At 44.1% G+C, this 144,179-nt stretch overlaps 2 protein-coding genes across 2 annotated transcripts; one reads left to right on the top strand and one right to left on the bottom strand.

Annotated features, from left to right (window-relative positions):
- Window positions 1–57,361: 57,361 nt before the first annotated feature.
- On the top strand, window positions 57,362–86,895 carry DNAJC10 (DnaJ heat shock protein family (Hsp40) member C10). The gene is made up of 23 exons (XM_081917425.1): window positions 57,362–57,548; window positions 60,766–61,124; window positions 61,254–61,419; window positions 63,172–63,222; window positions 65,611–65,693; window positions 66,437–66,568; window positions 67,076–67,169; window positions 67,456–67,533; window positions 68,948–68,991; window positions 69,305–69,442; window positions 71,559–71,648; window positions 72,660–72,773; window positions 73,216–73,330; window positions 74,723–74,850; window positions 76,851–76,967; window positions 78,231–78,332; window positions 79,266–79,421; window positions 79,645–79,778; window positions 81,615–81,668; window positions 82,080–82,227; window positions 82,834–82,953; window positions 83,185–83,298; window positions 84,747–86,895. Exons 2-23 carry the CDS (start codon window positions 60,918–60,920, stop codon window positions 84,756–84,758), a joined length of 2,397 nt encoding a protein of 798 aa, XP_081773551.1. The 5' UTR covers window positions 57,362–57,548; window positions 60,766–60,917; the 3' UTR covers window positions 84,759–86,895.
- Window positions 86,896–97,623: 10,728 nt separating this feature from the next.
- On the bottom strand, window positions 97,624–130,274 carry FRZB (frizzled related protein). Its single transcript, XM_081898775.1, has 6 exons — window positions 129,046–130,274; window positions 116,707–116,754; window positions 108,646–108,711; window positions 107,074–107,278; window positions 106,144–106,207; window positions 97,624–99,400 (listed from the first exon to the last, which is right to left on the bottom strand). The coding sequence occupies exons 1-6, from the start codon at window positions 129,500–129,502 to the stop codon at window positions 99,290–99,292; spliced, it is 951 nt and encodes a 316-aa protein (XP_081754901.1). The 5' UTR covers window positions 129,503–130,274; the 3' UTR covers window positions 97,624–99,289.
- Between the last annotated feature and the right edge of the window lie 13,905 nt (window positions 130,275–144,179).

Here is a 144,179-nt window from a genome sequence, read left to right as displayed (position 1 = left end):
CTGAAAGTAAACCTAGGTATTTTGCACTTTCTGTGCCTTGAAATTTGCACTTCTCCAATTTTTGAAGTGCAGTTCTCCAGCCAAGGAAGACATACAAAAATGGATACCCTACCATAAAGTGTGCATTAAAAAGGCATTTATTAGTGAAAACAACATACAAAAATGCATTATAAAAGCAAAATTTGCATTGCAAGAATTCACACATTGGGCAAAACCGCGTAGGAAATGACACATATTAGGAGAAATTCACACGAAAATTCTAGTGAATTTTCATGATGCAAACCAACATGGAAATGTAGAGAACTGAATTTACGACTGGAAAAATGAGAAACTGCAAAACCATTTGCCCACTGCTACTTACAGTACTTTGGTAATCCTCATAAAGTAGCCCAGTATTATTTTTCCCCATATTGCAGTGTGGTCGGGGGGTGAAGAAAAGAGGCTGAGAGAACAGAGGCTCTGAGGTCAGTTCAGAACTGAATGAAATTTGGATCATAGTTTTCAATCTTGATTCACAATCAATGCAAAACCTGCTATGCCTTTCATTTTACCAGCTATCCAGAATCCGTATATGGAGCATGTTAAAAATTAAGCATTTCTCGATCCTATTGATTTCAACAGGTGTATTTTATTTATTTTATACATTGTTTATTTATTATATAAATGTTTTATCGGTTTATAAGGGCATTTTAAAACCACCAGCTCATTAAGCTACCACAGCCACGTACAATTAATTCTTGAAAAACTCTTGGTGAAACAAATACCAGTACTTTTCCAGCAAGCAGAAAAATATCAGGATTGTAGGTGTGTGTCTGGTTTCAGTTCATAGGTGCGTTACTCTCCCAGAGATACCAGTTGGAGGTAAAAGTATCCCTTTGCCTGGATCATTGTGACATCAGGTGATTGGCAGGTGGGCACTTGACCACCAGCCCTGTGGTGATTACCAAATATGATCAGTATATTTCTGCACTAGGCAATTTGTTATGCTTTTGAATGGGTAGGAACAATATTCAGACAATAATCTGAAGGCCCACAATACCATTCAGCTGTCTACTTCAGCACCCTAGTGACTCAGCTGCACAGCTGCAAATATAACGTTTTAAGTGTGTTTTAAGTGTCTTATACAAATGTGACACTAGATGGCGATAATGAGCTAATGGCAAATTCAATGTATATTTTTAAAACTTTTTTTTAAAAAAAAGCATCTTCACAGCGTTTTTAATATGTGTCTATATTCCACCTGGGAAAGAAGAGAAAGATTGTGCCCACTGTTAAATGGTAGGGCCAGCACTCCATGAAGTCCTTTTCCTCTCTAGCCCCTCTGGCCTCCATGGTCCATTCTGTCTTTGCATCTATGGGCAGGTCAACTGCATCAGATTGGGAATCCATGGGGCAGCACAGATAAACAAGTCGGGTAGCTACATGGTTGGAACCCAATCCATGGCGTCAGGTATCAGTGTTGTGTCTCAGAGCATCCTTCAACAAACAGAGGCCTGAGCAGGACATTCCAATGACATCAGGTGGCGGCGTTTTGCCTACATGATTTGAAATCAAGCCATAAGAGCAACAACACAGCCTGCCACACACTGACAATCAGCTTGCCAAGCACACTGTACAGCGCTTTGCACAGGCCTTTGAATGGCAGTGCCTGCAACCCCGTTTTGAGGCCATATGGCATTAAGATGTAGGGCAGGTGGGTGTGCCTTGGCCCCATAGGCCAAAGAGGAAGGCTTGTGAGGCCTGGTTAGGCCCATAGCCACAGTTTCTCCACCACTGGTGTAGATCTGCTGTTTGCAAAGTTAGAAGTTTCACAAATGGAAGTATTTTATTCTAAGAATGTGGAGGTCACGTTCTCAGCCTGCAAAGTGGCTGGAGTCAGCAATGCGCTGCCGCATCTGTTTTTAAAGATATGCTCAAGAAACTGAACATATTTCAGAGTTTATTTTAGGAAAAGAGAACATCAGCATATATGAACTGTGGTCTTTTGTGGAAATGTTATCAGTTCATTGCTGCCAACTGCTGAGAATTATTGTATAAGATACCTGTTACAGCAGATAAAGTATATATTGCATCATTAAAACAAAAAAATTTCCTTCCAGTAGCACCTTAAAGACCAACTAAGTTAGTTCTTGGTATGAGCTTTCGTGTGCATGCACACTTCTTCAGATACATGCACACGAAAGCTCATACCAAGAACTAACTTAGTTGGTCTTTAAGGTGCTACTGGAAGGAATTTTTTTGTTTTGACTATGGCAGACCAACACGGCTACCTATCTGTTATTGCATCATTGTTATTGTTATTACATCTATTACTTTGTTATTTTTCTATTGTTGTTGTTGTGTTCTTGTTGTTATTTCTTATTATTTTTATTATCACTGTTTCAGGAGTGTCCTCCCTGCCTCCCAGGCCTACCCTTGAGTCTCATTGACAAATGGGATGTTTCATTGATGGGGTTTGCCCATACAATTATGACTGTGATCAACTTCTCATTCCCCTTTAGAATAGGAGAACTAATTCTGTCTTTGGGATTTAACTTTGTGATCACAAGCGAATCACAGCATTTCACAAGTGCTGTTAAGAGGGAGCACCACAGAGACATTTTTAAAGCCCAAACTGTGTTAGCTATCACCCACCCACATTGCTTCACACTTACATTTGCATTGTTTTGACGAGGAGATAGATTGAAGCAGGGTGGGAAGAAATGATTGACAAGCAGCAAAAGCCTATCAGAACCTGTTTGCTGAGGTCATTTAGATTGAAGCTACTCAAGAAATTGAAAGAAATAGAGGGACAGATTTAACTTTAAAAACTCATCATTTTAGTTTAGTTATGCCATAATATATTAGCGCGTATGTCTAGGAATCTCTCTGAAGAAGCAAGATAAATGTGCCTTATTTCATCTGTGGTATCTCCCCACTTCTTCTGCATGCAAGGACCTGTCTGTGATCTTCATTCCCTAGACTACCTAAAACACTTTGTGTGCATAGATGTACAAGCAATAAAACGAACATGTAAACCCTCGTAGTCATTTTTCCTGATGCAAGGCAAAGGGAATGTGTTTATAAGTGGGCAAAGCAATGAACAGTATGAGGTGGAAAGGGACAGGAAGTTCACATGCTTATCGGCTTACCTGAAGGCTTATCCACACTTACTATTTCACTGTGTCACAGCCCATGCTTTAAAGATCCATGTCTGAGTGCTCTCACTCTTTTTTGATCCAGAGCGTTCTCCGTGAAAACCCGCTCAGTACCACTGAATCAGAGCAAACAGCAATCCATGGAACACCCTGAGCTCCAGGATTGAGAAATGTGTTATTCCCCCCCAACCTTTTGGTATAAGCTTTGTGGGAATGTTCAGGGAGGCAGGAGAGGATATATTGTTTACTAATATTCTTCCTAACTTCTGCTAGCAAGTTCTATAACTTAGCAGAGTTTTACATTCCCCTTTGAAACACACAGTGGGTAGTTGGTTGCAGGCTTGTTTAAGCCTCTTAATATTAGATTCCTGGTAAGTCCCCTTAGAGCCCTCTTAAAAGAATAAACACAACACAATCTTGTATAAAGTATATTTTAAAAAGTTTACTCACACATTCAGTTCACAGATGAATCCCTGAAGTTACAAAGTATATACATGTGGATCTACCCCATATGGGGGGGTTAATCCCAGTGAGTGCAGACTGGCAGTCATTTGCAGTTCACATGACAAAAGGAAGATGGAAAAGAGAGAGGAGGGCTGCATGTCTTGTGGTTTTGTTACCTGCACAGGTAAAGTCACACTCACCTTTAGTCACATTCAAAAGGAAGTATGTCCCAGCCCAGCAGGAAACAGGAAGTTCCAACTGGCTGAACCAAACACCCCCTTGCATGTCCACTCTAGGAAAACAAGGAATGTTGTACTTGACTGCTACTTTTGTATCATATCACACAAGCTTAAGTCAGAGAGATAGCAGCAGAAGCCAGAGTGCTACCTATAAATACATGCTGGCATATTTGGTGAGTGTGGATGTTTGTCTCTCTCATATATTTCGGTATTTTGAATCTGCTAGTAGGTGTTATGCTCCCCATATGTCGACTGTTTTGCTTTATGTTGATGTTTTAAGAGGATGGCTTATCTAATTGTTCTGTCCCGCTCCAAAATGTGGGGTTTAAACGGTATGTTTTGTATTCCTTCATGATATTTTTACGATGTAGTAAGCAATTTCTTTGAAATAGGGAGCTGTTTTAAAATTGACTAAGTAAATAAGTGTGGGGATCTGGGGAACAGCAGCATGAATCTACCCACCAGGCCTTGCCAGTAACAGAATCTCTTCTAGGATTGGAACCCAGGCTCTCAAATATATTCCCTATTTTGGGGATCCAGGCTTTCAAAGATATCCACTATATCACTGATCTGGTACAGTGCTCAGCATCTGCACTAAAATAATCTCTGGAACATACCGGTACAATGGTGCCTCGCAATACGAAATTAATTCGTTCTGCAAGTTGCTTCGTCTTGCGATTTTTTCGTTTTGCGGAGCGCGGATTCCCTGGGTATTAACGGCTTTAAGAAAAAGGAAGCAAACCCACAAGACGTTTTCGTCTTGCGAAGCAAGCCCATAGGGAAAATTGTCTTGCGAAGCAACTCAAGAAACGAAAAACCCTTTCGTCTTGCGCGTTTTTCATCTAGCGAGGCATTCGTCTTGCGAGGTACCACTGTACATGGGGGTTCTTAAGACAGCTCTTACCCCTGGCGGCCCTGGGGATTGCTAGGAAGTTCAGTTTACTAGGCCGATGGCAAGGGTGAAATATTATATGTTATTCAGACTCCCCATGGATCAAACCACACCATGGTGTGGGTAACAAAAGATACACAAGGTGGTCAGCCTTAAAAAAACCATAAAAAGTTGTTCTAACTTCTGAACTTGCCCTAAGTACTAAGATAGGCAGATAGCTTCTCTTAAATGATTCAGGGCTAGTTGAACCTGGAATTGAGTGGCCAGTCCTTCTATCCTCCTGGCAGATGAACAGTGTGGACTTTGTGGTGTTTCACCAGCTAACTCCAGCTGAAGACACCTAGCACAGGACTTGACTAAGCATTGACTAACATTGGCAGCAGTGAAACAGAATCCACAAAGGTCAACAGTGGTTGCCCACTTAGGAAAGAAGGAAGGAAAATAAGAGAGAGGAAGGAAAGCAGGAAGGAACATGGATGCCTTGGGTCAAAGGTCAAATGTTTTAGGCATTTTCTATTGTTAAACTTCCTGACTCTTGCTGACACTCTCAGCCATACGTTTTGGCGAATGGAATGAATCAAACTTTTGAAAGGGAAACAAGTAGGGGAATGAAGACTATTAGTGATTATAACTGGAAAGAGAAGAAGCTAATTGTGCTGGAAGAAGTTGTCATTGCCCCTTCCTACCAAGTGGGAAACTTTAAAGACAAAGAGGGGTGCGCTCTAAGTCATGTAAACAAAATAGTCAAGAAATATATGTGGAACAGCAGTGGAATGGGAGATGGTGGACTCTCCTTCCTTAGTAGTTTTTAAGCAGCGGTTGGATGGCCATCTGTCATGGATGCTTTAGTTGAGATTCCTGCATGCAATGGGCTGGATGAGGTCCCTTACAGTTCTATGATTCTCTGAAATGTTTCCCCTTACACACCCCTAGTTCTCATCTTGGGGGTTGGGGAGGCAAGATAAACTTCTGAAGAATATATCAGGATAAATGAACCCGTTATGACCAGAGGATAAATTAAGTAGCTCTCTCAAATCTGGAACTGGGTACAAAATGTTAATAATTGGACCACAGGACCTTTTCCTTTTGCCTTGGAGAGGTTCTATTCCATGGGAATCCCTAATGGAGCGGAGAAAAACTGTGCATGTCAAATAATGTTAACATAGTCTGGAATTTAACAGACCGCTTGCAATTTGTGCAGTGCATGATGATAACACTGTGATTAAAGTTTAGCAAAGTGAGGAATGTAGGCAGACATATTGGTGTTTAGATTGACAATGATTAGATTAACTAACTGCTAAGTGTGATACACCCTGCCAATTCAAATGGCACTATCCCAACGAATTAAATAAAGGATGGCAATGAATCTATCTTCTTTTTTTAAGAGGCAGTAAGAACATAATTTCTTCCTCTTTGTATTCTTTGTCGATTGGGCACTTAGGCCTTTAGTCTAAATGAGCCCCCAATTTTCTGAGGCTGGTCCTCAGTCATGAGAACTAGAAACTTGTACTTTTAGTCAGTGAAAGAATGAGATCCTCATAACTATTGGGGCCAAACTACACGTTTAACATGGAGTTCCATGTAACTTTCCCCTGAGGGAGATCAGTGTAGGCGTTGCTTAACCCTTTTTCTTCTGGCTGTTTGCCCTTTGGAAATTGGCCCCTTTGAATTATTTTTCTCTACCTCTACAGGAGAAATACCATGATATTTGAGGCTTTCCCCCCAGGGAAGAATACAGAAGAACAAATTGCTGAAGGAATTGTTTGCCAGTTTCCCCACTAAACCAATCTGAGGTTACATCATACAGCATGAAACATAAACACAGAGGCCTTGTATACAGAAGCTTTCTCTCCCTCCCTCTCTTAGCTAGCAGTTTATAACGTAGTCATTTCAAATACTCCCTTTGCACTGCTCAACAAAGGAAACAAGAAAATGTTCCCTCTGGCTTATTACATTTCCACAAGGACCATAGCAACAAGAAAAAAGCTGCCTGGTATTTATATATATATATAAGCCACAAACACAACAGATGCCACAAAAAGAAAGAAAAATTCTATACAGCCTTTTGATGGAGAAGTATAGATTACATCATCTCTGCAATCACCTACAAGACTGCAGGGAAGCATTCTGCTCTCAGGCTGTTCCACAGAGGAATCCAAAAGTTCCACTCCTGGAACACAAGTTTGGGCTACAATCTTTCCGTAATTTCTTTCTTTTCTTTCTCTCTTTGGTCGAGTTTATGTCCTGCCCTTCAGCATGAAATGGACACAAGGTGGGTCGCAATATTATTTTTTTTGAGCTACAGACCAAAAAATAACCTCATAACAAACCTATAAGAGCATAAAGCAGAGCTGACCATTCTCGCCCACCAAAACTGCCACTCAGTCCATCTGTCACGGTAGGACTATGCAGGACTGGTGAGGGTCGCGGGTGGTGCTGTGGTCTAAACCACTGAGCCTCTTGGGCTTGTTGATCAGAAGGTCGGCGGTTCGAATCCACATGATGGACTGAGCTCCCATTGCTCTCTCCCAGCTTCTGCCAACCTAGCAATTCGAAACCATACCAGTACAAGTAGATAAAAAGGTACTGCTGCAGCAACAAGGTAAATGGCATTTCCGTGCACTCTGCCACTCTTCATGGTCCTCCGTGTGCCAGAACAAATGCTGACTCCCTCAGCCTGAAAAGTGAGATGAGTGCTGCACCCCATAGTCGCCTTTGACTGGACTTAAGCGTCCAGGGGTGCTTTGCCTTTTTAGCTGCTACACTCTGATGCTCTGGTTGCCTGGAAGAAGAGGAAGGTTTTGAACTGGTGCTGAAAGATGGACAATGCTGGCGCTGGACACGCCTCAAGGGAGAGGGTGTTTTGGGGTGCCAATGCAAAGAAGGCTCTCTTGTGAGTCCCAGCACCTCACACTTCACTCAATGATGAGCCTCTTGAAGGAGCATATGGACAGCACTCCTCCAGATAGCCTGGGCCCAAGCCTTTCAGCAGCCTCTTTCAGCAGTTGTTTTATCTGTGAGTTGTTTTAGTTCTTATGCTCTTACAGTTTTAACTGTGTGTCTTTGTTGGTTTTTAGCTCTTATCTGTTTTAATTATTAGTTTTTTATCTACCCATTATCTGTATTTAATCTTGTATTTTTGAAATATACTCAGAGTCGCAAAGTGATTTCATGCTCTTTATTCAGCTCATAGTGGTGAGTAGGAATGAATGAAAGTCCCCTCAAAGTATCTGCTTTATATACATTATTTACCCAATGGACTACACATGATTGGCTAATTCTGGAATTCTACTGTAAGCCAATCAGGTTGTGGATTCACTTATATCTGGAGCATGATTGGGTGGTTCCTGCCAACCGATCATACTGCTGCATTGTTCTAGGACCAATCAGACTGCTGCATTCTGAATCCTATTGTTGTAGGACCAATCAGACTGCTGCAATTTGGATCCTATTGTTCTAGTACCAATCAGACTGCTGCAGTTTGGATCCTATTCAACTCAGTACATAATAATTTTATTCGGATGTTTTATGCCTGTTTCCTTGTCCTCATTTGCCCTAACAATTATCGGTCAAAAATCCCAACTGCTATTTTTTTGGTATGTCAAAACCAGATTGAATTAGACTCAGTGACCGACAGGTACCCAAGTTCAGATCCTTACCAGTGTTGTACAGTACACACTTTCCTGGGAGTAAGCCCCACTGAGCACTAGGGGACTTTGTTTTGGAGTAAATGCATTGCATTGCACTGCCCAACTCTTACATTGTTTTAAAATTTGCACTATGGGGATTCTCATAGGCACCACATATTTTTTATTATGTTGGTTTCTTTGGATATCCGGTTCGTGGTTGCCACAAACTGGGGGTTTCTTTAAAGGTGCTGCTTGTCTTAACTACACATATTATATCAGGGCATGATGAAATAATAATAAGTAATAAAAGGGACTGAATAATGATGAAGGCAGACCAGAGGATGTTCTTTGGGTTACATGTCTCACAGGACAGATAGGGGATAGAGGGCATCCACAGAGAGGGAGAATCAGAGAGCAATAGGGAGTGCAACCCAACTTTACAAATGCACCTTATGGCCATTTCAAAATTATGTTTCTACAGCCAAGCTCCAGAATTGGAAACCTGGAAGTAGGGTCTTGGGGTTCAGGGGTCAATCAAAGGTCACATAATGGTTAACCCCTCTCCTTCCATTATCCCATTCTCCTTTTCAGTCTCTCTCAACTCCATACTGAGGTCACTTCAGCAAATATGATCTTTGCCACACAAGCTCATCAAGGTATCACACGTTTCCACCCTTAGCAGTGTCTAGGCCTGGGACATAGCTGTCAACGTTTCCCTTTTTTAAAGGGAAATTCCCTTATTCTGAATAGGATTCATCGCAAGAGAAGGGAAAAGTTGACAGCTATGGCCTGGGAGCCTCTTTACCTCAGCATGCAAGCTGTTGCTGCTGCTTTCCACTTCTGGTTTTTTGTTTGTTTGTTTTTTGCTCCTACCTGCATACACCTGATTGTATGATGTAGCCAAATTTCTGCAAGCAATCGCAGGGAAAGGTAAGGATGTTACCATAGCAGCGCCATGCTATAGAAAAAATATGCCGAAGGAGCAGTTAGAGCCTCTTTTTACATACACATACAGGTGTGTACAGTTGAATTGGTTAGTCTACTTTTAAAATTATGAAATGCATTCAGCTACTAGAGGGCGAAAGAAACATGAATCATTCTGGTCTCCGGTTGCAGTTCTCAGCAGGAGCAAAGGGAAGCAATCCGTTGCTTGGCAGTTAGCAAAACTTAGGAACACATGACACCACCTCATGCAGAATCAGGCCTTTGGCTTATCTAGCTCAGTATTTTTCTGCACTGGTTGGCAGTGGCTTTCCAGGGTTTCAGACAGAGGTATTTTCCCAGCCCAACCTGGAGATGCCAGGAACTGAACTTTGGACATCTGCATGTAAACATCTGCAGATTTTGGCCAATGTGAGGACAGGATGCTGGACTCAATGGGCCCCTGGCACTCCTTATGTTCTTTGTACAAGAGGCAGGAACAGTCCTCAATTCCGAGTGTTATTAGGAACATAGTTAAGCACTTTTCAGCCTGGAGAGCAACTATGGGATAAAAGAGACATGGGGGCATTCATTATTAGTTTTGTTTGTTGTTGGTTTTTAAGCCAACCACGACCTCTTATCAATGTATGGAGAAGGAACCCCATCAGCAATCATCAACATATTTAATCAGAAGCACTGGGATTGACTCTGAAAACTATGAATGGAAGGAAGGTCCCAACAATATGGGAAGGGGAAGGGGAAGCTGATGAATAAGCTGGAAATGGTTTCTAAGCTCCATGAGCAGAAGTTCCTACCACCTAATTTGGGGTGCTGTGCCTCTCCTTCCAGCATCCCCTTCCCCATACCGTATCCCACATCGTTGTGAATTTTCCCTCCAACCCACCAGAGAAGTTTTTGAGGAGACACTGGCTTAACTGAGAGTGCTGAATGGAGGGACACCTCTGCCTAAGCTATCTCAACGCCCCCACCAGCTTTTTAGAGAACCACATATAACTAACCTGTTTAAGTCAAATTAACACATGAAGGGGTTAATACCATAGAGTAAGCTGTCCTGCCAGGCTTAGCTATGTTCACTTCCCCTCACCTTGGGAGGAATTAAGAATCCAGCCTTTGGTTTTCCCCAGTCTACATGTGAACATCAGCATGTGAAAAGGTTTGAGCTGGTTGCTCCAGCTGAGACCAACGGCTCTTACAAGCCTCTCTTGTAAGCCTCTCTCTACCAATAAGCTAGGAACTTTTACTACTTTGTAACTAAGCTAAGTTTTCCTGCCTGTGCAACTTTTCTGACTGATGTATGGGAAATCACATGAACCAGACCTTTGAAGAGCTTGTAAGTAAACCAATTTTTAAAGTTGCCAAACACATGGCATTTTCCTATGCTGGGGGAAGACATTTTAGAACTCACTCAGAGAGACACGTTAAAGGTTTTACAACCTATATTTCCATACATTATTTTGCTGCATATTAAAAAGGTAAAGGTAAAGGACCCCTGGCAGTTAAGTCCAGTCGCGAATGACTCTGGGGTTGCGGCGCTTATCTCGCTTTACTGGCCGAGGGAGCCGTCCGCTTTCTGGTGAAACCAGAGCAGTGCATGGAAATGTCATTTACCTTCCCGCCGGAGCGGTACCTATTTATCTACTTGCACTGGTGTGCTTTCGAACTACTAGGTTGGCAGGAGCTGGGACCGAGCAATGGGAGCTCACCCCATCACGGGGATTCTTTTTTTTTTTTTATAAAAATTTTTATTAAGATTTTTTACAAATACATATTTAACAAACAGAATAGGTTTCATAACATCCTTTCATTCTATTGCGGACTCCCTCACGTCTCCCGCTTCCACTTTCATCATTAAAAACGAATTTTTCCAAGCAAATTATCATCTTGTTTATGCTCTTAAGTGCAATATTTAGGTTAAACTCCAATAAAAAATTATAATTTAATGGTAGACAGTTATTTCTACTCTGGCTTCCTTGTTAGGATTCAACCAAATTACAGTACTTTTGTAAATAAATCTTAAATTTCTTCCAGTCTTCTTCGACCCTCTCCTCTCCCAGGTCGCGGATTCTGCCAGTCATCTCAGCCAGTTGCATATAGTCCATCAGCTGCATCTGCCATTCTTCCAGTGTGGGTAGATCTTGGGTTTTCCAGCTCTTAGCAATAAGTATCCTTGCCGCCGTTGTAGCGTACATAAAAAATGTTCTGTCCTTCTTTAACACGTTCTGGCCGACCATGCCCAGAAGGAAGGCCTCTGGTTTCTTGGTGAAGGTATACTTAAATACCTTTTTTAACTCATTGTATATCATTTCCCAAAAGGCCTTCACTTTAGGGCAGGTCCACCAGAGGTGAAAAAATGTTCCTTCATTTTCCTTACATTTCCAACATTTGTTATCAGACGAATGGTATATTTTAGCCAATTTCACTGGGGTCATGTACCATCTATATATCATTTTCATTACATTTTCCTTCAGAGCATTACATGCTGTGAAGTTCAGCCCGGTGGTCCATAACCTTTCCCAGTCCTCAAACATAATGTTGTGCCCAATATCCTGGGCCCACTTTATCATAGCCGATTTAACCAATTCGTCTTGTGTGTTCCATTTCAGCAGCAAGTTATACATTTTTGAAAGTACCTTAGTCTTAGGTTCTAGCAGTTCTGTCTCCAGTTTCGATTTCTCCACCTGGAATCCTAACTTTTTATCAATCTTAAACACTTCCTTAATCTGAGCATAGTCCATCACGGGGATTCTTAAATCTCTGCTGGAGTTCTCTCACCAAAGAGTACTTGCCCCAAACTGGGATCTTGGTATCCAGGGATCCTTTTCCTTTTTATATTATTTTCTGCCAACACAGCCCAAGGATGGGGTTTGGAATGTTCTTTTCATATGTTTATGCATTTCCAATGCTGAGATGCTTTCTTTGTTCTATGTATGTTGGGTTTCTGTTCCACCCACCAAATCACCCTCAATGTCAGGGTGGTGGTTGTTTTTTTTTCTCCTCCTCTTTGTCAAGTAGAAGGCAGCTTCCTCAGCACAGCAGAGCACTGTGTGAGTTGTTCTTCGAGGAACTGTTGAAAATACTGGCAGGATATTTACTACAGTGTTATGGAAAGAAGCCCAGAGGGAATGTGACACTGGGGAAGCCATATTCCAACCAGATCAGTTTTTAATGTATGTTCCAATAGACATGCTCAAGACTTTATTCATTTTCACTGAATAAATATACTCTTAAACTGGCCAAGAGGCTATGCTCACAGAATACAGGTTAACTTTACGGTATAAAAGCTTGAGCTGAGTCACACTTCACTTGTGTTTAAGAGTGGTTTCACTAAAGAACAGTCTTTAACCTCATGCGGCCAAAGAAAATCTATAAATTGTGTTTTGTTTCATTATTTATTTTAAATCCCCTCAAACTCTCTCCTGTCCATTTTATAGATTTTCCACTTCATTAAGTCTATGTTCTATTAAACTGTACTCTCCGGCACTGTTAGATTATTATAAGCCAATGCTACGGTTGCCAAACGTATTGAAATATGGAGCTACCAATGGAAACTAGTCTTCATTCATGATTTACCTGCCAGTAGTGCTACCAATATGCTGTCAGCTGAGACATCACTGATTTTTAACCTCAAAGGGGTTGTGGAAATTAACTCTTCTCATCCCTTCTTATGTTCTAGAGAACTTCCAGCAGATACTAAAATAAACATTTCAACGTTGGGGAACTAAGCCTAACTGAACACAATGAGGCTTATTTACAAATATCCATACACAGGAATAATATGCTGTAATATGCATTGATCTAATGCATGTTAATTCAAGTGAATTCAGTAGAAATTGCTTAATAGTACACTTGTATCAGACTCGGCTGCATTCCACAGATATAGATATGGATATATAAGGAGAGGGTTTTTTCCCCTTCAATGTTCCATATAATTTCAATTTTTTTTGTGAAAAACTGAAGAAGAAAATCTTTATGCTTTGGGGTCTGGATTTTCACTTTTTGAAATATGGCACGAACCGGTCGTGCTCCCCCTGAAAGTGATACTCCCAAAGCCAAGGAAATATTACATAGGAACTTTGAACTTTTACTAAAGAACAGGTGGAAATATGATACAAATTATACCTGCCTTCAAATTAGCACCATGACATTGTTTCTAAATTTAATGGGTAGAGAACAAAAAAACAGTCTATGTGAGTCACTTCAGACAAAAGACTGGTGAGGGAGAGAAATGTTTCCTGTGTCTTCAGGAAAACTCAAAAGTCTACAGCTTCATATTGGGAGAGAGAGAGAGAGAGAGAGAGAGAGAGAGAGAGAGAGAGAGAGCGCAAATAAAGGGATCCCCATGAGGTTGGGTCTGTTACACAAAGGACACATCTACATAGAGGGAAGAGACGCAGAACCAATTAGCAAACAAATAGCATCAACAAAGCCAGGATACAATGGTAGCAGTGGAGGTAGATGTCAGATCTCGTTGGGGCTTTCCTGACTCTTTGCTTCATTCCTTCCTTCCTCTGTCACCATTGGTGATATTTTGTGTTTTGCTTCATGGCACAGCTTAGACCTTATGTGTATCACAAGTTCAAAACAAAAGAGATCCATGGCAACCAGCAGTGCAAGCAAGATGGTGCCAGTGGCCGAGAAGAGCAGCTGTAGGCAGGGAAGTAGCAGGAGAAAGGAGAGGAACCGCAAGCTGGGGTTTTGCATCACTTCCTCATACCAGGGCTAGATTCTCTCTCTCTAGAGCAGGCATAGGCAAACTGGCATAGGCAAACTCCGGCCCTCTATATGTTTTGGACTACAGTTCCCATCATCCCTGACCACTGGTCCTGTTAGCTAGGGATGATGGGAATTGTAGTCCCAAACATCTGGAGGACTGGAGTTTGTCTATGCCTGCTCTAGAATAGAGAGTGCAAAGAAGTCAGATGGGTGGGGTACAAATAAATTATTATTATTATTACTACTAATAATAATTTTTAAGGATTTCAATTCTTTATTCTCCTGCTATTTTTTAACCGACAAATGAATGTTGAGGCCTAGGAAAGTAGGGGGGAGTGTTTTTCATTTTTTACCCCCTGACTCTATTTGCTAATACAGTGGTACCTCGGGATCCGAACGGTATCCATTCCGGAGCTCCGTTCACATCTTGAACAGAACGTAAGATGCGACAACACGTCTGAGCATGCGTGGGTCGCGCTTCGCCGCTTCTGCACATGCACGTGATGTCCCTTTGAGCATCTGCGCATGCGCGAGCGGCAAAACCCGGAAGTAACATGCTCCGTTACTTCCAGGTCGCCACAGAGCGCAACCCAAAAGTGCTCAACCTGAAGCGCATTTATCCCGAGGTATGACTGTACAGCATTAAAAAGCTATCCCAGGTGGTAGGTTATAAGCTAAGGTGATGCTTCATCATGAATAGATCTGGCCTAGCATTATATTCCAAAACATTTGACAATATTCAAACAGAAAAGACCATCTCAGACCTCTCCTGGATTCTAATGGGGGGTGGGCACACAGGTCAGTCACACACACAAACTCTTGATTTCTCTCATACACCGCACTGCTCCCTCTTATAGCAAATTCAGGCAGCGTCAACAGAAATGGAGCCAAAATGGGGCTATTAAAAAACAAGAAGGTATCAGTGCGCTCAAGGGAATATTGTAGAGATTTGTAGAAATTACATATAACTACGGTGACTAACAAAACAAGAGCTATTCGAGCACATTTTTAAAATAAAAAATGCTTCAACTTTCTCCTTCTTTATTTGTTCCTATAAGGTAAAGGTAAAAGGTAAAAGTAAAGGACCCCTGGACGGTTAAGTCCAGTCAAAGGCGACTATGGGGTTGCGGCGCTCTTCTCGCTTTCAGGCTGAGGGAGCCGGCGTTTGTCCACATGCAGCTTTCCAGGTCATGTGGCCAGCATGACTAAACGGCTTCTGGCTTACATAGGGGATGGGGTTGTAGGTATGCAGGTTCATTGTACTTTAGGAGGTTCAATGGAGCAGACCCTCCAACGTTTCTCCAACGAAAATAGGGATGTCCTCTTTAATAACAACAACAAGTTTGTCATTTATACCTCACCCATATGACTGGGCTGCCCCAGCCACTCTGGGTGGCTTCAAAGATGTATATAATGCCATTTTCCTACCAGCCCTTCTCCTATACAGTGGTACCTTGGGTTAAGAACTTAATTCATTCTGTAGGTCCATTCTTTTTTCTTTTTTTTATAAAAGTTTTTATTAATTTTTCCAACACATAATAAAAGACAAACACATTACAAAACAAAGACATACACCACATTAAACATATACTGACTTCCCCATACCTCCCTTTCGCTGCATCCTTGTTCCAAAGTTCTTTAGCAACCCTTTAATCAGTTTATCTATTAGTTCCCTTTCATTAAATTTCTTTAAACTTAATATTTACAGCTGTATTTCTCTACTTCTTACCCCTTGACATCTCAACACTCCTCAATTTTACAACAGTTTTTAAGATATAATTTAAACTTCTTCCAGTCCTCTTCCACTGTCTCTTTCCCCTGATCTCGGATTCTGCCGGTCATCTCTGCTAGTCCCATGAAGTCTGTCACCTTCGTCTGCCATTCTTCCAGAGTAGGTAGTTCTTGCATCTTCCAATACTTTGCCAGAAGAATTCTTGCTGCTGTGGTAGCATACATAAAAAAGGTTCTGTCCTTCTTTGGCACCAATTGGCCAACCATGCCCAGGAGAAAAGCCTCAGGTTTCTTAGGAAAAGTCCATTTAAGGACCTTCTTAATTTCATTATAGATCATTTCCCAGAAGGCTTTAATCTTTGGGCAGGTCCACCAAAGGTGGTAAAAGGTACCTTCAGTCTCATTACATTTCCAACATTTATTATTGGGCAAATGATATATTTTTGCTAGTTTGACTGGGGTCATGTACCACCTGTAAATCATTTTCATTATGTTCTCTTTTAAGGCATTACATGCCGTGAATTTAACACCGGTGGTCCATAACTGTTCCCAGTCAGCAAACATAATGTCATGACCGATATCCTGTGCCCATTTAATCAGGTCCATTCTTAACCTGAAACTGTTCTTAACCTGAGGTACCACTTTAGCTAATGGGGCCTCCCGCTGTCGCCGCCACGTGATTTCTGTTCTCATCCTGAAGCAAAGTTCTTAACCCGAGGTACTATTTCTGGGTTAGCAGAGTCTGTAACCTGAAGTGTCTGTAACCTGAAGCGTCTGTAACCCAAGGTACCACTGTACAAGTCAATGGAGAGAGAGATCTCTCTCTCCCAGAGAGACGAAGCTATATCTCCAGAAATCCTTGGGCATGGAAGAAGCTGAACCCCATCAATTATCCTGGGGTTATCCTTGGGATAATTGCCTCAGGCAAGTCTTTCTTGGGGTTCCATGCTTCTTCCCCGACATCTCCACTCCCCCAGTGAATCATCTTGTACCCACTCCAAAATGATAAGGTCTGTCCTCACAGGAGAACCACTGCAGCTGTGACTCGGATAGTCTCTGTCTCGCACTCAGGACCCCTCTGCACATACCAATGCATCCATGTAGAGCCCCTCCATAAGGAATCCTGCTTGGGCCTGAATTTCCTTTGTGTGGAGGTTCTGTATACATTCTGCATACATTGGTACACATGTACAACCCCTTCTGTGAGCTCCAAAGGTGAGAATGGTGGGAGGGTGTGGCCAGACCACATGGCCTCCCACAACCCTCCTCCCACTTCTTTTTCAGGGCTAGGGAGTTGCCGCAACCCTTTTTTATTTTTGCTGATGTCCTATTTGACTTTTCCTTCTCTTGGCATATCCTAAGGTTACCAGACTTCCCCGTTTCCCAGGGACAGTCCCCGGATTTGCAAATCAGTCCCCTGACAAAATCCATTGATGTTGAAAAGTGTCCCCAGATACATTGGGAAAAAAATCTAGTAACCTTAGGCCATAGCCCACTCTATGTACTTTAAAGACCAGTGCAGAAAGTTGTAGCTTTTGGCCACATTCAGCACATTTTCAGGAAAGAGCAGGTTTTTTTAATGCAACACAATAGTTTGTTCTTTATCTGAATGCTTTTCCATTTGCTTTTCCAAAATGCATATCTGAGTAGGGTGTCCCCCCCCCCCCCGAAGCTTATAAGAGCTTGTTGGAAAGATTAAAGCACCATTCATACAAAAGGCTTGTTTCTCTGCTTCCCATCTCAATTCAAATACTTGTTTTATAATGTATTTCTTCACAGCTCCCTTGACTTTGGCACTGCACACCAAAGAGAAAAGATCTTTTTTCATGACTTTAGCCAGAAGCACTAATGAGCTGCTCTATTAAAATATGTATTTTATTATGTTTCCCATTAAAAAAGAAAGGCTTGGAAATTATAAAAGATACTGGTGTTAATCTTGGACTCAACCTCTGATAGAAACCTGATCTTCCTGTTTGTTATTTTTAATTGAATTCATGGATGAAAGACAAAGATTCCCTCTAATCCCTTTTTCTACCTAACATGCCACATTCAACATCAAGTGAGAGGGGCTTTAGCAGTGTTTATCCATCGATTTTTAAGATTCTCATATCCCCTTTAAAACGTCTGCCAGATTTTACTCTCCCCCAGCCTGCAAATAAGAGTTTTAGTACATTTTCATAACAAATAAGGAAATCTCGGGGCCGAGCCAAAGGGATAGAATAGCAAGCCATATATGGGCAAGTCAAGGAACAGAGGTGTTCCTTCCATTAATCCAAAATTATATGTGCATGTTAGGCTACCATCAGAGCAGCAAGTTAGGGAAGTGTATTACATAATTCCCATTCATAGCATGACTTTCCATCACTATCTCTTACTAACACTGGCACACTGGCACACAAAAGTGTTCTTTAATTCAACTGCTCATTCATTCATTCATTCTTCCTTCATTCCACAACATTTATATTCCATCCTTTGTCCATCACACAGCACAGTGGGGCTTAGACAAGGGTTCCAGTGCTCCATCTTGACAATAATCAGGCCCAGGGTTGCTTAGCTTCATGTGAACATTGCTGCATTGTGTTCCTTCTTTGACCATGCCCTGTAGCAGGGCTTTCGGGGCCCAGGGAAATGTTTGGAAATCAGGTGTGGGCACCACAAAACACCCATCTCACAGAAGAAAAATAAGCAATGCTCTGATCCTGCACACGCTCCAAAAAGAGAGAGGCAAAACATCTACACTACAAAAGCAAATAAAGCACAGACAAATAAAGTAGGCAACACCAACAAAGAAAGAGGCTTTCCCTACCCAACCAACCCTACTGCCCAAAATTGGGAATGGCAGAAAGCCTTGACATGTGCCAGTGGGGTGTTTGAGGCCCATGTGTACCATGTTGGGAAACCCAATCCTATAGAGTCTTTAATAAGAGTCCTATTAAGCAAACACACACACACACCAGGGTCAACTGATCCGTGCACAGAATGTGAGGAGATGCAAAATTAATTGGTGGAGATAGAAACTGGAGAACTGATGAGGGTGGACAGAAAGGCAATTTTTAAAGCAGGCATAAGATTTAAAAGCTAAGGAATCACAGAGGTGAACGGCAGCAGCATCACGCCTCAGATCACTTGTTGGGTGTGAAGAGGAGGGTGTATATGACTAGTTCTGCTGCAATCCCATGTTCACATGAGTCATAAGAAGAGTCCAGTATACTTGTTTTGACATCTTCATCCAGTGCTCAAAAGAGCCTTTTCCTAGGTCATTCCAAGTGGTTCAGACTTCATAGTGGCATAATAGAGCTATCCAACACCGCCCAAGAGTTTGGAGTAATAAGAATGGAGGTGAAAATGTTAATAAGTGAGAGAAAGGTGTGTGCGTGCGTTCCTATGCTTTTAGTAGGTTAGCATGTCAGAGAGAAGCATCACACTAAACCTTACTTCCTGATATGCATGGCATCCCCCCTCCACTCAAAATTACAAAAACTTCCCAATGGCAATCTGAAATGGTACAGCCCAGATTTCCGTCACCTGGGATTGTCACCTCATTCTGTTTAAACCAGGAGCGGTTTAGTTATGCTGACCACATGACTCAGAAAAGCTGTCTGTGGACAAACGCTGGCTCCCTCGGCCTGAAAGTGGAGATGAGTGCCACACCCCATAGTCGAATTTGACTAGACTTAATCATCCAGGTGTCCTTGACCTTTACCTTAAAGCAGATTCCATATTTTACATCACATTCTACAGCATCCTTTTCATCAGTAGAGGCTGGTCCATCATGGCAAATGGGGTTGTTGCTGCTTCTGCTTTTTTGGCGATCACTCGTAGCCGAGTAAGATTGTCTTCCATGATCAAGATCTTAATAGTGAGTCTGTAAGTGACTGTGGAGGCCAATTCTGGATCCTCACGTCCTTCCACAGTGGGGCCCCACCAACCTCAGTCTTCATTCCTATAAGCCCATTCGCCTTCCTACTCACATCCAGTCCAGGCTGTGGCCTGCCTGTAGAACCTGGCAGGAAAGAGGATGGGGACCAATCACAACTTAGTTGGCTCTGACTATCATTGCCTCTGGCGCCACCTAATGTTGACCTCCTTGCTTTCCGCCCTCTCTCCCACCATGCTAATGGCCACTAGGCACCACTGCCTTTTGGCAGTCTCTGCAGCACAGCTCCTCCACAACTCACGGTGGCCACATTAGAAACCCTGGTGCACATGACTAGGCCACAGACCATAGTTTCATGTGATGCTGGCGTGATCCCTTCCTGAAACTAAGGGAAAACTGGCCTGGAGAGGAGCTGCAAAATGGATTCCTTCCATAGCAGAGTAAGTGCAACTGCACCCTATGAAGTTGCCCTTCAATATTAGCAGTATAGAATCATATTGGCAACAAGGCTAATTCACAGATCCGTCCCCCAATCAGTAATTAAATTCATGGTTGAAAAAAGAGTTCCGAAGACACGGCTGCAACGAAAGGCATCCAAAAAACAAGAACGAAGTTTCAAAGATCAAAACGGGTGACTGTACAGGAACTCGAAAGAGATGTTACATTTTGTGAGCCATGTCTAAATTGAGGGTTTGGGGAACGCAGCACCATTTGCAATGCTTCTGATTAATCCTGTTGGAAGAGATGCGTGAGTGTGATTAATAGGTAAGGGACCGTGTAACCAGGGCATCTAGATTCCTCAGCTAAAAATATCCACACGTTGACGTCATACTGCTATTTGGAAGGAAGCCTGAGCCACCACCTGCCAGGCACATGTTCTGAGACCACTGGTTATTTCAGCAGACTTACATACAGCCCTGGACACTCAAAATGCTGGTTCCCACCCCCCTCCCCAATGGGATGCAGTATTTGGGCACGAAAAAGGTAAAGGTAAAGGACCCCTGGATGGTTAGGTCCAGTCAAAAGCGACCATGGGGTGCGGCGCTCATCTCACTTTTCAGGCCGAGGTGAGACAGCTTTCTAGGTCATGTGGCCAGCATGACTAAACCGTTTCTGGAGCAAAGGGACTCTGTGATGGAAACCAGAGCACACAGAAATGCCGTTTACCTTCCCATTGCAGCAGTACCTATGTATCTACTTGCACTGGCATGCTTTTGAACTGCTAGGTTGGCAGGAGCTGGCACAGAGCAATGGGAACTCACCCTGTTGTGTGGATTCGAACCGCTGACCTTCTGATCGGCAAGCCCAGCAGGCTCAGTGCTTTAGACCACAGCGCCACCCGCGTCCCTCATTTGGGCATATAGAACAAGAGTAGCCAATGCTGAGCCCTCCAGATATTCCTGAACTACAACTCCCATCATCCCCGTCCATTTGCCATGCTAGCTGGCGATGATGGGGGAAATGGTATTCAATATGGCATCGCATTGGGTTCCCCTGATGTAGGGTAGCATTCAGGAGAGTATAAAAGATGTGAGGGCTTTCCCAGAGAAATTTTACTAGTTTTAATCAAATCTATGTGTTCTTTCCTAAAAACAAACAAACCCTCAAGTGTTTCTCCAAAGAAGGAACCGCTAAATTTGACTCAAAATTTTCCTCCAGGCAAAATTTGGTAGAGTATCTTTTGCCCAGATCTTACCAGTTTTCGTCACTGCTTAGAATTTTTCTTTACCGGTTCTGGACTTCAGGGAAGTCAGGTGGTGACCAAACACAGCTTGACTAAACCTGCTTTAATGTGTGTCCCAGGCAGAAAAGAAATGTACAGAAAAGAGATTTTTTTGCTAGACTCATTAGCATTCTTCCTCTTTAAAGGTTTTGAAGAACGTTTGATGGAAAAGGGAAAGCCTTAGAATACATCTTAGAATACCAAGAATGGCTATTCACACATACATGCAAAATGTCTCTATTTATTGGATACAAGATGGGGACAGCAGAAACATGACCCTTCCTGAACCCCACTTCTGGAAAGACTTGACTTCACATATAAGTGATCCCATATACAGTCATACCTTGGAAGTTGAACGGAATCTGTTCCAGACGTCCGTTCAACTTCCAAAATGTTCGGAAACCAAATCGCTTCTTCTGATTGGCTGCAGGAAGCAGAAGCCACAGAAGCCTTGTCGGACGTACAGGCTCCAAAAGAACGTTTGCAAACCAGAACAATCACTTCTGGGTTTGCGGTGTTTGGGAGCCAAAACTTCCAAGTACGTGTGCATTCAGGATCCAAGGTACGACTGTAATGTTGCTAATGTGCCATGTAAATATTTCATTACAAGGCATTTGGGAGAACATTTGCCCATCGGTACTTGGTTAGGAAAATGGATTTGCCTTTATGACAATTGCACACTGGAAGAATGTGCATGCTTTGCATTGATGCAATCTGTCAGTGCATAAAAAGCGCTCCAGGATGTGGCAGAAAGACATAATCCCTCTGCCCTACCATTTGTTCAGCATATATACATACATGTAAAATATATAAATGGTTTGTCTTTCCTTGTGGAACTCTTGCCAAGCTGGGTGATTCCTTGTAGTATTGTCCAGTACAGAGAGTTCCTCCTTTATTTGCTTCTGTTTAGAGTACAAAACGCTGATCAGATGTTTGAGCAGCTTCTTGGAGAAAGTATGGCATAGTTTCTTTGCATATTCAGTAGGATAGGTGGACTGTAGAGGGTTCTTAATTCTAAGACCCTTAGGTATAATGTCCAGGTTCTTGAATTTAGTCAGAAAGGTGCTATCAGTCTGTACCTGTGCAAACTTTTTTGTGCGGTTGATGGACTTCCATTTCATGCAGCTCAGTGTGGTGCCTTCCATGATTTTAGACTCAGATAGGTAGCCGTGTTGGTCTGATGCAGTCAAATTAAATTAAAAAATTGTCCAGTTGCACCATTTACCACCCTCAACTGGAGTTACTGAAAAAACATGTAAAATATATAGTGAGACTTGTGCCTCATATATTTTATCCTGCTGAAAATGGAAGCAAGCTGTAACTCTTATCAGCTCCACAATTTCTGCCAGCCTGTTTATAAAGATGAAGTGTTAGAATTTGATCATCCATGCCTTAACGAGAGAGAGAGAGAGAGTGCTTAAAAAAACAACAACGCATAGCCCTTCAAGGTAGAAAAAGTCCTGTGTTTATTTGACTCCTGTGTGAATTTCTATTGCCAGAAAACTCATTAAAAATATCCACAAACAAAGCCGATGACAGAACTTAGAATAGCTCACGGAGCTTTTCGATCTGCATGCCCATATCTCTTGCTCACAATCTGTACCTCTTTAACACCCCAATTCTATACACTGGCATAGCTGCAGCTGACTTGCTCATGCCAGCTTAGCAAAAGCAGCATTCTATAGTTGTCAAGTCCATCTGCCATGCCTCCTGTCATTTGCAGTTCCCCATTATCAAAATTATTGCCAGTGTTATTGTGGGTGCGATTCATATCCTGTTGGAAACAGCAGTCTCGTGGATTCAACAAAGTTGTTTACGATGGGAGGTCTTGTGCCAGGAGAGCTAGCCCAGTCGAAACAGGATACCCTCAATGGATGCTAGTCCATTAAGGCAAATGGGACACTGTTCCACCAACCCCAGTTTGTCTGGGGTGGGGGCACTGGCTGTCACCTCCCTCCTGGTTACTTTCAGCATCGTCCTTGTAGAACTCCGCAGGGAGAAGAATGGGGATGAACCTAGAATTAATTGGCTCTGCCTGGCATTGCCTGTGGTTGTGCGTGCCTTTTGCTCTGGGTCCATCTACTGCTGGCCTCGTGCTTTATGCTTCTTCAGTCCCAATGGGCACCACTGGATACCATCTAGGAGAAATTGTTCCCAGAACAGGACCCTCTGCCATGACTGTTTCACATAACTTCACTGTGCTGCAGCTAGCAGTGCACAAGAGCACAGTATGACAAAATGATAATGGCAACATGTGTGGGTACAGAATTTCAGCCTGACTCGTTCTTTAAAAAGAAAATTATATAGTCAAGGTATTGTTTAAGGCCCAAGCCATTTTGCTGTTTGAGGTGAAGGACAAAGCGGTGTTCTCCCCTTTTTACACACAGAAGCTGATTAGATTGGTTGTCAAATGGCAGTGGTGGCGGCCACCAGATAGAGTCTTCCACTACATCCGAGGGCAGGAGGCTAGGTATGGGGGTGCAGGACTGACTACATAGCTCACCCGGCTCTGCCTTCCAGCAGAAGGAATATCCCCTCCCTCCAGCATTTGCCACCTGAAGTGGTTCCTTCACTCTGCCAAATGGTAGGGCCATACCTGCAGAGCATCCCATCTAAACTCCGTGCCCATCAGTGACAGCATTTGTCTAGCTTTTAACGCTTCTCAGTATCTTGCAAAAGTCTGTCATGCAAAAAGAAGTTTCCATACCATTTCTGACCAACTTTGACATAACCATCATATGCATAATATATATTACAAATTCCACTAGTATTATCACATACAGTCGTACTTTGGTTGTTGAACGGGATCTGTTCCGGAAGTCTGTTTGACTTCTGAAAACATTCAACAACCAAGGCACAGCTTCCAATTGGCTGCAGGAGCTTCCTGCACTCAGTTGGAAGCTGTGGAAGCTGCGTCAGATGTTCGGCTTCCAAAGAACGTTCCAAAGAACATTCGCAAACTGGAACACTCACTGGAACATTCAAGTTGCAAGGCGTTCAGGATCCAAGGTACAAATGTATTAGATAAAGGTCAAGGGACCCCTGACCATTAGGTCCAGTCGTGACTGACTCTGGGGTTGCGGCACTCATCTCGCTTTATTGGCCGAACCAGAGCCATTTACCTTCCCGCCGGAGAGGTACCTATTTATCTACTTGCACTTTGATGTGCTCTCGAACTGCTAGGTTGGCAGGAGCAGGGACCGAGCAACGGGAGCTCACCCCATCGCAGGGATTTGAACTGCCGACCTTTTGATTAGCAAGTCCTAGGCTCTGTGGTTTAACCCACAGCGCCACCCGCGTCCCTACAACTGTATTACTTACCTTAAATCTTCACCTTAGTTAAAACCTTGTGTCGAAGCAAGATATTACAAAAACACTGATGAAACCACTCAGTAATTAAAAGCACTTAGCCACTGTTAACAAACTTTTTCCTGTTGATGAAGTTGTTTTCCCAGCGTTTCCTCCAGCTGGGTTCCTATACCATGCAGACAGGAACTAAGTGTTCTAATCAGATCTCTTTCCTCTTCCTGAGATATTTGTATATTAATTGCAATTCCCTGTGGAATGGAGAAATTCAAATGAGTGCTGCGGATTGGCTATGACTAAAGGTTTAATTAAGTCTTTTGATACCACAGGAGAAATGCTTGGGACTGGGCCTGCGTCATGCCTGATTCCTGTTGTCAGTCTTCTCAGTTTGCCAAGTAGCATTTCACAACCAAAGGCAACGGTACTTAGGTGTCTTCACGTTTGCATTATTAAGGGAACCAATTATGTGTCATTCATCCTCACTGTGCATGAGATTGCTGCGATCAGAAATGGGCCATGATTTGAAGCAATTTAAAAGCATGTTTGGAAAAAAGGAAAGTACTACCATGGCAGCAAACAAGGAACACCCAACTCGTATGTTTGCCACTGATAATGAGCTTAGAAATGCATTTGTTTTCTTTCTAGTGCCTGATTTGTATTTCCCTTGAAATATTATTATTATTGAATCTATGAATCATGTCCCGTGAGGCATCCCAAATATGATAAAAAGACATAAAACAGTTACATACATGTATAAAAGCAGTTGAAGCAATTTATAAATGCAATTGCACATAGAGCTCTCCAGGCTGGTGTTTTATTGCAGGTGCATTCTATGACATTATAAGTGTGATAATGGTAGATTGATTCTGCTTCAGTTTGCTCTGCGATGTTTTCCCAGTGCTACCAGATTAACGCGGCCCAGAGGGGTTCTAACGCAACAAAAGCAGGACATGAACAAACTAGGACATTGGCAGTATAAAAAGTTGTGGAGTTTTAGCTGGAAGCTATGGGATATGCACTGAGTGGAAGCTAAAGATTTGCAGTATTGAAGCCAGGACTGCGTGTGACCACCCTGAAAGCATTAAGAGCACAAGTCATCATCACTGTGCAAAAACAAAAAGAATGTCTGAAGGGACTCCTTATTGCATAAATGCAATTGTATACAGAAACAGTTAAAACAAATAACAAAGCGATTCTAGATAAGACAGCAGACCCTCTAAGTGTTCCTATTTTCCAGGGACAGTCCCAGATTTATAGAAGCCATCCTAGTTTCTGATTTGATCCTGGAATGTCCCGCTTTTCCTTAGGACATCCCTATTTTAATCGGAGAAACGTTGGAGGGTATGGAGTCATGAGACACACACCCCCAGCCAAAGAGAAAAGTAACTATGCAACATTTAGAAGACATTTGAAAGCAGCCCTGAATATGGACGGTTTTTAAAAATTTTAATGTTTTATAATGTTTTTATATATGTTGGAACACACCCAGAGTGGCTGGGGCAATCCAGTCAAATGGGCAGGGTAGAAATAATAAAATGATAATGATGATAATGATGATGATGATGGAATATGACATCCCTGTTTTCATCAGAGAAATGGTTACTCACGCTTCTGGTTACAGACTCTGCTAACCCAGAAATAGTACCTCAGGTTAAGAACTTTGCGTCAGGATGAGAACTGAAATTGTGCTCCAGCGGCGCAGCGGCAGCAGGAGGCTCCATTAGCTAAAGTGGTACCTCAGATTAAGAACAGTTTCAGGTTAAGAATGGACCTCTGGAACGAATTAAGTACTTAACCCGAGGTACCACTGTACTAATATCCTGATTCTGCAGGAATAACCCCCTTGTAAATGTCCAGAGTTGCAGGACTTTATTTATTGAAGAACAACTAAACAGGGCAAACTGGCTTCCCATTACTTTTCACATGCTTTAAGCTCTCATCAAAAATTCAAAATCTGGTCCAATTACCATGTGTGGGTGAGCATGTTAGCCCCACTCCCATCTGGGCAGTTGCATCCCATGTATAGCTGGAGGTTCTACAAGTGCAGCTATTCCTATTTCTAATAAGTCGTCATTTTAAAACACCTCCATTATTAAGCGGAGAGTGTTTGTAATAGAGTGATTTTTATTTTATTTTTAAATGTAAGCACATCCCCCATTTAGGCTAGTACAGTGGGATTAACAGGAAATCAATAGGGCTTAGACATTTACTTACATTCCTTGCTAAATCACTATGCGTGTTTTCTAATGTGCCAGGGCCCAATAGAGGAAAGCAGGCCAATGAATTGTTGACAGATTAACTGCCCACTTTACAGCTAAATATTCTCCAAGCTGCTTAGCAAGAGAGCTCGTCAACTATTAAATGGAAGAGCAGCAAACAAAGAGCTTTGAAAGGTATCATGGGATTGCTTTTTATGATGTTTAACCAAAACCAAGTTACACTGAACGAAGATAAATATCCATATCTATTGCAGACATAATAGTGCAGTGTATCAATTCCTAAATCTCGGGCCAATAAACAGCTCTTAAGAGCATGAGAGCAAGGTAAGAGATAGTTAGATGATCACTAGCTAGCTAGGTATCTGGAAGCAATTGCTATAATTTAAAGAGAAATATCTCTCTCCATAATAGGAAAGACTGTGACCAAGTGATGTGCTCAGTCCATATGTTAACTTTGATGGGCAGGCTGAAGGCTCAAGCTCTCATATGTGGTGGACTTGTAAAAGGGTAAAAGAGTATTGGGAAATGATCCATAATAAATTGGAAAAAAATGTTTAAAAGTACTACCAAACACACACACACACACATAGAGTTCTTTCTGTTGGGGATAATTCAGACTGAAATTCCCAGGTGTCAAAAAGGGTTATGTATGCTACTATTGTGGCCCATATTTTGTTAGCCCAAAAATGGAAAACAACCAAAGAAGAATGTTGACAGAATATGCGCAGCTTGCAGACTTAATGTATAGAATAAGAGAACAAGAAGAACATATGTTTAGAGAGGATTGGGAAATGTTTATTGACTATATGGGAAATAACTGTACAGCTGAAAATGCTTGGCAGCGTTAAGATAAAGTCAACAGTGTAAATAAGTTTTGATGGATGTAATAATGGAATACTGAATGATATAGTTTCTGTAAAATATGCAGTGATTTATGATATGTAAAATGAACCATGGAAAGAGAAGAAGGGAAGTCATTGCTATTTTAAGGATGTAAAAACGAGTACTTCAAATTGTGAAACAGAAAATTTTATATATATTGGTTACAATAATAGGAGCCAACTCCTGGGGGCCAAGATCGCTTCAGCCCCCCAGTAAAATATTTGAAGGGGCCAGCCCCCCAAAAAATGTTTTTAATGGCATTGCCATTCAACTGGTGTGTGTTGCTTCTTGTGATCAATTATGTGGGTCAGGGCTTACCCCCACAATATTTTATTCAATTTGGCACCCCAGTGACAATTCTTTCCAAATCTGCCGATAACAGCTCCCAGCAGTTTCAGAACCCAACAGAACAACTCCCATGGCACCAAACTGTGGCTGCAATGATAAGAGCACAAAGAGAGTTAGACTGAGTTCTTCTGATCCCTGGCTGATAAATGAAACTTTTGATGTCCTCCATACTTGATCTCTGTCATTGCTGTGAAATAATCTGCCTGGCTGAGCAGCTGAAGCAGGTCGCCAAGCCACATAAGACAGATGGGAGTGAGCGGGAATGGATCAAGGGTTAGCTGGCAGGAGAGAAAACGGTTGATGACAGCAGCAACGAAGAGAGTGACACACCACACTTAAAGTCCTCGGGTGTCTAGAACAATTTTTGGTTTCAGGGACAGCCTTACACTGCACATACCACTCCCACTAGAGGCTGTCATATGGCAGACACACCAACTGCCTTATGCAATATGTTCAATTGGTATGAGAGTCACGTTTTAGATGGATCTGGTTCCATCTGCCATCCCTTCTCCTTCCCACTTACCTGCTCATACTACAAGGTCACCTACTATGACATCAGTGCTGGTTTTTTTATTATTATTAATTAAAAAGAATATGACACAAAATGTATTTTTTAAAAAATCCTTGAACATTATTGAACAGCCAAAGCTTCCCTCTTTATGTTTCCATAGATACAGCCACAGTCTTTTAATAATCTGAATAGAGGCTCGCAAAAGTGCTGCGCTGCGTTGACGTCTCTGGCACTCACCATTTCCCTTCTTCCTTCTACACCGGGAGCTCCTTCATTTGCTCGAGGTTTGGAAAGTGAGGATACAGGAGCCACCGACACATCGCACAGGACCTGGCCATTGACGAAACATATTTGACAGCATTTGTGAAATTAAAAACCTATGTGCACGGAAACTGTCCGTGCGTAGGCTTGGTTGTGTGATCGTTGAGGCCGACTGCCCAGTTCCTCTGTAACAGGCATCAGGTGTTAACAAGAACCTAACTAACCTTGCAGCAAGGCCAATAGTTATTGGCTTGTGGTTAGATGGAGGCAGGCTTTTTCATGGATTGTACTGGGTCTGTGGAATGCCAAAGGGATGCAGGTGGCGCTGGGGTAAACCACTGAGACTCTTGGGCTTGCCGATTGGAAGGTTGGCAGTTCGAATCCCTGCAATGGAGTGAGCTCCCGTTGCTCTGTCCCAGCTCCTGCCAACCTAGCAGTTTGAAAGCAACACCAGTACAAGTAGATAAATAGATACCACCATGGCGGGAAGGTAAACAGCATTTCCGTGTGCTCTGGTTTCCGTCTCGGTGTTCCGTTGTGCCAGAAGTGGTTTAGTCATGCTGGCCACATGACTTGGAAAGCTGTCTGGACAAAAACTGGCTCCCTCGACCTGAAAGCGAGATGAGCACCGCAACCTCATAGTTGCCTTTGACTAGACTTTACCGTCCAGGGGTCCTTTACCTTTAACCCTTTTTGTGGAATGCCTTCCCAGCTGAAATTCAAGCTGCTACACCTGCAATGGCATTCCATGTCTGGCTCTTGAAGAGTGACAAGGGTTAAGGGCTACCTTAGAGAGAGCACTCTGCATTTTCTCTTATCTTTCTCTTTTTTGTATTTATTTAAATTAGTTTCTTTTATCTTCTTGTATTCTTTGTTTACAAAGCTTTAATAAAATCACATTTTTTTTAGATACCTCTCCTTACATAAGCATTTCCCGTATCCCTTAAACTAAATTTGGATTTCCTTTTATATAAAAAAAAGTTATTAATTTTATGACTCTGTTTTATCGTATATTTCAGTCATGCTTTTTAAGTTGATTTCGTTTCTTTCAGCTTATTTTTCTTATTATTCATTTCATTTCTGTACCGCTTTGCATTTTTAAGGGGGGGAAACCTCAAAGTGGTTTACAACCTACATCAAAACATCAAAAGAAAGCAATCCAGAATAAAACGTTAAGGAGAAGAAAGTCAAATATAAGTTATACATGCAAAGCAACATAAATAACAGGAAACGAAAATATTATCTTAAAGATTTCAAAATAAAACATTACAAAGGAGGTAAGCTATGGAACACACAGCAAAGTTAACCAAAACAATTATCTGGACCATTTCAAAAGAAAACATTACTAAAGGAAGTCTGGTATAAAATGCACATTAAAGCAGCATAATTTGCAAGGGAATAAAATATTGCCATAAGCATAGAATGTGTCTGCTGCCATTGCTACCATTCCTGCCTATGGTGGTTCATGGTGGGCGACTGCAGTGGAAGCTCAGGCTCAGTGACCTGGGTCTGTGCTGAGAGACAGCCAAGATGATCCCTGGCCTCTTCAGCAGCCTCAGCTTTTGTAGCTGGAGTCAGTCAGGGCCCACCCTCCCAGGCCAGGTGGGAAAAGGCCTGCAAAGCGGGGAGCAGGTCTTCCAGGACTAACAGTGAAGCGTAGCTGGGTTCAGGCATGAGCCAAGGAACATCAGGAACAAGAATAACAAACAGGGGCACTTGGCCCAGTATATATACCTTAAGGCGGCCCAGGAATCACACCTCCCTGCCTGTGATAGGTCGTCTTTTCCTGTGACTGGCGAATCATAACACTGGCCCTATCTCAGCAGAGATTGACTATCTGCCAGCTACCAGCAAATGTCATTAGAGGGTTTTAGAATCCTCTCTGTCTTTTGTTCTGTGGATGAAGCTCCTGAGCACCAGGAGGCATTAAGGTCTAGAGGCCTGCAATGTTATGCATACATAACACACAGCCAAGATGGTTTTATCTTTCATAAAGTGCTTAGAAGCCGGTTCAGGCATAAAGCAGCTTTAGTTTCTACCAATAAATCATCTTACTTACTTATACATAAAAGGTAAAGGGACCATTAGGACCAATCGCGGACGACTCTGGGGTTGCGGCGCTCATCTTGCTTCTGGGTCATGTGGCCAGCATGACTAAGCCACTTCTGGCGAACCAGAGCAGCGCATGGAAACACCATTTACCTTCCCACCAGAGCAGTACCTACCGGTATTTATCTACTTGCACTTTGACGTGCTTTCGAACTGCTAGGTTGGCAGGAGCAGGGACCGAGCAACGGGAGCTCACCCCATCGTGGGGATTCGAACCGCCAACCTTCTGATCGGCAAGCCCTAGGTTCTGTGGTTTAACCCACAGCGCCACTCGATTCCCTTATACATACGCCACCTCTTTCCCTGGCAGGACTCAAGGACTCATAACATTCTCACCAAAGTGGGTTCCTTTGGGAGGAAGGGTAGGGTATAAATCTAATAAATAAATAAATATAAACAGATGACCATCCAAAAGAAGGATAGTCATAGTCTTGTTAGTCCTGGATCTTGCAAAATTGCCTCAATGGTTTACGCAAGCCAGGTGATATGTGTCCATTTCTACCCTTCCTGGGTGATGGCCAACACTTGTCAGAGTAGAGCTATTTAAATCAATGAATTTAAGTGACTTCAATCTGTTAATTTCAATGGGTCTACTCTGAGTATAACTTAGTTGAACACCCTTTGAATGTGTAGTAATTATTGTTATTATTGCTCTATTTTTGCATGATTCGTAATACACAGGCATTTTTATCTTTCTGTGTTAGGGACACATAACTGCAGAGGGCCAGATATGTGGGAATATGTTACTATCTCTTTGACTGTTATAAAAACCATCCTCTCCACGCGTATTTCAGAATCTGATGTACTGCTTTCATCTTCAAGAGGTCAATTCACCTCTGTCAATTCTCATGTAAGCCTTTGAGAACGCCAGGCAGCAGGATGACAGTCAGACTGAATTACAAAATGATATTTCACTACAACACATTCTTTTTGCAGATATAGATATCTTGAGATTGCCCCTTGAATAAAAGGTTGAACGGTGGATGTGTGGTTCTGCTTCATGGCACCGTGTCAGGCTTCACCTGCATAAATGCACTTGCTCCCCCGAATCCAAACGGAAGGAAATCAAGATTAATTCTGTATCATCAAATCCGCTGGGCTAACATTTCTTTCTATCTTGTCTTAATTTTTTATATAAATTTATATAAAAATTATTTGGAAAGGCAAATAATACAGTGGTACCTTGGGTCACATACGCTTCAGGTTACATACACTTCAGGTTACAGACTCCGCTAACCCAGAAATAGTGCTTCAGGTTAAGAACTTTGCCTCAGGATGAGAACAGAAATCATGCTTTGGCAGCGCAATGGCAACAGGAGGCCCCATTAGCTAAAGTGGTGCTTCAGGTTAAGAACAGTTTCAGGTTAAGAACGCACCTCCGGAACGAATTAAGTACTTAACCCGAGGTACCACTGTATTACAATACTCCATGAAGTAACTATGCACGGTTAGAGGAAAGGATCATAGAAGCCAGCTCTTAGGGGGCTGAGAGGATCTTCGCCCCCCCTAAGATATTTGAGGGGGCCAGGGGCGCTCAAAGTTGATGGGCATTGCCATTCAAATAGTGTTATGTAATCAATTCTGCAGGGTGGGGCTTACCTGAGCCCCCCAATATTTTATTCAAGTTGCCACCCCTGGAAAAGGCCATCAGTACTTTGATTGAGTAAAGTCCTATCTCAATCCCCAAAGCCAGAGTTGAGAAAAGACTTGATTGTATCTAAGTTTGCTTCTACAGTCATAGCTCGGGATGAATACGCTTCAGCTTAAATATTTCCGGGTTGCGCTCTGCGGCGATCCAGAAGTAATGGAGCGCGTTACTTCCAGGTTTTGCCACTTGCGCATGCGCAGACGTTCAAAATGACGTCACACGCATGCGCGGAAGTGGTGAAACGTGACCCACACACGTGCAAACGCGCAGTCGCATCTTACGTTCGCTTCAGGATGCGAAAGGGGCTCTGGAACGGATCCTGTTCGCATCCAGAGGTACCACCTTACAAATATAAATTAGCCCATGCAAATTTCATATAGATCTGTGATCTCTTTTTTGGATATGTGTTTCCTCTCCCACCCATCCCCACACTCCTTCAAAGTGTTGATGGCTGCCCTAACCCATATTCTAACCCAAGGGTAAATGCCCACTCTTTTCTGAGAGTCATCCATTCCTGCTTTGAAAACCCAGATTTACACAGCCATTTGGAAGGAGACTGCAAAACATTTCTCATCAGAAGGAATGCAGGTGGTCGAGTCCCCAGCCAGCTTTTGTTTAATTGGCTAGTTTGCTTTGAGTACAATCAGTACCATCAGATTTTATAAGGACACAGGGCTTCTCTGGTACTCTCATTAAAGCCCTGTCTGTTGGCACTCGATCTCCATATGAGGGAATCGACCACAGCTATCTCCCATCTTAATCAGAATGTACAAAAAGGACTCTATGACTTGGTTTCTACTGAGCCATGAAATCTATTTCAGCATAGTAATGTAAAAGGTAAAGTAAAGGTAAAGGACCCCTGGAAGGTTAAGTCCAGTCAAAGGAGACTATAGGGTTGTAGAGCTCATCTTGCTTCAGGACGAGGGAGCCAGTGTTTGTCTACAGACAGCTTTCCGGGTCAAGTGGCCAGAATGACTAAACCACTTCTGGTGCAATGAAACACCGTGACAGAAATCAGAGCGCATGGAAATGCTGTTTACCTTTCTGCTGCAGTGGGACCTATTTATCTATTTGCACTGGCGTGCTTTCGAACTGCTAGGTTGGCAGGAGCTGGGACAGAGTGACAGGAGCTCACTCCATCACAGGGATTCAAACTGCCGACCTTCTGATCGACAAGCCCAAGAGGCTCAGTGGTTTAGACCACAGCGCCACCCACATCCCTAGTATTAATGCACCTTCAGCGCTAAAGCATATTTTCTATTCAATGCTTATTTCTCTAAACTAGGTGTGCTGATACTACTGCAGGTTTGTGGGGGAAAGGGGTCAGGCAGAATTGTCTCTGTAGATCCTTTCCAGACCTGTGGTTATGCATCATTTGAGGTCCTAATCAAAAGCAGAAATCTTGCTGAACCAGCCTGGACAGTTCCTCTGTCATGGTAATGGTTCTGCGTTGATCATCTGAGGCCCCTCTTCGTGTGCCTCCTCCACATGAGGCCTGGAGGGTGGCAACACAATAATGGGTCTTCTCTGTGGTGGCTCACCATTTGTGGAAAGCTCTCCCCAGGGAGGTTCGCTTAGCACCTTCATTATATATTTTTAGGCACCAGGCAAAAACATTCCTCTTCAACCAGGCCTTTGGCTGATTAATATCCTACAGCCTTTAAAATGTATCTGCTGGAAGGGGAGTTATTTTGTTTTGTTGTTTTGGTTTAATTTTTTACTGTGCTTTATCCTGTATTTTATTATGTGAAGCACCCTGAGATCTTTTGATGAAGGGTAGCATGTAATTTTAATAAATACATGTAATAAATAAAATAAAAATGGTCTTAGCTGATCATCTAAGTATGTGTCGTGCACATTTTAAAAGACTGAGCTCTGTTGGTGCAGAGACATATAGGTGAGACTTTTCCCACCTCATCAGACTGGATGCCACATCATCCTAAAATGGAGGGGGGAATAGGGTTTTGGGGGGGGATGAGAATGAGTTTTGGCCGGTGCTGGAAGCTGGAAACACAGATGCATATCTGCTCTGTGCTGAACTCAAGCTGTGGCTTCTCTGGAAGGTGCTCTGCAAGGAAAGGGTGACATAACTGGGCTCCTGAGCCCCACAGGGGTGCCACAGAAAGAATGTACAGTGGTACCTCGGATTACATACACTTCAGGTTACATACGCTTCAGGTTACAGACTCCGCTAACCCATAAATATTACCTCGGGTTAAGAACTTTGCTTCAGGATGAGAACAGAAATTGCAACGGGAGGCCCCATTAGCTAAAGTGGTGCTTCAGGTTAAGAACAGTTTCAGGTTAAGAACGGACCTCCGGAATGAATTAAGTAAGTAACCAGAGGTACCACTGTAGTTAATCAAGGGAGCCATGGAGTCAAAAAGCTTGAAAAGCTCTGGTTTAAACAGTTCTCTGTTGACTACTGTCATCGTATAGTCTGATTGGGACTGTACACCTGATTTGACAGAGGCCCAGATCAAAGGTCATCCAGTAAATTTTATATCTGAAAGCAGATTTGATCCTAGCTCTCTTATCCAACACACTCTTCACTTCATTGTTTCAGCACAAGCATGAATTGACGAACAATGTTTCTATTATATGCAGCCCCCTCTTCTTTTCCCTAAGCAGAGCCAAGTTGGCCATTTTCCAGGCGCTCATTCCTTGGCTTTCAGAAAATGCATCAATGATGGCGAAAAGGAGATTTAGAAGCACCGGTTGTGATTCCTTGATGTTTTATGATAACATACTTGCAAGCAAAAAAAATTCCTTGCCAACTTACTGATGATGCAGGAGGTCACCGTGGGGCTAGGCTGTGTGGATGGAAGAGAGGAGTGGCTTCAAAAATAAGTGGATACAGTGGTACCTCGGGTTACAGATGCTTCAGGTTATATACGCTTCAGGTTACAGACTCCGCTAACCCAGAAATAGTACCTCGGATTAAGAACTTTGCTTCAGGATGAGAACAGAAATTGTTCTCCAGCGGCAGCAGGAGGCCCCATCAGCTAAAATGGTGCTTCAGGTTCAGAACAGTTTCAGGTTAAGAACGGACCTCCGGAATGAATTAAGTACTTAACCTGAGGAACCACTGTATTGGACAGAAGGAGTTTGTGTAGAGTTCTTATTAGACATCATCCTTACATATACTTCTTGAAAATTCACACACACACACACCACTCCATCTGCAGCAAGTCAAATAAAGCCCCAGTCTCATATTTGCTTTCCTGGCGAGGATCAACAATGAAGAAAAACTGGTGCCAGGAATCCAAAGCAGACTTGGCCCTCTGCCACCCTAGCATAGGCACTGCAAATTCTGACAAATTTACCGGAAAACGTGACATCTTGAAAATGAAGAAAAGCCGTCAACAACTCTCCTTTTCAGCCTGGAGCTGTGTAAAACCTCATTAGAAACCTTCTGCCAAGCTCAATAATGAAATTACAATCAAGCATTAATTTTTGTAAAAGCTTTCCTAAAACTTTTGTGTTAAGGTTTGTTGGAAAAGAAGCTCTTTGGTGCTTTTTAAGACAAGGTTGATTTGAAATTTCGGCTGTCGGCAGCTGTGTATTCATTGCATAAGATACAAGCTCTTTTCATGCGAATGATTGACAGCCCTACAATTATGGTGACAAAAATAAGGGAATGGAAGTTGAAAAGCAAGTGGAAGCTTTGCCACTTTATGGCACGAATTTGATTGGCAGATCCTCCTTTTTTCAGAAATGATGACAGGATAAACATCCTTCAGAGCCGATATTCTTAATCCTTCCGCACTGACATTCGGTGTATATCAGCAAAGCTCAACGTATTTTGTCGGACTGGCGCATTCACTGAGCTGCCAGATACAATTAAGTGAGCTTCTCAGAACCTTTATGTTAATTGTGCCATAGGGCGAAACACTTTGGTGCTGTGTGTGACAAACGCCATGCCTCCAGGCTGACAGAAATTTGCCTCCAAAAGATGTTTGAAATGCAGACAGTTGGTTTCTTTCTTAATGCTATTATGGAAAACTGCCATTCATGAGCTAAGCCAAAATGTAGACTAGTTGTTCAGAAACTAAGAGATTAGGAATAAAGAACAACAGGTCCCATTTCTAGATGTGTTCCAGTGCTACCTTTGGTCTACACCAGCGGTTCTCAAGCTGTGGGTCCCAAGATGTTGTTGGACTACAACTCCCATCATCCCTAGCTAGCAAGGCCAGAGCTCGTGGATGATGGGAGTTGCAGTCCAACAACATCTGGGGACCCACAGCTTGAGAACTGCTGGTCTAGACTCTAGGAAATGTCATCCTTCCTTTGACACACCTTCCTTGGATGAGTTTTAAGCAGAGGTTGCATGGCCAACCTTGAAATCATGTATGATTTAGTGGAGATTCCTGCATCACAGTGGACTAGATGACCCTCGTACTCCCATCCAACTCTATAATTCTATGATTAAAATAGTGCCTTTGTGGCACTATTAGTGCCATCAAGGGTTGGCATTAAACAGTAGAGTGTATTCTTCAATGAATATTGTTATAAGAGATAAATACCCACTCACCTGGGGCTCTGGGTGGGCGGTCTTTGCTGCATGGCACGGCCACAGTGGTTCCAGGGGGTACCCGATACAAGGAATCTAACAAAGGGTCTATATGAAAGGTCTCTCCAGGCCCTTACTAAGGCAAAAAGACTGGTATTGATAAACTGGAAAAAGAAAAATGCAGCTGGCTTTAACGTTTGGATTGAAGATACATATAAACTCACTCCCCATGAACAAGTTGTGCACAAACTGTTATGTACTGAAGTTCTCACCCTAGGCCAGCAGGGGGATACTGTAGATAGTTTTCACTCAGGTCCACATATGCAAATAGGGGATTGAAAGTGACGTTCAGTGATTGGATAGTTACAGAAAGTGGTTACTGTTGCGTTGTAGTGGAGCTCTATATAAGCAGGCTGGCCGAACCCTTCAGATTAATAATAATAATAATAATAATAATAATAATAATAATAATAATAATTTATTATTTATACCCCGCCCATCTGGCTGGGCCTCCCCAGCCACTCTGGGCGGCTTCCATAAAAACCAAAAATACAGTAAAATCACACGTTAAAAACTTCCCTGAACAGGGCTGCCTTAAGATGTCTTCTGAATGTCAAGTAGTTGTTTATTGCTTTGACATCTGCTGGAAGGGCGTTCCACAGGGTGGGCGCCACTACCGAGAAGGCCCTCTGCCTGGTTCCCTGTAGCTTTGCTTCTCGCAATGAGGGAACCGCCAGAAGGCCCTCGGCGCTGGACCTCAGCGTCCAGGCAGAATGATGGGGGTGGAGACGCTCCTTCAGGTATACTGGACCGAGGCCATTTAGGGCTTTAAAGGTCAGCACCAACACTTTGAATTGTGCTCGGAAACACACTGGGAGCCAATGTAGGTCTTTCAAGACCGGTGTTATATGGTCTCGGCGACCGCTCCCAGTCACCAGTCTAGCTGCCGCATTCTGGATTAGTTGTAGTTTCCGAGTCACCTTCAAAGGTAGCCCCACGTAGAGTGCATTGCAGTAGTCCAAGCGGGAGATAACCAGAGCATGCACCACTCTGGCGAGACAGTCCGCAGGCAGATAGGGTCTCAGCCTACGTACCAGATGGAGCTGGTAAACAGCTGCCCTGGACACAGATTTAACCTGTGCCTCTATGGACAGCTGTGAGTCCAAAATGACTCCCAGGCTGCGCACCTGGTCCTTCAGGGGCACAGTTACCCCATTCAGGACCAGGGAATCCTCCACACCTGCCCGCCTCCTGTCCCCCAGAAACAGTACTTCTGTCTTGTCAGGATTCAACCTCAATCTGTTAGCCGCCATCCATCCTCCAACTGCCTCCAGACACTTACACAGGACCTTCACTGCCCTCACTGGTTCTGATTTAAAAGAGAGGTAGAGCTGGGTATCATCTGCATACTGATGAACACCCAGCCCAAACCTCCTGATGATCTCTCCCAGTGGCTGCATGTAGATGTTGAAAAGCATGGGGGAGAGGACAGAACCCTGAGGCACCCCACAAGTGAGAGCCCAGGGGTCTGAACACTCATCCCCCCACCACCACTTTCTGAACACAGCCCAGGAGGAAGGAGCGGAACCACTGTAGGACAGTGCCCCCAGCTCCCAGCCCCTCAAGGCGGTCCAGAAGGATGTTATGGTCGATGGCATCAAACGCCGCTGAGAGATCCAGGAGAACTAGGAAACAGCTCTCACCTTTGTCCCTAGCCCGCCGGAGATCATCAACCAGTGCAACCAAGGCAGTTTCAGTCCCATGATGAGGCCTGAATCCCGACTGGAAGGGATCCAAATGGTCCGCTTCTTCCAGGCGTGCCTGGAGTTGTTCAGCAACCGCTCGCTCTATCACCTTGCCCAAGAATGGAAGATTTGAGACTGGGCGATAGTTGGCCATTGTGGCCGCATCTAAAGATGGTTTTTTAAGAAGCGGTTTAATAACCGCCTCTTTCAGTGGGTCTGGGAAGGCTCCCTCACGGAGGGAAGCATTCACCACCCCACGAAGCCCATCGCCCAGTCCTTCCCGGCTAGCTTTTATAAGCCAGGATGGGCAAGGATCCAGGAGACAGGTGGTTGGTTTCACTCGTCCAAGCAGCCTGTCCACATCCTCGGAGGTAACAGATTGGAATTGAACCCACTCAACTTGACTAGACAGAACTCTAGCACTCTCCCGCCCTGGCCCTGCTCCCACGGTGGAGTCTACTTCTTCCCGAATCTGAGCGATTTTATCTGCAAAAAACTTTGCAAAATCATTGCAGGAGAATATGTGGCCCGTACTGGGCCCCGATGTTACAGGTGGTTCCGCTAAATTGTGAACCACCTGAAAAAGTCTCCTGCTGCTGTTTTCTGCAGATGCAATAGAGGCGGTGAAGAAATTCTTCTTCGCCGTCGCTATCGCCACTTGGTAGGCTTGACATTGAGCTCTAACCTGTGTCCGGTCAGATTCGGAATGAGTTATCCGCCACCGGCGCTCTAGCCGTCTCAACGATTGTTTCATTGCCCTCAGATCCGTGGAAAACCACGGGGCTCTCCGGGCTCCATGCAATCGGAGAGGGCGCTTCGGAGCCAAACAGTCAATAGCCCTGGTTAACTCCACATTCCAGCGGGCCACCAGGGAATCAGCTGGAAGGCCATCAACATGGGATAAAGCATCCCCTACCACTCTCTGGAAACCATTTGGATCCATTAAGTGGCGGGGGCGGACCATCCGAATTGGTCCCACCTCCCTGCAGAGGGGATGGGTCGCAGAGAAGTCCAGTTGCACCAGGAAGTGATCTGACCATGGCACTTCTTTTGTTTTACTTTTACTTAGTGTCAGATCACCAACATCCATAGAGGTAAACACCAGGTCCAAGGCATGTCCGTGGCTATGGGTTGGGCCAGACTTATTCAGGGACAGCCCCATGGAGGCCATGCTTTCCACGAAGTCCCGAGCTGCCCCTTGTAAGGTCGTGTCGGCATGGATGTTAAAATCCCCTAGGACGACCAAGCTAGGTGTCTCCAGGAGAACATCCGCCACGACCTGAAGCAGCTCGGGCAGGGAATCCTTGGTGCAGCAGGGAGGTCGGTACACCAAAAGGAATCCTGTACTGCCCCTATTGCCCAACTTCCAGAACATGCACTCAGAAAACTGGGTCTTCCCAATAGGACGCCTGGTGCAAACTAATGACTTTCTAAAAATCACTGCAACCCCCCCTCCCCGCCCACATGACCTGGGTTGCTGTGCATAAGAGAAACCTGGTGGACAAGCAGCGGCAAGGACAGGCCCATCTGCTTCATCCAACCAAGTCTCTGTTACACATGCCAGGTCAAGTCCTCCATCCATGATCAAGTCATGGATGGCAGTGGTCTTATGAATCATTGACCTGGCATTGCACAGCAGCACCTTCAGGTCATGTGGGTATCCCTTGCTGATTCCAGTATCCATCCGGTCAGGACCAGACCCGGAGGCAGGAATAGTCCTCAGACAACGACTAAACCTGCCTCCTCTGTAATGACATGGTCTGGTCTTAGCGTAACTCGTCCTCCTACCCGTGATCACTGAGATCGGTTGTCCCAGTGCATTCCCCCCTGTGGAACATGCCCCAGCCATTTTGTGGGCTGGGGCCCACTCCCCGGCAGCCCTGACCCCTCCCCCTAAGAACAAAATAACAACTTATACAAACAAACAAAAAATGTAAAAATTACAAAAACATCAAAATAAAAAAATAATTCCCCAAACCCAACCAAACATCCATCCCACCCCCACCCCCCACATACAAAAAATCCAAAAGAATTTTTTAAAAAAACATTTTTAAAACACTCTGTGCCCCTCCTGCAGTAACACTGTCCTAGTGAGGCCTGTCAGGCCCCGCCCTGGGCCAGGTGGTAAGTGGCAAGAGCAGGGCCCTCAGGCACTCACTCAGGGGATACCTCCTGGGAAGCAGGCAGCAAGCAGCATGCAGTCCTTATGAGGCTTCAGGCCCCGCCCCAGGCCAGATGGTAAGTGGCAGGAAGGAGCAGGGCCCTCAAGCACTCACTCAGGGGGAGTCCTCCTGGGCAGCAGGCAGCAAGCACCAAGCAGTCCTTATGAGGCTTCAGGCCCCGCCCCAGGCCAGATGGTAAGTGGCAAGAGCAGGGCCCTCAAGCACTCACTCAGGGGAGTCCTCCTGGGCAGCAGGCAGCAAGCAGCACACAGTCCTTATGAGGCTTCAGGCCCCACCCCAGGCCAGATGGTAAGTGGCAAGAGCAGGGCCCTCAAGCACTCACTCAGGGGAGTCCTCCTGGGCAGCAGGCAGCAAGCAGCACGCAGTCCTTATGAGGCTTCAGGCCCCGCCCCAGGCCAGATGGTAAGTGGCAAGAGCAGGGTCCTCGGCACTCACTCAACCACCCAACAGAATAATTTGTGGCTGTGTGACATAGTTCTGCTTCTGAAATTAAGCAGATCTAGGCCCATCAGCCTTTTGGATCAAAAACCAACTGGGAACTATATGTATGGAAGCTGCTTTTGAGATCTTCAAACTTAAAAGTGTTATAACAACAGTACCAGTGACCTGCGTTTTCTGCAGGAATGTGGCACATCATTTAAAACCTTGAGTTCCTGTCAGTTGTCTGAAAAGGGCTTGTGAACTATGTGTTAGTTTGAAGCAACTTTTAAATGAAGTAAGGCTGTGCATCTCAAATTGCCACAGAATATAAACAATGTTTCAGCATATGGCTGCAATGAATCAATCAGGAAATGTACAGGGGAAGGAAGGAGATTAAATTGTCTGTGTTTTAGCTTTTCAAGTTTTTTTTGGGGGGGTAGTGTCTCTCACTTTCATAGAAAACAATTCTGTCTCCTTCCTAAAAGAGACTCCTGGAAGGCAAAAGGGGCTTTGCTGGAGCAACTCTTGGGTTGGAGTAACTGGCTAAAATGTTTTAAAATGTTTTAAAGGGTTCTAATTTTGGTTCCTCTGTTTTGTTTTTGTCAGGATGGTGTTGGCAAAATGTTTAGTTGGGGGGTGGCGGTTATTTTAATTAGGATATAACTGTAGAATGTTTATTATTGTTATTGTTGTTGTTGTGGGTTTCTATTGATTTATTTGTTTGTTGCTCGTATAGAGTATTTTGTTTTTTAATGTTTGATGCTTCGTTGTGTTTTTATATATGTTGTACATACAACATGTTGTATATAAAACATCTTTTGTCTGTTCTGAATCTCCTGCCAATCACTTTAATTGGATGGTCCTGAGCACTAGTATTAAAATGAGGCATCAAAAACAAACAAAAAAAACCTCTCTCTATTCACTGTCTCCATATTATACATATTTTTTATTAACTTTTATCATCCCCCCCTCCCTCTGTTGTCTTAAGAAGCTTAGTGGGATTTCTTTGTTTTCTTTGACTAGATCTCTGCTTCTTAGTAGCACTTTTCTGCACTTTTTTCCTGCTCTGCAATATCCTTTTCCATACCATGTGGCCAAATCTGTGTGCAGTATTCTAAATGCAGCTGCACCATAGATTTGAGATAAGACTTGAAGATAAACAGTCTTCATTTCAACCCCTTTCCTGGTGATCTCTGGCATAAAATGTTCATTTGCAGCACAATTGCCCACAAATCCTGATCCTGCCTCGCTTTACAGTATTTGTTTTCTGGAACGTTTCTTAAAGCTGCAAACACCCCTCCTGATGTGAACTAACAGAGCAGAAACACGTTATACAACATGTGATTCCCCTGTAATCAGTGCCGGATATACATATAAGCTAAACAAGCTACATCTTAGGGCCTCACTCTCTTGGGGGCCCCCAACTTTGATAAAATACATATTTTGTTATGTGCAAATGGCTTTAGATACCTATTAGGTCCATAAATTACCATATAGCATATATTCAACACAAAAAAACAGTGACAATGTATTGTTGACAAAGGACAGCTGGACATACAGTATAAAGGGCCCCATTACCTTCAGTAGCTTACGGCCTCATCAAACCTAAATCCGGCCCTGCCTGTAATGTAATCTCCCTTATGGGCTTTATCTGTAGGACAGAACATTATGGAACATGTGTGAGCATTCCCAGTAAAATATAGCTTTTGTGATCCCAAAAAGACTGGTGTTTTCCTTTCGAAAGCAATCTTAAAGATAATACTGAGGAACACTTGGCAAATTGTGTTCCTTTCCACTGATTAGTCCTATCATGTTCTGCTTATTTTTCTTTTCTTTTCAGAAAAAAACACCTGTAACAGAGGGGCGTTGAAAGCCCCAGAAATACTCTGACCACAGAGCTCCCCCCCCCTTTTTTTTTCTTTGCTAATCTCATGCAAAAGGTCATCTGCTGCATAGTTGGTAGTTTTTGAGAGTGGACTTCATTCTCTATGCAGGGAGCCCATTTTGTATAAGAGAATCCTCGCTGAGGAGTAAGTTACTGTTTGTTTGGCATTTCTAAACAAGATGTTTGTCTCATCAGGGAAGGATTTCTTCCCCTCTCCCTTGTTGTGTGATTATTGTGTTCTTCGCTCAATAATTTCTGCAGCCTGCTAGCTGCCTTCCCACATCAGCTTCTGAAGAGCAAGTGACTGCATTTCTCTTCATGAAAAGGATTTTTTTAATGGTCTCTGCCAGAAATAGCAGGAACTCAATGTCTTGTACATTTTTTTCCCATTTTTTTTAATACAGGATGTGAGTCATTATCAACAGCAGGACACCTTAGGTGTTCCGAGCGCTCTGTGTCTTTTACAACATACGAGATGAAAAAGGAAAGATTGTTGTTGGAAAACAGCTCCCACCCCAATAGGCTCGCAAGGGGCAGTTTAAACCCTCCAAAATCCACTTGGCTCCATACTAACAACCACTCATATCATTTTCCGTTATTATTATTTTTGTACATGACATTTCATTCTGAAGTGAAGTTGAAAATAGAGGCAGAACTGCACACAAGAATACTAAAAGATCACTAAAAATAAGTGAAAATGCACACTATCGCTGCATTTGAAGCACATTTTTCGCCTGCACAATGGAACTTCGCCGTCCTTTTTCTTTCCCCTGTATACTCTCAAAATCTGCTCCAGGTGGTTTCAGGACCCTTCAGAGCAGATCTGGTGAGTCACGTGGAGGAAGGAAAAGAAGGGTGAACTCCACACATGACGCAGACTTGGACACAACCCTCACCCATTACAGCCCTTAGCCCGGGAGCAGCCAATACGTTGCTCTCTAGATGTCGTTGGGAGGTGGGAAGAGAGAAAAGGCCACCAATTGCAGAGAACACCCAGAGGCTGCCATCTATAAAGATGGAGTGTGGGCAAATTTTATGGAGCAATCCCCTACTTGGGGAATATGGGAGATGTACCACCACTGGCAACAAAGGCCCGTATAGTTAAAGCTATGGTTTTCCCAGTAGTGGTGTATGGAAGTGAGAGCTGGACCATAAAGACGGCTGACCGCCAAAGAATTGATGCTTTTGAATTATGGTGCTGGAGGAGACTCTTGAGAGTCCCATGGACTGCAAGAAGATCAAACCTCTCCATTCTTAAGGAAATCAGCCCTGAGTGCTCACTGGAAGGACAGATCGTGAAGCTGAGGCTGCAATACTATGGCCACCTCATGAGAAGAGAAGACTCCCTGGGAAAGACCCTGATGTTGGGAAAGATGGAGGGCACAAGAAGGGGACGACAGAGGACAAGATGGTTGGACAGTGTTCTTGAAACTACCAGCATGAACTTGACCAAACTGCAGGAGGCAGTGGAAGACAGGAGTGCCTGGCGTGCTCTGGTCCAAGGGGTCACAAAGAGTAGGACATGACTAAACGACAAACAACAACAACCACCACTGGGCTAGCAAAACAGCTGCCATATCCTATCTTGCTAATATTAGTAGTAGTAGTAGTATTAATTAGATCTCTTTCACACTCTTCACCGTAAGCTTCCAGAATGACTTACAATAATATATTTTTTAAAAAAACTGGATTAAAACTAGTGAGAGTAATTGAGTTATATAAAATTATCAGTAGTTATATGTGCTCAGTCCAGGAAGGAAGGGGGAAGTCATTACCCCTCAGTTATAGTTCCCAGCACCTTTAACAAACTGCAACTCCCAGGAATCTTTGGGAGACAGCCAAGTGCTTTCCATGTATAATGTGGATGGGATCCCAGTTTGGTTTGGTTTCTGCTTGAGGGATTGCTTTAAAAGGACCTTGTTTGTTTGTTTGTTTGTTTGTTTGTTTGTAAACTTGTGTGCACATGGCCAAATTATCTCAATGGCTTGCGCAGAATGGCAAACTTGCTTGACAACACAAACCTTGGACCTTGTAAATGCCATTAATAAATTGAATTCCAGATATTGTTCAGCACTGGCTGATTTCTACACATACTTATAAATATGTGTGACTGGCTCAAAAGGGCCTTCGGGGCATCTCTTTTCTGTTTATACATCCCATCATCTCTCCTCCCCGCCCCCCCAGATGGGGAAAATTGAATCACATTATCTTCTAATGATAATGAAATATACTTTTATTTAGAGTGCTGCATGTTCTCCTAAGGGTGGGGAAATGAGTTTCTTTGCAGTCAGTCCTTTAAATGTTTCGGATTGTTAAAGCAGTTGGTGGATTTGCTACGGGATGAATCACGGGAAGCCATGGAATCAATTAGTGGGGAACCTTTCACAATATATGAAGTACCAAAATGAAAAGGTCTTCAGATTGTTATCATTTAATTACATTGTGGTTTTGGCACTATACGGCCAAATAAGAGCCAGTCTGATTTTATTTCTGCTTGGTGGATTCTTGCTGCTTTAAAAGCATCTCATCTAATGCTTTTTTAATTACAAACTTATGCACGTATGGCTATATTATAACCAACAGTTAAATTCCAGAATACCTGAGATTTCTCAACCATTACATATTCCGGATACTCACAAGTGCTGGGGATTAATGTGCTGTATATCCTTCAGAAATAGTTCAACTGCACTATTATCTTTCCATCACCATTAGCAGAGCGCTAGTTTATTACAGCTTAAACCTTTAACCTATATGTGTATGTGTTTATTTCCAAGTATCATTCCTAAGATACCTTTGCTTTCTTTCCTCCTCTTTTTTAAAGAGAATTTTGTGATCACCTAAAAGACAGGTCCTTTTAAAAACGATTCTTCTAGAAGACAAAGCCTATAATTCCAGAAGGAAACATTACACAAACCATGGGATCAAATTGTTTTCAAACTTTGATTTCACTGCTCTTTAAATGATAGTATATGATCTTCACAGCAGTTGTGGAAAAAGGTGAATTTCATGCTGGGAATCATTAGCAAACAAACATGAACCTCCCTATAAGATGGTGGCACATGATTTTGGTTTCAAGATGGAGGCGGCAGCTGAGAAATTCAGATGGTGGGGAGAAGAATGCATTGGTTTGACGCATAAACCATCAAGCAGCTGCATGAAATACCTGCATCACTTATTTGATGTTGGGAGGTGGAGCTGCTTAGAGAAAGCAAAGTGCATTGAGCAAGCAACAAATTCTGGAACAGACGGAGCAAAGTCAGCTACTTTCAGCTGACTTCTCAAAAATTCTCATTCTCATTACAGAAATTTTCATCATTGCAAAGTACTTTTGGAATCTGAAGAGCCTATTGGCATAATCACATTTCTATGTCCTGAATGGACTCCTCGCTACCCAGAAGGAAAGCATCTCATAAAACTGTTCATAATAAACTGTTTTTTTATTAAAATTAAAGAGCAGCCATTATGAGGATCTATAAATCTAGCCAGTTGCCTTGAATTAGGGTGGAGGCCCTGTAAATCTGTGGCCCAGCTGAAGATAATTGGGCCATAATTCCTTTTTAAACAGCGTTTCCTGTGCCGCAAGCCTTTCCCTTTCACTCTTTTGTCTACTAAATGAGCCTGTATGCGTATTCCTCACCAGTCCTACAGCAACGACCCAGGAACGTTAGAATCCAATGTTGGCCCTGTTAGCGAGTGACATTGCTGCCTCCTCCAACCTCAACCCACCCAACAAATACCCCAGAGGAACTTGGAGCCACAGCTGAACAAAACTCATGCAAAAAGCGAATTGGCACCTTCTAACTTGGAAGATGTATTGATGGCCACTGGTGTTTCCATGATGGCACTTGTTTTGAGCTGTTCTGGTTCAGTTTCACTAAAACTTCTGCGGTGATGTATAGACTCCAACCAGAAGCACTGGTTCACGCAATGGGCTGATTTAAGTGGTAGCAGTTGACTGGATGTCAGGGACTGGCTAGATGAGGAGTGTTGGAAGCCACCCAACCGAGATGCCTCCAGGGAAAATGCAGGAGAGGACAGTCTGGACACAGGTTCAGACTGGTGGACAACTGGATACACCCCAGAGGAGGAGAGGAGCTGGGAGATACTGGAGGGTGAGGAAGAGGGGTGACCAAGCAGATGCCCCAGCCCCTCACAAAGACAGAAGTCAGACTTGGCACCAGATGACAATGTGTCTGTCGAAAGCCTGCTAGCTCTTCCTCTCACTCCCAAAACAAGGTGTTTACTCCATGTAACAGAACAGAGAACAAGAGACAGGAAATGTCCCTCAGGGCTACCTGTAGGCAGAGGGAGGGATCGGACACCTAGAAAATAGTCTAGAAGAGGAGGAGCTAGCCACTTGATGAACAACAGCTTACATGAGAACATATCTCATGAGTTTCCATATATTCCTGTTCTGATTTTATAATAAAATGGTTAACTACAAGTTCACTGTGTGACTTTGTTTCTCTCTCTCTCTCAGCTTCACTGAACTGTGCTAGGTCTCAGAGTTCAAGGTGTGACATTAGGCATGAGCATATGCACAAAGAAACGTCAATTTGCCATTAAAAGAGGCAGAGGGAGAAGTGAGAAGCCGCCACTGCACGTATCTCTGTTTTGGTAGCCTGGGCAGGGCCATCGTTCAGCGGTAGAGCAGGTCTCAGGTATCTCCAATCCCAGTTATCTCCTGGTAGGGCTGCAAATGTGGAGAACTGGACTTGAAAGTGGGGAAAACGAGGACCTAAAATTGACACATTTGCCCATCTGTATGGGTGGTAAATTGCACAGCACACGTGAATGTGTGCTCAGAAGATTAATCACCATTGGTAGACCTTTGCTATTTGCCAGATTGCATTACTTGGCAGTAAAAAAAGTTCACATGTTCATCTGGGCCTCATCAAACATTGCCTAGTCTAATTGTGTGTACTTATGTGTGACACAGTTCTTAGGCAGAAGTGGAAGGAGGTTTTTGCAAATGTAGCAACAGGCATACTATTTTCCTTCTGGATCAGGGTCATGATTTGGGATGACCAATCTGTGATCTCAGATGTCTGGCACACAAACTCAAAAAATTTGCACCCCACCTCTCATCATAAAAAAGATCACATTTTTACCAATATACTGCTGAGACTTTCATTTGCGGTGCAATCACAATGAGCTCATAACAGTTCTGAATTATTATTTTTGCAAGAAGGAAGATTCAACATTTGAAAGGTTATATATGCTGCATTTTTAAAGTTTTGCATCTTGGCTTTTGATTGGCATATGAGAAAAAAGGAATCTTTATCAACATATGGCACTATTATTACATTTTCCCTCTTTGTCAGAAGACATTAATCTATTAATTTGTTACCTAGGAACAAGCTCGGCTAAGATTTTGAGAAGGGAGCTTGAATTAAAAACATTGGAATGGATCCAGATTAAGGCTCCAATCCTAACCCCATTTGCCTGGGAGTAATCCCTGTTGAATTCAATAGAACCTACTTGCAAACAGAAGTGACCAGGACTGTGCTGCAAATTCCCATGCAGGTCTACTATGAAGTCTGTTGAATTCAGTGGGGCTTACTCCTAGGAAAAGAGTGTACAGCAATATAACAAGTAACAAACAATTCTTTTTAAAAACTGAAACAGAGGCATTCTACATGAAACCTTCAGGAAACTGAAAACAACTGTGCTGTGTATTTCATGTATAAAGCTGTTTGTTAGGTCTTCAGTAAAGGTAAAGGTAAAGGGACCCCTGACCAATAGGTCCAGTCGTGGACGACTCTGGAGTTGTGGCTCTCATCTCGCTTTAGCAAGCCAAACTTTGTTGTTTTGAATACCCCCCCCCCAAAAAAAACCCAGGGTAAGTGGAGATGGTTTGTGTTACTTTCTTGCTTCTCTGTTCCCACCCCCACTCCCCGTCCCGACATCTCACAGTCAGTTCCGACCCCAGATCTTTTGTACCAACAGTCTTTTAGCAGTTAGGATGCTCATATACACAGTGGCGAAGCTTGATGCTCCAGTACTGGGGGGGCAGAGAGCAGGCGGGGGGCAGAGCTGGTGCGCATCCCAAGGGCATGGCACGCCACCCAAAGGGGCATGACACACGTCCTGGGGGCATGGTGTGCCGCCCAGTGCAGGTGGGGGAACAGCCGTGAGGACACCCCACCTGGATAGCGCTGCTGGTGGTGGTGCGCTCCCCCCGCACTCCTCTTCCTCCACCAGTGTGCAGTCATACCTCGGGCTACAGACGCTTCAGGTTGCATTTTTTTGGGTTACGGACACGCTGAAATCCAGAAGTACTGGAATGGGTTACTTCCAGGTTTCGGTGGTCACACATGCGCAGAAGCGTGAAATCGCGCTTTGCACATGCGCAGAGGCACCAAATCGCAACCCGCACGTGTGCAGCCGTGGTGCTGCGGGTTGCGAACGTGCCTCCCGCACGGATCATGTTCGCAACCCGAGTGTCCACTGTATATGCATGCCATGACACCAGAGCAACTCAGCCCATGGCTCCAAAATCAAGTTTCTGTCACCAACAGGCTTTCATGCCATAACAACTCAGCCTTTGGTTAAGAATGTTTCAGAGGCTGCAGCTGTTTTCTTCCTTTTTTTCAAGTTTTTCCGGCTTTCATGAGCACATCGGGCAAGTGTCTATTCTCCAGCATAATTTGGAAACATGAAATGAGAACAGAACCCACCCTGCAAGCTAGAGCTGATGCAGATCTAAGAGTAGAAAAAGACCTAAGAGCACAAACAGAACTTGTATTCCCACCCACCCTCCAAGGAACTAAAAAATGCATGCATGAGATTCTCTGGCAGATTCCCCTTTTGAATGGGCCAGGCCCAAAAAAGCGTAAGTTCAAACTAGGGATGGGGGGAAGAAATTTGATCCCGTTCACATTTAAATGTTAACTTGCAAAATTTACACTTTCCAAAATGTGTATGAGAACTGAAACACAGCCGTCCTTTGGACGTGGCACTTCTCCAAGTTTTGCAAAAGAGTTCTTTAGCCAAGTAATGTGTAGAAAAATGCATACACTAGCATAGAACCTGCATATAAATGTGCATATTAGTGAAAATATCAAGATGTGTTATGTTATATTGCATAGAGAGAGAAATATGTATCAGGAGAAATTCACACCAAAATGCTGGATTTTCAGGGCTCCCCCCCCCCCAAAAAAAGAGAACTTATATGAAAACATGGAGAATTGACGATTGGAAGGCTAAGAAACTGAAATTGACAGATTTCCTCACCTTGACTTCAAAGGCAGAAGTACACTAGGCACCTCCAGCCCATTCAAGGAGTCTATTATAAGATACTTGCCAACATTATTTCAGAAGCTACCTTAAAAAAAAAAAAGACCTAATGAACTATGTGCATCAATAAATGAATCTGTCAAAGTGTTGTTGTTTTAACTGAATCATGGCACAATAAGTGATTTTTTTGACAGATCTTGCAATACAGTTTTGTACATCCAGAGACTAAACATTCAGGCTAGCAAAATAAATTCCTTCTGTGATAAATCCCTCTTGGATAACTGCATGAAACATAGAAATGACCAATTCACCCTGAGTGGATAAATAGACTGCAAATAAAAGCGTGTCAAAACAACGGGTTTTTCTGCTGATCTGTATTTATCTAAACTAAAGCCAAGTCTTCTCTCAGAGAAGGAATATGATTTGGCAATCTGAGCCAAGAACTATATGTTATTGCTCCCTGAATACCTTCCTATACTGCGATATGAATCTTTATAGGTACAGCTGCACCAAATGTTCTCCCATTTAATTTTTTTAGTCACAGGTAGTGCTTTGGGATGGCGACTCTTTGCACCCAACACACTAATTGTGAGAATGGTTGCCTTAAGAAACAAAACAAAACAAAACCTTCTTTGCTGACATTATTTGGAACACGACACTCTGGCAGTTCAATCAAGCAATCTCCTTTATTGGCACAGAAAAAGCACATCGTATACATGGATCACAATGCAGTTAACGAAACATAGTAGCAGATACTTTTAGGATAAAACTGTCCAGACATTGTGAGGTACAAAAATGGCTCTTGGGACCTATGGTGATTTCATGGCGTCGCTCAAAAATCTTGCCACATTCTCCACAACGTCATTACCACAGCAGTTCCAAACCTGCCTGGCAGGTTGTTTCCAGAAGATGGTGCTCAAGGACTTTTGCTCTGCAACACGGAATTTATTCTCTAGGGTTCTACAGAATTATCCAACACTTCTCCTTCACCAGAGAGAGAGAGTGTGAAGGGGGAAGAGATATGGAAAAATGAAAGCAGCCAAACATCCCTAATTCTGAGTAGACATGCACAACATTGTGAGGGGAAAATAGCCAGTGGACTTGAGGGCAGAATAAGAGGAAGAAGCAGAGGCCTGGAGTTGGGGTGAAGAGCTAGACGTGCATCAGGCCAAGCAAAACTGTGGCATAATAAAATACATATATACCACATTTTTCTGTGAATAACAGGCCCCCATGTATAAGACATCCCCTATTTTGGGGGACTCCAAATTGAGAAAATAGGGGGAGATTCTATCCATGTATAAGATGACCCAGAATTCTGAATGTAATTTTTAAATAAAAAAAACCTAATCTTATAAATTGAAAAGTATAGTATATTGTAAGTGGTCTGTGATAAAGAGCTGTTATCGGGAATACAGTGGACAATGGAAAGTAGTAAAAAATGAAGTGAATTCCACATCTTGAGTTGAATCAACCTATCAAATTCTGATTGAAGAACTCTCACCACAACCATCCTAAATACTGCATATGAGCTTGATGCATATTCCAAGGGCTCTGGCACCAGACAGTTTTAACCCCCACACAATGTAATCCTAAAAGTGATGACAACTGATAAGTCTAACAGAACTGCATGTGGTTTGTTTTTTAATGTTAACATGCATTCAGAATCCCATCGTTCTCTAAAACTCTTGAGTCTGCTGTATTCTTCAGTTGCAGCAAGACTTGTTTGTTTTAGTTCTGTATTTATATGCCACCAATTCCAGTGTTAGAAACTGAAATATGAAAGCTAGGAGCTAAATGGCACCTTAAACCTAGTTTATGGGCGCAGCAATGGAATGTCTAGGTGCACTTTTTTAATAACCAGAATACAAAGCTGAAAATGAATGAACTGCAGCTAAAATGTTATGTTCGTTTTTCACATGGCCTAGTCCTTTCCCTTCCCACCCCCCTAATATTATTAAGAAGGTCTCTTCTGTAGTCTTCAGAGAGTAGCTAGAAGTGGGGAGACAGAAAAAGGTCCTCCTTTTCTTCCACTCTGCAGTTTTAATCTGAATTCTCAGGTGCAGTATTGCGCCCAGAGCTCAGAAAGTGTTCACACTAATGAAATTCTCTGTCGCAAAATGCGCCTAGAACATTGGGAGTTTGGAACCCTGACCAAGTCATACAATATAACAAGGTGGTGTATGGGGATATATTTACAATAAAATATATGATTCATCAGTAGCTTGGACGCATCCCATGAATTTGATAAAATTATTCATTTGATCCATACTGTATTACACAAAAAATGTTTTCTTTCTTCAGTGGAAAATGATGTGAGCAGAGCACCCTCTGGTGTCCTGTCACTGGTACTATGTAATATAGAAGATGCACCTTCCAGCAAGATGCAACAGCTAAGATAAACTCTTAGCTGACATCCGCAAAATGTATTTATCATCTTTATTTCAAGAGAGAGAGAAGGGTGGGGGTGGAGGGAGATGCAGAATAACCTTTTTGTTTGCTTGCTTAATGTCTGGTATACCTCTGGAGAGAGAGAGAGAGAGAGAGAGAGAGAGAGAGAGAGAGAGAGAGAGAGAGAGAGAGAGAGAGAGAGAGATCTCATGCTTTGCAAAAGAACACCCTACAATTATCACTTCAGAAGAAACACATAAATCCAAATGGCAAGAGAAAAACAGATGGGTCTTCAGAAAACAGAAGGAGCTCCTGGGTCTTCAAATTCTCTGGGACTGGCTATAATTATTACAGCTTAAAATGCTCCTATAAGCATGCAAGACACATTAACAGATCATTAACAAGGAATGTATTTTTCTCAAAGGTCTCTTGTATGCAAAACTCATTTTAATAGGAAGTATCTATGCACCAAATGAAAACAGATTGTCCTTCTTTGCTGAATCTTTTCCATAGGGCATTTCTAAACTTGCTATTTTGCACACTGGGATTCAACTGTGTGCTGGCAAATTCAGGTTGTACAGTTAAAGGGGAATTGGTGCTCATGTGAAACAACCCCACCTATGAAAAAAATATCAACTTTTTGCAGCAAGGAAATGCATTGGAAAGTGTGGGGCAGCAACTGCTTGATGCAACATTGTATAACCACCCCTGCAAACAATACACAATGAACAGTCAACATCCCATGACCTCCCTTCAAACTTTGTGCGAACAAATCAGGATGAATGCTTGACAAACAGCTCTTCTGGAAGTGACCATACATCACAAAATAATAAATACAGTCATATCTTGTTTCTTGAATGCCTTGGTACTCGGGCATTTTGGCTCCCAAATGCTGCAACCCTGGAAGTGAGAGTTCCAGTTTGCAAATCAATTTTGCAAGCCGTACGTCCAACGGGGCTTTCGCAGCTTCTGATTGATTGCAGGAGTTTCCTGCAGCCATTCAGAAGCCGCACTTTGGTTTCCAAACATTTTGGAAATTGAACGTACTTCCAGAACAGATTCCATTCGACTTCCAAGGTACAACTGTATCCAACTTGTGGGAGAGAAGGAACTTGAAATGTGTTGCAAATCAGGGGTGGGCAAACTTCTGGTTTCTGGAATCTTTGTGTTTAAATCAAAGCCTCAAAACCCACCCATCGGGGCCTTGTGTAATAATAATAATAATAATAATAATAATAATAATAATAATAATAATAATTTATTATTTCTACCCCGCCCACTCTGGGCAGCTTTCAACAGAACACCAAAAACAGAATAAAACATCAAACATTAAAAACTTCCCTGAACAGAGCTGCCTTCAGATGTCTTCTAAAAGTCGAATATTTATTTCCTTGACATCTGATGGGAGGACGTTCCACAGGGAGGGCACCACTGCTGAGAAGGCCCTCTGCCTGGCATACACTTAGAATTAAAGAAACATAAATGGAATAATTTGTTTTGAGTCCCAAAACTGAACTCACAGTCCTTTCCACAATTATTATTTTTTAAAATCTGCTTTGGGCTACCCCACTTGCCTTACTATTTGAATTTCATCCAGAGAGAGGGTCCTTTTGTTGTTGCTGTTGATAAGCAGCCGGGAGTCCGAAATCCCTGACCATCTCTGAGAAAATACACAGCAATATCCCTGCTGCCAACCCATGTTTTAGATGACAAATTAGAACAGGAATGGTGTTGCTGACTCCATCTCCCATCATCCCTGACCACTGCCCATGCTGGCTGCGATTGATGGGAGTCCAGCAACTTCTAGCCTTCACAAAATAACACTGGAGCGTGAATGACAACTGCAGTGCTGCAATTCCAGTGAAATTTCCAGGACAGCCTGAATGTACAAGAACATAAGAACAGTTCTCCTTCATCAGGCTATTCACCAATGCTATTCTAGGCTGCATCAACAGAAGTACAGTGTCCAGATCAAGAGAAGTAATAGTAATACTCTATTCTGCCTTGGTCAGACCACACCTGCAACACAATTTAAGAAGGTTGTTGACAAGGTGTGCAGAGGAGGGCAACCAAGATGATCAAGGATCTGTAAACCAAACCTTAGGAGGTATGGTTCAGGGAATTTTTAGCCTGGAGAAGAGGAGATGAATAGGAGATAGCCATCTTCAAATATCTTAAGGGTTGTCGCATGGAAGATGGAGCAAGCTTGTTTTCTCCTGCTCTGGGGGGCAGGACTTGAACCCATGGCTTCAAGTTGCAAGAAAAGAGATTCCGACTCAACATCAGGAAGTACTTTCTGACAGTAAGAGCTTTCTTTGGAGCTTTTTAAGCAGAAGATGGGTGGCCATCTGTCCTGGATGCTTTAGCTGAGATTCCTGCATTGCAGGGCAGTGGTCTAGATTCTATGATTCAAGGCCAGTGGCCCACCTAATCCAGCTCATAGATCTGCTCATAGATCCCTATGAGAATCCCACAAGCTGGATTTAAAGGCAGCAACACCCTGTAGTTTCCGGCAACTTCTGGTATCCAAGGCTATTTCATGAATCCTTTGCCTCACTGCACTGCTCGGGTGCTGTTGCAAGGAGAAAAGCAGGAAACCTCCACAGCAGAGCTTTCCAAACTTTTCCTGTTGGTGACACGCTTTTTAGACATTTCACAACACAGTAATTCATTTTTACTAGCAAACTAAAAGTTAAACTAACCCCTTTCCAGCCCCGGGAGGAGCGCACGGAGCATTTGCATGACACACCTACACACTGCAGCCGCACAGTTTGGAAAGCTCTGCCCTACAGCCATGTAAAGTCCATTAGGTGAGATGCACAGCTGAAATGCCTGGGAGGGTCACTTCTCAGGTGCGGCTGTGAGAGACAGGGGAAGAAGGCGGCTGGAGTATGATGTCGGATTCCCATCAGCCCCAGCCAGGATGGCCAATGGTCAGAGACAATGGGAGCACCTGAGAGAGTCGGGCAACATCTGGTGGACACCAGGTTGGAGAAACCTGGAGGAAGGTTCTTCTCCCTTGGCTGGGCTCCTACATGAATTGTAAAAAAAAAGCTCTGTTAAGGCTCTGAGAAAAGGTAAAGGGACCCCTGACCACTAGGTCCAGTCGTGGCCGACTCTGAGGTTGCGGCGCTCATCTCGCTTTATTGGCCGAGGGAGCCAGCATACAGCTTCCGGGTCATGTGGCCATCATGACTAAGCCGCTTCTGGCGAACCAGAGCAGTGCACGGAAACGCTGTTTACCTTCCCGCCACAGCGGTAACTATTTATCTACTTGCACTTTGATGTGCTATTGAACTGCTAGCTTGGCAGGAGCAGGGACCGAGCAATGGGAGCTCACCCCCGCGGGGATTCAAACCATCGATCTTCTGATCGGCAAGTCCTAGGCTCTGTGGTTCCAAATTTATAATCCGGTGGCCCTGCCAACTTCATCTTTGGGTATGATGAGCAGCAACGTGTGACGCTAGGAGGTGAGGTCAAATGACCAGAAACCCTCCATGTCTTCCACCCATTAGATGGCCCTCGTGGTCCCTTCCAACTCTATGATCTATGATCCATCTAATCTGACAGATTTGCCAGTAAAGAGTGAGCCAGACTTTGCCCCAGATTGGTAAGAAACACACACAAACAAACCCACCCAGAAGGTCACCCACTACCGAGATGCCTGTGTCTAAAACGGTGCCTCAAACCCGTCCCCGTCCCCCCAATACTTTGTTGCATTGCTGGTTTGGGCCTGGCCTCTACAGAATCAAAGAATTGCAGAGTTGGAAGGGCATCTAGCCCAACCTCCTGCAGTGTCCCGCAGGCTTCCCGAAACAACTCTTGAAATGGAAAGTCGGTCCCACGCAGTTCAGTGGGGCTTAATCCAAAGCGAGTGTGTCTTATAAGGGATGGGGAACTTATGGGATGCTCCTGGACTGCATGGCTCTGTCAAGGGGAGCCAGAGTTCAATGAGATAACTCTGTTGTAGAGCACCAGACTCTGAATCTCAGGGTCGTGGGTTCGAATCCCCATGTTGGGCAGAAAAAATCCTGCATTGCAGGGGGTTAGACTAGATAACCCTTGTGGTCCCTATATGACATGGGGGGGAGCGCTCAAAGGTTAATCCCCGCGCACCGCGTCTGCAGCTGCGCCTGGCTGAGGCCCGCGGGCTTACTCTTGAGCAAGCCAACGTTAAGAAGTGCCGGGAGGGTGGAAGACGAGGCTCCCCCCTCCCCAGCCCCCGTCTGCCCGATCTGTTTCAGGGCAGGCCTAGAAGAGGCGCGCCAAGAGCGCGCGTCCGGAACACGGCGTCACCTCTAGTCCCGCCAAGGCGCCTCCACCCCCGGCCAGGCGGCTGAGCGCTTCCCCCGGGGCGCCGGGGCTGCCGGAGCTGCGGCCACGTCAGCCTTGCGCCCCGCCCGCCTTCCCGCCGCCTCCGGTTGCGAGCCGGATCCTCCGCGCCTCTCTCGCTTCCCTCTTCCTCCGGCGCAGGCCTGCCTGCCTGCCTGCTGCCTGCCTGCTCCACGGCTCCTGCTCGGCGCCGGCCAGCGGAGGGAAGGACCCCCAGCTCCGCCACCCGGTAAGGCTCCGGAGGGGCCCCCAGCGCAGAGGAAGCGGACGGAGGACCAGGGCCGGGGAAGGAAGCGCTTTTCTCGACGCCTCCTTCCTTCCGTCCTTCTCTCCCAAGCAACATCCCATTGGTGTTCCAAGAGCTTGCTGCGCCGCCCCAAAACTTCAGGGATTGCATTCCTTATGTAGGCACCTTTTCCTTTGTCACCCGGGGCATCCTCTGGGTTCTCATGGCCGCACATATTTGGCTACCCCCCCATCTGTAGTCCCGTACTCTTTCTTCCTCCTTCCCTCTTTTCTTTCTTTCTTTCTTTCTTTCCCTCGCTCAGTGGATTCCCTTTCCTCTGCCTCTTCTCCCCGGACCCCAGTGTGTTTCCTTGCTTTAAAATAGTTACCTGGTAAGTAGAGGGCACTTAGAAATGGAGGAGGAAGGGATACAGTGGAAGACATCACCAACCATAGAATTCTAGAGTTGGAAGGGATTTTGAGGGTCCTGTAGTCCCCCTGCAATGCTAAAGCATCCAAGGCAGATGGCCATCCTACCTCTGCTTGAAAACCTCCAAGGAAGGAGAGACCGTTGCATTGGCAAACTGTCATGAATATGATGTTTTTTCTTGTTATTAATATTACTATTATTATTATTTGTACCCCATCCATCAGACTGGGTTGCTCCAGCCACTCTGGGCAGCTTCCCACATATAATAAAACATTAAACATTTTTTAAAACTTCACATGTCTTCTAAAGGTTGTATATCAAGCCTGCAGCCTTCTTCACTTTGAAACCTCACAGCAGCTCCTGACATAGTTTTTCAGAGGGTGTTGCGTCCGGCCAAGTTCATCCGATAGCTACAGCTTTCATTTCAGACTGTGCAGAACCTGCTCTGCCATTCCTCCAAGGAGCTGGAGAAGGCCTGGGTTAGACTGGCTCAGTTGGTAGAGCTCAAGACTCTTATTAAAATCTCAGGGTTGTGGATTTGAGTCAAATGATCCCTGCATTGCAGGCAGTCAGAGCCAGTGTGGTGTAGTGGTTAAGAGCAGTAGACTCGTAATCTGGTGAACCGGGTTCGCATCTCCGCTCCTCCACATGCAGCTGCTGGGTGACCTGGGGCCAGTCACACTTCTTTGAAGTCTCTCAGCCCCACTCACCTCACAGAGTGTTTGTTGTGGGGGAGGAAGGGAAAGGAGAATGTTAGCCGCTTTGAGACTCCTTCGGGTTGTGATAAAACGGGATATCAAATCCAAACTCTTCTTTTGCTTCTGCATCTTGTGGTCCTGTTCAGTTCTACAATTCTATAATTCTGTATGGTGGCATGCATGGCATATGTTATGAGGATAACAACCCTCTGAAGCTGAGAGATGTGGGGGACTGGTCCAGGGTCGCCAAGTCGGTGAGCTTTGGGACTCGATTGGGGATTTGAACCCAGGTCCTAGGGCAAGACTCTGCCCGCTGCACCACACTGGCTGTTGTGCATAGAACCCCTTTGCACAGCCGTTGAATATGCAGCCAGCAGCAGGCTGGGCATTGAGTGTGACCCTCTCATGCGTTCTTTCAGCTCATCCAGCAATGATCCTTCCCTCCTTAGATCAAACGCAGTTGGGGCTGTAGGAATATCTTTCCCATCCCCAAAGGCCCGCCCTTTGATCTTATTTTCAGTTATTTTGCTTCACTTATACCTCACCTGCCTTCCCATAATAGAATTCAAGGTGGCGCTCACAAAATGCTCAGGTGGCATCCCACACCATAAACTGGGAGTGGATAGTTTTACGACGGTTCTGTTATTGCGCCTGTATTCTTCGTGTCATTTTTAAAATTATTATTATTTCATTTTGCTCTCTCAGATTCTTTCTGCTTCTTTCCACTCATTCTTCTTTCTTCCCTCGCCAGGATTTTCTTTTCACCCACAAATGACCCAAGCCTAAATGGTCATTTCCTTGCAATCACCTCCTCCTCTGGGCTTAAAATGCTAGGATTACTGTCTTTACTAGTGGCTGTGCTTTTTAATAGCAGAAATCAACAAGTGGTGGTGGCGATGGTTGCGGTTGTTTTCGGATTCCACCCTTGGAAAAGCTTCGCTTTTTATCTTGTCCTGTCTGAAGTATAAATCTGGCCAGCACGAATGCTCCCAAGGGGATTGTATTGGGGAAGAACATGAGAAGAGCCTGTTGGATCAGGCCAATGGCCTGTCTAAGTAGAGCATCCTATTCTTACAGAAACCAACCAGGTGCCTGTGGGAAACTGCAAGCAGGATTTGAACACAGGACAGCTCTCCCCCACTGTAGTTTCCAGCAACTGGTATTGAGAGTATTACTGCTTCTGACCAAGGAGACAAAGCATAAACATCATAGCTTGTAGCCACTGATAGCTTTACCTCCATGGATTTCCAATGAGCCATCCAAGTTGCTCATTGTTGACAGATACCTACATCTTTAGCAAGAAAGTAACAATTGCCAAAGGCAAATGTTGCATATTTTCTAGGTTTTAGGGAACAACACTCTGAAGTTAAGGCAGCCTTTTAAATAGCTCCACAATGTTACCACCGTTGTTCATTCCCCTGCATGCAATATCTTTGCCACCTGTTTATGCATTTTTAATTCCAATAATATTTATAAACTGCCAACTCTTTAACAAAGTACCAAGGCAGTGCACAGTAAAATCACCTAAACGTAATAAAGCTATAAAACTGTATAATATAGAAGTAATGCCCAACACTGAATCAAATTAATGCTTGACCAAACTACCAGGCTAGTACTTAAATACAAAATGAATTTAATGTGCTTTAAAAAAACTCTTAATGTAAAATGTTGACAGTCTTCTACCCCATTTCCTTCCCTCCCAGAAACAATTTATTACTCTGGAAGCGGCCTTGTAACGGGAGTAGGATATTTGTTACGTAGTTAAAGATTAAGGTCACACTGATTTCAAGATATAAACATGTAGACTAAAAGGTGAAGATCATAAGACTACATTTGTGGAAATCCAAGAAACATTTAGTATCCCTCAGTGATTACCAGTGAGTAGGAATACCACCAGTTCCCACCACATGCCCCTATGTCTTTAATAGCAGTATACGAAATGAGTCCTTTGTAAATGAAAGGCTATTTACTGCCTAGGAATGAGATTTCACAAAACGAAACTGCGTTCATCTGCAAGTGTCTTTGTGAAGTAACTAGGACTCTGCATTTACCGTATAGCACAGACCATCTGAAAACTTCTGTCTTCCTTTTAGGCGCTGTCTCTTTGAAGAACCCAAGTGGGCTGCCTCTGGACCATGACAGCAAACATCCTATGAGAAGCGTATTCAGAAATATATTCAGTTATTTGGCTACGGCACTGTGAATTGCATTGGTCTGCGACGCTTGCCTCACTCAAGTACTCAACATGGAGCCATTGTTACCCAGAGGAAAGTGCCTCACAGACTTGAAAAGACTCTTTTTGCTGTCACTTGTGTTAATATATCTGATAGCTTTGGTTTCTCCAGATCAAGACTACTATGGTTTACTCGGAATATCCAAAGAAGCAACAAGTAGAGAAATAAGGCAGGCTTTCAAAAAATTAGCACTGAAGTTGCATCCAGATAAGAATCAGGTAGGTTGCCTAGTCATGGAAAGGCTTTTTTCAATTAGCCAAGAACATTTCAAGACTGAAATGTGTTGAATTGCAATGTTTGTTTATTTGTTTGGTAAACGAACGCTGGGAAGTTTTTCTCTCTTGCAGAATGATCCAGAGGCCCACGAAAACTTCCTGAAAATAAACAGAGCGTACGAAGTGCTAAAAGACGAAGATCTGCGAAAGAAATATGACAAATACGGCGAGAAAGGTCTGGACGACCAGCAGCAAGGAGGCAGATATGAGAGCTGGCACTACTATCGCTACGATTTTGGTAAGATAACACGCTTGTGAGTGGGGCGCAATTGTTTTGTGCTGTTTTCCCTGCCCAGAATTAGTGTAGCTTTGAAAGTACATGGTAGCCAGGCTGGCACACAGTTAAAAGAGCCAACGAGGACTTAACTCTGTGTGGGCCTGTGACCGCTGCAAGGAGGTACACAGTGTGTCCTTGGCTTTCTTAATTAGTCTGATTCTTAGGGACAGGACAGCCTTTATTCCATTCTTTTGCTAAGTGTCCTTTAGAGTCGGTACTTGTTCCTACCCCTTAACAAGACTCAACCAACACCTTTTTTACTCAACAGCTTCTCAGAGCAGGAAACTGTAACTAGTTCTCCTCCCACTCGGTTAAAATTGGTTTTTAATGTTTTCAATTGGTTTTTAACGTTTTGAAGCTGGCAACCCTTCGGAACTAGCCAGCCTGCAGGATTAGGGCATTAATATTTTATTGGTTTCAAATATAAAGAAATAAAGTGATGCAAAGGGAGGGGGAGAGCAGAAAAAGGCCCAAAAATGTGTAGAAAGAAGCAACCTATGAATATGTGAAAATATATGAAAAATACCCTAACCCATACATTCTTATATAAATTTGATGTTATTATCCTGATGTTATTATACAGTGGTTTTCAATCAGTGTGCCGTGGCACTCTGGGGTGTGTTGAATGATATTCAGGGGTGCCACGGCAACACTGGCCTCCGTACCTCTTTCCTTCCCTCCCTCCCTCTGATGCCCTCTCACGTCTCTGCCTCCCAAAGGCTTGCACAGCTGTTTGTTGCAGCAGCCCTGGCTACAAGCTCCCCAGGCAAATGCTGTCACTGGGGTTGGCCGGGAGGTGCTCCCCAGGCCCCTGTGGGGCAGTGTGAGGAGGCACCTCTCTTTGGGGCAGGGGGTGCAGCTCAGAGACCAGGGTGGGTAGCTGTGGCAGCCCAGAGGACTCCCAAGGAGAGAGGAGAAGAGAGGAGGCTGAGGGCACCCTCCACAAGGTAGGGGTGAGGGGCTGCCAGCTCTGCAGGCAAGGGGTGACATAACTAGGCTCCTGAGCCCCACAGGGGTGCCGCAGAAAGAGTGTAGTTGGTCAAGGGAGCCGTGGACCCAAAAAGGTTGAAAACCTCTGTCCTAACACATATGGAAATATTAATGGCCTACTACATTTTGTATAAACTCAATCCAAATATTGTCATATTTATCCAAACAAAGTCTATGTCTGTAAGCAGTCCGTTCATAAGCTGCAAGTGTTATCATGTAGTCAATCCATTTATTAAAGGGGACCATACCTTTATTCTTCCAGTTCATCAATATCAGTCTCTTGGCTACCATTAGAGCGCATAGAATCCATTTTTGTTGTCCCATTGTTAACTCCCATACAATATCGTTCAGAAGAATGTTCTCTGCTGAAAATTTTAGCTTTTTCTGGACGGTCATAATTATACAATCCTACACTTTCTCCCCAAAATTAGTAAATATAGTCTTGCAGCCCCCTCAAGTAGGTAGGCTTCAAGAAAAATGAATTTAGCTGAATCAATTGCTGAGCAGTTGTGACCAGATGGAGAGGGTCTTATTCTGAATACTGCACCTTTTTGTATAGTTTTATGCTGTGAAAGCCCCTTCACTCGCCAGCACGAAATTCCTTCTCACCATTTGCTATCTGGCGCAATCCAAGTTTATGTACAATGACATAGCAAATGCCATTTTATTATTCAAATGCCCTTGTTGTTGTTTTTGAATGCTCATGGGGTGTTTCTTTGCCAGGTATTTATGATGATGATCCTGAAATTATAACGCTGGACAGAGGAGAATTTGGTAAGTCATTATGTTAACGTGGTTTCCAGGCACTTTTTAATTTATTCAGAGTGCATAATTGCGCCACCTCATCCTTTCCTGGGAGAAAACGTTATGTGGATTGCAAAATGTCAGCCAGAGTGACTATGAGAGCTCAGTGTTCAAAGGCAGCGTTTTATTTCTTCCCTGTGAGTCATTTGTCTGTAGAAACTTTACAGCACTCATTGCCTCAGTCTCTGTGGAAAGCTAGCAACACCTTGACGAAAAGGGGAAATTATTCCTCCTTTTTTTCTGAAGTTCCGCTCTGCCGTCTTTACAGAAATTTCCTTTAAGAAAGATTAGTGGTCCAAACAAAGCACTTGAGTTATTTCCACTTACCAGTTGTTCTGCTTTTCTTACTTAAGATATATTTCGAATAGGTTTTCTCAGTGGAGACCACTTTAATAATTTGGGGTTGGGGGTTAACTGTATCATGATCCTACATTTAGTTGTTGTTTTTTAAAGAGAAAAATCGAACTTTGCTAACTTAGTTCTCTTCCTCAGGAAACAACTCACAGATAACTAAACATCGGTTATGTGTTTGCATTTCCTGTTCGTGTTTGACCAGGGTTATTTGCAGAATTGAATGTGTTTGCCTAGCATGATAACAACACACTTGTACACACAGTGAGAGTTTCCCCACCCCTGGTATTTGAGCAGTAGACAGATTTTATGCTTTTTACATTCTCTGTATTTCACGGTCATCCAGCATCTGATCTGGCCTAAGTGATAATGTTGAAACCGAATAGGCCCTTTTTTATAAATAACAATAGTAGTGGCAATTTTTTGGTTAAAAGCGGCTTTTGGCTGGTATTTCATTCCTTTGTTCATTCAGTTATTATCATTTTGCCCTGCCCTTTGTCCAAGAAATCCAGGCAGCCTAGTTTCACACTTTCCTTACGGCAGCCTACATCACTCTAGCTCATTGCACTAAAACAGGGACGAGGAGCCTTTTAAGGGCCACATTCTCTCGGGGGAAAGAAGTTGGGGGCTGCATACCAGCGGTGGTCAGGGCTCAACCCAAAAAGGAAGTGTGGCCCAAGCCAAAAGTGGGTGGCGGTTCCCCTTTTTCTATCCGTCCAACCATTCTCCCTCACACACACCTCCTTCCCTGCCTGTCTCTCTCTCGGACCTCCAGACTGAACTTATCCCCAACCTCTCTCCCCATCCATTCCTACTCCCTCCCCTCTCACACAATCCCCCACCCTCCGCCAACCTCAGCAGATTTCCTCTCGGCAGTGGAAGGGGTGAGGGAATTCAGCAGCATGGGGTCATTTGAGGTGGGCTTAGGGGGTGAAATGTACTTGTTCGTTGACAATATCACTGCTGCTTCTTTTTCCCCTTCCTTACTTCTGTTCGTCTCTGCCACAAACAGACCATGCTATGCATTTGATGAAATGGATTTTAAGGCACAAGTACATGCACACTCAAAAGATGGGTTAAATTGGCACGGTTATATGTGGCGGAAATGTTCCTTCGTTGCCGGGCAACTGGAAACTGAGTACGGCAGTCATTTCCCTGTGCATGACTTACTCAGCTCTCTGCAGTTTTAAGGACCAGGATTCCTCACACTCCCAAGTTCCCCTCTGCAGAGGCAGTTTTGTTAAGCCCCTTTTAGAGGTAGGGAGAGGAGCCCTTTCCACAATGTCCACCCCTTTGAAATGTTGGGTGCTCTTGCCTTTTTTTTGAGTTGCTCTCTTCAGGCAGAGTTTTCCGCCAGCATTCATGTTGCATAAAAACACATCAAAAGTCTGGGTTTACAAGTAGCTAGCTCAAGGGGTGCCCAAATGATGCCCATGTGTGTCCCATTGTGTCCACCACAACCTGCTCTTGCACCTATGAATGGTATCAGGGACTCGCCCCTCAAAAATTAGTGAGAGACTCTTGGCTCTTTCTTCTGAGTTCCTGTTTGCACTGGCTTGGCCCCTGATGCATGCCTCCACGGCAGCCATTTTACATTATGCCATAGCCCTACAGCAGCCATTTTGTGACTGTCACACAAAATGTATTGTAACGGAGGAAATATGATTTAAGATTATGCTTAATGATTTATATGCATTGATAAAGGAAGATTACGTAATTTCATTTGATTAATTGGGAAAATAGGTAAACGTCTGGACAGGAATTGAACAAGCACAGTTGATGGAAATGGGAATGGATGGGAAAGTATTAGAAATTAAGAAAAAATACTTTTCTGTAAGCAGCAAATGAGAGAGGGAAAAGAAGCACCTTGAAGGGAGGTGGAAAGGCAATTTAAAAATTTGTGTTAAATTGGAATTAATTTGTTGTTAATTTGTTTTTGTTTTTAAATGGAAAACTAATGAAAAATATTGGGCAGAATTTTGACCCTTTTAAATATTGTTGTTCTAGATGCTGCTGTTACTTCGGGAGAATTGTGGTTTATCAATTTCTATTCCCCTCGATGCTCCCATTGCCATGATTTAGCACCGACGGTAGGTATAGGTCAACCCATGCATGCTGCTTTTGAATGCATTCCCTAGTTTCCTTAGGCAGAGACCTTGGTGGGGAAAGGGGAAGACTCTTACCACAGCATGAGAGTTGAAGGGTATGCGAGAGCTGCATTATTTTCTTGCCATTGACCAATCTGTGGCTCTATCACTAATGGTTGCAGCCTGGTCTCCCATTCTTTACAAGCATAGACACATCATTTGGCAAGACTACAGGACATTGGCATCCACATTGGCCATCCTTGGGGTCATCGGAACCTGCCTTGTACTCAACCAAACCATGGGTCTGTCTACCTTAGTATTGTCTACATTGACTGGTAGAGGCTCTCCAGGGTTTCAGACAGGGGACAGGATTCTCAGTCCTACCTGGAGATGTTGGCGATTGAGTCTGGGGCCTTCTGCATGCAAAGCAGATGTTTCTGCCACTGAGCTACAGCCCTTTTCAACAAGCTCTGCAAGGAGTTGAACCAGAGGTTCCCCACCAATATGGAAAACATGTGGGTAGAAAGAATGAGATCCTACAGGGATAATCAGAATGGTGGGCAGAATGGCATTGACCTTCAACTTGGGTTGGGTTCTTAACTGTTGTGATAGAATTATATGCATGCTGGTAAACAAGCATTTTAAAATTATCTTGGGAGCATTTCAAAAACGAATCACGTTTTTTGGTAGAAAAAATAACCTAGGCTCTCACTTTCTTCCCCCCACTCCCCAAATCAACTTGGAAGTGGAGAGAATTTGCTAAAGAAATGGATGGATTAATACGTATCGGAGCCGTCAACTGTGGTGATAACAGGATGCTTTGCCGGAATAAAGGAATCAATAGCTACCCAAGCCTGTATGTGTTTAAAACTGGAATGGTAAGCAAGCAAATATTTGTACTCCTCCAGCACCCATCCTGGGCAGGTACAGAAGTCCTGGTCCAGTGAGGATTTTTAATTTTTTTGAGAACCCCAACTTATTTCAGATTTAGGGACAGCCACCCATGAGGCCAAATGTAGTAAGTTCTAATAAGATGACCCTAGAAAGCAACGTTGCCCAGAGAAAATGTTAGCACCAAAAACCTGGACAGGAATGGCTCTAGGGCAGTATGCTTACTGAATCCTTTTAATAATTATGGTGTTTTTGTTGCGGGGGGGGGGCAGGGATGCTTTGTAGATATTACATACATTTTTACACCCAAGAGCTAAGGTTAGATTCCTGGATTTTCAAAGTATAACATGAAGGACATTGGGACTCTGGTTGGTTGGTTGGTTGGTTGGTTGGTTGGTTGGTTGGTTGGATGCATGATGTAATTCAGTGTGTTAAGTATTGGCTAATACATAAATTGCATTATTGGTTTAAAATGAGATGTGTTTCTCTTGCAGAACCCAGTGAAATATTTTGGAGACAGGTCCAAGGAGAGCTTAATGAGTTTTGCCATGCAGTTTGTCACAAGCACAGTGACAGAATTATGGGCAGGTAAGCTGCTGCTTTAATGACAAGTTATTTTTAATTTTGCGCATATTTCAAACCCTGTAATGCCAATAGTGGGCAACAGATAAGTTAACCTAAACCTCTCTCAATCAGATCTTAAGAAAAGTGTAGAAAGGATCAATGTCATGCAACAAGTAGTTAATGCTAAGTAAAGTTTTTGAATGAATGAAAACAGGTGCATATCCCCTAAATGGCTGAGGCAATCCAGCCAGATGGGCGGGGTATAAAAAATTGAATTAAAATATGGAATTATTTGTTTTCTGTTTTTCAGGAAATTTTGTCAGTGCTGTTCAAACTGCATTTGCTTCTGGCGTTGGCTGGTTAATAACTTTTTGTGCTGAGCAAGGAGGTGAATATATACATGTGTACTTTTTTCAACTATTAATACCTAAATTTATGCTTGGTTGCTAGCCTGCTGTGCCCCATTTCCTACTGAGATTGTTAAAACACATCCTCTTTTCTCTATGCTAGTTGATAGAGCTTATCTTTCAGAAGCATAGATATGTTCCTGGCTGCCTCTGGAGGTTCTCTCAGTCTTATCAGGACCTGCCCTACCATTAGGCAGACTCGAGCAAGCAGCAGATGTTGCAAAGCAGGGGTAGCAACAAAGTGTTGGGGAGGGGGGTGTCTATGCCTTACAGCTCACCTATCTTGGTGCCCTCAGGCACCATGCAGGATGCTGCCCCTTTGTCAGGCTCAAAGTGAGAGTCATCTGTCAGTCTGTTTGGCTGGTGTAATTAGGGAGCCGCCATCTTGTCATTTGCCTCAGGCAGCAAAATGTATTCAACAGGCTCTGAAGTTTGTTTTTTAAGCAAATGCCTGTGCCGTTTTCAGACCTCCAGTGCAAAATTCTACTCTGCCCCTCTCTGCAGATGTGAAGGGGAAATGAAACTCCCCTAACGGGCAGAGGTGTGTGTGTTGATGTCTTAAGAGTTAATGTTCCTTGTTTCAAGAGAAGGACAGAGGAAGTGACATACAAATACAGTGGTACCTTGGGTTACAGATGCTTCATGTTACAGACTCCGCTAACCCAGAAATAGTACCTCAGGTTAAGAACTTTGCTTCAAGATGAGAACAGAAATCGCGCAGCGGCAGCTGGAGGCCACATTAGCTAAAGTGGTACCTCAGGTTAAGAACAGTTTCAGGTTAAGAACGGACCTCCAGAACGAAGTAAGTTCTTAACCTGAGGTACCACTGTACTCTCCAGATTTTTCTGGGTTAGATCCAGACTTTGCCCTCTGCAAACGGAAGGTTATTTTTTTCCATCTACAGATGGCATTTGATTCTCCCTAATGGAAAAGGAGGCAGCTTTTTCCAATTCTGTCACAGCCCCCAGTCCCCAAACTCTCCAGTGCAGATTTTTGGAGAGTGGGGGGGGGGGGGAGGAGATCAGTAAAACTCTCCGGGGGGGGGCAGAATTCTGCACCTAAGGCAGCTTCTCTGTGACAGCATGTGCCAAATTTAACCTCTTTATAGAATCACAGTATTGTAGACCATGAGAGTCATCTAGTCCAGTCCCCTGCATTGCAGGAACCTGTTGCCCAACATGGGGCTCAAACCCAAAACCTTGAGATTAAGAGTCTCATTCTCTACCAACTGAGCTATCCCAGCTTTGCCCTTAAGTAAAAAGTCTTTGGATGCACCAGAGTTGTTGTTTTTTACCAAAAGCCTCTATTTGTTTGTGCATAGTTGCATATACGTAGATAAACATGAACCTGATGAAAAATCTTGTTTCTCAGACATCTATTATTGTTATTTTCTAGATTGTCTGACTTCCCGAACACGCCTTAAACTGGCTGGCATGTTGGTAAGCGGCGTTAGATTTCAAGAATTCTCAGATGGCGCGCGTGAGTCCGGCGAAGTTCAATGCTGACTGAGTCTCATTGACTTCCAGTGGAGAGGCATAATAATTATTCCACCAAATGTTGAAAATGCTTAACATTGGAACATGCCCGTTTTTTTGTTTTACTTAGGGTGGGATTCACAAAAGGGAAAATGCAAAGCGTGAACTGAATGGTGGGATGTGTGTTGTTCTTTGATGCCCTCTGGGTGCCTGTGCAAAGAAAGCTAACCTGCCTCCATCTATCTGATCTCGTGTTGTCTCGCTTGTCTTGCTACAGGAAGGCCTTGTTAATGTAGGCTGGATGGACTGTGCCACCCAGGGTGAGCTTTGTGATAATTTGGATATCTCAACTAGCACTACAGCATTCTTTCCGCCCGGAGCCACTTTAACTAATAAAGAGAGAGGAGGTGTTTTGGTATGAGTCGCTTTATGATTGGTTTGCATATCTGTGCGGTGAGGTGGCGGTGGTGGTGAAGGGAAAAGTGTTGCGCCCCCCCCCCAAAAAAGAAGTTGATTTATATTTTAATTCCTCATATGTTGCTGGCCCCCAGAAGAGAAATTGAATTATGTGTCTTAGAAAACACCCACGCTTTATCTGTATCTCTAGATGCTTAATTGTACTTTCTCTGTGTTCTCTTATCACCGAAACATTTTGATGCTGTCCTGAAAGCACCAGAATTCACCCTACGCACCTGCATGCTTACACGTTTATACTTAATATAGACAGCTGCTGATACTGGACAGGGCAGTTTGTTCATTTATTTCCTTAATTTATGTGCCACCTTCTTCCTTCGTGGAACCCAAGCTGGTTCCCAGGAGGCCACCCATCCAGGCACCGACTCCAGTGGTTCTCAACCTGTGGGTCCCTAGATGTTGCTGGACTACAACTCCCATCATCCCCGAGCTCTGGCCTTGCTAGCTAGGGGTGATGGGAGTTGTAGTTCAACAACATCTGGGGACCCACAGGTTGAGAAAGGCTGGACTAGACCCAGACCTGCTTGGTTTCAGAAAAGTCATGGCCTTGTGTGTCTTCAGAGCATCCCCTGAGACATAGCTATCTGCCATATAGAGCACCAGCTAAGGTTACTGCTGTTGCCTGCAATACAAGTTGTATTGGTGTCTCTTGTTATAAGGCAAGACTCCTTTTCTTGTGCGGGAGTGTGCTGTGATCTTGATTGGTACATGAAACCGGGCTTCTTTTCATGCTTGTATTTTTATTTAAAATGAAGCTAAAAAAGGAAGGGCAAGCCAATTCTGAAATCTGATCGGAACCAGTCAGAATTAAGCACTGACTGGGTCATGCCCAAAGCAAACAACCACTTGGTTCCTTACCGGGAAAGAATATTATATGATGTGCTTATAAGCATGCTTTGTTAAATATTCCAAACATCCCAAAGAAAACTGAGGAAGCAGTATATTTCAGGGTTAGGTGCAAACTCCATCATAAATTAATGTGCTTCGAGGGTAGTAGACCTGTTACAAACACTAGGTGTAGTTTCTGCAGTGGTACATTTTCAGGACTGTTGGTATGGTGCTTTGGAGTTTAAGATGCTTGGAGGCTCACAGCCATAGAGTAAGTCTTGTTCTGCCTTTGGGTTCAAAGTTGGCCAACTCCAGGCTGTGACACAAGACTGCTCCAGGTCACCAAAAGGAGCTCTGAATAACCCACGTTAACTCATAAAGCGAATGGGAAAAGAGACCTTCCTCTTCTTGGAGCCAGCAACAGGCATCTTCTAGGGGAGATCTTGAGCGGTGCTGGTTGTTCTAGTACTGAAACCTTTTGAAGGTGCAGATGAGAAGGAACATGTAGCTGGCAGCAGCTCTGCTGTTTCTAGACTTCCCTCCTACCCAGGGTCATTTCAGGCAGCGCACGAGATGCTTTGAGGGATAGGAGAGTGACGGAAATAGACTGGGCTCGATGAGGATATAATCCTCCTGCTCCTTGTCTGTGCACTCCTTCCGCCTTTTTAAGCCGTCCTCCAAAGCCATCCACGGTAGCCCAGAGATAAGCTTCTGGAATTCTGTTATTGATTTCATTTATTGATCACTTCCCCCGTGAAGCACCCCAAAGTGATGTACAATATAACAGCATATATGAAGCAGTTTATATACAGCTAAAACAACTGCACAGATAAAACATTCCTTTGAAAAACAATCAGAAATAGAGAAACAGTTTAGAGCAGCAAACAGTGCCCACATGAATGGAATCAGTTCAAATCCCAGTTCCAATTGGGGGAAAGATTTCAGAAGGCTTGTGGAAAGAGGAATCTCTTTCGCAGGCACCAAAAAGATGACAGCGAAGATGCTTGTTTGATGTGCAGTGGGAGGGAGTTCCACAGGGTAGGTGCCACTACACTAAAGGCCTGATTCTAACATCAGGGAAAACAGAGCTCCTGGTAGGATGGTTTATGCAGGATTCCCTCTCCTGCAGAGTGCGCTGATCTGTTGGGTATGTAGGGGATAAAGCAGTGTATTATAAATATAACACAAGAAAGGATAAAACTCACGTGGAGATTTCCGTGTCTCTCTAGTTCCTGAACACTTTGGACGCAAGAGAGATATATTTGGAAGTCATGCAGCACCTTCCAGATTTTCAAATGATCTCAGCATCTTCCTTACAGGTAAAGAGTGTTCTCATCTTGACTGCATTTGGGTGTCATGCTGAGCCTTGGTTCAGAACAGGAGAAAGGAAACCATAGTCCTCCAAATATAGCTGCAAGAGACTGGTAACTCGCAACTGCTGCCTCCCACATTGTTTTTGCTGCATTAGCAGCACCAAAGTGACCTCTCCGGGGCATAAGCGTGGCAGTGGGTGTGGAGGTGCTGGGCTGTCCAGAGTACAAGACACACACACAAACACACACACTCTGGCCTCACTGATGTGGTCCAAAAGAAAGCAGAGCAATATGTTTGGCACCAGCTTGGCTGCAGGAGCTGTGCAAGGTGCCATCCAAACATATTAGGGACTACACTCTGGATTTGTGTAGGGTTTACTCCTCAGCCTTTTCTTCTGCCAAATATGTCCCACAAGGCACAGTGTTTGTTTGTTTGTTTGTGTGTGTGTGTGTGTGTGTGTGTGTACATATATATTATATTTTAGTTTCTGATTTCACCACAATCTTGCCATGAGTGTCTTCTGGGATATAACACAGAGTTCTTTAGCAAAACGTCAGTGTTGTTTTGCACCATCCCAAGTACAGTCGTACCTCGTAAGTCGGAACGCCTTGTGAGACGAACGTTTTGGCTCCCGAACGCTGCAAACCCAGAAGTGATTGTCCCAGTTTGCAAACGTTCTTTGGAACCCGAACATCCGTTGCGGCTTCCGCAGCTTCTGATTGGCTACAGGAAGCTCCGGCAGCCAATTGGAAGCCATGGCTTGGTTCCTGGACATTTTGGAAGTCTGTTTGACTTCCGGAACGGATTCCGTTCCGAGGTACAACTGTATTCTGAAGTTCAGCAACTTGAATTGGGGCAAAATCAAAGAATCCATTTGATCCCTCTCTCTTTTCTTGCTTGATTTTGACTAAAATCTGCAGTTCTATAGAGCTTTGAGCAAGCCAGTTTCTTATTCTTCTAACAGATGGATGGATTTGTCTTTACCTCTTAATTTCTTTTTCTCCTCCCTTTTTAAGGATCACCTTGCCCATCACCGATGGCTGATCTTCTTTCAGTTTGGTGAGACTGGCAAGTCAGATGACCATAACCTTAAAAAACTAAGTTACCTCCTTAAAGCAGAAAATATTCAGGTGAGATAAGGAGAACCTGTAAAATGGATGGACATGGGTGGGGTGGAGCAGGGGACTTGCCTCAAAAGAATATTATTAGGCTCAATATCTTCCCCCCAACCTGCAGAGCTACATAGTCTCCTTTCACTTGAGACCTCATCCTTCTGGCTAGGCCATTGTTGGGACACTTGTGGCATTACAGATGTTGGAATGCAGATGTTGGAATACAACAGTGCTGGCTGGTGCTGATGGGAGTCTGGAGTCCAGCAACCTCTGGAGGGCCACAAATATCACATCACTGACCTAACCCACGTTGCTATATTTTTGTTTCAATGGGAAAAAATAGACAGACTTAATAGCATTCATGAACCCCTTAAATGCAATGCAAGAAGTGTGTATTTGTGATATTTAATGGATAAATTATCCTAGGGTTGTAACAAACAAATGGCTTTTCATTTCACAGGTTGGCAAGTTTGACTGCCTTTCTGCCCCAAACGTTTGTAATGATCTGTACGTTTATCAGCCGTGCATCGTAGTCTTTAAAGGAAGGGGAATAAACGACTATGAAATTCACCACGGTAAGCGACTCTTGCGTAGAAAAGTTACAGGATGTAACAATATTCTGGTGCCTGTAAATGCATCTTCCTTAGGGAGTTGCTACAAGTTTCAAACATCTGCATCTAAGTCGCATACACACACATGAAAAGCAGTACCAGGTGGCTGTGTAAGCAGAGGAATGGGAGCGGGGGGCTGACCCCCCCCCACACACATACCAGTCATTTTTAAACTCCCAAGCACTCCTTCTTCCCAACCCTTCCCCCCCACCAAAACAGCTTGGAAAGTGACATTTTGAGGCAGGGAAACCACTCAAAATCCTAGCTTCCCAAGGCTCCCTTTATTTTATTTTAGGAATGGAGAGTTTGTTATGTAATGTCTGCCCCTTAGATACGCTTTTAGTCTGAAGGATGCTTGCTTACACAGTGGAACCTCAGTTACCAAACACCTCCGTTATTGTACTGTTCGGCCTCTGAAGGCCAAAAACCCGGAAGTAAATGCTTCCGTTTTTGAACATTTTTCGGAACCCAAATGTGTGACGCGGTTTCTGCTGAGTGCAAGAAGCTCTTGCAACCAATGGCTAGCCGCGCCTCAGTTTTCGAACATTTTGGAAGGTGAACGGGCTTCCGGAATGGATTTCGTTCGCAAACCGATGTACCACTGTACAACTCTGATCAATTTCAAACAAATTACCTTGCTTTGCCCTGTGGGAGTTTTGCTCTTTCATTTTTCCAGAGCTAGAATTTTGGTTGGGGTTTTTGGCCAGTTATTTTTATTGGTTTTCCATAGTTCAAAACAAAACAAAACAAATTATGACCAAATTGATACAAATTAATACAAATGTTATATAAGTTTCAAAGCTGACTTCCCGCCCCCGATGTTTCCTTTATTTTCCTCCCACTTTGCTGCTAGAATTTTGATACTTGCTAGCTTCACGTTTTTAACATTGCTTTGTGATTTGTAGTCTGTTTTTATACACTGCTTGGGTGTTCTTTAAATGCAGAGTGGCTCATGAATTCGTAAAGAAATAAATCCTCCTCTGCCTTTCACAAAGAGTGCTGACTTCTATTGTGATCATCCTTGTGAATTTCTGAAGTATGAGTGATTAATATCTGACATGGCTGACTGCCACTTAAACATACCAAGCCTCATTTGGGAGGGGAAGGATCTTGTAAAACTCAGTCAGCCCTTTGGGTTGAATCCCAGCAAAGTCATCCTACTGAAATCTGTGGTGAGTTCAATGGGTCTAAGTCCAAGGATGACTTAGTTGGATGCAGCAACCCTATTGCCTATTAAACTGGACTGAAAAATAAATACATTTTTTGGTTCTTTCCCTCCCCTTATTTTCCATTCTACTTTAGCAAATAATAGGGAGCCAATCCTCACGAATGCTTTGTTTTCTTTTTCTTTTGAAGGAAAGAAGATTCTGTACGACATAGTGGCTTTTGCCAAGGAAAGCGTGAATTCCCATGTCGTCACTCTTGGGCCTCAGAATTTTCCTGGCAAGGAGAAGGAACCATGGCTTGTTGACTTCTTTGCACCTGTAACTATTGCAGCACCTCGTTCTCCCATAGAGATGTAGGCTGTGTTGCATCCAAAACTATTTGGCTGTGAATGGAACAAAAGGACTTCACCTTCCTTCTTTCCTTGCCTTGCAATCTCCAGTGCACCTTCAGAATTTGTTCCAAAGGGTTGGGGGACGTTCTGGAGCAGATTTTTTTGGGGGGGGGGAATGGGCTGAGGGAAGAGAGACGGAGAAGTCCTGTTGCTTGAGTAGAAGTCCATCCTCACAATGTAGCAGTTCCTCCCACTGTCTTATTATAACCGTGAAAGAATTTTCAAAGCTTCTTTTTCTTTGGCGATCACTCGTAGCCGAGTGAGATTGTCTTCCATGAACATGGCCTTAACAGTGAGTCTGTAAGTGACTGTGGAGGCCAATTCTGGATCCACACGTCCTTCCACAGTGGGGGTATAGGTTTCTGGGAGGGAGTTGATAATGGTGAGGGTTTGCCAAGCATGCCTTCCTCTTAGCACATTTCTCCCTTGCGTCCTGAGTTTGAGCATCTTCAAAGTCCATGACGCCTTTGGTAAAGGCTGCTCTCCAATTGGAGTGCCTGCAGGCCAGTGTTTCCCAGTTGCCTGTGTTTATACTGTACTACATTTTTTAAAGATTTGCCTTGAGAGAGTCTTTAAACCTCTCTTGTTGACCACCAACATTACGCTTTCCACTTCTAAGTTTGGAATAGAGTAGTTGCTTTGGTAGACGATAATCAGGCATCTGGACAACATGACCAGTCCAATTCTAGGCTGGCATGTAGAAATTTCATTCCACAGTTTTTTGCAACAGCAGTGTTTCCGGCTTTAACCTGGTTAGCAGAGGGCACTTAGAATTGGAGGAGGAAGGGATACAATGGAAGACATCACCAACCATAGAACCATAGAATTGTAGAGTTGGAGTGAGGGTCATCTAGTCCAAAAAACCCCACCTGTATTGCGGGACTCTCAACTAAAGCATCCATGATGCATGGCCATCCAACCTCTGCTTAAAAAACTCCAAGGAAGGAGAGTCCACAACAGACAGTGGAGTCTGTTCCCCTGTTGGAACAGCTTTTGCCATCAGAAAGTTCTTCCTAATCTTTTGTTGGAATCTCCTTTCTTGTAACTTGAAGCAATTGATTTGGCTCCTCCAGTCCGGACATGAGAAAACAAGCCCTCTCCCTCTTGAAAGCCCTTTAAATATTTGAAGATGGCTATCATCAGCGCCTTGCTGCAAGACCATGTGTCCTGTATCTAAGGCATCCCCAAGAGCTACCTGTTCCATCTCTTTAGAAAAACTCAATGGAAAGAGCTCACAACCTCTTTGGGAAATTCCAAACTGCTCACGTAATTAGGAAGGCCACGTTGGCATTTACCCTACATCTGTCTGCAGCATAAGCTTGTGAACAGTTGTCATTCATCATATCATTTTAGTCAGAAAATGGTTTATCATTTGTTATGGGGAGAAGATAATATATAGCTCTCCTACCAGGGTTGTGGGGAGAATCTTGGAAGTGCAGAAACCACCCAGCCCCCCAATCTGCTGGGCTCACACCGGCAAGGCAGAAGGTGGGCTGTTGGTGTTTCTCCATGGGGTTTTCATCTTCTTTTGTGGGCTGATGTGTTTCCCACCCAAACTTTTCCTCCTATTGGTCCCAGTAGGAAGGGAAATCACTATGTCATCTCCAGGGCTGGTATACTTCCCCTTACCCCTGTTTTTGGATCCAGCCCCTAGCACACACCCCTTTTGACAATACCACTGTCAGATCACCAGCTGAGTGGCAAGGGATTGGAGGTGTCTGCCCTCACAGTGGGGGAAATTAGCAAGGGCAAACCCCTTTTGGTGCTTCCTTCTCTGGGGATGAAGAGATAGATCCCAGGACACCCTTCTGGGAACCACAGGAAATGTTCTATCAGTGTCTAATATCTGAGAGTAAGAAATAATTTACTGTATTTGGTGAGAAATTTATATTTGGTGGTTGTTGTTTTTCCTCTCTCTCTCTTCAGTGGTGCCCCCCTTGTCGAGCTTTGCTGCCGGAACTGAGGAAAGCATCAAAGCAACTCTATGGTCAACTGAAATTTGGCACACTAGACTGTACAGTTCATGAAGGGATTTGCAACATGGTAAACTGCAAATTTAAATATTTCCCCCACATAAACATAGCTTTGTTTTGAAAAGTGATAGCCCAAATGTTTTGCAGTCAAAGTGATGAAAATTAATTGGACCGCAATTCATACAAAATCCCCACTGTGTGCGCCGGCTTATGGCACCTGTAAGTCATGTTAACTTTTTTTGTAAGCCTCTTTAACTCCTGCATACTTTTCAGCTCTCACAGAAATGAAACTCCATGAACTTGGGAGTCTTGCAAATAAAAGTTCATAGAATAGGAAGAAGGCATGGAATTTGATCTGACTTAGAAGACTGGCATGACACTGTTTAAAGAGACACAAAAAGAACTAGATTTTCAGATACCATTGTATGGAAAGCCTACCAGAAACCTGACTTATTTTTAAAGTAAAGCCCTGAGTTTTGAGATCTAAAAAGCTGAGAGGATTCCTTCCTTGCATCATATTATATTTCACCTCTTTATACCTATAAAAAAATGAGTGCAAGGCACTTTAGAAGAATTAAAAACTATAGGATGCTATATTTGCTCGGATCAGAATAATTGAAATTAATGGGCCTAAAATTAGTCCTGCCTATTAATTTCAGTGGACCTACTCTGAGTATGACTAACATTAGATACAGCCCATTATCACTGTATTACAGGAAACAGAAATCTGTACAACTTTTAACTTAAAAACACTAGCCAGCATTCCTCTCATTGTTATGCTGCACAGGCCTTCTCTATACCGCAGAGGTTTGTGGGGGGGGGGGTTGCAATTATTGGAGCAGTGACGTAGCATGGGGGTGCAGGGGGGGCCGGCCACACCGGGCGCAACATCTGGGAGTTAGGGTTAGGGGGCGCAAATCCACGGGTTAGGGGGCGCAAATTACTTGCCTTGCCCCCGGTGCTGACAACCCACACTACGCCACTGTATTGGAGTAACGGAGGTTTCCTTTGAAGGGCAGATCCACACGATACATTTAAAGCGCATTGAACACACATGGCTTCCATCAAAAAATCCTGTGAACTGTAGTTTGTTAAGGGAGCTGTGTATTGGAGATATGGTTCTCAAAATTCTTTCCAGCGGGTGGGAAGTCATGATAGCCTGAAATGTGCCTTGGATGTGCTTTGTATGTAGGCTATGGATCTGCCCTCAGGTTTCAGCCCTGAGAACTTCACCTGCCCAGGTACTGAATGAAAAGGCAGAAATCAGTTGAGGCTTAAAAGGGGGATCTCTCCCTATGATTTCTGAAGATGTTTTCATCTTGATCTTTCGCAGCACAACATTAGAGCTTACCCAACAACGGTGGTATTCAACCAGTCTCACACTCACGAATATGAGGGGCATCACTCTTCTGAGCAGATCCTGGAGTTTATTGAGGTAATTGTTGAATTTTGTGAATTTTCTGTTGCTTCACTAAAAGTTGTCTTTTGGTGTTTGAGTTCCTGAATGGAAGGTTGAAGGAAACCTACCATACTGACCATAGCGGATAGCTCGAAGAAGGTTTCAACCCTGTATGTGGCAGCTGTGAAAAAGAGACCCAGTGTGGTGTAGTGGTTAAGAGCGGTGGACTCGTAATCTGGTGAACTGGGTTCGCGTCCCTGCTCCTCCACATGCAGCTGCTGGGTGACCTTGGGCCAGTCACACTTCTCTGAAGTCTCTCAGCCTCACTCACCTCACAGAGTGTTTTTTGTGGAGGAGGAAGGGAAAGGAGAATGTTAGCCGCTTTGAGACTCCTTTGGGTAGTGATAATGCAGAATATCAAATCCAAACTCTTCTTCTTCTTCAAATTACATGCTAGGGAACATCAGGAAAGGAATTGGAAAGAAAACTTTGGAATACTATGTACAGTTCTGGCCGCTTTACTTCAGAAAGGATAGTGTAGAGTTGAAAAAGGTTCTTTCCAGAAGCTGGGTCACGTAACCTCAGTCAACTTGTTCATATCCCATGAATTTGTAAGCCATTCTTGGTATCTGATTTGTTTTCCCAGTGCTTGCCTTCAGCCAGGGGTGGGGAGCCTTTTTTCCCCTGTCCAAGAGCTTTGGGAAGGGTACATGCCGGTGATGGACAGGGTCAAAAAGTAGTTGGAGCTGAAGCCAAAAGTGGAGTTCTTCATCAGCAGGTCGAACGCTGGGGTTCAACAATTTAAAATTCTCAACTCAGTTAAAACAGATGGCAGTTACAGAAATACGGCAATTGTGTGTGTGTGCGCGTACTATAAACTAATTGCAAATGACTTTACACAACTTGAGCTGTTCCTTCTATAAATTCTGAGAGCAGACGAAGTGAGCCTTCCTCCTTTCTGTGTCTTAGGATCTCATGAACCCGTCAGTAGTTTCTCTCACACCCGAGACCTTCAGTGAGTTGGTGAAGAAAAAGAAGGCTAACGAAATCTGGATGGTTGATTTCTATGCTCCGTGGTGTGGTCCTTGCCAAGCCTTAATGCCTGAATGGAAGAGGATGGCCAGGGTAAAACCAAGCAATCAGTTCTTTTCAGTGCCCAGTGTCAATCATGCTCATCTGATCACTAAATGCTTAGTTCCTTGTTCATTTTCATTTTGAGATATTGAGACACACATACCCCTAGCATGCATACCAATTATCAGTACAGGATGTTTATTTTAAAAGTGGAGGGGTCTTTTATTTCACCAAGTTTTGCAGATTTAATTGAATAATTGTTTCTCTGTTTCAGTTGCTGAATGGACTGGTTTCAGTTGGTAGCGTGGACTGCCAAAAATATTTCTCCCTTTGTCATCAAGAAAACATTCAAGGTTATCCTGAAATAAGACTTTTCCCGCAAAAGTCAGCGTCATCTTATCAGTACTAGTGAGTAATGCAAGTTGCTTAGATTTGTTCTTAAATACTTACTGAAAACCATGCGTATTATGTGACTTACTAGTGCTATGGATCTGATAATCAGACTAGACTAAATCAGGAGTTCCCTCAGTGGCACAATCTGACAATTAAATATCATTCTCCCCCCTCCCCTTTTTAAGGTTTAATCTATTAGAAAGTACAAGTTATAACCTAGAGAGGTGTATTTTTTATTATCATAAGGTGTTCTTTACTCATTTATTTAAAATTGTCTTTTTACTCACCTGATTTTTTTTATTTATAGCCAGAATTGTTAAATTTTCAATTACATTTAATAATTTACCATTACATTTTACCCGAGAACGTTATTGATACAAATATTAGATTTCTTCCAAAAGCATGTATGAATTAATATTGTCTTGCATTCCAGTTATTCCAATAAGCAACAGAAGTATCGCCACCCTTTCTAGCTTGCCTGACGCTAAGGATACTTGTTCATCTGACCCTTAAAGCAATATCCCAAATTCATATAACCCACATTTTTAACGTAGATGTTTCCAAGTATTTCCAGTTCCACACTATAATCATGTAGGCTGCAGTTAAAAGATGGGTAACCATTTCTTGATCTCCTGGGGCAATTGCGTCTTCAGTTTACCCAAATAATATATGTGTTTAGGAGTATTTAGACCCACCCCTTATTAACTGTAGTTCTCTATACAGTGGTGCCCCGCAACACGAACGCCTCGCAAGACGGAAAACCCGCTAGACGAAAGGGTTTTCCGTTTTGGAGGCGCTTCGCAAAACGAATTTCCCTATGGGCTTGCTTTGCAAGACGAAAATGTCTTGCGAGTTCCTGCTGGGTTTTTTCCCCCTTTTCCCCCCTTTTCCTAAGCCGCTTATCAGCTGATCCGCTGATAAACCGCTTAACAGCTGATCGCTAAAAGCCGCTAAACCGCTAATAGCGCTAATCCGCTAAGCTGTCAATGGGCGAGGCACCACTGTACAGTCATACCATGGAAGTCGAACAGAAACTGTTCTGGAAGTCCGTTCGACTTCCAAAATGTTCAGAAACCAAAGTGTGGCTTCTGATTGGCTGCAGGAAGCTCCTACAGCCAGTTGGAAGCCACGGAAGCCCCATTGGATGTTCTGGTTCCAAAGAACGTTCGCAAACCAGAACAATCACCTCTGGGTTTGTGGCGTTCGGGAGCAAAAACGTCTGAATACCAAGGCATTCAGGGTTCCAAGGTACGACTGTATAGTCAGTGGGCTCATTTGATAATTGATATCCTATCATCTTTATTTCTTCTAATATTGGTCTGTCACCCAGCAGGGTTTTGGGTGTTTTAAAGCTGTTTCGTTTTTGTTACAGTATGTCATTTCCTGCCAATGGAATTATTCCTCTGAAGGAAAGCACGCGTGAAATTTCATGCCAAATTTGAAATGGAATTCATTGTTGTGCTATGACATATCTTCCACCTGAGCAAGCATTTCACCTTGCCAGATAGCAGGATCTCCCCTCCTCTTCCTCCTCCGCCTATGCGCTGTCCTGGGGGTTCCCCTGACCCCTGACCCAGAGTCTATTTTGGGGGGGGTTACGTGGGGTGGGAAATGGCATCGTGCAAGTGGAAGTCCTTGTGCGGGGCTTCCCCTGGCAGTGCCCATGAGTTGAATCCTGCCCCGTGTGGGGGAAATCTGTTGGCTGAAATAGAGAATCCAGTGCCCAGCTAAATATCATGATCTTTGGGTGGGCGCTGTGTGAACCCAGTGAACAGAAAGTGCACTACAGAGGTGTTGCCTCTTTCTGCCCATTTTGATTTATTTTTATTTTTATACTTCTGTTTTTAACAGTAGCTACAACGGCTGGAACAGAGATGCACATTCGCTGAGAAGATGGGCGCTAGGGTGAGTGCTTGCCTCAAAACATTATTCACAGTGTACTTTTTCCAGGGGGGTGGGACTGACTCACATAGAATAATCAATGGAGGGGGCTGTAGGGCCATGCAGGTGAGCCCCACCATCGCCATCCCCGCCATCTATGCTGTTGCACTGACTGCCTCACTTTCGGATTGTATTGAAGGCTGTATGCATGAAGCCCGCCCCCCCCCCAAATGCTCTTCAGACCTTTGCAGTCCTATTTTTGGACACCAGGGGAGAACCTATTCAATAGGTCTTCCTCCACTCAGGTGTTGATGCCAACAGTGAATAGAAGGCACAAACAGGACCTTTCCTGGTGACAGGCCGCTAGTTTTGGGAGGAGTAGTTTGTGTGACTCTGAAATCCCAAGTCCCTTGTTTTCTTTTTCCCTTTTCAAAGGTATTTACCTCGGGTGTCTCTGGATCTGACACCTCAGAGCTTCACTGACAAAGTTCTGAATGGGAAAGAGCATTGGGTCGTCGACTTCTACGCTCCCTGGTGTGGCCCTTGCCAAAATTTTGCTCCGGAATTTGAGATCCTAGCTAAGGTAAATGGCCTGATTTCCCTGCAGTGGCAAGTCACTGTCGGTTCAGTGCTCTCCTTTTCCTCCCGAGCTATTTTCGATGAATTGCAGCCATGGTGGCCCCTGCACACATGCCTAGGGTTGCCATATTCCCCAAAGTGAAAATCTGGGGAAAGTTGTTGAGCGTTTTTCTTCCGCTTGGATTAATATTAGTATTTTCTGAATGATTCGCCAAAAATCTGCCCAGACACAAAATGGCTGCCTGATTCCTGGACGTATCTGGGAAAACTCGGTTGTATGGCAGCCCTACACATGCCCAGTAAGGCCTTCTGTGTCACCTGAAGGGTTTTCTCCCTCCACTGAAATTAAGCCTTGAGAGGAACATTCTACTGTAGCCCATAGAAGAAGTTGTGTGTGCTTGGTTGTGGCCTTTGGTGCCCAGAACCAGCTTGTGCACGGGTTCATGGGTCTCAAAACCTTGACAGCCCCTGCCTTGTGGATTTCACATCCACTTATTCAGAACATCTCACTAGTGAAACTAGTTGCCAGTCGTGGAAGCAGATGTGGGTGGGGACCCTCTTTTTTTACCAATAGGTTTTAACTCCTGTCTCCTCCTCCTCAATTTTTAAGGCTGTTAAAGGGAAAGTGAAAGCTGGGAAAGTTGACTGCCAGGCTTACGCGCAGACGTGTCAATCTGCTGGCATCAGAGCCTATCCAACAGTGAAGTTTTATCCTTACCAAGGAGCAAAGGTAAAGGCACAGAAATCTCCATCGTGTCAACTGTGAGACGGGGAGGGGTGCAGTTATGTCATGGAGCACATGCTATGCACGCAATAAGGGGTGTATTTGGGGAGTCATTTTGGACTCACAACTGTCCATGGAGGTGCAGGTCAATTTTGTGTCCTGGGCGACTGTCTACCAGCTCGATCTGGTACGCCAGCTGAGACCTTACCTCTGTGTTTGTTTTTGTTTCATTTTAAGAAAAATGCATTTGGGGAGCACATAGACAGCCATGATGCAAAAGCCATAGCCGAACTCCTGATGGAGAAAGTAGAGGATATTAAGAAAAAAAGGAAAAAATCTTCCAGAAACAAGGTAATTTCCCCCCACCCAAACACCCACAGTTGAATTTGACACAGATATTTTAATATCTTTCTCCTCTGGCTATTTGTGTTCGTGGGTTGCACCCAACAGTGGATTTGTTGCGATTGGTTCTGATCATGCTACGCAGGGGCACCTGATTAAAAAAAAAGTCTCCTACCCACTGTGACCCTCTGTGCCACCTCCCCAAAAGATGATCCTGAGAACTAAGGAGACTATCTGGAACAGTATGTGGGATATGGGATGAAGGGGGCAATAGGTAGGGAGGGGGAATCAGTGACTGTCAGTTGCCTCTGCCTTATCAGAATGAAAATACAAAGCTACTGTCAGAGACAACCCCTGAAATTCGGTGTGCAGCAGCTATACCACCCCTTCTCTTGCATTTGTGTTTGCTGGGACAGAAGCATTTCAAATGCTCCTAAGGATCCACTGCAATTGACAAGAGATGTTTTGATGCCGAATGACAATGTGCTGTGGTAGCCAAGTAGCTAAATTGCAATATCGGTACAGTCGTAACTCTGAAGTCAAACGGAATCCATTCCGGAAGTCCATTCAACTTCCAAAACATTTGGGTACCAAGGCGCAGCTTCCGATTGGCTCCAGGAAGCTCCTGCAGCCAATCGGAAGCCACAGAAGCCACAACGGATGTTCGAGTTCCAAAGAATGTTTGCAAACCGGAACACTCACTTCCGGGTTTGCAGTGTTCCAGAGCCAAAATGTTTGTCTCACAAGGTGTTCGAATTCTGAGGTATGACTGTATTTGGTAGCTGACTCCTCTCTTCCATGGTTGATAGTATAGTATCACCCGCAACATCTTGAGGAAAGGTGGAATCAATGTCATGGTATTGGATCCAAAGGAGTAAAACGAATTTGGAGATACCCATACTGGTGGGTTCTTTTACTTTATGGTACCACTTGTTACGGATTTAATTTGTTTCGAGGTGCCATGCGCACCCCAAAAAATCCGTAACTAGAGGCACCGCTTCTGTGCACATGTGCGGCACGATAGAGCGCTTCTGCACATGCGAGCAGCGAAACCTGGACATATACACATCCGGGTTTGCCGAAGCCATAACCTGAAAATTCCGTAACCTGGAGGTTACACAACACGTGGTACCACTGTACAAAGTTCAGACCTTATTCAAGAAAATATATTAAATATCTTGCTTATCTGGCACTGCATGGCAGTGGGGGCAAATTATTCTAATATTCCCAAGACCATCCTTTATGACAGCTTCTCCCAAGCTGGTGCTGTCTAGATTTTGTTGGGCTATGACTCTCATCCTGTACAGCTGGTGGTCAGGGATGATAGGAATTGCAGTCCAAAACTCTTGGGTTGGCGAAACCTGTTTCACGCAAACATGAAAGGAACATTTGTCCGTAGTTTACTGCATCATTTTTATCTATTTTCCTCCCTCCCTTTGCTCCTTCCCAACAATCAGGATGAACTCTGAGCCGCAGAATGAATTCAAACTGAAGCAGTGGCAATGGAAGTATTAGATCATGCCTCCGCGAAGAGGAAAAAGGAGAACATCAGGCTTCGTGGACACAGCGTTTATCTCCTCGAATGCTGCAAGAATGTTACGAAGCTTCCCAAGTGCTCATTTGGAACAGGGGAAGAGACGCTTGTTCCATGAGTGACATGCTCACTGGGAGCTTTTCTTTTCTGGTTTTGGATTTGAGACTTGATCAGTAGTGGAGGAACTGTAGCTTTTTCCCCTACCCCTTCTCCCATTCAATCCTCCCAACCTTTGTCTACAAAACAGTCTTTTCTTGCGCTGAAAAAGAACACTATAATTTCCACCTGTGGAACTGAAGACTACTCAGCAGCAGAGAAACACTAAAACAGCTCTCTCTCTCTTTTCTTCCCATGGGAAGAAAAACTGTGGTCTGAACAACTATTTTACCTCTGGTTATTGTAGTTAGTGAGCTTTATCCAGAATTCACTGGGTGTTAACATAGGAGTTGGAAGAAGTCCGTTCTTCTTAGCCCACCTACATTCTAGAATGTTCCGCATTACGTCCCGGTTTCTATGCCGCTTTTGAAGAGCGCTCAAACGGTCGTGAGCAAGCACAATCGCTTCAGTGCTTGGCAGTCAAAGGGTGGAATGGGCCATGTCTGCGTTGGCTCCCCACTTGCGGTCCGCCAGTTGCGTGTGCTAAGCTGTCATGCGCAGGTTTTGACTTTGGAAACACCCTGCAAATGCTCAGAAGAGCAATGCGCCGCTGTTTGTATTTTGTGAAGTACAGGTAACTGTAACCAGAAGGTGGCAGTGCTTGCACAAGATTGCTTGCTATGGACTGCAGCAGCTGAGAGCCGACCCAAGCAAGACTTTCTTCACTAGCCACCTCAGTGGGGTAGGAAAGCTGAAAATAACGGCAATATATGTCACACCTGGCAACCAATGCCCTTTGGTTTCAGATAGTACATGGGCAGATGAGTCTCAAAAGCCCGAGACACAAATTTTCATGGCCCTCTAGCAGCTATGGCGGCTTATTTATGAGAATTGACGTACCATGCTTTTCGGTGTTTAAGACTATGGGGTTTTTTAAATTAAAAAATCATGTTCAGAATTAGGGGTTGTCTTATAGATGGGTAGTGCATTGTGGGGCAATGGGATTGGTTGCTGCCGTGAGTTGAAGAATGTTATTGGTGGCTGCTGCAAGGGCTGATGTTGATTGGCTGTTGCTGCGGCAATTGGGCGGGTGATTTGCCGCTTTTTCCGGTAATTAAAAAAAGCTCAAAAACTCTGCCCCCCCAAAAAAAGCTCAACAACTTTTGGCAATCCTCCCCCAATAAAGCTCAATAATTTTGGGGAATCTCTCCCCCCCCCCCATTTTTTTAATTTTGAGTCCGCCAAAATAGGGGGGGTGTTATACCCGGAAAAGTACGATATTTAGCGTTAACTCTGGAAGTGTGCTCTTGATTCTGACCAAACTAAACTTCCTGATGTATATTTTGTTCTAATGGGCTTAGTTTGGACAGAATCAAATCTACACTCCCAGAGTTGACGCTCAATACTTTACTTCTGGTAAATGAGCTTTTTCCCCCCTCCAGCTTTTCTACCCCACTACCTAAGTTGATTTCAGTCGGACTCAATTCCTAGTAAACATGATTGTAAAATGCAGGCGAAGCTTCTCCCCCATCCAAGCAGATAAGACGCTGAGTTGCACCATCGCGATTTTCCACAGAATTAAAAGTACAATTTTTATTTTTATTTGAGTCACAGGAAATGTTGTTTGAGTCACTGTTGGAGGCATAAACGTAAGGAGAAACTGCTGGATGCAGTCAGAGAGCCCAGCTAGTTTAGCATCCTCTTCTCACAGTGGCCAACCAGATGATGCTCCTGCAGTTTCGAGCAACCGGCTTCATCTGTTTGGATGCCAGCCTGCTCCCAGCCCTTTGAACAGAGTTGTAAAACATAACTACTGGTTTTCTTCTTCTTCTTCTTTTCTATTTTCAGTATTCCAAGTGCCTTCTGAACATTGTTCTGCTCAGTGATGAAAGCGCCAAAGCAAATTAAAGACTGGCAGAAGTTTTCACAGTGCATTTGATGACTGTGCCTGTGAAAAGTTTGCGCCATGAAAAATGTGCTAGTCTTCTAAGTTTTCTCACTAGATTGTCCATATGAGGTTGGCGTGGGGGGAGGGCCTTGAGGCAGTCACCTTAATAAGTAACAAATACATTGGAGTGGATCTAGAATTACCTTCCTGTGATGGAGAGCCATGCAGTTCCAGGGAATGTGCCAACCCTCCAGTGCAAACCAAGGATGGGCTAGGGCGAGATACGGCAGATCCTGAGTATGCCTTCATTATATATCATCTCGAGGAGTCAACCTAATGTAACACACACACATGCCCACCAATGTTGGCGCTTGCCAATGTCTTATATTGTTTTTCTGTATTAGTACAGGGTGAGTCTTTTCAGAACATGTGTACTCTGTATCCACGGGGCATCAGGACTCGCCCTGTATCTGTACTGTACTGCCCCCAATTTTTATTTGAAAATCTCATGCTGGGAATTTGGAATAATAACCTTCCTCTCCCTAAAGACTGGGCATCTAGAATATTGTTTTGGGGTTTTTTAAAGGTGGATATTCTTTCCAACCGCTCACTTTTATGAGTGGCTACAGTTTTTTCCTGTGTGTTTATGTAAGAATTATTCTGCACCTGTGGAGAACAGGTTGTATTTTTCAACAGAAAGACACTTCCATAAACCACAATTATTTGGTGAAGCCTGCATGTTCAAGTGCCCAGAGTAATTAGCTCAGCTATGAATACATTTCTGTTACTGAATCACCAGCTGTTTCCCCCCTCCCCTCTAAAGCTAAGAACATCAGAATTATAATTTAGTAACACAGGGAGTTACTAAACCTTCTGGTTCTTCCTGTTAGCAGATACAAGAACACTGGAGTGGATAGGATCGGAACATAGTATTCCTTTTGAAAATATCACAGCTGTAGATGCTGCTGTGTCAGTTTCAACTGCAGTCTAATTACGTCTTGAACTTTTATACTACGGTAATAAATGGTTTCATCCAGTACATTGTCCTCCTCTTAAGCTTTCATGTTGTGGTTCTGGGTTCAAGACCTTTAAATTCCGTTTTCCAAATCTCTAAACAAACTCTAAACAAGCAACTAGCATCCAAAAAAAAAAAGCAAACCAATGTTAAATGATGTCTACATTAGATTCCCATTCAATATTTTCTTTTTAGTTTCCCTAGCTGAAGAGACAAGTCACTTTCAAATGGAACAGTCGTCTCTTGGGAACTGGACCCGAACCATATTCGTTTATAATAGCTCCTATAGTCAACATGGGAATGTGCAAGGAGGAGAAATAATAATAATAAATGCTGTACTGTTATGCTCAGCCAACTTCTCCAGATAAGACAACAATTATCTCGGTTGGGTTTCCTTCAAAAGGTGGTTACTGCAAGACTTTGGCATTTTGTCATATTTGAGTCTATTTACAAGCATATGGGTTAAGCATGGGGGGGTGCGGCTTAAACACACCAGCAAACCTGAATGCCATTGCTCCCATATTACATTGAGAGACAGACAGAGAGAGAGAGAGAGAGAGAGAGAGAGAGAGAGAGAGAGAGAGAGAGAGAGAGAATCATAAGTTATCCAGATCCAAAACAGATCCCTGTGGCAGCTGAAACATGAAAATAAACACAAATATTCTGCTAAGGAAGCAGAAGCAAAATGTTCTTTAAAAAGAACTGACTGAGGTGTTTGATTCTTTCTCTAGAGTTAAGATAACCAACCAAAACATTGCAATTGCTGTTGTCTTAGAAGCTCATTTCAAGACAAAGACTGTGCAGAAATCCAGGAATGAATGCAATCCTCTCCAACAGGTTTTTCCAGCCAAAGAAATCCAAGGCTTCCTTCTGTGCAAGGACAAATGCTCTCCAAAGCCAAACTCCTGGGGCAGATGTTCTAGTCAGATGTGCTGCTGAAGTCAGGCATCTGATGCATTTCCAACAAAAACAGGTACAGGAGGACAGTTTTTATTACATTTGTTCATCACGTTTTGCCTTGGTTGCAACAATGCTGTGCAAAGGCTGGTTTTGAAATGGTTTGCCAGCATCATGTGGACCACTGAAGCTTTAAGTAGCATGGTTGTGTTGACCTCCTTCACCAAAACCAGGTTTTAATTCCTTATTTAAAACCCATTAGTCACCCACATAGGGTGGGCATGTGTCCTACCTTACAGAAGGGTTGTCTGGTCAAAGTCTGGTGAGTTAGGGGCCTTGGTGTTAACACCTATTCACAGGTCTCCTCCCTTTCTTCTCCACTAGGAGATGTATTTTTGTTTCCAGAACAATAATCTTTTCTAAATAGACATCTATACATGTAAATTAGGAATATGCAAATTTCATGCAAATCTTTATCCTTGGCAATGTATCTGTAGTCACCCGAATTAGAAAGCTCTTCCTGTGATACTTTGAGGGCATAGAGGTCAGGCTTTTTGAATCCTGGCTTGTAAGTGCACCAACACTTTGAAGGAGAAAGACGCAGCATGGACAGAAATTTCTATATCACTGTATGTGACATAGGATGGCTCAAAGGTTTTGATTTGCTGCCCTGGGTCAGGTGTGTTAAAACCCTCCTTTTGCTACATAAGCATTCACCAAACCACATGGCACGTTAATGGAACAAGACTTGACTGTGAGACTTTTTCATTTTTAATGTTTTACAAATTGTTTTTTTACTTCTTGCCGTTATCGCCGCACCTACAGTGTATAGCCAACCTTTTGGGACCGGCAAAGATATTTGAAATTTTGAGGAAGCGCTGTGAGCACCGTCACAAAATGGCTGCTTCAGGGGTGTAGCGTAACACAAAATGGCTGCCACATCTTGAAAAGCAGAATATGAGGCAGGGCAACAAGATTGTGTGGAAATGCCCCCTCTACCAATTGTCCCACCAAGGTGTGGGGGAAGCATAGGGTTGCCATATTTCAAAAAGTTAAAACCAGGACTTGCCTAATATCCAGGACAAGGCACCACCTTTCAGCAGTCCTAGGGAAGCACCAATGTCAGCCACTGCCAAGCTTGGTTATGGAGAGCTGTTTGCCCCTCTCCTCTGTTTAGAGCAGAGGGAAGGGTAGGTTTGGAGTCCTGGCACCCAAATAAATGTGAGCGTGTTCCGTGTAGAAGAGACTGAGCTCTGAGATATGGAAAAGTGATCATGCATTTACTATACTGGCTATGTCTTCATATCACAGTAAGCTACAAACCACGGTTTGCTGTGTAAGATCTGTGCGTACCTGAATTCAAGGGTGCTGACCTGCCCCCCACACTGCAGGGGCACATCACATGATGCGTCACATTATATGTCTTGTAATGCGTCCCGCCCCCATGTGTCTCTGGGGTGTGCAGCGTCCCGCTGCCATGATGCCGGTGCTCATGCACCAGGTGGGGAATGGGGACATCGGGCGGGGAGGAGAAGGCGGAGTGGGGCCACAGGATTTTGGGGGAACCCAGCCCCTTTCTTGAAAAGGTTTGGGGGACTGAAGACCCCTCAGCCCCCACCACTTGGCACACCTGCCTTCATTGCCCCTCCCAACATAGGCAACAAAATTCTTGCCTTAGCATTAGACCTGAAGCAGAGATCATGGCTTTTTCCACTTCAAACCCCTACACATACAATCTGTAGCCAAGGTTGGTCCTTAGTTTACTAACCATGGTTGATTTGCTAAGCAAGTGTTCTGATTGGTTTCCTGCATGGAAACAACTACCGGTAAGGTTTAATTACCATGACAGACCAGCTGGGAAGACGGATGCCATCTGGGACATATAAATTGAATAAATCATCGTTATTATCTAGTTTTCCCATTTGGTAGGAAGTCTTTAGGATAAGCAAGGCCCGTGGTTTCTTTGATCTGATGGAAGTGTGTATCCATAACACAGAGAACCCACATTTTGTACAACCAGGGATTGCGTAATGAGATTTCTATATTTTTATCTTTGCAAGCTCTATTATTGCTGCTGTGACAGGGAATAATAAATCCTTATATCTGGAGATTATATATATATATATATATATATGCAGGTTTTGGTGTCCTCGGGTGTCTTCCCGTGTAAAAGTTGGGGTGTCTAGGCGACGTTTCGACGAGGTCTCACTCGTCATCTTCAGGCTGGTGCTTTCGGCTTCTTGTTACTGGAACAGAGCAGGATCTCAGTGTTTGAGTTCCTATAAATACTGTTGAGGGGATGTGGTGTATAGCCTCCAATGTTCTGGGCAGAGAGGAAGTTCCCAGGCTAGTGTGCCTTTTCTTCTTTTGTTCCTTAATTACTTGAGGGATATCTTGAGTGATTTCTTGAGTGATATCCTGAGTACCACTTAGGTGGGTCATTAGGTGTGGATTAGTTGCTAAAGTCTTTGTGTCTTGACCTCTTGAACTTTGTGAAGAGTTTTTCTGAGAAGATGGCTGTACTGCACTTAGTTGTGCTCTGGCTTGGCTTCGTGTATAGGGGCGAGCTGTGGTTTTGTGGCCTGTGTCAGCCAGATCTGTGTAGGGATTGCAGGGGGGTGCAGCATCCGGAGGTGCCACCATGGTTTGGCTACTGGATGGTGTCTGTAATTTATCTGTGGAGAGGGTCTGGGTTTGGGTCTGGTGTGGTTGATTGGTGATGGCGTTCTGTGTGCCTCTGGATCTGGTGTCAGTTTTTGTGGGGAGGGCTAATTTCCAGATGTCTGGCAAGCGGGATGTGTCGTCACGCTTGTTCATGTTGTGAGGGTGTTTCTCTATCTCGATGGCTTCCATGATTATTCTCTTGTGGTGATGTTCCATGTTAAAGAGCAATTTGGAATCTGCAAAATTAATTTCGTGTCCTGTTTCTTTCATGTGTTGGAAAAGAGAGGAAGTTTTTTCTTCTTTTTTGACGGCCAGACCCTCTCCACAGATAAATTACAGACACCATCCAGTAGCCAAACCATGGTGGCACCTCCGGATGCTGCACCCCCCTGCAATCCCTACACAGATCTGGCTGACACAGGCCACAAAACCACAGCTCGCCCCTATACATGAAGCCAAGCCAGAGCACAACTAAGTGCAGTACAGCCATCTTCTCAGAAAAACTCTTCACAAAGTTCAAGAGGTCAAGACACAAAGACTTTAGCAACTAATCCACACCTAATGACCCACCTAAGTGGTACTCAGGATATCACTCAAGAAATCACTCAAGATATCCCTCAAGTAATTAAGGAACAAAAGAAGAAAAGGCACACTAGCCTGGGAACTTCCTCTCTGCCCAGAACATTGGAGGCTATACACCACACCCCCTCAACAGTATTTATAGGAACTCAAACACTGAGATCCTGCTCTGTTCCAGTAACAAGAAGCCGAAAGCACCAGCCTGAAGATGACGAGTGAGACCTCGTCGAAACGTCGCCTAGACACCCCAACTTTTACACGGGAAGACACCCGAGGACACCAAAACCTGCATTCCTGTACCCGTGAAAATCTACGAAAGCATATATATATATATATATATAAAATATCTAAAAGACAGACAAGCCCTTGTCATCTACGGATGTAATCTTCAAGCATTTACTACGTAGAGAATAGCTTTCCTGAAGTTCCATAGAAGCTCATGGCACGACTCCAGAGTGAGTCATTTGCAGATATCGAAAACATTTGCAGATAGGTATAGCTGGAAGCTAAACAGGGCTACGAGGATAAAGCTCTTTGCTGTATAGAATAAAAAAGAGATTACATAAGAGTCAACCAATTCCTGAAGACTTATTAAAATACAACATTTGGCATTTAGCATGACACAGCACTGAGGAAATGTTTGCAATTTAGACAAATTCTTACTTTTTACAGACCTGAGATTAGAGACTCTTAAATTGTACTCCAAGCATAACAGAAAGCTCCGAGCACGCTGAACTTCATCAGTACAGACCTACCATTATAATGTAAACTGATATCGTCAGTGCTGTTGCAGTCAGTAAATTCTGCTCCTGCCACTTTAGATAAATTTTACCCAAATTAACATGATTTCTATGTGGTTTTAACTTACCTTTGGGAGGCCTCATAATTAGTCTCAGCTGGTAGCACTTAATGGCAGGCAACCTGAACTCCAGCAGCTGCTTTGCTTGTTCAGCCTTGGACAAGAACCTTAATTAGCAGCGAGGTTTTAGGTGCAGTTTTCCGCTGCTGACCGTTTCCCCCTTACTCTCCTCTTGAATGTTTTTGGGCTTTGAGACTGCAGCTCCCGTTGTGATCCAGAGGAAGAGACTTGGGTGCCAGAGCACAGTACATTTTCATAGGGCAATAGCTAAGTCATACTTAGAGTAGACCTACGGAAATCAGTGAGTCTCTTCTGAATATGGTTATTGATGAGAGTAATCCATTAGCTTTGTAAAATCAAACAGATCCTGTGGTTCCAAGAAACCTAGAGGTAATAGGACTTGGAAGGGGCTATGTGCACTTTTAGTAACAAATTTGGCATATAACAACATTTACTATTTACTGCAGAGCAAGTGGGACATAATGGTTGGAGGACCAGGCACAGACTGTAGAGACCCCAGTTCAAATCCTTGATTGGACCATGACAGTCACTGAGTGTCAGGGATTGGGTTCAAGAGGGCGAGATGGAGGAGGAGGAATGGTGGAGATCACCCACACACTTCTCCTGGTGCTGCAGGAGAAGAGGGAGACAGCCTTGATTGACAGCAGGGCTTCAGGGGGTTTGAGGAAAGTCACAGCTCAGAGAGAGAAATGAACAGAAAAGTTGAGAAGTGTTAGAAGAAAGGGGGGAGAACTGTGGTTGGGCAGCCACATGACATGTTGTCACTGGAAAGTATTTCTGATCCCCCTTCTCCCAGAATGTGACGTTTGTTAAGAATGCAGGAATGAAGGACTCAAAGACATTTGACCATGAGTGGCCACGGTAAGGGAAGATGCTGTTGCTAGGGAGGAGGGAGGAGCCCAGATTGGAGCAACGCCATTGTTAAGGCTTGTTGCGTTCTTTTGTCTCTCGCTTATTAGGATTGAATAAAACTCATTAAAAAGGACTCTACCTTGTTTTCTCTGCTTTTGCTGCAGCCAGAGGAGGATAAGCTTTCCCGAAGCCTTGACAGCCTTGACACTGGGTGACCTTAAACCACCACCCCCTCTTGTTCTCTTTTTCACCTCAGGTCATTGGGATGATACAATGGGATGGGTTCTATCCATCCAGGTATGCCAACCTGAGGACCTCGGAGGACAGGTGGGATATTATAAAGTGAGGAAAACATTTGTATAGTGCTTTTTTGAATGGTCAAAGTCTTTTCACATCCAATAGTTTAGAGATGGATATAGCAGCACTGACAAATGCTTTATGTTGCCTCACATAATGAACAAATATACCAGTCAAAAGAAATGTACACTTTTTGCTGCCTTCCTTGACCTATCAGCAGCTTTCGACTCAATTAACCACAACAGATTGTGGGAGAAACTCTCAAATGCCAATATAGACAATTATTATTAATTCGGGAAGTATATCGTGGCACTGAAGCAAGAGTTAGAGCGGGTGCGAGAGGATGCCTGTTGGAAGTGTCCAAGACATCAAAAGGTGTGAAACAAGGCTGCATACTAGCCCCTACACTTTTTGACATAAATAGTCATCCAGATGATAGATTACAAAACCCCATCATCCCTGGTCATTGGGGCTGATGAGAGCTGGCGTCCAACAACTTCTGAAGAGACACAAGTTCCCCATTTCATGGCATAAAATTAGCTATATAGGCATAAAGGCCTATATAGGAGCAGCCCCAGCCATGCCATCATTCCCTTATCCATTTCCCTTTTTACAGGCTCGCAGAAATGGCAGCCTAACCTATGCCTGCCCAAGCCAACAATAGGAACATTGTTTTAAAAATAGACAGCTCTCTAAACGTTTAAGGCATGCTCCAAACATATTTAAAATCCAGATGCTGTGGCTTGATGAGAGTGGTATGTATAAACTTTCAAGCTTGGAGTAATCCTCATTATTAGGAGTCATTTCCCGCCCTGATCACGGGGTTTCAAAAGTGCAACTTGAAGGCATTTGGGACTAATTGGCTGCTTCACGATAGAGACTGTTTCTACCAGGCATTTCAAAGGATATATCCCTGAATTACAAAAAAATGGGGGGGGGACAAAAAGCACTAGCAGACTGCAGGAAAGAGTCCAATCTCCTTGGGATCGGGGTTTTCGCTTGCTGGAAAACAAAGAGCACTACAATGAAGAGATCTGCATTTGGAACAACATAAAAATCTCCCTGTGAAATGAAAACAGCCATCTTGTGCTAAACTGAAAAAAAGTGAGAATTCTGTATGAGGAAGGGAAGACCATGGCCAAAGTCATTATGCTGTGTGTGGGAAACCTCCAGCCTTCCAGATGTTGCTGAACTTGTTGTTGTTGTTTAGTCATTTAGTCATGTCCAACTCTTCGTGACCCCATGGACCAGAGCACACCAGGCACTCCTGTCTTCCACTGCCTTCCGCAGTTTGGTCAAACTCATGCTGGTAGCTTCGAGAACACTGTCCAACCATCTCGTCCTCTGTCGTCCTCTTCTCCTTGTGCTCTCCATCTTTCCCAAGATCAGGGTCTTTTCCAGGGAGTCTTCTCTTCTCATGAGGTGGCCAAAGTATTGGAGTCTCAGCTTCACAATCTGTCCTTCCAGTGAGCACTCAGGGCTGATTTCCTTCAGAATGCAACATCTGTAGTCTCCGTGTTTTTCCTTTATAAAGCCCAGTGCCCAGAATCTATTTGGCACACTGCTTTGTGAGGAGGTGGCTACAGCTCCCAAGATTCTTTCAAGGGTGGAGAATGGCTTTTAAAAGTATGGTGTATGCACAACTTTTGAAAGATAGGCTGCTGTTCCCACTCACCCAAGCAAAGGAGGTCTGAATACAAATGGGTGGTCTAGGCATATGGGACTCCGAGATGGGCAAGCTGCAGGGCAGTCTCTCTGGATGTTGCAAACCCAATAATAAGGCCATGATTTGGGATGTCAACCGTAAAGGGCTTAGTCCTCGTGCTATTTTACCCGAAGGGATATACGGTAATAGGAATTTATCGTTTATGCAAAAGCAGCATCCTGCTCGTTATCCGCAGAGACTCTCGTTGCATATTTGCTCCCTGAAGTAATCGTAACCAGATGTGGGGAAAGGTTGTGGTTTTAATCAGGCATCTTCTGTGTCCCCCTGGACCCAATCACACCCATGTCTCTGTGTCTGTGCTATATGACAAAATATCACTGTTTCCACAGTTCACTGACGTATGGTCCAAGTTGGCTGTCACATGCATTTTTATCAGCTGATTTCAGCCCATCTGCATTTGTCGTAACATATTTTTATTTTTTTCCAGCCACACAAGTTTTAAGATATATCGGGGGCTGGGGGTGTCCACATATGAACGATGTGCTCCCAGACCTGTTTTATAGAGAAAAGGAAGCCATGTCTGAAAGAAGCCCTGAACCGAAAGCCATAGAGTAGGACAGTAGCATATGTTCTGAAAAATCCTCAGCGAGTCTTCTCAGTATTGAGGCCTGCATGAGCCTTGCTAGGTGGAGACATCACCTGATCCAGCAGGTGTATTATGTGCAAGCTCCATGTTAGAGGCAATGTGCCACGGAGTATCAGCAGCCCTTGAGGAACTATCATTTGGGTTCCATGATGGGAGAAAATTGGGTTAGACATGTAAGGCAATAAATCTTCTTGTCTGGGACACCTAACTTATTACTCTGGGAAAGCAGCTGTGGTTCTCAACCTGTGTGTCCCCAGATATTGTTGAACTACAACTGCTATCACCCCTAGCTAGCAAGGCCAGAGCTCAGGGATGATGGGAGTTGTAGTCCAACATCTGGGGACCCACAGGCTGAGAACCACTGCTCTATAGAGTGGCATTATCCACTGTCCTCCTTCATCAGCTGTGGTGTGATGGTCCCCAGAAGGATTTGGCAGCAAGTGAAAGACAGATAACAGGACTAGAGAAGAAGAGTTTCCTCTCCTCTCATTTCTGTTTCAGTAGCATCCCAAAGATGCTTGAACATGCTCATTCTCCCCCACCCACAACCACCTGAAGAGCCCTAACCGAGTTGGGTCTGTTCTGAATGGCTAGATCTTGGATGTGGCCTTTCCAGGGTCTATCGCCTGCTGTTATTCCACTGGCAAATAATGAGTCCTGGCAAATGAAACGAATTATGAAGACTTTGCGGACATGTTCCAGCCAGGCATAAACATTCAAGGAGAGCACAAAGCAATGCTGGTGAGGAGCGTGGCCCGTGAGAAGTGGGTGTGGCCTCAGAAGAGTCTCGAGGGGCAGAGAGGCCTGTGATGCCACAAGGCTCCTTGGGGTTGGCTTGTTTCTTGCTGCAACAGAGCAGCACAACTAGCGTAGCTAGCTGGGGGGGGGGACACACTGGGTGCTTGGCGGGCTGTTGGGCAGCACAGTGGCTGCTGGGCATTGTGGGGTGGGCTTTCAAGCAGCAGGGAAGCTGGAGGTCAGTGCTGGGCGTGTTGGTCATTGCAGGAGGTGGAGCCACTGCCCATCTCTCAAAAAGCCAGCTACAGAATTTTGGCAGCTCCTCTAAATAAAGCTCAACTTTGGTCCGCACCAGGCATCGGTGGGGGTTCCTATGCCACTTCAAGTACCCTTCAGGGAATTCATTTCCAGCAGAAGGCACCGTCGCTATTAGTGAGAAGGCTGACAGTTTGTAACATAAATGTTTTTATTTTCTGCTAAAATATTTGTTTTGTTTTAGTTCAGTATTCTACTGATATTTCCGTACTTTAATATAAAAATAATAATAATAATAATAGGAAGAGGCAGAATTACTTTTCCCCCCAACTATTGGCACCATTATGGAAAGCTTAAAGGATGCGACGATCGGAACTGAAATATGTCAAAAAGCTATTAAAATGTACGTTTCCTGCAAGCGGGTGGGGAATGAAAGTCAGGATAAAGTCTCTGTTCACTGAGAAACGTGGCATGGTGCTTGGCCGTAATTTTCATAGCAGCGGCCGTTATTCAGTTATGCATCTCCAATGCTGACCATCGAACGCTGCTGTTGAATGGAGCCACTGAAACACAATCAGAACAACAATGTGGAAATGACACAGTGCAGGTTTCTGCCCAAAAGGAGGCCTGGTGAAGATAGTCTACTCCTGTGGCTCCACAACAAAAGAAGGGGCAGGGGGAGCAAGTTTAACATAACTTCTGGCAAGACTTCACAATTCTATAAACCTTTCCCACAAGGATTAAGACATTCAGAAACGAGTCCTCTGTGCGGCATTTGTCATGGTTAACGTTTTAAAGCTAGACTTAATGTGAGTGGTTTATTGAAGAGGAATCGACATTTAACAGGCCTACTCCAATAGGTACGGATAGCTCTTGGTATAATCTCTTTGTATAATCCTTCTTTTCCATACTGCCCACAAGGGTTTTAACAAGCTGAAGGGGTGGGAGGGTGAACTCTTAATGGGTAACAGAACCTCCCCCTTGCTCAGATTAATTACAAAACGCAGAAAATGTTATGCCATGTTTGGTCCAACGTTCTTTTGCCCACTTGGCTAAACTTGCAAACCATCTTGTCTTCCCTTTTGAAATTTTGACTGTTAACCCTCACAGTTCCCAAGTCATGTATACATTTGGCCCTTTTGTTTTTCAAACCCAGGAAATTTCAGGATCTGAGTGTCTGTGTGACTGTGACCCAGTTCGGATGATTTAGTCAACTCCCAAATATAGGTGCCGAGCGCAGTAGGGGAACTAAAATGCACCCTACGGCCCAGATCTCAGTGGCACAAAGGACTGAATCACACAGTTTCTCCCCAGCCTGGAATGATATACACATGGGGCCTGCACATGCTGAATTTCAGACGCATAAGCCCTATGTAAATAATTTGCAGCAAGCTGGGGCATCTCACCAGTGTGCCTGGTGAGAGGGCATATAAGGTACAATCTCACTCCTTTACTGCACTACAGAGAAGGTAATCTGACCCAACCCTGTGTCACTGTTTCCATTCCAGACCTCTGCGGTGACCTACCCTTGGTTTACGCATAGAAGACAATGCATGAACGCATCAAGTCCCTCTGCTGAAAAGAATGGGGCAACTTGAATATTGCATGGGTTCAGAGCACATAAACAGATTCAGTTGACTATGGACAAACGGTGGCTCTGGCACCTGCTAACTGTTTCACATTTGCCTTTTTTTTCAAAAAAGAAAAAAAACACCACTCTCATAGAAATGGTCCACAGATATTTGTGAGGATAATATACCAAAAAATAAAATAAAAAATTCTGCGTGTCTATACTCCTACAAATACAAGGGGCCAGAAAACACAAGAAGAAGATAAAACTAATCTGGACTACAACATGATCTCATAGTAAACAATAGAATACAACGTGCAATAGTGCAATTTCTTCTTTGCTGCTCCAACAAGGCAAGTCTTTTAATTTATAGAAGTCCATGGACTGTTATTATTTTTTTCCTGACACGTGACATTTTTGCATCTAGTTGTGCCTTTGCCGCGGGTTGGTGCTTCTGCTGGATTTTTGAGCAGAATCGCTTTGTCCAGGTTCGTTTCTGCCCTTCCCAGGATGGCGGAGTTTCTGATCCCAGCGCTGAAAAATAAGAACAAACAAACATCTATTTTAAAAACATCGCTACAAAGCTCATGGAGGAGGTCCTGATGCAGGTTTTGCCTCCTTCTAAGAGTTTGCTTGAGCTTGATCCCTCCCTCTTTTTCAATAAACTCTGTTTTATTGCTGTATCCTTTACAATGGCGTATCATTCCTATTAATATTTTGATCTCCAAGGAAACATACATGCCTCTTTTTAGAAATGTTGGCCGCCTCCATGCATTGCTATGTCAGCATTTACGTCAATACTAGTTCTACCAAATAATGTCCGACTTTCCCTTTAAAATCAAAATTCTATAGTAAAACAAAAGAGGAATAATTCCTTGCCAAAACAACTGCAGCTGCATTTGCCCTCTCCCCTCAAAAAAATATGTGCTGCTTCTCATCTTTTGAATAAAAACAATTCAGACTATGCTTAAATGCTAACAAAAAAACTTTTATATCTCTGTGAAGGTGAACTGCTTTCATATTTCATTTTTTATTAAAAGGGACATATCAGTGAGAATATGTCTATCTAGTGTCTCTCCTCCGTTTCTTGTTAGAATTCCTACTCTCGAGTAGGACAAGCTCCTGACATTTCTGGTCTAGCACATGAAGTTCTGGATCCACATTGTAAAAGTGGAAGAGCAGCCCTGTGGGTTCTTAGTACTGAAACAACTGTTTTAAAAACTGCGAATAGATCTCACCTAAACTTTTGCTTATATAAACATAATAAGAGTGTATATTTTTATAGTTGCAGACGGGTGGGCGTCACATTCATCTTTTGCTGAAAATTTGCCCAGAATGATTCTCCACCAAGTAATTGGTTACGGTAATTAGCGACCATCACATAATGTTCTGGGTTTGCACATAACACTAAACCATGAGTTATTAAGCTATGCTTTGTTAAACTGGCTTAGTATGTTTCACTATGCTTTATTTGCTACCAAGAAGCCACAATCTGAAATCATGATTTGTTGTTGACTTTATACACCTCGGTTTACTTCAACTATGGCTTGGTGTTCTGGGTGAACATAGCACCCTTCCTTAATCATTGTTGACCACCTCACCTCAGATGCTCCCCACAACTGCAAAGGAATGAGGCAAGAGCCGCTGAAAAACAAAACAAACTGGGAAGAAATGAGCCAGGGTTTGCCTTGTGTTGCAGTTTGTGGGACAAATCATGCACTGAGAGCTGTGCCTTGTTATACTGAGTGGGTGAGAAAACACCATGAAGATATTTATCACCATGGTGAGTGTAATGTTTTGTTGGAATCTGAGTTTGGAAAAAGTTTGTGCTAAAACTGCCCCTGGATTTTTTTATATTTTTAAACATCCTTTGAGGTGGGATACTGTTGTGCAGGATAGGACTGAAAGGGCAGTTGTTTGAGTTACAGTGGTACCTCAGGTTAAATACTTGATTCATTCCGGAGGTCTGTACTTAAGCTGAAACTATTCTTAACCTGAAGCACCACTTTAGCTAATGGGGCCTCCTGCTGCTGCCGCGCCGCCGGAGCACGATTTCTGTTCTCATCCTGAAGCAAAATTCTTAACCTGAAGCACTATTTCTGGGTTAGCAGAGTGTGTAACCTGAAGCATATGTAACCTGAGGTACCACTGTATTTGAAATATGTGTCCATTACCTATTCAGTGTAAGGTGGCTTACAAAAAAAGTGTGACATAATAAAAACAGCAATGTATACAAGAGATAACCATAAAATTAGCAACAGAATAATTTAAATGCAGCTGCAGTCGAATGCACCATAAAACATGCCAAAGTGACAATATTATAGATATGTAATAGATATAGATATTATAGATAGATAGATATACATTCAGCCTTTTGTTTTGTTTTCGCTCTAAATTAGAACTCATCTTCACTTGGTTTGGCCATGCTATCCATGGCCTCCAGATGGGAGTGGACTCCAGCTTCCATCAGCCCCCAGCCAGCACAGGGATAGAGGAGCTGGAGTCCGTTCCCGCCTCTGGTGTAATGCAAAACAACAGCAACAGCTGCAGTTTTAATTAACTGCATCAAGTTGGTTCCCACTATTTTGAACCAAAGGTGGCTTCTAATAATTGAAGAAGATGACAGTTTGAGATGCAAAAACAGAGGCAGTATTTTGTAGTGTATGCTTCGGTCTGCATCTGACGAAGAAGAAGCAACAAAATGTGCAATGAAGACCACGCACCTTATAACTATCTGACCCAATACGAGTCATAATAAAAATGTAACTTTAAAATAAACAACTTATATCAATTAAAGTAGTATTAAAAAAAAAAGACCCAATCCATTAGAATGCAATAAAATTAAATATCAGCAAATAATGATGAAATAGAAATTCACTCTTAACAATCACAATGCATAATTACTAAACTATAATCTAAATAAATAAATAAATGCCTGTCATTAAGGTGCTACAAGGCTCCTTGTTCTTTTTGATGCAACAGCCTAACACAACGACACCTTTGGGTATTACCTCTTTGTTTGGCTAACTACTGTGTTTAAACCCCAAACCCTGCCCCAAATCTATTTCGGGTGTAGGGGGTGGAAGAGGTAGCAGTTCAGTTTTCGTTATATGCACCAGCCTATTTAAACCACAGCAAGTGGTCCAGCTCGGACTGAGGTCGTTGCATGATTTGTACACACAAGAATGTTTGTAAGATTAGCCCCAGGGGTGTTATTAGGAACACAAGAAAACAAGAAATAGGATACATCTATATGAACGAACGGTGCATAGACACACGATTCTTAAACATTGCCCTCTCCCCCTCCAGCATGCTTTTAATCAAGCAATCCCAGGCCACCTTAGCGATCGTATTAACTGTGCAAATGAACTGGCCAACACCAACGTGATGACTCAGCCAGAAAAGGGCCTTTAGTTTTATTTATTTTTTTAAAAAAATAAAGCCTAAGTGAAGCCACCTGTGGAACCATTTGAGAAAACAGAGCAGAGAAAGCCGTCAAGTGATGTGAGTGCAACAGCCGGGCAAGACAGCGACCATAGTATGAGGGACAAACCACAACTTGTGGCTTCTAGGGCTGGGGGCCAAGACTATATGTTTTGACCCATCTCATGTTCACACTTGCCCTTCCATTTTCTGTCTTCCTGGATTCCTTCAAATTTTAATCTCTCCATATATATATATGGAGTGGCGCCCGCCCTGTGGAACGCTGTCCCATCAGATGTCAAGGAAATAAACAACTATATGACTTTTAGAAGACATCTGAAGGCAGCCCTGTTTAGGGAAGTTTAATTTCATGTTTGATGTTTTATCATGTTTTTAATATTCTGTTGGGAGCCACCAGATGGGCGGGGTATAAATAATAAAACATCATCATCATCATCATCATTATTATTATTATTATTATTATTATTATTCAACAGTGGAATGGTCTCCCTTCCTTAGAAGTTTATAAGCAGAGGCTGGATGGCCATCTGTGAGCGATGATTTAGTGTTTGCGCAGGGTTTTTATGTCAGAGTCATGTGAGTAGCTCCTTTATTTATATATTTATCAGTTGACAGCACAGATTTCAAAAAGAGGAGGGGGGAGATTCCAGCTATATTTGTCAGGCAGAGTCAACAATGGATGAAGGAACTAAGTGATGATGGTGTAATCCTGTCAGCCCAAATGGAGGGTGCTATCAGTCTCTGCTGCTGAGCAAACTTTACATTATATTTTATTGCAAATTCCAGTTCCTCCACCTCCTGAGAATCTACCTGATGAAAATGACAGGACTGTCATTAAAAGTTTATTTGCACTCCATCTCCAGCTGCTAGTCGGGAGAAGGCCACACCCAGGCTGACAGGACTCTTATTTTATTGGACTGGACTCTGTATTCCCTTGTGGTCCACATATCTCTTTGACACGCAGACAGTAGCCTTTTGCACTCCTTGACCTTTGGGCCTCATTTGCGGGGGGGGGGGGGACAACAGCAAACAACAACATTATCCTCTCCTCTTTGGACCTATATCTTCTAATCTATACATTTGCTAGTTGTCAGGAGAGCAGTCGAGACTCATTGTTTTTCACCCAGTGCTGGTTGCCTCCCTGTAAGCTCATCATTCCAGAAATCTTTTTTTGAATCTGTTGGCCCTCGCTAAAAGGCAAATGCAACACTACAGATTCATAGCTGAGATTGTTTGTTTTAAGAATTTGCTAATCCCACATGCTTGGGTCAGGATGCTGAACGAGGATTTGGAGAATATAACATTAAATACAAAATGCATATGAAAAGCCAGTAAGTTTGAATAATATTTTCAAGGTTCCAGATCAGTTTGGCTTTAGAGAAGCAATGGGTGCAGACACTAATGCATTTTAAAAGAAAAGTGTCAAAGCAGGGTTGTGCAATGTATATATTCTGTTTGTGGTGAATGAACCTTGAGGTACTTTGGATGTGCTTTAACAAAGTTTGAGCTACAGAGCTCGTATCATTTTATTCATGTTGCCAAGTCATTCAAAAAACGGGGACTTGAAGTTCCCGACTTAATGCTCTCCAAACCACTGAAGGGACAAACTGAGTAAACTCAATGAACTATTGTTTCATATTCTTGGCAGCGGCAAAAGAAACAGAAGAGCAAACACAATTGAGAGAAACCGATATGGGGCTTAAAGAAGAGTGACAACTTGAACGGAGGCAGCAAAAGGATCTCTACATGGTCAGATGTAACTAGCAGCAATGGATAGAAACCACTGGTAACCTGTTCACTGGTGTTGTATCCACTTTCAAATGGAAAGTGGGGTGGTATTGGCTATTAATCCACCTGGCCAAAAGCAGCAGTGGGTTTACTGCTGACAGTAACCAGAGACTTGTCCTCTTTAAATAAATTTGTAATAATAAGAACAATTTATTACTTATACCCCACCCATCTGACTGAGTCTCCCCAGCCACTCTGGGGGGGCTCCCAACAGAATATTAAAAACACGATAAAACATTAAAAACTTCCCTAAACAGGGCTGCCTTCAGATGTCTTCTAAAAGTCAGATAGTTGATTATTTCCTTTCCACAGGGCAGGCGCCACCACCGAAAAGGCCCTCTGACTGGTTCCCTGTAACTTGGCTTCTCGCAGGGAGGGAACCGCCAGAAGGCCCTCAGAGCTGGACCTCAGTGTCCGGGCTGAATGATGGGGATGGAGACGCTCCTTCAGGTATACTGGGCCGAGGCTGTTTAGGGCTTTAAAGGTCAGCACCAACACTTTGAATTCTGCTCGGAAATGTACTGGAAGCGAATGTTGGTCTTTCAGGACCGGTGTTATATGGTCTCAATGGCCACACCCAATCACCAGTTGAGCTGCTGCATTGGATATTAGACCCAATTGGGTATTTGAAGGGTCCAGAGTCTTCCTTGCATGCAAAGTAGCATACAAAGTCTCCCACAGAGCTGAGAGCATGTAGGGGACTGGAGGGGACAGGAAGTTCCAATATTGTGTGCACGGAACTTGCACTGGATACAGCATCACAGGCATCATTTCGTTACTTTCAAAAGAGCTTCTCTGGTCACCTGACTTCTTCCTGGCCCAGTTCTGAGTGCTGGTGTTTGACTTCTAAAGCCCTAAATGACTCGGTGCCAAGCTGATTCTTCAATATCAACTTAACCATATTCTAACATCATCTGCAGAAGCCCTTCCCCTGGACACCTTCACTTCCAAAGCGAAGCATAAGGCGTGGGCTTTTTCAGCTGTGACACCCTGGTTATGGAATGTATGCCCTTCCGGGAGAGGGGGCCTTCCCTGGCACTAATATTGTTTTTCTTTTAAGCACCAGGCAAACAGCTATTTATGTGTCTGGGCTTATAATATGCTTTTCACATTCTTTTAAGTTTCATTGACTAAACCTTTATCTGCTGACCTCATATCTCTCTTTTTCTCTCTCGCTCTCTTTTTATATATAAAAATGCATTAGTGGTGTGTTTTTTTGGGGGGTGTCATATTTAAATCTTGTAAACCACCCAGCAATAAAAGGGTGGTATAAAAAGTTTTAAAAGCTTTAAATAAATAAAGGCTGGATTATGATCAGAGAGATATTTGTGCACCCTGCTATCTTCCAAGGTGCTGTTGGAAGGCGAATGTTTTCTGTTGCAGATTCCAGGCTGCAAAAGTGCCTGTCTGTTATCTTGATGGCATTCCGATGCCGGCAAAAGGATATATTTGCTCCAGGATCCTTTTGCCTTGTGAAATCTTTTATTTGTCTAGTTCCCAAGCAAACAGAGACTTCTCCAGCTGATCTCAGGGGATGGGCAGAGTTGTTTTGGGGTAGGAGGGGTGTGTGTTGTCTTTTAAGCATCATATTTCTAAGCCATTTAAAGTTTAAAGGCAATTGTCAGGCTTATATTCAAACTGCTTTATTATATAAACAAGTAGTAATGTGCATTTTTTTTATCATCATCATAGCAGGTGTAATCACAAAACACTGGTACTAATTTGATGATTTTCACATTTATTTTGAATGTTGACATGGTTTTTGGGCCTCAGTTTAGTCTTAAGTCATATTTCGTTTTATGGCACATGAATAAATATTAATATATTTGGGGGTGGAATCTCTTTACAGCAATCTTTGGCATGTTTACATGTTCATTTATACTTTTCAGAATAAAGAGTATGGTATGAGATTTGGGATCACTGAGAAGGAGAACTTCATTTGCTCTGGAAGATTTTCCCGTGTGTTGATGAGTGATGCCAAAGGCTGGATCCCTCTGTAAGCTTAGGTCAAACATGATCAAACAAGTCATGAAACTTTGTCTTACCTTGACTTTTTTACCAAGTCGATCCTTCCATTTCTCAGCTATGGAGCCTTCTACCAAGAGCAACCTACACATTTACAGGAAAACAATGTCAACAATGCATCGTAATATATGATATATGATATGATATGATGACGTGATGTGATGTGATACACACACACAAGCATAATGAATATATTTAGGGACAAAGGGAATGCTTCATGTTCAAGAAGGGGGAAAAGCAACCTATGAAGACAGAGGTCACCAATATGATGCCTTCCCATCTATCCCTGCCAGCATGACCAATGGTAAGGAATGATAGCAGTTGTGGCCAACTATGGACTACCACTCAACTTCTGGTGTAGTGGTTAAGAGCAGTAGACTCGTAATCTGGTGAACCGGGTTCGATTCCCCGCTCCTCCACATGCAGCTGCTGGGTGACCTTGGGCTAGTCACACTTCTCTGAAGTCTCTCAGCCTCACTCACCTCACAGAGTGTTTGTTGTGGGAGAGGAAGGGAAAGGAGAATGTTAGCCGCTTTGAAACTCCTTAATGTAGTGATAAAGGGGGATATCAAATCCAAACTCTTCTTCTTCTTCAAACTCTTCTTCCCTGGTAATTGCCACCCCCACCCTTACCCCATACCGCTACATCCCTAGAAGTGTTTTCTGGCAGCTCCATTACTCGCTGAGGGGAAGGTACTTATGTTACTTTCATTTCCACACTTTAAAGCCTTGCGCAGTGTGGACCAATGTGTCAGGGAGCATCTTCTTCCATATGCATCAGCCTGATTACTGATACATCTTCAGATGAGGCCTTGTTCAGCATACTTAAAAGACCTTTGGAAGGCTAGTTCCCAATGTGCAATGGGACCTTTTATGTAGTGGTACAAACCGATGTAGCATCCCTCTTCAGGAAGGCCCCCCATAGAAAGCGGGTGAGAAAGAACAGTTACCTCGAGCGCTCTTCATCTTCGTAACCCATGATGATGTATTCTTCGTTAGCACTGAGAGGTGGGCAGAGGCAGCCAGAGTTTGTGTACAGGTTTACAGTGTCCCTAGGAATGTTCACCAAGGAAGACTTTAGTATCTCCTTCACTTCCACTACTGCAGTGACATCGTGACATTTGGTCTTCACCTCCTTCACTTTAGCTCGAATGACTGGAGAAAAATAACAGAAAGAGGAGTTAAGGTTACGGTAGCCAGAGCTGCATCAGCCTAAAGCTTTTACTCCTTTGAATATTTATTTGCTTCTCCTCCTGAAACCAATGTCGTTTGTTTTAAATGGAAGTCTTATCGTCATGTTATGGTGCTATTTATTTTGTTATCGTGCTAATTATTATTCCACACGGGGGCCCTGCAACACAGCGGCTTGTTGGTTTGTCTATATACTTCTTCATGTCCAAATTGGCTTCTATGGCAGCTTCTACTTTGTATACTTTTATGAAGTCTAAAAAACAACAACCGGTTACACAAAATATAACCATCCGTAGTTACACTATCAAACAAACCAATTGAAACGCTGACATGGATAAACACCCATAATCAAAACACACAATAAATCAGTCTCATTAAAATGAAAACACCATTAAAAAAAGAGGTTGAGAGATCAAGGGAATGTCTCCAAAAGCTGGTGGATTGGCAATACAAGTGGAGCTTCTCGTGTTTCAGCAGGACGTGCATGCCATAAGCCCAGTGCTACCTGTGGAAAAACCAACCCCTCGTTGCAACGAGAACATGTGGCAATGTTCTAACCACTCTCTTCCATGCTTGCTTTCGCCAGTTGTTGTGCTTGGAGAACCACATTTGCCACCTTAAGCTGCTTGGAGAAGAAAGGTATGATATAATGAGAGGGAGCGAGAGAGCGAGAGAGCGAGAGAAAGAAAGAAAGAAAGAAAGAAAGAAAGAAAGAAAGAAAGAAAGAAAGAAAGAAAGAAAGAAAGAAAGAAAGAAAGAAAGAAAGAAAGAATCTACTAGTTAAAACAATAATCTAATCTTCACATTCTATTCCAAGCGTCAGCAAACCTTTTTAGCAGAGGGCCAGTCCACTGTCCCTCAGACCATGTGGCGGGCCGGACTATATTTTGGGGGGGGAAATGAACAAATTCCTATGCCCCACAAATAATCCAGAGATGCATTTTAAATAAAAGCACACATTCTACTCATGTAAAAACATGTAAAAACACCAGGCAGGACACATTCTACTCAAGTAAAAACACGCTGATTCCTGGACCATCCGTGAGCCAGATTGAGAAGGCGATTGTGCCACATCTGGCCCCCCGGGCCTTAGTTTGCCTACCCCTGTTCTATTCTATGCAAGGAAATGGAAGGGTGTGGGGAAGAGGAGCCATTTGACAGGCACTTAAAATTAATTCATTTTCCCCAGCAGCTCTGGCTGAGATCACTTGCCTCGTGAGGGTGTGGAGTGGCAAGGGCAAATGCCAAGGAAACCGCTTCTATCAACCGTTTCCTGCTTCCACTGAACCTTCTGCCCTACTTCAAAGGTAGCTGAAGGTTGCTGTGCTTACCGTAGTTGTAATTGTTCCGAAGATAAGTCTTCTGGGTTGCTTTTATTGGCTTGCATTTGCAGCGCTCTGGGGGAGAAACACAACAGAAATTCCTTGCATCAGAGGAAATAAACACTCAAAAGCCGTAAGCCGCACTATTCAATCTTTCCAGAACTTATTCATATATGCTGAAATGGTAGCAAGTCATTTGTAGTGGAAGCCCAGGCCCTGTTGGATTGTGTGAGTGCCAGCAACAACAGCTAGCATTCCCTCTTCGAGAAAATTATTAAAGGTTCAGTATCCCCCCCCCAAAAAAAGTACAAACAAAAAACCAATTTATTCCTGAGCCTGAAGTTAATAAAACCAAAGCAGGCTGGGGCATGTCATTTTAGGGAGTGAAACTTAATTTTTGCAAATTTTGTTCACTGGAGAGTCTTAAAAATATGTTTTTGGGTGTGAGGAACTGGAATCTGCTATTATTTTTGTGACTGGACAACATTTAGCTTGGTAAGTCTATGCTTGATGAAAGTACACATAAACTGGAAAACCACAGAATCTCAATTTTACCTTCTGGAAATGTCAGGTAATGCTAAACGACAATGGTTTATTTATTTTATTATGTATATATTAAACGTATATAACACCCTTCATCAAAAGATCTCACAAAATAAAATACAGGATTAAACAAAAGTAAATATTTAAACCGAAACAACAAGACAACTCCTCCCGCTTCCTACATAATAATTAGTAAACATAATATGAGTATATAAATATACCTGCCAATGGTTGACAATCGTTCTTAATTATTGCTATGCAATTTTTCGATTTTACACACATTTCACTAAATTATGTTAATTTAACCAAAATATATTTTGAATTCCCAGGTCATGCTATAACTTTTTAGCACCTGTCATTTTGGGAATTTGAAAGTTGAAAAATCCAGGCACCAATCTACATAACGCTACAGGTGCCTTGTATCTGCCCCACCTTTTATTTCTGGAGCACTTGGCCAGTGTAGGGAAGAGGGGTGTCATCAAACAGCTGGCAGGTTAGGATACAGGTATGAAGACTCTTTGTAGCTGGCCCTCTGGGCTACCCAACCCCCAGGCCACATTCCTCACTGCCCCTGCTAAACACACACATCCTTTGGGGCTTTTTGCCTGGACGGAGGGTGTTCTTGAATTCTGATAATGCTTCTTGTTTTCCTGGATGAAGGAATGAAAGGGGTTGACATAGCCTGCTACAAAGGAATGGGGCACATTGGTTTCTGGGCCTACATTTGCCTTAGACCCTTCCCACCACTGGCACAAGAAAGGGGTTGGATAGCTCAGTTGGTTAGAGTGTGGTGCTGATGATGCCAAGGTTGCAGGTTCGATCCCCTTATGGGGCAGCTGCATATTAATGGATCAAAGAGTTTCTATGAATGGTTACAATTGGGGGGGATGGCTAAAATGTTTTGATTTGAAAGACAGTTAAATTGATCTTTTAATCTACTCTTTGGCGATACCTGGTGGGTGCTTATTTTTACATGTTTTATTACAAATATTGCATGTGTGTGTTTTAAATTCTGTTTTATCATTTGCAAGGGGCTATTGGGTTGCTCCTGTTTTTATTTCGTTTGTGTATTTTGTGTTTTTTATACTGTGATTTTATACCTGTGAACCAGTATAGGGCAGTATGTAAACTTAATAATAAACAAATAACAAATAAATAAATATTCCTGCATTTCAGGGAGTTGGAGTAACTCTACAATTCTATAATCCCTAGCTTAGGGGAAGGAAACAAGCAGAGGCAGATTTAGAAGAGTGTGACCAGTTCACCCGTACTGGAGGCTGAGCCAAGAGGGCATTGCTGGGGTGCCAAAACAATGATGTAGAATGGAAGGCGAGGGGCAGGGGGCACCAAATTTTGGCATCGCACAGGGCACCGCTGAAATTTGAAAGCCCAAAGTCCGTCACTGCCTCCGACCAAATACCAACGGTGGAGAAAAGTGAAACCAAGGATTGATTGGCTCTGTAACATAGGCAGCCATCGGACCAAAAGCCTCCCTCTAGCTGCTTAGAAATTTTCATTTTCAACTATCAAATGGTTGCTGGTAAGGCTGTCCAGCAAGCAAATCACCCCCCGGTCAGCCAACTGGTGGTCTATACCAGAAAATAGCAGGGAAGAGAGGGAAGAGGAAGGACCCTGAGGAAGTAGAGAGTGGCTGAAGGCTGAAGGCTGGAGGCAGGAGCAAGTCTAGCAGAAAAGCAAGAATAAACTATGGAGCAAGCAGGATTGCTGAGGGAGGGAGACGTCCCCAAGAGGCAGGAGGAGTTGGGCTATGTGTTAAGGCAGAAAATGGGCGCAATGGGTCAAAGTAAGGAAGAAGAGAGGAAGCAAAGGGCCTCAGAAAAGGCGGGAAATACATACATTTTTTTAAATGTGAAAAGCAAGCACAACAAACACCCATACATTTGCAGGAATGTGGCAGGGGGAGAATGGCCAACTGGAAGCGAGTATCAGGGAATATTGTAACTAGTGAGAGGATAAGAATGCCCACTGTGTTTTTCGCATGAATCTTCAATAATTTGTACCTCAAATCGAAAGAGGCAAGGGGGCAGCTGCATTCCACCCTTTGTGACTGCCCTTCCATTTAACCACCAGCTGAAAGGTCAACCCCAAACTTCACTGAACAGATGGGTTTGGGCCTAGGCCCCATCATGGGGGTGCTTGGGACGGGGGGGAGTGTCTCTAGGCGTACGGTACAGCAAGGAATGATGGGTAGAGTCATGTGAGAGAGCAGGGGACCTCTGAGTGGCAGAGCAGGAATGGAAAAGATCACTATAAATACTCCTAAGAATATAATGGCTCTTTGGCTGCATAAAACCCGGGCGATGGAAGTATTTACACCCATCTAAAATACTATTTTTAAAAAACAGAAATCTGGAGAATCTTTTAAGCAACTTTTTTTTTTAAAAAAAAAAAGAAAGGCTTATGAAACAGACAAAAATGTCATTTCCTAGCCAAAGGAAGAGGGGTAATATTTATACATAAGGTTTTGCCAGCTGACGTTGCCAGGGATGAGACTTGACTTGATTAGATTTTGCACAGAGACATTATTCACCAGCAAAAATAACACACCAAAGAGAACCTCCAACTTTCTTTTGAAATGCTCAGCCCAGGGTTTTTTTCTTTAATCCTCACTGGAGGGCAGTGCTTAAAACACAGAAGTAATAATACTCTTGTGTTCCTACACCACTTCTTAGAATAGCTCAAAGTGCTTCACATACATTTTTCTTATTGTTAATTCTTATATCCCCAGGATAGGGAATCTGGGGCCTTCAAGATGCGGTTGGACTACAACTCCCATCCTTCCTCACCACTGGCCATGCTGTCTGGGGCTGATGGGAGCTGGAGTCCCAAGAACGTCTGGAGGACACCAGGTACCCCATCTGTGCCTTATGAAAACCCTGCATGGCAGGCGAATTTCAGTTCTGGGGACCTGTGGTCATCCAGATATTGTTGGATTCCGATGCCTATCAGCCTCCGCCAGCATGATTCAATGTCAAGGATGATGGGAGTTGCCGTGCAATAACAACTGGAGGGCCACAGGTTTCCTGTTCCTGGTGCAGATGATAATGAGCTGGGTGGACCAGTGGTCTGATTCGGTAAAAGGTTGCAGCATCCTTTGACCCTAACCTCAAGTGTCCTTGCATATCTTTATTCACTTCCAAACCAGATAAAAATAAGCTGTCAGGCTATTGATCTCTCTAACCCAGTACAGTCGTACCTTGGATCCTGAATGCCTTGGTACTCGAACGTTTTGGTTCCCGAACGCCGCAGACCTGGAAGTGATTGTTCCAATTTGCAAACGTTCTTTTGGAACCCAGACGTCTGACGGGTTGCGAGGCTTCTGATTGGCTGCAGGAGCTTTCTGCAGCCAATCAGAAGCCGTGATTTGATTTTCGAATGTTTTGGAAATCAAACCGACTCCCGGAACAGATTCTGTTCGACTTCCAAGGTACGACTGTGCTGACCATGAGTGTTGCTTGAGGAATTGCAACTTCTGTAAGTTCCTATACAAACTGGCCCCTTCCTAATGTGTGGGTCAGAACATGATTCTCCACCAGAATTTGCCCTTCCCAATTGTTCTGAATACAGTTCTCAGATTTTAAAAAAAGCATTGAAATATACTTCACAGTTTGAGAGAAGATGCATTAGAAATATGTTTTTGAATTTGTATGCAGATTTTTTTTTTAATTGACAGATTAACATAGGAACAGGACAGTACAGTGGTACCTTGGGTTAAGTACTTAATTCGTTCCGGAGGTCCGTTCTTAACCTGAAACTGTTCTTAACCTGAAGCACCACTTTAGCTATTGCCACCGCACCGCCAAGGCACGATTTCTTTCTTAACCTGAAGCACTATTTGTGGGTTAGCGGAGTCTGTAACCTGAAGCGTATGTAACTTGAGGTACCACAGTACTGATTTGAGGGTGAGCATATAAGAAATTAACACAAACAAGAAATGAACTGCTTCCCCCATCTTGACGGTCCACTACTGTATACTATTAACAGTTATATGACTCCGGCAGAGACCCTTGCCAGCGCTGCCAAGGCATTCAGTGTCACGCTAAGTAAAAGTACATGGGCAGGGCACTAGCTGAGCTTGTGTGGAAGTTAAATGCAGTATTCACTACAGAACACAATTCAAAACTGCATTTAAAAAACCACACATGGTAAAGTCTTGGCTTTTTTGATTCCTTGTTTATTTGAAGGTGCAGGATGTGTTACTTCACAACTTCACGACGAGGGGAAGTCGTGCAGTAACGCGCCCCGCAACTGCAAATAAACAAGGAATTAAACAAGCCAAGACTTTACCATGTGTGTTTTTTTAATGCCGTTTTTTAATTGTGTTCTATTGTGCAAAAGAGGGGCAGGAAACTAGCATGGCATTCATGGCCGGTGTGCAATAGATTACTGTAATACTAGTACTTCCTGTTGCACAACAAGCTTCTTCTAGTCAGTGGCGTAGCGTGGGTTGTCAGCACCCGGGGCAAGGCAAGTAATTTGTGCCCCCTAACCCATGGATTTGCGCCCCCTAACCCGCACCGCACGCCTGGCACACACACACCCCCCTCCACAGTGGGCGGCGACCCGGCGGCTTGGATCGGATTTGCACAGCCAGCACTGCAGTGAGAGAGAGTGAGTGAGCCAGGTAGGGGCAGAGAGCTGCGAGTGCGAGCGTGCCCCCCCAGAAGTTGCGCCCGGTGCGGCCGGCCCCCCCTGCACCCCCCCCACACTACTCCACTGCTTCTAGTGCAACGGTTGCATCAGATTTCACACTGCACAACCATTATTCTTACCCTTCGGTAAAGGGACCCCTGACCATTAGGTCCAGTCGTGATTGACTCTGGGGTTGTGGCGCTCATCTCACTTTATTGGCCGAGGGAGCCGGCGTACAGCTTCCAGGTCATGTGACCAGCATGACTGAGAGCAGCACAGCGAACCAGAGCAGTACACGGAAATGCGGTTTACCTTCCCGCCGGACCAGTACCTATTTATCTATTTGCACTTTGACGTGCTTTCGAACTGCTAGGTTGGCAGGAGCAGGGACCAAGCAACGGGAGCTCACCCTGTCGCGGGGATTTGAACCGCCAGCCTTCTGATCAGCAAGGCCTAGGCTCAGTGGTTTAACCCACAGTGCCACCCGTGTCCCATTCTTACCCTTATGCTAGCACAATGGCCCTTTTGCTGGTGATAAGACAATGCTGAATCCAGGCCAGTGATTCCTTCATTGGAGGGGGTTGGACTAGATGGCCCTTGGGGTCCCTTCCAACTCTACAGTTCTGTGATTCTATGATCCATTTACCTTGAGGTGCCAGGGATTGAACTGGGAGCATTTTGCACTGCCACTAAACTAAGTAAAAGACAAATTTATACATTTCTCCCTGCAGTGCTCTTGATGTGGAGGGATACCTTGTGCAAAATCACTGCAAAAAGGGGCAGGCTGGCAGAAAAGTAAGCTAGGCAAAAAAAGAAGCAATGAAATAGCGGGAGCAAAAAGGAAGGTGGCCGTCCACTTTGCAGAGGGGCATTCTGTCACACACTACTGAATGAACACAGCGCTTGAGTTGCAGCCCCAAAGGGCCACAGGACTAGCAACTTTATGAAACCTACTGGTCAATGTGGTGTGTTTTGTATACAATCAGGACAGTAGAATATATCCTGGTTTGGGGAAGGGGCACTGGACTTTGGCCCACAGCCACTCAGGCATGATGGAACAGGGAAGATAAGAGGAGGATTTGCTGGCAGGGAAATTGAGGGTGAGCTCTGGTAGGTGTTGGAGATGGAATGGCTTTAAAAACTTGATGCACTGATATTTCAAGATGCACTTCCTGTAAAGCCCCATGGAGATTACCTTTAGGGAATCCCATACTGGATGCTATAACTACTCTCCTTTACAATAGATCCACAGACAGGCCCAGCTTTGTCCAAGAAAGAACCTAATTTCTAAAAAATGAACCTCAGGAAAAATGCTTCAACTACAAGGTTTTAAAAGCTTCTTTACGTCACTTCCCTCACAGAAAGCAATTTATATAATTTTATTCTTAGACGGGGCAAGGCACATAGCAATGCAAGAGTCAGCTTTTATAAAATGCAACTTTCAAGGGAGTCCTGATGCCATTGCAGTAAAGGTTGGTGTACATATTTGAATGCTAAGCAATCCTAATACGGCAACCCCTAAACCAAATGGATACATCTCCCTTTGAGCAGAACCCAACTTTAACTCATACTTGCATTCAACCTCCACCTTGGCCTGCAGGGTGAGGGGGCTTCCATGGTCCTCTAAGAGGTCCCACAGGGCTTTCCTTATCTGCAAACGATGCACAGGCGTAACTTCTGTGAGGAATAATGGAACTGCTCATCATCCCAGGCAAGAAATAACTATCTGTGCATCAATTGTCATGGGGCCTGTTTCTATCCATGCAAGTCCTCTGCCATCTATTGCCCTCCAAGCCTCCAGAGGTGTAGAAGATACTGATTAAGATGGACTCAGTATCAAGCACTTCCACTGTCCCACCCAGGGAAAGTATCACAGCACACATGTAGGCTCAACTGAGCAGAGAGCCATGATTTGTGGACACCACCCATGTCTTCCCTCCCACATTTCAACGTCACATTGAGGCTTTTTCACACATTACACCGAACAGAAGTGGAAATTGTCCTTCTGCACATCTGTACAAATAACCCTCACTCCCCAAGAGTGCTCTCAAGTTGATGGGGAAAGGGATTTTGTGTCCGGAGAGACATGGAGATTAGCCGTGTGGACAGTAGATTTGCAGGACCCTGATAAAGCAAGAACTACCCATAAACCTCCATTCAGCAGCTGCATTTCATTAATGCCCTGGCTCCTTGACACGTGAAGGATAGAGTTCACTTGCATTCAGCGCCTCTAAGGTTTTGCTGTTTTCTTAAATCTCCAGATATCTTTCTTGTTGCCTGTCTGGCTCTGTGGGCAGAAATAATCAAAGGACCATCCCCACCCCTCCAGCCATCATGTTGCTGTCATGACATGATCACGACACATCATAGCATTAACACGTCACTGTCGTGACACATCAAGACGCTATTGTGTCACTGCATTGTTAAGATCTGCTCTCAAGACAGATAGCTCAATTGGTCAAGCATGAGACCCCTTAATCTCAGGGTTGTGGGTTTGAGTGCCACATTGGGTGAAAGATTCCTGCATTGTAGGGGGTTAGACCCTTGCGACCCCTTCCAAGGAGGAGGAGGAGGAGTTTGGACTTGATATCCCACCTTTCACTCCCTTTAAGGAGTCTCAAAGCGGCTAACATTCTCCTTTCCCTTCCTCCCCCACAACAAACACTCTGTGAGGTGAGTGGGGCTGAGAGACTTCAGAGAAGTGTGACTAGCCCAAGGTCACCCAGCAGCTGCATGTGGAGGAGCGGAGACGCGAACCCGGTTCCCCAGATTACGAGTCCACCACTCTTAACCACTACACCACACTGGCTCCCAACTCTACCATTCTATGATTTTATAAGAAAAAGAAGAAATGATTAGATAAAATGTACTCACCATTGCCGGCGCCTCTACAGTTGCCATTATTAGACTCCATAGGGAAATCTGGCATGAATTGTTAAATATGTAAAGAAATGTTAGTATTTTTAATATTGGATTATGTCAACACAGCCACATCAAAACGCTCCAATTTTAATACACTAAATATTAGAAAATAACGAAGACTATATTAATGTGGGGGGGATGGAGGGGGCTCCCTATATGTAGACAATGGCTTAAAATCAGGGACCAAGCATATGATCCCAGGTCTCCTGGTGGCCAATAGAGTTGGCTGCACACTCAGAGCACTTTTGGGTGCTGCTATTGACAACTGGGCAGCCTAGCTTGTGTGCAGAGCTGGATCAGAGCCATTCTTTTTAACAGAAGCAAGAAAAAGATGAGGTGTTAAAAAGCTGAAGCAAACCTATTTGTTTTTAAACACGTATCCGTGACTTATGGCAGTGGTGAGCATGCCCTCTATCTCCCACCACACACATGGAGAAATGCTTATGTAAAGCTTTCTTTGTTAGGCCGAATTGCTGCTATTAAGATGAATGTATTGCCAAAGATGTTGTTTCTGTTCCAAACATTGCAAATTGTGGACAAAACGGAGTGTTTCCGGAGGTGGCAGAGAGATATTTCCAAATTTGTCTGGCAGGGCAAAAAGCCCAGAATTAAGTTTAAGATATTAACAGATGCGAAGGAAAGAGGGGGCTTTGCCCTGCCAGACTTAAGGTTGTACTATGAAGCCGCAGCTTTCTGCTGGCTAAAAGATTGGCTACTCCTCGAAGACACTGATGTGTTAGACCTGGAAGGTTATAACAATGCTTTTGGTTGGCATGCATACCTGTGGTATGATAAGGCTAAGATCAATAAGGCCTTTAAGAACCATATTGTCAGAAAAGCAGTGTTTAATGTCTGGACAAAATATAAAGACTTATTGGAAAATAAAACTCCAAGGTGGCTCTCACCTTTGGAAGCTAAGGCCTGGAAAAGACCCAATATGGAAGCCTACTGGCCAAAATATTGGGAACTGTTAGAAAAAGACGGAGATAATTGGAAATTGCAGAGTATGGAGAAAATGAAGGATAAAGTGCGAGACTGGTTACACTACGCTCAGATTAAAGAAATTTTTAAAAGTGACAAAAAGTTAGGATTCCAGGTGGAGAAATCGAAGTTGGAAACAGAATTGTTAGAACCTAAGACTAAGGTACTTTCAAGAATGTATAACTTGCTGCTGAAATGGAATACACAAGACGAAATGGTTAAGTCGGCTATGATAAAATGGGCACAGGACATTGGGCATAACATTATGTTTGAGGACTGGGAAAGGTTGTGGACCACTGGGTTGAACTTTACTGCATGTAATGCTTTGAAAGAAAATGTAATGAAAATGATATACAGATGGTACATGACCCCAGTTAAACTTGCCAAAATATACCATTTGTCTGATAATAAATGTTGGAAATGTAAAGAAAATGAAGGAACATTCTTTCACCTCTGGTGGACCTGCCCTAAAGTGAAAGCCTTCTGGGAAATGATATATAATGAGCTGAAAAAGGTATTTAAGTATACCTTCACCAAGAAACCAGAGGCCTTTCTTCTGGGCATTGTCGACCAGAAGGTGTTAAAGGAAGATAGAACATTTTTCATGTATGCAACAACAGCAGCAAGGATACTACTCGCTAAGAACTGGAAAACTCAAGATCTACCCACACTGGAAGAATGGCAGATGCAACTGATGGACTATATGCAATTGGCGGAGATGACTGGCAGAATCCGAGACCTGGGAGAAGAAAGGATTGAAGAAGATTGGAAGAAATTCAAGATTTATCTACAAAAACATTGTGATTTAGTGGAATGTTAAGAAGGATGCTTGGTTATAAATAATTGGCCATCACTAAAATAGATCAGAATTTGATGATAAGAGAGATTAAGAGAAACAAAATTTGTAGGAGAATTTTTTTTATTGTATTTAAATAAGTGGTTATAAATTTGGAAATAAGATGATAATTTGCTTGACAAAAATTTATTAACGATGCAAGTGGGAGCGGGAGACGTGAGGAAGTCTAAGGATGTTATGAAATTTTGTAAAAACAAAGCAACACTGTTTATTATTATTGTATTTCTTTTCTAAAAACTCCAATAAATATCTATTTAAAAAAAAGAGAGAAATGCTTATGTAGGTAAGGTCAGTTCCAGCAGTCTGTCTACTCCTTTTTGGAAGCAGGTGACCAGGGCCTGTTTATTTCGGAATTTACACAGGTGAGCTTTGGCTCTCCAACACCAGCGACAAAAATTCACAAAACAGTATTCAAAACCAACCAACCTAGGGCTATCAGCCAGCTAAAACATGTTCATTAATCAACTTTCATTTAAATGGTAAATCACCCCATCAAGTAAGTTTAAATATATCTGCATATCACAAAAATACAAGCGTCTTCTTTGAGATCCTGAAGTCTAAGTTGCTGTGTGCAGCACAATTAGTCAAAGGTTTCCTCTCATTGCTAGAAGAAAGGACCATTCTTGATATTTTCAGTTTCCTTCCCTATGACAACAGTACATCAGAACCAAAATAGACCAAAAAACAAACTTTGCTACCCTATTAGTTGAAATGTTCATTTACGATTAAAATTGCACACCAGTTAATCAAATAAAGCTTTTGTTGCACTGTCTGTTGGTCAGTGAATTAAATGTTGAAGCTGCACGTAACAAATTTGTTAACTTGTTGCAGATTATCTGATATAAATGGGTAGAAGACACAATGCCACATTTCAATTTTTTCCCTAAAGTATTTCAGGAAGTATTCTGCTTAGGAAAAAGTATGCTACTTAATGTATTCCACATTTACAACGCAGCCACTGTTTACAGTGTTTCAGCATGTGAGATACAGATATATATTTTTACTATTATATCTACTAAGGGAGGAATTCAGTATTGTGCAATGGCGATCAGTCTATCAGGACAAGAATTTCAAATTGCCAGCAAGAACAACCCCTCCTCTACTCTCCCCCATGCACTATTCTAGGGGTTCTCCTGAACTCCCCCAAGCCATTTGTGGGGGCACAAAGGGTTGAGAGGGGGGAAACCCAATTGCGCAAGCAGAGGTCCTTGCACAGGACTTTGGCTGACGGACTTGTTAGTTGAATTTTGCCCTAGATGCTTTGGAAAGTTGTTTGTTCACTATGCATTTGGACACCTAAAGAGCTCATCACCCAAATGTGTACACTGGTTCCTGAGATCAAGGAGCAAGTTTCCATCTAAGCTTGGATACAATTGGATACAATTGAAAGAAAAGAATTGACTGAACTTTTCCAGTGGCGGACCTTGGGGTCTCAAATTTAAGTGATGCCCCCTTCCATTCCACATCATAGTTGTGGTGCCCCTGAAGCTCTGCACCCAGCGTGACCAAATGGGTCATACTCCCTTAAATCTGCCCCTGACTTTTCAAAAATGCACTGATTTTTCGTAGAGTTCCCAAGCAATGAGGCTGCTTGAACATGTGTATGCGTGTATATTGCACTTTGCCTAAAACTCGGAATCAGCAGCCAAAGCATTAACTGCTACATTAGTAAATACTGAGCATGAGAAAAGAAAAAAGTAGAGAGAAGAACAACAGCTTCACCAGATTCAAAAGTCTCAAGTGGCTCTCAAGGGCAGCGGCACTGCACCCTTTTCGAGCGTCTGCTAGCCCAGTCCTCGCCGTCAACACTGCTGGGTGCGCTCATGTGGGGCGCTGAGCGTTTGGGGAGGCTGTGCTCCAGCCCAGCCCTCAGCCACTGGAGCCAAGTGGGACTGTGCTGCACAGCCTGCTGGCCCACCCACCCACACAGGGAGGAGTCCAGCTGGCCAATGTGGCTCTTGGTAGGTGAACCTACCAATCCCCAATGGGCGGTCATTCAGCGAGGGAGCTGGAGACGGGGCGGTGAGGCTAGGCCAGGCTCTGGGGCCCAGAGACTTGGAACAGGCAGGGTGGCACAGAGATCCCTGCATAGGGGCACCTAGCTTGTGCCCCCTAAAAATCGAGCACCCAAGGCTATGGCCCCCCTGGCCCTCCCCACGCTATGCCCCTGCTCAAGGGTTTCAGGTCTTGCCCAGCCCCACTTGGGGCTGGCAGGGTTTGAACCAAGGACCTTTTTGCACACAAAACATGCGCCATGATGCTGAGCTGTGCCCTCCTCGGGAAACTCATGAACCGACGATATGGTGGCCCCTAACCAATGTAAGCTGTATGATTATTATTTTTCTTCCTCCAGTCCTTTACCTCATAATGTAGCAGTAAATGCCAGATTCATGTAATCAGCCCCTGGGACTGTGGCCTCATCTGGCATCACACACTGCTCCCCCAGATTCTTCCAATGCTGAATGATACATCGGATGTGCCCATCAGGCTGACCAGGTTTTGTGGCCAAAAATGCTTATACACTGATCTCCTTCCTCTAGGCACTTCAGCCTACATCTCAAGTGGAATGTGGGTCTCACTGTGGTCTAAACCACTGAGCCTCTTGGGCTTGCTGATCAGAAGGTCAGCGGTTCGAATCCCCATGATGGAGTGAGCTCCCATTGCTTTGTCCCAGCTCCTGCCAACCTAGCAGTTCGAAAGCACGCCAGTGCAAGTAGATAATTAGGTACTGCTGCGGCGGTAAGGTAAACGGCATTTCCGTGCACTCTGGTTTCTGTCACGGTGTCCCGTTGCACCAGAAGCAGTTTAGTCATGCTGGCCACATGACCCAGAAAGCTGTCTGTGGACAAACGCCAGCTCCCTTAGTCTGAAAGCAAAATGAGCGCCGCACCCCATAGTCCCCTTTGACTGCACTTAACCATCCAGGGGTCCTATACCTTTACCTTTCACCCCTGGTTACTCTGTGCAGACAACATTCTCAACTCCAGAAAGCAGATCCAAATTAGCAACTAACTAGAATAGAAATGTTTTATTCTACTTTTAGAAGGCAGAATTATATTCCTTGGGGGAAAGTGGGTGGAATGGGAGACAGAGAGAGAGATGACTTCTACATAGTTGCTGGCGTGTTTGTTTAATTTTTTTAATCAGAATTTAGAATGTCATCATGTTCCCATTCAGTGAAAGAAAGTCTTCATGGATTTCAGGCTGGAATCATTCAATGAAACTATTGTGCTCCTTCTGGTCCTTCGTAATAGGTAACTTTGGGGCAATTTGACAGAAAACGACTTTTCTGCGCTTTTGAATGTGACTGCTCTTAAATGGCTGCAGGCTCTGCCAAGGCTGGTTTCAGTGCAGATCTTGTTTTTCAGGAGAGCTGGGAAGCATCTCCACATGACGGGAGGAAGATGTTTGCAAAAACCTCAATATGAGACATTCACTAGCTCCCTCCTTGCTTGGGCACTCAAAACCACTTGCGCTGAAACCTTCCCAGCAGGTATCAGCCCAAGACAGCTGCAACAACAGTCTGTACTCTGTCTACAGACAGACCCGGGGAGTTAGGTTTAGAATGGCTGGAGCTTGAAGAGCAGATGTCAACGTACAAGGCATAGAGAGAAGGAGGAGTTGGAATTAGACTGAGGAGGGAGATGGGGACCAAGTAAAGCTGCTCTGCTGAGCCAAAAGCCAAGAAACGGTGGACGTTTTGACAAATCAGCAATGACTGATGTTTTAAATGAGTCTGAATCCAACACTGCAGGATATCAGGGGTAGCAAACATGGTGGCCCTCTGACTGTTGCTGTTTTTATGGCTCTGTTCTATTGTTTCCATGTTTGTATTCATGCACACTACTTGGTGATTTTGAGGTTTATAAATGATTTTACATAAAATAAATACATAAAGTCATCTTTAACCAATAGACAGGTTGGCTGGGGCTCAGAGAAATTGGTGCATAGCTGTCAACATTTCCCTTTTATTAAGGGAAATTCCCTTATTCCAAATAGGATTCCTCACAAGAAAAGGAAAAAGTTGACAGCTATGAATTGGTGTTGAACAACATCCAGAGGACACCTAGCTGGTTATCCCTGATATAAGCTATGCAAGAGCAAACTAGCGTGGAGCCAAGAGGCGTTTTGCACTTTGAGAGGTCAGAGAACGAACTATCACAATGAAGGCATGAGCTGTAAAAGGACCAGCTGTAAAAGGACAACCCTCATCCACAACTTCTGCTTTTTTTGACTCTTCCCATCTGTGCTGTTCCTTTTCATCACCTGACCATATGAATGCCCGCATTATATGTGCTCATCCCATATACCTTCATGTGTATATTCCACATGTCCCTGGGGCCTTTCAGAGCCCTGTATTTGCAAGATCTGCATGCAGTCTGGAAGGTCCCCCCCCCCCTTGATTCAGAAGATCTCTCATCCCTCTTGAATTAAGAAGCCTGTTTAAAAAAACAAAAACAAAACACCATGTACAGGTTTGGAAAATGGAAAAGATGAATATCTGAAGGTGGGCCCAAAATAGTTAACAGCCTTCTTTACTAGCTATGAAAAAGGCCAGATACACTGGACTGAGCCTGCAAAACTCAACAGATTTCTCAAAGCCTTACAGTGACAATCACCATCATAAATATACAACCTCATTATTGCTTTGACAATTAAAAAGGTTGATAATCTTTCCACCAGCAGCAGTTGTGGGAGGATGGAGATTAGAACCTTCCCAGGTGATTTGCTCCCCAAATTAACTGCGCAGATACATCCTTGAGTTTAGCACTTTGGTTACAGGAAATTTACGTGATTTCCCCTAGAAATCCAACAGGACTTCCCTCTCAGCTAGCACATCAATGGCAATACTAGATTTTACTTTACTTAATTGTTGAATTCCTATCAAGCTATTTTTCCAAGGAGCTCAGCACAGTGCCCCTTTTAGAATCACAACAACCCTGTAAGAAGATAGCTGACAGATAGTGATTGGTCCCTGGACACCACGTGGTTGAGCAGTCCTAATCTGACACTCTAACCATTTCACCATACTGGCTCTCAGCAGGAGACGTTGCATAGGCTTATTCGATGCCTACTTGTTTGATAGTAGTCATAGCGCAATTTCTTATAAGCAGCACAACTCCTTGTTCCACAAAATAGCACTTACTCCTCTCCCCTATAGCAATGTTTGACCTTTTTAAAACAACAACACCATTTTCCCTGTTTTGTTTCCTTGCTTAATTCTGCAAATTACTTCCCCGTTTCCAGCACTGGTCTTTAATAATAATAATAATAATAATAATAATAATAATAATAATAATAATAATAATAATTTCCCCCTGAAGTAAGGCTACAGGTCTCTCCTTCACACAATGTATAAAAAGGGATGGGGTTTCATGCCAGTGAGACGCTAACAAAAATAAACTATTCTAGGATTTTGCCACTATTAGCTCAAGGGTCAAACAAGATGTTGCATGAAACTTGCACAATTCAACCCCAGCCACCTTTTCTTTTTCTTTACAATCAGTCCTGCTTGGAGTGCAGAGAAGCAGAGAAATCACAAGGGGAGGGGAGGGAGAGTACTTAACCCCTTCCTGCACACCCTCACCATATTTCTGTTTCAAATTACTCCTCCCCAAACTGTTTTTTGTTTGTTTGTTTTGCCCCTGGCGGGGTTCGAAAAGGCTTCTGGGGAGCATTATATGTATTTATAGTTAACATCCGTTTCAGCCCTCTAAGCAGTAGGTTAATAATTGGTGGTGAAAAGCCACCTTTGGATTCCATAGACATTCTGCTTTGAGTCTATCTAACAGTCTGTGAGGGACGCGGGTGGCACTGTGGGTAAAACCTCAGCGCCTAGGACTTGCCGATCGCATGGTCGGCGGTTCGAATCCCCGCGGCGGGGTGCGCTCCCGTCGTTCGGTCCCAGCGCCTGCCAATCTAGCAGTTCGAAAGCACCCCCAAGTGCAAGTAGATAAATAGGTACCGCTTACCAGCGGGAAGGTAAACGGCGTTCCTTGTGCTGCGCTGGCTCACCAGATGCAGCTTGTCACGCTGGCCACGTGACCCGGAAGTGTCTGCGGACAGCGCTGGCTCTCGCCTATAGAGTGAGATGAGCACACAACCCTAGAGTCTGGCAAGACTGGCCCGTACGGGCAGGGGTACCTTTACCGTTACCTTAACAGTCTGTGAGCTTAGATCCTCAATGATTTCCTGAGTTTAGGAAAGGATTTGAGACTAGAGAAAATAGCAGGCAGGGGCGAGCTGGGAACGGATCGTGACAAAATATGGAAGTGATGTGACTTCTTGGGTGCAACCACTTCAACCTGCAAACAGAAGCAGTCTTTGGGAATTCTTGTAATCTGGGAATTTTAGACATGTGTGGTGGGGCTGGTGCAGGAATGAGCCCATCAGCTCCAACCCCCAGCTCTGCCACCAGGAGCAGAGGAGGCTTCCCATGTCTCAAACTCCTGGAGGACAGCAAGGACCCCATCAAGACAACACGAGGAATTCCCTGATCAGAAATAAAAACTCCTGAAGAGGGCTAGAGAATCACATTTGTTAAGGAACCCCCACAAAGCAAAGGTAAGGGAACATCTAATTTGGCCCAGGAGTCTGTTTCCCCCTCAAATCACATGTGATGTCAGGTGTGGGGCAGGTAAAGGGCAATGGCTGCAAAGAAGCAACCGGGAGCTTCAGAGTGTGCTCCAAACTTTTCCTTTGGCACCTTTTAAACTTGGTGCTAAATGCAAGTCCCACTGGGACTGGTTTGGCCCAAGTGGAACTGGTCACTGTGAAAAGCAGGCGTTGTCATCAGCTGACCAGCAGCTGCTGGGTCCAGCTACAGGGATCTTCCTCTATAGTGGGTCTTGCATTCAAGGTGGGCTGCAAAAAGAAACACTTAATCCAGTGGTTTTCAACCGGTGTGCCATGGCACCCTGGGGTGCCTTGAGTGATGGTCAGGGGTGCAGCGGGCAACACTGGCCTCTGTCCCTCTTTCTTTCCTTCCCTCCCTCCTCTGATGCCCTCTCACGCTTCTTTTTCCATCAGGCCACTAAGGCTGGGGGCAACATCTTCCCAGGCCTCTTGGCATGAGGAGGCACCTCTCTTTGGGGTGAGGCAGCAGCTCAGAGACCAGGGACAGTGGTAGCAGCTGCCCAGAGGACTCTTAAGGAGAGGAGAGGAGCCTGAGGGAATGCTCCACAAGGGAGGGTGTTCAAATAGGGGTGAGGAGCTGCTGGTTCTGCAGGCAAGAGCTGACGTAACTGGGCTCCTGAGCCCCACAGGGGGGCCAGAGAAAGAAAGTAGTTGGTCAAAGCGCCATGGGCTCAAAAAGGTTGAAACCCTCTGTCTTAATCTAATGCAGGCATAGGCAAACTCGGCCCTCCAGATGTTTTAGGACTACAACTCCCATCATCTCTAGCTAACAGGACCAATGGTCAGGGATGATGGGAATTGTAGTCTCAAAATATCTGGAGGGCTGAGTTTGCCTATGCCTTATCTAATGCCATGCTAAAGTCAGGTGACTGACAGGTGGGCAGCCCGGCTCATATGTCAAAAGTGGCCCAAAGAGGGGGGGACGTGTCAGGATTTGGCCCACCAGCCAGATCCAATTTCCTATACCTGACGTAGAACATACAAACAAACCCACACAGAGAAAAACCTGCACAATGAAAAGTCTAGCACTTTCTCCCCTTGGCATCTAGTATTCTATACGAAGAGAAATTGTTTGCTGTTCACTATAAGAAGGCATTCAGTTATATGATCCCCATGATGTGGTCTGAAGTGAGTCAGTCTAAGAACAATTTTGCCATGTGATTTCTGTCAACTCGATCCTAGAGAGAATGTATGGGCATCAAAAGGAATGAGACTGAACATTGACTACAATCGATGAAGATTGCTAGGTGTTCTTTATTCTAAGGAACATCCATTGTCTGGCTATATAGTATTAGAAAGGACATCTAGAGCTGGGAAATGTGCGGGAAAGGGTAGTGAAAATGATCAAGGGGTTAGTTAGAGTGCATTCCCTATGCAGAAGGGCTTTTATAAGAGAGATTTAGCTCATGATTGACAGCAGGAAGAAAATTAGAAAGGTGTTGCCCCCCCACCTCCCTAAAGTCTCATAATACTAAAATCTGGGTTTATCCAATGAAACTGACTAGCAGGAGAGTAAGGGCAGACTAACATACAGTCGTACCTCAGAAGTCGAATGGAATCTGTTCCGGAAGTCCATTCAACTTTCAAAACATTTGGGAATCAAGGTGTGACTTCCGATTGGCTGCAGGAAGCTCCTGCAGCCAATCAGAAGCTGCGATGGATGTTAGGGTTCCAAAGAACATTCACAAACCGGAACAATCACTTCCAGGTTTGCGGCGTTCGGGAGCCAAAAAATTTGTCTCGCAAGGCTTTCGACTTCCAAGGTACGACTGTACTTACCATACTTCCTCACCCAAGAAATAATTGGTCTATGAATTCTCTGCAACAAGATGAGGTGATGGCCACAGGCTTAGATGGTTTTAACTTTGGATTAGACATTTGTCTAACCATATCATAGCAAGGCATATTAACCAGGATAGTGAAAAGCAACCTTCAGATTCAGAAGTATTCCCTTAAATGCTGGTTTTGGAGGGCAAAACAGCAGGCTGGCCACTGTTGAAAACAGGATGCTGTGCTATATGGCCCCTTGATATAACCCCAAAAGTTCTTTCCACAGAATATAATGGAAACCCCACTCCCGAAAAGATTTGCCCCTGCTGGCCCAGGATTTGAGATTCGCTGGAGAGGCCTGCTCCTGGCCCCACCAACAGCAGAAGCCCATTGCATGGCGACACGAGGGTAGGGCCTTCTTTGTGATGGCCCTGTTCCCCTCTATCTGTGAAATTCCCTCCCCCTGGAGGCATGGTTGTTGCCCACACTAACTCAGTTTCCGGCAGCATCTTCAGACACTTCTTTTCACTCAAGGCTTTGGGGAGAGGCTGATATGTTTTAGGAACAGGTGAACTGTATTGGTGTGATGGTTGCAATACTGTTTTAAAGCAACAGCTGAGATTTTAAATGGCTTTTGCTGGATGCGTTGTTTTTAATCACATTTTGTAAACCACCTCTTTCAGAACTGAACAAATCAACCGCTAAAAGAAGCAAACTTTCAGCCTTTGAAATGAATAAGTGACACTTGTGAATAACAACCTTCGGTGATAACACAGATGGAAGGAGAGAGCGTGAGGAACTAAAGGAGGCTGGCTGACTTCTTAATCATTTGAAACCAGAGAGGCTTCGTTGTTGGCTGGTGCCCATTGGGAGTGGTAGGTCAAAAGGCTGGGAACCTAACAGTAGGTGGTGCCAGAGTCAACTGTCCCCATCCTCCTCCCTGCTGAGTTCTAGAAGGGCAACACTGAGATTAAGGAGGAAGGGAATCTGACAACCAGGGCCACTAACCTGCAAGCAGGAAGATGCAGGCTGGGTGAGGCAGGCTGAGAAGTTGGTGGGGCAGTGTTCCACCAGCACAGATGGACCAGCCTCCACTTCAGAGGGGGAATGAGTATGGAACGATATGAGGGAGGACTGCCTCAGGTGATGAAAGCTGGAGGGTTTCAGAGATGTTGAGAGCTGTGGTTTGCCAAAATCAGGTAAGGTGAGCATCAATGGTTATAAGCAGGAGGTGGACATCTATGATGCAGCCATCTAAGAACAGGAAGCTACACATTCCAGGGGACCAGAAGAAGATGAAGAGCACTGGGGGAGCAGGTGAGGAAAGATGGTGCTTTTGGCTTGAGTTTTCTGGGATCAAATTGGATTACTGAAGGGGGGGAGAGAGAAAAATCTGAAATGAGCAAGGTTAGCAGGCCTCACTGAGATTTGTTGTTGTTGGAATTGCGCAGCAAGCTGTTTAAATTTTGGGTTAGTGGACATGGAACCTGGAAGGACTGGCTGGGCTTACTTTGAGTGAAGGAGAGTGATGGCTAAGTGGAGAGGGGGAAATATGCAAATAGTGGATGCTGGAAGGATGCAGTAAGACAAGCTTCTGCCCAGGTTGGGGGGGGCATTGGTGGACCCAGAAAAACTTGACAGTATCATCATCATCATCATTTTTAATTTGTATGCTGCCTTTCTATCTTACAATACTCAAGGCGGTATTGATTAGATGACCCTAGGAGAAGATTAGTGGGCTTCAGAAACTTCAAGATCTGCTGCAGGATCAGGCAGCACAAGGGATCCTGTTTCTCTTCCAGATTCGTGCTGGAATGCCAACTCCCATCCTTCTGGACCACTGGCTAAGCTGGTTGGGGCTGATAGGCGCCTCTGATGGGAGTTGCTGGGGAAGGGAGTGCCAGAAGGTTTAAGGTTAGGGTAGGGGGCAGAGATCATGGGGGCGTCTTGGAAGTGTGTGTGTGTGTGTTCTGGGAGGTGGGGTGGATGTGGAGGGGAGGTCAGGCCGGCGGGGCGGAAATGGCAGTGGCGTCGGGCGCGTCACTCACCGGATCCCTCGGCCGTGACGATGGCCTCCGGGGAGATGCAGACGCCTCGGTCGTAGACGGGCAGCTCTTCGCAGGCCAGGCTCTCGGGCCACGCGTGGCCGTACTTGACGAGCACGGGCTCGCAGCCGGCGCGGGCCCTCTCGCACACGGATTTGCAGGGCTTGATGGGCTCGTGCTGGAAGTCGATGGTGCAGATGGGCGCGTACATGGCGCACAGGAAGAAGAGCAGGTCGGCGCTGCAGTGGATGCCCAGCAAGCCCTCGAACTGCTCCATGGCCAGGATGGCGTTGGCCTGCGTGCTGTGGTGCAGGTGGTTGGGCATCTTGGTCATGTTCCAGGGCAACGACTTGCACAGCGGGATGCGCACCGGCTCGCACGACGCGCCCGCGGCCGGCGGCGGCGCCCAGCTCGCCAACAGCCCGCCCAGGGCGGCCAGCGGCAGCAGCAGCGCCACCATCGCCCTCGCCTAGGAGGAGCCCGACGGCGGAGACGTCCGCGGCGGTACCCCCCTCCGCGGCTAGACCCTCGCGCCGCCGAGAGAGCTCTCCTTCCTGACGCCGCGCGGCGGAGGGACTCCTCCGGGGTCCGCCCCCTTCTCTCCCTCGGGGACCAGGTCGACCCCTCTTGCAAAAGTCCGGGCTGAGGTGGGGGGTGTGGAAATCGGAGGGAACTGGCTGGTACAAGGGGTGGGCGCTCCTCTTCTCTACATCGGGAAGGAAGGCGACTTTGGAGAGGCGCGCACAGGGACTTGGAGACGTCGCCAAAGAAAAAGTTTTGGAGGAGAGAGAAATCGCGCTGCTGGTCGATCTCGGCTCGGGCTGCTGGCTGCACAGGCGAGACCGGCTTCGCTTGTGTGCGGCTGGTGGAATCAGCCCCCTTTTCACTTTCCACCTCCTAGCCAAGGAGCCCCGGCTCCTCCTCTTTCTGCGCCGCGCGCTCCTGGTCCCACCCCTCTCCGCCGCCTCTCTGTTCCTTTGCGAGGGGGGAAAGAGGTTGTTGGGGGGTGGAAGAGGAGAAGGAGCGAGGAACTGCTTGACCTGAGGCTCGCATCCACTCCCATCAGTTATAAGTCACTGTTTGTCGTCTCCCACCCCTGGCTCTTCTGCTTATCCCCTTGAAAAGTTGCAGGCGCGCGCTCCTCTCAGTCTGTTGCTTTCTAGTTTCTGCCTCCGGCTGCCAGAAAATAAAATAAAGGTGATCCTTGTGAAGGGATTGGCTCTCCGAGGTGGCGGACGGGACACCCACACCGTCGAAGGAGCATAAATCTAAAAGGCAGGGGGCAGAGAACAGGCTGGATTTCCAAAAAGCATTTTTTTACTTTAAAAAGCAGCAGCGCGTCCTCGCGCGCGCTTTCCTTTCCCCATAAATATCCCTAATGAAAAACAACGAGAGGCGAGGTGTTGATCTCCATCTCTGCTTAAACAATCCTGTTTGAACTTTCTGTTTTCTTTCTCCAGCAAGTGAAATAAAGGGAGCTCTCTCTCTCTCTCTTTCTCTGGCTTAAGTCTGCCGCAGCTGCCTTCTCTGCAAGAAAAGAGGCTTTTCATTGTCCTGGCTGTATCCCCGCTTCTCCACCCCCCCCCCACCCCCATAAATATCTCTGGGAAAACTTGCTCCGCAGTGGCCAAAGGAAGCTCTTTCCACGTGGATCCAGATGCATTTAATCTAGGGGAGAAAATAGAAAGCAGATCTTCGCTCACCAGCAGCAATTCACCCCAGCCCACCCCCCCCCACCCCTCTTTCCAGCTTCCAGCTAATCTCCTTTTCAGGGCATGGCAAAGAATGCAATGACCTAGGGGGGCACCAGTGTCCCGCTCCATGGCAGAGATACACACACACATACACCGAGGCGGAGCGGTTGGGGGAGCAGTTTGAAACTATTCATCGGAGGGCGGCAGAACTCTCCGGGAGAGACAACATAACAGGAAATCACCTTTGCTCTCTCTCCCCTTAAAATATGCCTTTGTTTTCTGCCGGTTCTTTCTCTCCCAGCTGATCCGGCGCAGAGGAAACTGATACCCTCTGCTCTCCCTCTGCTGCGTCTTTCCCAAAGCGCCCACATTAATACACAGTGCTCATTGATTTGACTTGCAGGAAAAAGTTAGAAGGGGATGGAAGGATGGATAGATAGATAAATGTAGATAGTTCTGCTTCCCTTGAGATGTGCAAGAGGAGTTCCTAGCTGCTGGCATGGGCATAGCGGGGGTGGGCTCCCTAAATCAAGTAAATAAATAAAAATACGTTTTTTATTGATATTTTATTGAGAAATTTTCAATTATAAAGTGATACAAAGAGTGTGTAAAGAGGGGGGGAATATATATGAATATATATAAAAAATACCCTAACCCATACATTCTTTATTATGTTATATTATCAATCCACTGATTCAAGGAGATCATTTCTTTATTCTTCCAGTTCCAGCCTGATACTGATGAACTGGAACTGGAATAAATAAAAATACTTAATAAACTGACTATTTGCATTGCAGGTAACTCAGTTCTGTCCCCCAACATAAAACTTGCCACCACCACCCCTAAAATAAATCCTGGCTATGCCCATGACTGCTGGTGGGGAAGATCATTAACAGGGACAAGGAAAATTAAGCTGCACCCTACATTGAAAGCTCTTTTACACCACTTTAACAGTCATGGCTTTCCCCAAAGCATCAAGGGACTGTAGCTTGTTAAAGAGTACAGTTAGGAGATCCCCTCTTCCCGTGTCAGAGCTACAATTCCCAGAGTTCACAAGACTGAGTGTTAAGCCATTCCAAAAACTGTAGCTCTGTTAAGGGGAATAGGGCTCTCCTACAATTCCCATGACATGGGTGTTAAAGTAGCACAACAGTGCTTTAAAAGTTTGGTGCAGATGTGGCCTTTAATATATTGAATTAAATTACCGTGCCATTCATATATTAAATTGCATAAATTTGGTTACAAATAAGACAAGGTTTTGTTGTTGTTGTTTAAGGCATGCTGTTGTTTTTTAAGAGAAGACTCAGGTATGCACTGCGTCAAGAACCATCTTTGAAGAGGTATGCCGACAATCTCCTGTGTGAGAGACAAGGAGGACTCCTCATGGATCGAACTTGGAATCCATAGTTTTTACTATGTGCTAGTATTTTAAAAAATATTAATAATAACCCTTTTTAAAATGTATGTCCCAATTAATCAAAAGCACTTCTTTAGCTGATCAGAATGCTATTTTGAGTGATTTCACCTCTTAATCAACTAAAAAAAGCGCCAACCCTATCATTTACCCTTTCTGAAACCATTTTATATAAATCAGAGAGTGAAGCAGCATTCAAGCCCACAGATTTCAGGAGCCTTAAAGATGCTTTACGTTGAGGGAGTTATTATATTGCTTTACATGGACCTAGTTGATCTAATCATGGCTAGCTTTCAGTTTGCAGAGAGCCTTGGTAAAATAAGCTTTGGTGGGTGTTCCCCTTCCCCCTCCCACCTTTTGCAGGTGAGTCTTTTGCAGGTGAGTCTTAGAGGTAGCAGACAACACCAGTGCTCTGAACAGCACAGGACAGCAGGATCTGGAAGCTGCTATTGAAATTTCCCATAATGCCCCCATGTAGTGTCACACCAGTGCCTTGTGGGAATATCTTTGAGCAAGTGTCAGTAGTGGGACCCAGGGGTGGCATGCTTATGCTGGGCCTGGATCTGGTATTTTTCAGTCTTGTTTTGAAGGGATGAGATTGGCCTCATCTTCCCTTCACAAGCTTTCTGTGTTGCTTTCTGTATTCCACCTCTCTATCTGCCAAGACTCAAACTGCAAACCTGGTTTCCAATTAGAGACTTACCGTGTGTTTTGCAGAGAACTTACAGCAAGTGGGAGGAAGACAGGACAGAAATCTGTCTGCGAATCCATTACAGATCTGCTAATACAAATGGTTGTAAAAACTCACCCCAGGCTGACACTTGGCAGGAATGTTTAAATCCCAGCCCCTAAGAGAATGTTTTACTGGGATTCAACTTCCACAAACATCTGTTGATTTTGTGTGTGTGTGCGAGTGCAAAAACCAAACAGCCATCCCATCCCTCATCAAGAGCAAATCAGATGGGCATATTATAGATTGATATTATCCAAGGTTGTTTTTGAGGAGATGCAAGTTCACTGCCATCAAGTTCATGGTTGCTCAAGGATTTTTATCAGGCTCTGGATGTTAGCTAGTAAAGCTTTTCTGCTTTGCAATGCAGTAACAATGTTGTCATATTTACAAAGAGTTTTTACATATCTGAATATGAAGGGAATGGCCATAGAGCAGATGTGAGATACCTAGTTATCTCCCACTTGGACTACTGCAATGCGCTCTATGTGGGGCTACCTTTGAAGGTGACCCAGAAACTACAATTAATCCAGAATGTGGCAACTAGACTGGTGACTGGGAGTGGCTGCCGAGCCCATATAACATCGATCCTGAAAGACCTACATTGGCTCCCAGTATGTTTCTGAGTACAATTAAGTGTTGGTGCTGACCTTTAAAGCCATAACGGCCGCAGCCCAGTATACCTGAAGGAGCGTCTCCACCCCCATTGTTCAACCTGGACACTAAGGTCCAGTTCCAAGATCCTTCCTGTGGTTCTCTCACTGTGAGAAGTGAGGTTACAAGGAACCAGGCAGAGGGCCTTCTTGGTAGTGGCGCCCGCCCTGTGGAATGCCCTCCCATCAGATGTCAAGGAAATATACAACTACCTGACTTTGAGAAGACATCTGAAGACAGCCCTCTTTAGGGAAGTTTTTAATGTTTGATGTTGCATTGTTTTTAATATTCTGTTGGGAGTCACCCAGAGTGGCTGGGGAAACCCAGCCAGATGGGTGGGGTATAAATAATATATTGTTGTTGTTGTTGTTGTGTCTGATCTACAACCACCATCAATGATTAGGCCCTGCCTTCCACGTCCTTCCACCACCATGCATGGACACCCCAGTTAGGTGTGCGCATGCCCCAACAAGGTGGAGACAGAGTTAGGTGCAGGTGAGTGTGTTTTCAAACTTCCAAACTTTGCACGTCTGGAATGTGTGGCCTACTGTATAAAGGTAAGACTTAGATCCCTTGTTTCCCCAACTTTTGCCTGTGGCCCCACACCAACAAAATTGCATTTGGCCCTCGAAGCATTGCCCATGGGAGAATGTTGGCTGGAAAAGGTTCTCCATTCCTGGTATATGGTTATGTCCTTAAAACTTACTCTGGAGTTGCACCTACACCAGATGAAATTCCTCAGCCTTACAAAAAAAGAAGAAGAAAGTATATTGGCTTCTAAATTGTGGTTAAATGGCTCTTTTCACCATGTAGATCAGCTCCTCTCGTATACTTAACCAATCTGTTTACCTTAGCCCCACAGTAAGTGCTTTCTACTAGCAGGGCAGAGTCAACACAGCTTAAGGACAGTGTCAATTTGTCCTCTGGCTAACACCTCAGCAGTTTCTAAACAAACTTCAGCTCACCTTAATTATCTGTGGCTAGTACAGCAGGATAATTAATTCGACTTCACCAGATGGTTATCTGTCTGCCCTGATACAGCAGTAAAAATCCCTTTTTTCAATTTGTCAATAATTCAACCCAAAGTGAGAACTGAGCAAAATTTTGCAGTATGTCTATTTGTAGAATTGCATTTCTCCATTTCCAGTACAGTGGTACCTCGGGTTAAGAACTTAATTCATTCTGGAGGTCTGTTCTTGACCTGAAACTGTTCTTAACCTGAGGTACCACTTTAGCTAATGGGGCCTCCTGCTGCCGCTGCATGCTTTCTGTTCTCATCCTGAAGCAAAGTTTTTAACCCGAGGTACTATTTCTGGATTAGCGGAGTCTGTAACCTGAAGCATCTGTAACCTGAAGCGTCTGTAACCTGAGGCCTCTGTAACCCGAGGTACCACTGTAATATGTAGACTCTTCACAGTCACCCACCTAAGGCCCAGAATAATTGTATTTAAATACACATGCAGACCCTCCAAGTGCCCCTATTTTCTAGGGACATCCCTGATTTAGGGAAGCTGTTCCGGTTTCTGATTTGATCCTGGAATGTCATGCTTTTCCTTAGGATGTCCCTATTTTCATTGGGAAAATGTTGGATGGTGTGGAATTATCCCAGCCCCCAAAGCCGTCTGAAGGCAATCTTGTATAGGGAAGGGTTGTCTTTTTTAAGTTTAATGTTTTATTATGTTTTTATATCTGTTGGAAGCCGCCCAGAGTGGCTGGGGCAACCCATTAAGATGTGTGGAGTATAAACGGCAAAATTATCATCATGGAACGTGACGTCCCTGTTTTCATCGGGGAAATGTTGGAAGGTATGACATATGTAGTTTTGTTTCCGTATTTTTACGCAACTGTGTTGGCATTTGTGAACACCTCTCTCAGGGGGAAAACAGCAAGTGCACATGTAGAGCTGTCTCCATGGCGTTTGTTCTGTGGCACAACCTCTTGGCACCTGTGCTATCAGTCCATGGGTTAAGGAGGCACAATACTTGCCTTGCCCCATGTGCTGGCAACCCACGCTAGGCCACTGATTTAATTTCACTAGCCTCGGGTGATCAGCGGTCAGCAACCTAAGGCCCATGAGCCGGAAGCAGCCCGTGGGGGTCATTTGACCAGCCCCCGAACTGTGCCGCCTGCTCACGTTGCACTAAACTGGCGCATGTGCTGAAAATCGCATGCTCGCTTGCTCGCTCACACACGTGTGTGATCCGACATATGGATAAACCTTGCTGACCCCAGCTTTTGTTGCTGACGTACGCCTGACTCAAGCCCTGAGACCTGCTTAGTTTCCACAAGGTGGCAGCATCATTTGACCTTGGACAACCTTTCTGGGTCCACAGGTAACATTTGCAAGCCAGAGGAAACTGTACTGGCCACTAAACAAACTCACACAATGCAACCAAGCACATACCACAACCTGTTCTATTGGTTGCATCAGGATTCTTCTTCCAAGGGGTCAGAGACAGGACACTGTGGATGCCAGAAAAAGCCTCTGTGGACCATGCTGGCAGCCCCTGCCCTGATATCGGGGGGGGGGGCAGTATATAGATCTCTGTGCTTTTCTCTCAAGTTACATCTGGGCCTTTTCAGTGTTTCCAATGTTTCTGAAGTAAATTCCAACTTGCGTCATCTGAAAGTCTTGATTGCTTTATGTTATCACTCTTGTCTCCGGTAACCAAGGAAAATATTCACAGACACCACACACTTGAGAGTCTAGACAGCAGTCATTTCCCAGAAACTACTTTCCCTGCAATGGTTTTCATTTGCATCCACACAACGCTTCCATAGTGCCCTCCTTTCTGTTATTCCCGCAGAATAGCCTCTGGTGCCTTAAAACTACATGTAACTTAACAGACACCGATTTCAAATTCTTTCCTTCTTCAAATTTTCTGAAACAAAAAGAGGCAACAATAATGCATTCAACTTTCATTACGTAATTGAGACAATCAGACCTTGAGAGCAGGACATATGCTGTTGTAGGTTGCAAATTCAGAAGAAGATAGCACAATCCCCTTAACACCTACATTTACAACAGAATATCTGAAATAATAATTCCTTCTTAAGGGGCAAACCTTGTTCCTGATAGGTTTGTGCCATGACAGATAGGAAAGTTACAGTGAACACACACCAGCCTTCCCTATCTTGTCGCCCCTCCGCCTCGGTGAAGTTATTGGACTCCAATTGCCATAAACTCCAGCCAGAATGATTGATGGCCAGGAATGATGGGCATTGTAGTTCAACATTTGGAGAACCACAGTTTCCCCAGCCCTAAGCAAACCATTGGAGAATCCTGGAGGTATTATCATTCCCTCCAAGGGACTGAAGATGGCATGTTTCTTGCTGCTGTTGCCTTCCTTAAACACAACAACTCTGTGAACATAGGTTAGACAGAGAGTGTGCATAATGCACATCAGGGGTAGAGCTGCACACAGGAAAAAACCACTATTAATAAGTCAGAAATCAAATCGTTATAACAAAAGGAAAAAAACCTCTGGAAAATCGCAAATGTTTGCTCTCCAGCACCCTCTGGTGTTGCGTGTTTATAATGCATTAAAAACACTGTTTTTTTACTAATGTAGCTGAGTCCAAAGTCAAAGTGGGAATTTTAAGTCCCAGGTCTACGCTTACTGCTCTGAACGCTAGATCAGGGGCCTTCCAGATGTTGTTGGGACTCCAGCTCCCATCCACCCCAATCGGCATGGCCAGCGCTTACGGATTTTTGAGAGCTGTCATCCAGCCACATCTGGGGGAATCACAGATTCCCCATCCTGGACCATACTCTCTCTGCTAGTTAAACAGTTGAAGTCTAACATCTGGCTACACATTTATTGTATCCTGCATACATTCAAGTAATAACATATGCAAACAAGGCTATAAATTTGATCTGGCATAATGTTTTTGACAAATCCATACAGGCAGCTGCTTTCTGTGTTTCGCAGACAGAAGTGAAGAGAGAGCATCCAGTCATTGTGAACAAGCATCCCTTGTTACAAATTCTAAGAGAGACTGCTAAACTCTGGTCGTAATCCTTCTAGTGATGGGGAGAAATATTTAGCAACTGCCATATTTCTTTTCCTTTAATGATTGTAGTTACGGGCGTGGGGGGAACCTGACACATCAAATGTGACTTTGAGAAGGTTAAGTCCAGACCATAATACTTTTAAAAATATAATGTGGAGGGGATGGCATTCAATAAGCCCCGCACCTGCTTGAAAACCGACAAACAAAGAGTGTCAATGACCAATGCCAACCAATTTGAAATCTTATTTTAGGACTTTTTTTTTCAATTTTCATCACTATGCCTTCTCATCCCAACTACCACGCTGCCTCGCCCTGGTTCTACCTCTAGTATGTGTTTGTACAATGGCATGTGTACTTTTAATATGAATTCAGAATAAAAGTGAAAGTTTATATTTAAAAGTTCAACTTTGTCGTGTAGGCCAGTGATATAGGCAGACCTGGAACAGGTCATGAACTCAGACTCTTAGACACATGAGCAGGGGCAGGGTGTGTGTGTCAGCACTTACTGACTTAAATCGAGAAAAATATGATTGTAGGCTTCCACAGTACACAAATCCTTTTAAATAAGTGCATTGATTATGTGTGTGTATGTGTGTTACATATAAGACTCCGGACCTGCCTTCCTGGAGAGGCTAGACTGGCTCTCTCCTTGTTGTTCTGCTGGCAGGTGAAGACCTTCTTGTTAATTTTGGAAATTAACTGCATTTAATGAAATGGCTGGTGCCATGCTGTTTTTATTGTAATTATTTTCATTTTTTAAGTAGGTTTCATATACTGTATGTATATAGTTTTAATTCTATCATTGTTTGATTGCATTTTAATGTTTAATGTTTTTAGCAATTCTTGTTTCTATCTGTAAGTTACCTTGAGTCCCCTCAGGGAAAAAGCTGGGGTAATAAAATAAAATAAAAATAATAACTCTTCCCTGGAGTTTTCATTAGAGGACCACTTAATTTGTTCTTCGGACAAGTGATTTTTGGCTTGTAATTTTGGGGGTAGTAATCATCTCTGTGTACGTATTTTAAAAATAAACCAGAGTTTTGTTCAATAAACGAGAAAGAACACCCTGCCGCCTTTTAACCACCCTTCCTCCCTGCCAAAACTCCCACCACCTACTAAAAACATTTGCCAGGTGGAAATTGGCTGGTTTGGTACTTGTTATGATGTTTGACATAATTATCAAAATAAAAACAAAATCAGCCCCAGTGTTTCTCCACTCACAATGCTGTCAATTAAAGATCTACAAGAATTATTACATATACAGACCTTGGGGAAGAACGTTTTCTCCTTCGCTATAAATCCTGACTCAGCAGAGTTCTTTTTTTTATTACTGCATTTCTCCAGTTGCCTTCTGTGGTTTTTGCCAGCTTCTCCTCTTGGCTTCCATGTGGAATTTAAAAGGTTTCTTCTCCCTCCCACCCCCCTTTGAATAGCTGTGTCTGACATCAATGCCATGTCATGACACGAAGCTGACTAATAAAAGTTAGACTCCATTGGTTCATCTAGCTGAGTATTGCTTACTGACTGGCAGAGGCTCTCTACGGTTTTGGCCAGGGGACATTCCTGGGGCCTTCTGTGGGTGAGCTTTAAGTTTTCTGTGTTATTTATGCATACCCTCCAACATTCCTCCAATGGAAATAGGGACGTCCTAAGGAAAAGTGGGATGAAAAGTGGGATGGTTCCAGAATCAGATCAGAAATTGGGCTGGCTTCTGTAAACCCAGGACCATCCCTGGAAAATAGGGACACTTGGAGGGTTTGTTATGTGATGGTTGCCATCACCTGGTTGCTGCCATGTGCCAGGACTGGGAGTGCCCTACCGTGTCATCTGATGTCATCTTGGGGCACCAGGTGCTTCAACACAATAGATTAGAAGCTTTCAAGTCTCCAGCTAAGCTTAGTGGCATGGGGAAGCTATGTAACTTCTCCGTACCACTAAGGATTTCAGTTATGATAGGAAATAGCATGGGACATCTCTCTCGCCCTGACCTAGCCACTGTGATCCACATGACGGTCACCTCCAGACTAGATTATTGTAACTCGCTCTACGTGGGGCTGCCCTTGAGACTGACCCAGAAACTCCAGCGGGTGCAGAATGTCGCGGCGAGACTCCTTACAGGGTCCTCGCTGCGGGATCACATTCACCCAGTGCTATACCAGCTGCACTGGCTCCTGGTGGAGTACAGGATCAGGTTTAAGGTGCTGGTTTTAACCTTTAAAGCCCTACACGGCCTAGGACCCTCGTACCTACGGGACTGCCTCTCCTGGTATGTCCCACGGAGGACCTTACGGTCTTCAAACAAAAACATCTTGGAGGTCCCGGGCCACAGGGGAGTTAGGCTGGCCTCAACCAGAGCCAGGGCTTTTTCGGCTGTGGCTCCAATCTGGTGGAACGCTCTGTCACAAGAGACTAGGGCCCTGCAGGATTTGACATCTTTCCGCAGAGCCTGCAAGACAGAGCTGTTCCACCAGGCCTTTGGCCAGGGCACAGTCTGACCCCCTCCTTTGGCAATCCTCACAGAACTGTAGCCCAATGGTTGCCATTAATTTGAACTGATTTTATAATGAACTGATTTTAGAATGTTGTATTATTTTACTGTTGTTAGCCGCTCTGAGCCCGGCTTTGGCCGGGGAGGGCAGGATATAAATAAAAATTTATTATTATTATTATTATTATTATTATTATTATTATTATTATTAGACTGGTGCAAGTGAGTTAAGGGGGCTGTGCAATGTGTGGAGAAACTTGAGGGATGTTAAATTATCTGCAAGTTGTATGGAGAATAGGGTGCCGACTAGCTCATCTGATGCCCCCAAATCATCTCCTTTGTTCTCCACTTGTTCCATGGCTACCCTACATCCCAGACTTGCACCTCATAACTCTCATCAAAATGAAGAACATAAAGAGAAGCACTGCAGGATTTCCCATAGTGGCCAACAAAATACCTACAGGAAGCCCACAAGACGTGAAGGCAAATGGCTTCTTTCCATTCCCGCCCCTCTGCTAATTGAGACCTACTGCCTCTGAACACAGAAGATGTTTGTAGGCATCATGGCCAGTAGCTATCACAGTAAGTCCAACTCCACTCTCCTTCAAAGGAGGCGAATAATGCCTTCGTTATTAATCCAAACTTAACTGAACCCCTCTGTGTCAATACTCAATTCATAACCAATGACAGAGATGGAGGAGAATGACATCACATCAACTGGGCAGAAGAGATTGCAAAACATACAAACCTGTTGGTTTCTGCTTTCTTCTCTGTGCAGCGAAGTGCTTGTCACGAGACAGGTTGTTTACATTCCACAGAGTCTGTACTGTTGGAGGTTTTCCCACGGGAACGGGAGACTGGATATGACGTACACTGGTTTCCTGTTTTTCACTGTTCTTTGCAGTTTCAGTTTGTGATTCTCTCCGTGCTTTAGAGGAGAGATGACGCTTTCTCTGCTCCGGCAGAGGGAAAATGTTTTTCTGTAACTTACCAGCTTTGAACTGTAAATAAAGTAGTATAGAGCATGTTGGCACGTGCTTCTCATCATTCCGCTGTGCACTGGACACTGCTTATCCCCAACATTTGGTTATGGGCCCAGAAAAACGCAGTGTTTTGAGAATGGACTCCAGAAGTCGGGCTCCTGGCAAAGGAACAAAGGAGCAAAGAGACGAAGTGCCAGCAAAGCATCGGAACAGCGGCAGAGACACGGATCGCAAGGTATCTGCTCTGCGCGTCAAGATGATTGATGAAGGTATGTGCTACTGCTCCGGGCAGCCTGCCAGCTTCTAATTAATGGCTTTATGGCTGGACTTTGAACTTTTAATAGCCGGTTTTTGCCGAGGCACAGGCAAATGGCTAAAAGCAACAGATTTCCTATGCTGGGGGAAATCGAAAGTAACTTTTACAAATGCTGTTGGAGTAAAGCAGCTGCAGATGTGACGCAGCAAGAATTTAGCACAGCATAGAGAAAGCACTTGGGGACTTTCGCTTTTGAACTTGCTTTTGGAATGCAGTTTGAAGCAGCTGCAGATAAGCAAAGCAGTTAAACAGAAAAGCAGCACAGGCAAAGCAGAGGCTGTTTTGATTTTGCTTTTGGATTGAAGCAGCTGTACACAGAAGCAGCTTGTATGAAGCAGCTTGATTTACAGCAGAGATGATGAAGGAGGCTAATGCCAGAGTCATGATGGCTAGCTGCAGAAGGCTGAATGAGGCAAGTGGGGGATTTGATACCACTGATCAGCCAAATGCTCAACTCACAGTAGCCTGTGATACTGCCATGATTCAGAATGAAGCAGATCGGCGGGGTAATAGCTGCATGGGAAATGGGGAGACTTCACAGTCGTCATCCCATAGTGCAGTGGAACTACCAGATGGCGCCAAAGCTTTGAAGGCAGTGAAATGCTACTCGTGTGGACGTCTAGGCCATATGAAGAGGGAATGCAAATATCCCAGGGCCAAGACAGAGCAGCGCAGCGGAAGCTCGTCGCGTGGAAAAGGCCAGAGCAAAGGCAAAGGTCCGGTGTCCAGGACAACGCAGCACAAGGCAATGGTCTCACGCTACGCTCCAAAGGTTGCAAAGGTTGCAGAGGTTGCAGAGGTCCAGAAGACGTCTAGATCTTTCTTCGTTGTTGATTCGGCTGCAACGCATCACATGTGCAACGATAAGCGATTGTTCGTGTCTTTTACACCGCAGGAAGGTGTAGTTCACCAGGCGGATGACCACACAATCCCCAGTAAAGGCTACGGAACTGTTGTTCTTCACAGTTTGGACTTATCGATACAGGATGTTCTTTATGTGCCGGATGCGAAACATAATCTGCTCAGCGTTGGACAGCTGATTGAGAAGAAGATTGACGTTTCCTTTAAGAACAATAGATGCATCATCACCAAGAAAAATGATTATCAATTGTATGCTGAATTTGTTGGTCGTTTGTTTCTTTTGTATTATGATGATGTTGTGCAGGATGACACTTGTTGCATTGCAGGTTCTAACAAAAGTTTGCATGCAGAATGTATTCACGATTTTCATCGAAAATTTGGTCATTTGCATTTTGAGGCAGTATCTAAAATGCCTGCCTTGGTTGAAGGTATGACTATTAAACCCTGCAGGTACCACATGAAGTGCAAGGCATGCGCAGCAAACAAGGTGAAAGTGGCTGCGAAAGGTAAGGTGTCTAGTAGGCAAGCTACAGAACCATACCAAGTTATGCATGCTGATTTAGTTGGACCACTAGCGCCCTCTTTGGGTGGAAATAGGTACTTCATGGTTCTCCTTGATGCATTTTCCAGGTATATTTTTGTGTACAATCTCAAGCAGAAATCAGAGGCTTTTCCTAGGTTCAAAGAATTCTGTGCTTGGTTGGGAAATGTGCATGGTAAGAAGATAAAGATTCTTTTCACTGACCGGGGGGGAGAATTCACTTCTCAGCAGTTTGAAGCTTTTCTGGCTGAGAAAGGAATTCAACACGATTTGTCTAGTCCTCGCTCGCCATGGCAGAATGGACTTGCGGAACGGGCAAATCAGACATTGCTTCAAGGGTTAAAGACCTTGCTGCATGATGCAAATCTTCCAGAGAGTTATTGGGCCGAAGCTCTCTCATGTTTCACTTACAGTTACAATCGCAGGTTATCTTCAGCGATTGGTTGTACCCCCTATGAGAAGATGTTTGGCAAGAAGCCATACATCAAACACATGAAAATTTTTTGGTTCGGACATGTGGGTTCACTCACCACAACACTCCAAGTTAGACAAGCGTGGATTGCATGGTATCTTTCTAGGTTATCAGAAAGGGTCTTACAGAATAATGATGACTGACTCTAAGGAAATTAAGCTCACAAGAAGTGTTGAGTACAATGCCAAGTGGGGGGAGAATGTGGGAATTTTCCAATGTTATCCTGATGACAGTGATGAGACTGAGGATAGTCAAAAGCAACCGCAACAACCCACACCCACTGATGAAGGTTCTGATTCTGAGTCTGAAACTGAATCAGATGATTCAGAGGATTTCAAGAGTGCGAAAGCCTCTATGCGACCCTCTGAAAGCTCTGATCAAGAATTGGAGGAACCATTGTTCACAATAGGTCACTTTTCTCCTAAGAAGGAAGAGGAGAGTGTTGAAGACTTAAGGCTAATTCGTAGGTCACAGAGAGCCACAAAAGGCAGACCTCCAATGAGATTTGCTGATGAGTTTGCTAAGATAGCAGTAACAGCTGTTAAAAGCTCCAAGAAGGTTTTTGAACCTTCAAGTTTCCAAGAAATCCAGGATTTGGATTCAAAGGAAGCTGAGCCATGGTTAAATGCCATGAAGGCTGAGCTTGATTCCTTGGAAAGGAACAAAACATGGGAGCTAGTTCCAGTAGTTCCAGGAATGAAATTGCTTGGAAGCAAATGGGTCTTCAAAGCGAAGACTGATCAAAATGGCAAGATAGTCAGACACAAAGCCAGATTGGTAGCCAGAGGATTTGCTCAGGTACCAGGTGAAGACTATCACGAGACCTACTCACCCACAGTGAGGTATGAGAGCATTAGGCTTATGCTCAAGCTAGCTGCAGAGGAAAATCTACACATTAGTCACCATGATGTGAATACAGCTTTTCTGTACGGATCTCTAGGTGAATCACTTTATATGCTTCCACCTGATG

Source organism: Podarcis melisellensis, assembly GCF_964234715.1.
Source record: "Podarcis melisellensis genome assembly, chromosome: 1".
Lineage (NCBI taxonomy): Eukaryota > Metazoa > Chordata > Lepidosauria > Squamata > Lacertidae > Podarcis > Podarcis melisellensis.
The sequence above is the reverse complement of the archived record's forward strand: the minus strand, read 5'-3'. Positions and strand labels throughout refer to the sequence as shown.

What these genes read in the sequence shown, in the direction of transcription:
- DNAJC10 (XM_081917425.1), top strand. Translation starts at nt 60,918, where the DNA reads ATGGAGCCATTGTTACCCAGAGGAAAGTGCCTCACAGACTTGAAAAGA. An exon ending in TTGTTGACTTCTTTGCACCT is followed by an intron (nt 74,851 to 76,850) that starts GTAACTATTGCA and finishes CTCTCTCTTCAG; the next exon opens with TGGTGCCCCCCTTGTCGAGC. An exon ending in ATGAAGGGATTTGCAACATG is followed by an intron (nt 76,968 to 78,230) that starts GTAAACTGCAAA and finishes GATCTTTCGCAG; the next exon opens with CACAACATTAGAGCTTACCC.
- FRZB (XM_081898775.1), bottom strand. Translation starts at nt 129,502, where the DNA reads ATGGTGGCGCTGCTGCTGCCGCTGGCCGCCCTGGGCGGGCTGTTGGCG. An exon ending in CGTCACGGCCGAGGGATCCG is followed by an intron (nt 116,755 to 129,045) that starts GTGAGTGACGCG and finishes AATTCATGCCAG; the next exon opens with ATTTCCCTATGGAGTCTAAT. An exon ending in CTGTAGAGGCGCCGGCAATG is followed by an intron (nt 108,712 to 116,706) that starts GTGAGTACATTT and finishes TTTCTCCCCCAG; the next exon opens with AGCGCTGCAAATGCAAGCCA.